This window comes from Indicator indicator, chromosome 4 (genome assembly GCF_027791375.1).
Source record: "Indicator indicator isolate 239-I01 chromosome 4, UM_Iind_1.1, whole genome shotgun sequence".
NCBI lineage: Eukaryota > Metazoa > Chordata > Aves > Piciformes > Indicatoridae > Indicator > Indicator indicator.
The window spans coordinates 24,975,636-25,089,019 of NC_072013.1; the positions used below are offsets into that span (position 1 = coordinate 24,975,636).

At 37.8% G+C, this 113,384-nt stretch overlaps 2 protein-coding genes across 2 annotated transcripts; one reads left to right on the forward strand and one right to left on the reverse strand.

The window, feature by feature from the left end:
• Positions 1-24,966: 24,966 nt before the first annotated feature.
• TDRD9 (tudor domain containing 9) lies at positions 24,967-99,304 on the forward strand. Its single transcript, XM_054400666.1, has 37 exons — positions 24,967-25,133; positions 46,889-46,998; positions 48,991-49,029; positions 53,908-54,005; positions 54,497-54,718; positions 54,996-55,118; positions 57,269-57,349; positions 60,511-60,675; positions 65,504-65,607; positions 67,026-67,084; positions 69,483-69,537; positions 69,689-69,773; positions 70,431-70,488; positions 71,090-71,194; positions 72,364-72,461; positions 72,580-72,711; positions 73,405-73,567; positions 73,653-73,716; positions 74,267-74,330; positions 76,370-76,414; positions 77,307-77,360; positions 79,830-79,946; positions 80,492-80,599; positions 81,952-82,052; positions 82,802-82,969; positions 84,159-84,270; positions 85,627-85,839; positions 87,549-87,638; positions 89,479-89,739; positions 90,203-90,352; positions 91,355-91,425; positions 91,724-91,833; positions 91,992-92,088; positions 92,709-92,847; positions 94,836-94,945; positions 97,860-97,932; positions 99,171-99,304. The coding sequence occupies exons 1-37, from the start codon at positions 24,967-24,969 to the stop codon at positions 99,264-99,266; spliced, it is 4,107 nt and encodes a 1,368-aa protein (XP_054256641.1). The 3' UTR covers positions 99,267-99,304.
• Positions 32,605-34,068, reverse strand: RD3L (RD3 like). Its single transcript, XM_054400270.1, has 2 exons — positions 33,773-34,068; positions 32,605-32,902 (listed from the first exon to the last, which is right to left on the reverse strand). Exons 1-2 carry the CDS (start codon positions 34,066-34,068, stop codon positions 32,605-32,607), a joined length of 594 nt encoding a protein of 197 aa, XP_054256245.1.
• Positions 99,305-113,384: the final 14,080 nt, after the last annotated feature.

Below are 113,384 nucleotides of genomic sequence, written 5' to 3' on the forward strand. Positions count from 1 at the left end.
CCCAACAACTTATAACTAAAAAGATCAGTGAGACATAGGATTCAAGACAGATGGAGAAGCTGTTCATAAGTGAAGAATGATTTTGAAGCTATCTGAGATCACCTAATAATATTATTTACCATTTTAGGGAAAAAAAAAAAAAAGTTAAAATCTCACTTTGCTGAGGTATGACACAAGCCCATGAATAAATTTCCTATATTCAGGCTAGCATATTCAATTAGAGTTGAAGTATTGTGTATCCTGTACTAGTAGTTAATGTGCAGTCGTACTAAGCTTTTAATTTAGGCAAACACATAAGACTTGTAAATTCCTACAGTGAGTCAGGATGGAAAGGGAGTAAGACACCTTTCCCCCACCCCTCAAATTAGGCAATAATTTGTTTGCTTCTTCAAACCTCAGCAATTATTTTTCAAGATGCTTCCATCTTATAAGGACAAAAACAAACAAAAAAAGACTAACCTACTCCTGAACGTTTAAAAAGATTAAATGTGAGCTTTACTACTAAGCATACTAAGCATAATTTAAGTATGGTTAACGTGTAATATTATGGAAGCTGTTCCACAGCTGTATGCAATCTTAGTATCAGAAAAAAAATAAGCTACATGAAGTTCTTATAATATCAAACTTGGATGCGTTATATTAACATAACCTAATCTGGGAAAATGGAATTTTTCTGTCAAATAAATACCTATTCTCTCTAAAGTCTGCAATAGGCAACAATCTCATCTATGTTAATATACAAAGAGAAAGTTGAGAGTATCCTCTACCTCGAAATTTTCTCATGTTTCATTAGAATCCACACATATCTATTAAATATTCTATTTCAGAAAGGCCCAAGAATAGTACTTTTTGTGGACATGAAGCTAAAGAACTAACTTTTATCACAGAATGCGCCTTATTCTGTCATCCTAAAAAACCAGCGCATGATCCAAAAATACAAGAAATGGCCTTTAAGCTTTGCCGCAATAAATAACTTCATTAATAATGGCTAATAAACTTGCAAATTATTGTCTACAGTCAGTTTAGATTTATTCAGCAAACAAGGAGGATAACAATATTTCTGTTAACTATACAGCTCTGAATTAATTGCAATATATTATATCTCAGCATCACTGAAAATTCCTAATATTAAGTGTATCAAAGTGACACATCTTCCCTTAGACTTTACAACACATAATTGTATTAGTAGTGGCCTTCCTAAGGCAAAAGAACAGTGTACACTGGCTTGAAAATATTTTCACTTTACATTAGGGATTAAGCAATGCCTACTTAGGACTTTTGGGGAAAGGTTTTAGCCTGAATACGTAACAAATGTGTACTCACTTGGAAAAAACAGACACCACCAAACAACAAAATCCCCCTTTTCTTAATTCACCTGGAAGATAGCTTCATTCAAGAATAACTACTGCAGCAGATGCACATCTTAAGTTTGTATTTTATCGGCCATATCATCTATCTTCATAGGTCAGGAATGCATGTAGCAATTAAGATATTAATGCACGCTGTAATAATTGAGATCCACTTGTGTATTGTCTGAAGATAAAATATGCATCAGTAACGGTCATCTTTGGGGAAGAGTTGCAGTGCCACACAAAATTAACTAGACAAAACATATCACTCTCCAAACTTCCACTCACACTTCTATTAAAGCACCAAACATAACCATCGAATCCTACACACAAACAGATGCACCCACCAAGTCTTTGACTCGAACCCTTGCACAAAGTCTCACAAGGTTCCTTCCAGATGTGTCCAAAAATGCGAATGCTGGCTGCAACCTCACTGATAATAATTTCTCCCAGTTAAGTTAAAGACAAACCCAGAAAACCTCTGAAGCAGGAAGTGCTAGGGAAATACGCAATACTAAGTATTCCTCCTAAAAGATTCAGTCCATCACAATTTCATACACAGCATCCACCATCACCTTCTGTTACCGCTTTATTGATGGTGTACAGACTCTCCATAGGCCTATGCCTCTACAGCTCAAACATGCTGTAAGAGAATAACACTCAAAATTCAGGTAAGAAGTAGGAAATGTTATATCCTTCTCAACTGTAGCAGTTCCTTCTTCCACCAAAAAAACCTGCTGGGGCAGAATAAAAAAAGAAAGAAAAAAGGTGTGTATGTCTGTGTAATATAATTAGGCTTCTCTAAACAGGTTATAGATTACACAGCTGAAAGAGGAGCTATATCCACAGTATTTATTTTTGCTAATAAAATACAGCTGTGGCTGTTTCAACCCAAAAGATTTCCTGTTTGAAAAGGATACCCCATAGTTCTGGGTTTGCACATTTTATTCTAAGAATGCAATAAATACTAACCTTTTTTTTTCATTTAAAAATATTCAAGGCATATTTAAAGCAACTCTTTTATTAAGTTCCTTAGTAGAGATGATATTCAGTGTAGCATCGTAAGCTCATCACACACAGTCCTTATATCCTGAAGGCAATGAAAGAATTTATGACCGATGTGCCTTGTCAGCAAAGAAAAAAACAATGGGTGAGGAAAGCGCAGTCTACCTCATTATTACTTCTTGAAGCCTATCTGTGTTGAGGATCAAGAATAATTTTTGTATTTTTTCAAAAGCCAAGTAGAGTAAGCAACAAGTAGAGTAAAAGTTGGAGCACCTCTCCTATGGAGACAGACTGAGACAGTTGGGGTTCAGTCTGGAGAGGAGAAGGCTCCAAGGAGACCTTACTGTGGCCTTCCAGTATCTTAAGGGGGCCCACAGGAAAGCTGGGGAGGGACTTTCTAGGATGTTGGGTAGTGATAAGACTACGGGGAATGGAGAAAAACTAGAAGTGGATAGATTCAGATTGGATGTTAGGAAAAAGTTCTTCACCATGAGGGTGCTGGGACACTGGAACAGGTTGCCCAGGGAAGTGGTGGAAGCCCCACCCCTGGAAGTTTTTAAGGCCAGGCTGGATGTGGCTCTGGGCAACCTGATCTAGTGTGAGGTGTCCCTGCCCATGGCAGCAGGGGTGGATGATTTTTGAGGTCCCTTCCAACCCTGACAATTATGTGATTCTGCAATTCTGTGAACTTATATGGAAAGGATGCTAAAGAAAAGAGAAAGAGGTATCCTGATCACAAAATAAACAGCACCTTTCAGAAGTAGCCCTGTTCCCCATGTTTTAAAACAAAAGGAAAAAAAACACCCACTACAACCAAAACACAGAAGAGGAAAACAGATACATCCATTTTCTATGCTTCAGATATGATTTCATACTTTTAAATGACTGTACAGAATATCTAAAAAAAAAAAAAATCTTGTCAATTACTTCAAATCTGAAAAATGAGGGTCAGAAGAAACTAGAAAAGTCTGATAACTTTTCATTTTAATTTGTTGACACAAAACTGTAGTGATGCCCATTTGTTACAACAGTTTGAGTCTAGTAGTATTAAAGCCTCTTCTCTTGCTATTATATACTTTTGTTAATTATGAAAACAAAACAACAACCAAAACCACCCAGGATCACGGAGGAAAAAAGCTTCCATGAATATGAGTTTAAGGAATTCCCTCACATAACAAGTTGGATCACCAGCTTTTCTCTTTTCAGAATACAAAATCTCAAGTCCAGTTCTAGAGCCGTATGTTCACACTATTTTGATATTTTACGTTGAATATTCCAGTAAATAAGGTTGGTTTTTTAATCCTTGCCATCAAAAAGGAAAAAAAAAGGCTGCAACGAGAAACTGGAAGACTAAAGCACCATTCACAGTGCCCATTTAAATATATATATATATTCCTGACTACCTAATACTCTGTCCAAAACAGCATCTAAAAGCTCTTCAGAAAAGTAAAATATTTATTATAGGATTCAGACTGAGTAAACTCTGCAACATTACTACCACTACAGCAAGGTAATTTGTTTTTATTAAAATTCAGCCATCAGTATCAAAAATGCCTTGAAGTGTGTTTCAAAAATATAATAAAAAGTTTGAGTCTCCTAATACAAAAACAACCATGAAGGTAACACAAGACACTGGCAAAAACACTCAAAGAGGTAAAAAAATACCATTTTTTAAAAAATAAGTCAATCACTGCACTACATAAGTTATTGCATTAGCTTGAAACCCCACTAATGGGAAGCAGATACATTTGTAATGACTTAGTCTCTCATTAGCATCCTAGGTTTTCCCTAAGAATTTAATGAATGTAAAGCACAACCCAAGTTGTAATGGAAGCTGAAAAAGTTGACAGTCACCTTGGGTTTGCTTTCACAATCTAGCATCCATATGTTTATGGCACAAGCCCCTAATTCAATGAACTTTGTTGCTTGTTTCTGGTACATCTAGTGCACTGAAATTCTCATACAGTATCAACAGAGTATTTTGGTAGCTAGCAGTGGAAGTTAAGAAGCATGTCATATTAGTCTATTACAATATCTTTTTTTAAGCACTATCTGTACTCTTCAATCTGAAATTTTACATCTAATTTGAGGTATTTATTTCCTCTGAAATTTTGTAAAAGACATCTTTAATATTCCCACTGAGAAGCATTCTGCTGCAGTGCTTCACATGCAAACACTGCAGAGGAATTGTAAATAAAAAGCTCATTGCTACTGGAATTAGAGAAAACACAGGATATACTCCCTTATATGGAGTAGCTCATAACGCAACATTTGAGATCAAAAAGAGTTTGAAAGAAATCAACAAAAAGAATGTAATTGTTTATTACTCAGTCTCAGAGGATCCTGTCATAAAGCAGTCATCAAGAACAACTCTCCTCTGACCACTGCATCAGCCCACAGCCAAAAGGGGGAGGGAAAGAGAAGGGAAGGAAACGGAGAGAGATTCTGACACATAAAGGTTGTTTGCACGAAAATTAAAGGTTTTATCCTCGATAAAGCGATGGTTTCACAAAAGAGGCGGCTGAAACCGAGGAGGGAGATCTCTTTGCCCGCAGAGGTGGCGAGGCTGAAACGAAGCTGCTGTCTGCACTCGCTTGACAACCGGCGGAAAGGCCGGAGCCGCCTGCCCCGGGACTGCTTTAACCCTTCCTCGCACCCGAGCAGCGATGAATCGGTGTTTGGAAGGAAAAAAACAAACAAACAAACAAAAAACCAACAAAATAAACAAACATACTCACACGCCCACTCATACAAACACAGAAAACGCATCGACGGCTCACATCGGGCCTCGGCGGCGAGCAGCCGGGGTCTTCCCGCCGGCCCCACGGCGAAACCTGCACTCTCCTCTGCCCCTAACCGAAAGTGCCGCGGGCACAAGAGGGCGCCAGGGGGTGGGGAAGGAGTCCTGACAGGCAGACGCGAGGGGTACGCCGAGGGGACACGGCCCTCGACCTGTCACGGCCGGTGCAATGCTGAGAGAGGCTCAGCCGACGAAGAGGGGCTGCTGCCCCTCGCTGAGGAGAGAAGCGGGAGTAAGTCCTGTCCCTCCCCAAGCGACAGTGACAGCGGCAGACGGAGGCCCTAGCCCCGTTAGGGAGACCGGCGGTTACCTCCGCAGCACCGCCGCCTTCCGCCCCGGCTGGCCGGGACACGGGCTAGGATGACGGCGACGCCGCGCACTCCATCCGCCGCCAGCGGCCCCGCAGGAAAAGGCAAGGCGTCCCATTGCCCGGCAGAGCGGCGCCAGGCTACGAAGGTGACGACGCGAACTCAACCCTTTCCTACTCACCGGCATCATCTCCACTGCTGTTCCTCAGCCAGCCCCACCGAGGCTGTCGCCGTGCCGGGCCTCCGACGCCGCCGTTCCCTCTCACCGTAGCGGATGCCGCGCTCGCTCTGGCGGCTGTGACAGGTGCCTCCCGCGCGCCTCACTCCCCACAGCGGGCGGGCGGAAGGAAGAGGCGAAGGCGGCGGCCGGGCTCCCACCCCCACTCTCCTCTCCGCCTCTGCGCGGCGGCGGCCTCCCTGCCTTCCTTCCCTGCCTGCTTCCCTCGGCGCTTCCTGCTCGGCTCGGCTCCGCTCCGCCCGCGCCGCCCAGCCAGGGGTTAACCTCCGCTACGGCCCCATTGGCCGAGGCGGGAAGAGCAGGGGGCGTGGCGGCGGGCGCACGGTCAGCGTGAGGGGTGGGGAATGGGGAACGCGGGGTGCACGTCTGGCTGCTGCACGTGATCTCAGGCACAGTGCAGGCCCTGGGCTTGTGTCCGTCTCTGGTTCCCGTGGCGGGTGTGGGTTCTCCCACGGACCTGCTCTGGTACTCCTTGGTCCCACCCAGCGCCGTGTTTCGCGTAGGCCCCGTCTCGCCAGTTCTTCCCGCGGCTCCGCTCCAGGGGCGGTTTCTCCTGCCCCCGGTGTTGCGCTGCCCTGTCCCCGGGCTGGGCCCCTGGCGGGTGTTGCCTCTTCTGGGCGGGCTGCCCGAAACACGTTGCTCGCGGGCCCCAGAGGTGGAAGAAGGGGTAGCGGCTTTGGGCGTTTTCTGTTCCCGGAATGCGGGGAACGCAGCGCGGCTCGGCCCTTCCCGACTCACTGCTGCGCGGGTGACGGGCCCTTGTAGCTGAGCGCTGGGACACGGATGAATGGGCCGCGACACGCTTGAGTGCGCGGGACCTTGCGGGGGAACCTGGGCGGGAACCCGGGGGTGGCTGTGCTCCCGCGGGGTCAGCCTGGGAACTGGGGCGGGCGGGCTTTCCAAGAGCTTGTTTCGGTCTACGGAAGCCCCTCTCTGTGCCTAGTTCTTCTTTGTGGCTAGAGTAACGTCACGTTTAGCGTCATCCTCATTTTACCGGCCTTTCACCCGTGAGTTATTTGTGAAGTGTGTTTGATGTACGAAGCTCCCCTTAACAGCAGGAGTAAAGGTGCTTTTGCCCAGGACCCTGATGTCAAACTGCTTCAGGAATTAGTGTTTGAAAGTAAGGTTTAGTTTTTTCGTGTGCTGATCTCATTCTGTAGAGCGACAACAGCAAAATGAAGGTCATCTTGGAAGAAATCAAGCTCAACTCTCAAGGTAGAACTGATCACCATATGTTAGTGCTCTAGACAGATTTCATATTGTCGAGTCTTAAATCCTAATCTACAAACTGCGTGGATTTACCCAGTGCTTCAACTGTTTCTGTAAATCGCAGTTTTCCAGTCTTTGTTATTTTATTTGTAGCACACCGTGACAGCAAGGAGTGAAAAAACCCCACAATTTCTCAAGTTTTTGAGAGGAATTTAGGGGTTGGGGTTTTTTTGGTGTAAGTCTTACAGAATTTTGTAGGTTAAGTGTAAACTTTTAATATAAGAGTCTATGACATGACTGTGTAGGTTATCTTAAAATAACATGCATGCCTAAGATTTCACTGTGTATCCTTGTCAGTGTATCTGTAGGCTCTGGTATGAGCTTTGCAATGGGTCAAAGCTGCTGTTGTTCTTAATAAATTGGTCTCATGGAAATAATCTCTTAGCATCACAAGATAGTGCTTTTTTGTTCAAAATTACTTTGCAAGTACTATTCAGAGTGCTACTGAGCGACATTACTATTACCACCCTCAGTGTCTTGTAAATCCTAATTTTACCTTGGAAACAAGTTAAGGCTATGATACTTCATAGCCAGTAGTTATGTATGTTAAAAAAACCCAACAAATCCAAAACCAAACAAATTCATACTCAGCTTTACTGAACAAAAGAATGGCAGTGAATTGAAATTTCCTTGTCCTCATAGTATTTGCGGTGAAATTCTGATTTTTTTAACAAAGGAATTGTGCATCTTTTGTCACACACGTATTTTAAAAATTAGTCTTATTAACCAGGTAATTTTTTTGCCAGCAATTCTTAAGTGGTGGTCTAGGATTTTTTTTTGCAGGTATACTTTATATAGCTGACTTCTCCCTGTTTTCAGTGATTGGTAATAAAACCTAAATTACTGTAAATATTACCCCACTGTTACTTTTCTATTGCCACAGCAGGAATGCTGACAAGGAAAAGTGGGAGAATATGGTGTAGATAATTGCTGCTGGGAAGGAAGGCACTCCTCCATTCAATTCCTCTGTTGGAATGATGGCCTCTAGTATAACAGTGTGTCAGCTTTGCCTTGATTTTGGCAGATGGTTCAGTCAAGGCAGCAACCAGACAGACTGGATACTGTGGACTGAGAGGAAATGTCTTCGAAAGGTAAAATATGTACTTTATATGCAACTCTGTTCTTACTCCTATTGCTGCTTCCCTTCAAACAAAAACAAAACCCAGACCAAACAAAAAACACACCAAAAAACCCAACCACAAAGCCTTTCCTGTCACCAATTTCCCACAGAAATTAGGGAACAAAAAAACCCCAACTAGTATTTACAAATGTGATAACATCTCCGCTCCTATAGAAGAATATTTTCGGGAACCATTCTTTTAGCAGTCAAGGGACAGCAGTTGTTACAAAATCTTCTGATTTCAAATTGAACTACAAATGTTTTTGTGAGCAGGGAAACATTCACTTGGAATAATCTAGATCTTTTTTCTGTATTGCCCATGCACTGCCATACCAACTGATTAGTCCAACTTTGTAGAAATTTGGTTGTTTGGCCAAAGGGGTCATCAATAACTAAGCGTTGCCTGTTAAATAAGTGAGGTTGTGTGAAAGCAGTCATGATTTGGGGAATGTCTGAGAATATGAGAGCTTGGTTATGGAAGCAGATACAGCCAAATTACTTGCTTCCAAATATGTTACCTTCCTGAGAGCACTCTGATTTTGCTGGCCTTTTTCTTTAGGAAAGGGTTTGTGCTTAATTGCTGGTGTAAGTATTAAACATGTCAGGTAAAGTCTTTTTACCCTTCTTGCAGTTCTTAAAAAAAACCCAGCGATACTTCTCAACTTTACAAACTGAAAGCACTATAGCTTAATAGACATTTACTCAACACATCTGTGCTGAGCTCCTGTTTAGCTAGAAACTGAAATTTGCTTAGTAAAACACTAAAATGATATACATTTAAAAACACTTGCATGGGTAAATAGAGAAAAATTATCAAAATAAGCCTGTATTTAACAAATTTACTTTAAAAAGGGATATGAACTGCAGTTAATATCACCAGGCCTCTTATTTATCATGGACAATGTTATTTTAACAAATTTACTTTAAAAAGGGATATGAACTGCAGTTAATATCACCAGGCCTCTTATTTATCATGGACAATGTTATTCTTAGGGAAAGCAGAGAGTCCCAAAGATACAGGTGAGAGACTAATGAGATTTTCAGGAGCACTTCTGATGAAATTCCAGTTCTTACTTGAGTTCAAATTTTAAGTATCTTCTAGGAAAAATGTAAAATGTATTTAAAAGTTTCTTAAACTACTAGGTCTGAATCTTTCCTCCTTCTTTTTCGTGCATAGACAAAAGGAGGAAAATAATCTTTCCTATGCTCTGAGATTGAAATTTTCTTCAGTTTTGCAGTAACTTATGAAGATGCTTTCCTGAACATAGGAATATGTTTACAGGCTTTGGAGGTGTCACAGGAAAGTGTTGAATTAATTTAACACTCTTTCTTTTCATGTGGTATTATTTTAAATAACCGGTATTCCTATTTATAGCCAGAACCAGTCCAGAGGTCAAACATTTAGGCTGAGATCCATCTTACCCACTTTAGTAATCTAGAAATTACACACATGTTCTCTACTGGTCTTGTAGGCTCCTTCTGTAGATAAACGGATGGGGAGGGAAAGGAGAGAGGCAGTTCTACAGGCAATTCATTCCATGCTGAGATACTCATCCCACTATCTAAATCTCTTTTAAGTCTTTGAAGGTGCCTATCTCTCTATTGATTTAAGATGGAGCCTGGATGACTAGCTTAGATTAGAGATCAGACTTTGGGGTGGCTGCAGTTAGGATGGGTTTCCTCACAAATGGCAGAATAAAATCTCTACAAAGTGGTGTGTGTGTATGTGTATTACAAAAAAAAAAGTATCCTTTCTAAATGGATGAGTGGATTACTTTATTAAAAGATAAAACTTTCCTTCCAAAAATTACATTTTGCATTTACTGTAAAGCAGGAGGAACTGGCCTTGAGTAGGTAAGTGATTTTAGGTCAGTCATGGAGTACTTCTAGTTTGCCAGGCAATAAACATGGAGATGCAGATGCAGTGCTAGGTAACAGATGATAGAGACATAGGATGATAAAAACAGTTAAGTATTTCAAGGAGAGTTTCACAGTAGGTAGTCTACAATCTTTAGTGAAATATTTCGTGAAGGATCTGTGTATATTTAAAGGAAAGGTATTTTAATTAGTTACTGTGGCCTTATGTGACCTCTCATTCCAAAATCAAGATGACTTCCTAAGGCTGCAACAATGAGGAATTAATACTGAACAATAGTCATGTACTGCTATGTTTCAATTCCTATATAGCCAGTGTATTTTAAACCCCGTCAGACCTGTTCAGAGATAAACCAGAAATATTAATCTAAAGGAAACACTTTGATGTCTGTTTTGTATACAGTATTTGAGACACGTGAAGAGAAGAAAGATACTTTTTCATCACTACCTTGTAATATTCTAAAGTAATGTATGCTGGACTAGATGACTAATGTTCTAAAGTTTCCATAACACAATCCACTCAGTGCATCATTCTGAAAAGGAGTATAATAATTAAAGCAGGAGTGAAGCCATCTGAGTTGTATATAACAGAGCTGTGTACATTGCTGGGGATTTGACTGTCTGATACATCGTGTGTTTCAGCTCTGCACTTGGTGGACTAGAGATGTCATTTCTGAAAACAACAAGAAATACATGCTGTGGCCTCAACTGAAATGTGTTGCTATACACTCACAATAGGTATTTTTAATATTGTATTTTCTACCTACAGAAGATACAGCTCTGTAAGACAGATTACGTGGTATAATTTTTAGGGATGGAAAATCTTGTTCTGCTGCTGTGTCATTTATAGTGATGAAATTATTAAGTCTATTCAAAGAGATGGAGAACCCAAAAGCTTAGATGTCCTGGGAGAGCTTCTCTGTGCTTGTACCTTTAGGGTTAAAACCATTTGGGCTTTCAAGATGCTTCTTTGCAAAAATATTTTTTTCTTAAATTTTCAATATGCCCATGATGAGTGGAAGTGTCTGTGACTAGCTGGATGATGGGTTGTTAGTTGAAACATTAGTGAGGGATAGGTTGGCAAGGCAGTTCCTCACACTTTTTTTCATTTGCCACTTTGCTTTGGGTGTACCGCTTGGCTAAGGTTTGAGGGGAAGAGGGATGAGTCATCTTCTAAGATAAGTCCAGTCGTCTTAAAACATCACTCTTCTTGAGTATTTCACCCACGTTTAAGCAAGTCAAGTATGCAAACGTTTTAAACAATTTTTATATGAAGCGATTTAAAATATTTCAGCTAAAGGCCTAATGCAGAATTCTGTAACAGATGCTTGGGTTTTAGCCCATGCTACAAGAATTGTGTGTGGCTAATCTTCAATTTTTTTCTTAACCATCACTTCTATGTTTAGGATGGGCAATGATTTTATTTACTATAATTGAAAACACTCTCTTATGTTTAGTGTTGGATCAGATGCAGGTTTGTTTTCATGTTAAATTTGTGTTATTCCCATACTCACACCCAGTAATTCCTAATTTGAAATGTGTGTCTTCCTCTAGAATGTCTTTTTCTTGGTTGGCTTACTTGAGGTAAGTAGATCTAACAAGAAAAAACATGCAGAGGGTAAAACGTAATGGGGCTCCTGCTTCCCGCTGTTCTACCTGGTAATGAGGTGAACTTGAAGAATTACAGCTTGGAAGGGAGATTACAAAATTATTCTGCTTGATTCTGAAGTCTGAGATATACTAAAAGGTGGGTTTCAGCAATTACTGAGAGAAGGTGATGTGCAGAAGAGAGGCTAGGAGAGAAAAAAAATCTCTGGGACAAAGAATGCTTAACCTGTAGTCCAAATTAAGTGTGTATTAAAAAAAAAAAGTAATTGTGTATATTTAGTATTGAAACACCTACATTAAGATTACAGTACTGGAAATAACATTCTTTACCTTTTTTTGTGTGTGTGTACTTACCACATATTTTACAGAAGGTAAATTTCCTCCAAAAATACAGTAAGAGTATTGAATCTCTTTAAATAAAAGTTACACCCATGAAACAGGACATGGTTATGATTTGAGATACACCTCTATGGGAAACATTTCTGCACAAAAGATAGATATATATAAAAACCTAATGCCTTAAGTGATTTTGGGGGCTTTTTGATTAACAAAAATTGTCAAAGCATGGCTGTCTTCTATACAGGTGTATACAGTTTATTGTGAATCTGAGGTTTTTATCTCACTTTTTTTAATAGTACATTTTTAAAGAAGAGCAGCTGCTCAGGTAATCTGACCAGCAGATGTAATCCAAGACATCTGCAATGAAGTTTTTTTCCATGTTACAAACAAAAATACTGGGTTTGTGCCTCACTAATACTTAAGGTCCATTCCTTCTAGCTGTTTGTATAAATATTGCTTTTCCAGGTAAAGTAATGATGTTCTAGTCCTGGAAACATTAATGAGACCAGTTGATTTTTGCCTCAAATGCCTTATCTCAAAGTTTATCTTCCAGAAACATATTTCTGAATAACTTGATTTTTACTCTTAATGGTCCTACAACAAAGTTTACTGCAAATCTTAGCTGCATAAACACAAGAATGTAAACCACAAGAGGGGAATTGAATACAGCATTGATGGAACCCTATTGAAAATTACTCTGTGAAAAGCCCTAGAAATAGTGACAGTAGAAAATGTATCACCAGAATGTGTTTAGAATCTTATAGGTTGATCTATTCAAAGGTATCATAATATGCAGCTGAACGTAAGATTTGAAAGACTGGAAAGGAGTGTGTTCATCTTGGAGGAGTACATGCAGTAATAACCTACTTGGCACAGGGATGATTAGATGCTGCTTTAAAGATTTGTCGCTTATGTCTCACACTCATACCCAGTATCTCTATTTTATAAATGGACAAACTACAGCACAGGGTAAAATAACTTCCACTTTCTATGTGGAAGTTCTACACATAATTTTTTTTTCATGCCTTCTGTTTGTGTCCTACACAGGCCTGAATACATGTTTAAATTATTAGCCTTGATTAAAAAAGGTGTGATAGTTAGCCCTAATAAGAATACATAATTTGAAAGCAAAGTAAAAATATTTTTGGCAAAATTGCTTTTCTGGTTGCATTAGTCCAAAAGAATTAACTAAATCAAAGTGTGCTGAAAAGTATTTATGTCTTGGTATTTACTGAAACAAGAGTCAGACCCTTTGTTAGAATTGGCTTGACTCCAATTCTTAGCTTGCTGAAAGAAACGCATCATTTAAATTTTTGCAGATTATTTTAAAGAAGCATCTTGAAGTCGTAGCTTGGGCCAAAGGAATTTTCAAACTGTATGTGATAGAGTATGTGGAATACAAAATAAATAGTATTTAAAGAGAGAACTGTAAGGTCAGGTATAAGACACTGTTCAAGTACACTAAATTAAAAGGTACCTGAAAGGAGTGTGGTAGTTTTAAGGCTGTGCCTTTAATTTTTTTCTCACAGAGTTGGAGCAGAAAGGTAAAAGAATGTAAATAAATCACTATTGGGTGTAAGAAAGCAAAATAATGATTATTCTAAACACTTCCATTGGAGAGAGAGAAATATTTAAGAGTCAATACTCAAAAGTATGGGCAGTCTCTCAGTCCCTGTCTGGTGTTTCTCTGCTGGGCAGTTCTGCGTTTCTCTTCTGCAGATAACATACTGGCATACTGACCTTGAAAAGCTAAGTTTCTAACATTCTCTCTGCTTCTTGTCTGTCTGCCTTCTGCCAGGGGGTTCTGAGGAAGGTAGGGGGAAAAGCAAAGAAGGGCCCCTCTGGGGCCAGGGGGCTTTGTTGTGTTTTTCTGTTAATTGTACATATTTGTAAATAGTGTATATTTGTACATATTCATTGCATTTCATTATAGATTGTAGTTTTGCCTGTAATACAGTTTCATTTGATTCTGAACTGAGTTAGCCTGGTTATTGTCAGTGTGGGAGAGGAATTTCAGCCCACCACACCACAATAAAGGATTAAGAGTCCATATTGCTGTAAAAAAATACTGCTCTATATATGCTCAAGATAATGGAGTTGATTATAAAGGTGGAAATCCTTTTGGTTAGACCTTTCCAAAAAAGGGGACCCTTGTCTCTTTGAATCCTGTATCAAATGCTTGTTCACATTCTAATTCCCTTCATTAATCCCTCCTTTTCCCTCTCATCATATTCTGGTTATATTCAGTTTAGTTGTTGCCATTTTGCTTGTTTATATAGCATTCCATATGAAATACCTCACAACAACAGTTTCTACTTCATACCTAAAAAATTCCCCCTTAATTGCAACAATTCTTAGCATTATCAAAAGTATGCTAAACACAACAGGTTAAAACAAGAGATGAAGACTACAAGTGATACTGCAGGAAAAATCTGTGTAGGCAGAAGTAGTCATCACAGATGGGATTCATTCAGTATACTGCTGTTGGTTCTACCACCCACATAAACCCCATTATCATTTCCTAGCAAACACACTTTGCTAGCTCTGAAGAAATCTCTATTGTCTGCTCCAGCAGATAGCTGAAGTTACTATGATGATACAAATACAAAATATCTAAAGGTCATGTGAATTTTGAAAAGTTACTTTAGGTTTTTGAAGGGCATAAGAATTAATAGTGTATTTTCATTTGATAATAACCAATAATGTAATTTAATTTGAAGAACCACTCAAATTTGTCCTTTATTACTAAAAGTATTCTTCCTGCAAGTATTGAGCATTAGGATATTGTGATATAACTGTTCTCCCTATTCCCTATTCGTTTGTTCATTTGTTTCAATTAACTGATACTATAAACTTGAGAAAGTGATGTGCTGTCACAGAGGAAGGAAGCAAGACTCTGCCTTTTTGCTGCAGCACGAGCTGACATTCCTGATTTGTATACAGGGTGGAGTCCTGCATATGATTCTATGAGTCTTTTTATTCCTGTGAGTGTTGACAGTGATGACAGTTCTTATGGGAGAGACAATACTTTGATCATGTGTATACCTGAGTATGAGGAGGAAACTTGCATGAAATTAAGGACAGGATGACTTAGAAAAGTTGAGTGATGAAATGGGAAGCTAGAAATTCTGATTTTTTTTTCTGTCCCCACTCATCAAAAAAAAAAAAAGCTCTTATGCTGTAATGCAAGTTAGAAAGTAGCTTTGCTGGACACAGCATCAGATGAATCCAAATTAGAACAGAAAAAAACCAAAGCAAACAAACACCAACAAAAAACCTGAGTGCTTGTTTTGCCCTTTTAGGGGGAAAAGCCCCTAGAATGATGAAAAATTGTCCTACTGGATTCACAAATAGTTGTATTGGCAGAGCTGTAAGGTGCAAGCACTGGTATAGTGTAGAAATTCCACAAGTTGGTGCAGCTGCCAGAGTACTTACACTGTTAAACCACAACCAGACCATTAGCAGAACTGAATTAAAACTTTCAAATAGCCAATTCTTGTGGTGGTCGGTTCATTTGAGTTAGGGGAGAGTAACTGTTTCCAAGCAGTTTGCCTGCAGCAATGGAGCAGACTACAGGAATGTCTTGTTTACAAGTTCTTCATAAATTACCAAATCAGTCACATAGCTTTACAAAGAGAGTATTAGCTGCTAAATTTAGTTGCTAAAGGTCATGGAATTATAGTATGAAGTGTTTGCTGTTCAATCACTATCTTGTCACCTCTTGTTTCTCTGTTTACCAAATTGTTAACATACTTAATGCCTAAGGGAATCTCCCTTTACTATTCTTTCCTTCCAAGTAGCTTTACAGATTTCCGTGAATGAAACAATAGTGATTTCATGTGTTGACTTCCTCAGTTAGTTTCATTTCAGCCATCTGGTGGTGATGTCACACATAATCACCTCTGTCTAACAAGCACCTGATAGTTTTCCTTCCTGGGGACTGAAAGTACAATACATAGATACTAGCTCTGTAGGCTGCATTTGTACTACAAACAGTGGTTTGCTGTCATGATTCAGATACATAGGAAACTAGTTCAACTCTTACACTTGTTACTTTAGATCACTTCCTGCAACTTTACTCATCCTCCCAATTATCATGAATACACATTTGGGTTTTTTTTATCCATGTTAGCCATTAAATAGGATAAGTAGGTTGGGCCCTGTGACTAATGTTTCCTTGGCTCTGACTGTATTTTGCTGCTCCCCTACAGCAATCTAATACTTTATTAGCATGCAGGGGATACTTGGGTTTCTAATTGTAGGACATCTGACAATGATCAATGAGAAATGCTGGCCATAAGTAAGTCCCAGCATAGAGGCAAATACAGAAGTACTTGTGCTGTAAAGAGACCACATCTTTATTATTCATTAGCACTGTCATTATTAATACACCTTTCTACTGCTGAGCTTTCATATTCTGCATTAAAAAAAAAAAAAACTTCAACAAAAAAACAACAAAAAACCCAACCAACCAACCAAAAAAACCACCCACCAAACCAAATAAAAAGACAAACAAAAAAAAACCACAAAAAAACCCAAAAATGGATAGTAATTGGATGTGCTGCAGTAATTGGATGAGGCTCTTCAAGCCCTTTAGGAGCTTCTTGTTCCATTAACACTACCAAGATAGTAAACACAGTTTTTATCATTGCTGATGCCTGATCACAGGCAACTAATGAACTATGCTGAACTATTTTATTATACAAAGTTTAAATGTAATCCTTTTGTTTTAGAAGCATTGACAATATAGAGGCAGCAGCTAAATGAAAACAGCATGATCTGTCAATGAGTAGTAAGCATTTCCCCCACTAGTGTTTGTGAATCATGGTGAGTATTACCTCCTAGGATTAAAGTCTGGGTCTTAAATAGTAATTTGCATAGAAAACGGGTTTGTTCAGGACCTGAGGCTTGTCTATATAGACACTTACCTGGAACAGGAAAAACTTTTTAAACTTAGCTTTAGAAATCACCTTAGCTAAAATTTTAAAAAAGGCACATTGAAAATAGAGTATTCATTTCAAGGGTACTCCTTTTCAATGCCTCTCTACCTACGGCTGCACTCCAGATGTTAGTGCTGCACAAAACCCCAAAAACCTGATTAGTCTTCCCACATTTCACTGTAAGAAATGGGACTTTTCTGCAACCTTCATAGAAATTTCTGACAGAGATGCACTAATGGAATAACCAGTTGCAGATATTATTTCAGTAGCTTTCATAGCTCAAGACATTACTGCCCAGGTGTACTTGAAGTCCCTACTAGAAACTCAAGTATGTCAGATGTAAAGCAGTAAGAGTTGAAGTAGGTAAAATTTACCTAGAAGTGCAGTTAACTGTGCTCCATGATCAGGTTAGCAGAAGCTCCCCCTACTTTTCAGTTAACATGCAGGATATCAGACAGCATGTGGGTATAGCTCAGCCCCAGTGTGCTAGGTTCTAGATAAAGTGCATCAATTCCTGCAGTGATTAATGTTTTTTTTTTCTAGCTTGTTTTCCTTAGCTCTGTAATCAGAAAAATCCTAAAGCAGGTCATTTAAAGTGTGTGTAGTATCTTAGGAACTGTAATTTAGTGATCATAAATTTGCATTAAAAATGTGTATAGCTCATCACCTGGCATAAAGTTTCAATCTGAACCACTTATTACCTATACCACAACTGGAACCCACCCTGTAATCACCACTGCTTTAATATCTGTTCATTTGAAGCTCCACTTTCTTCTGGTTTTTATTTTCTTTTTCCCTTCTGGATGCTTTTGTTTTATGTGAAGGAACAAATACTGAGTTCTTTCTGCAGTGAGGAAACACTGATAATCCCATATAGAAGTTCCTAAACTGATGAAATAATCATCCCAAATGTATCAAAGGTAGATGCAACAAGGAACTGCAAGGTGGAAATGTCAAGAAGGCATGAAAGACAGATCATAGAATCAACCAGGTTGGAAGAGACCTCCAAGATCATCCAGTCCAACCGATCACCCAGCCCTATCCAATCAACTAGACCATGGCACTAAGTGCCTCATCCAGTCTTGAACATCTCCAGGGACAGCGACTCTACCACCTCCCTGGGCAGCCCATTCCAATGGGCAATCAGTCTCTCTGTGAAGAACATCATCCTAATATCCAGCCTATACCCCTCCCCTGGCACAACTTGAGACTGTGTCCCCTCGTTCTGCTGCTAGTTGCCTGGGAGAAGAGATCAACCCCCACCTGGCTACAACTTCCCTTCAGGTAGTTACAGACAGCAATGAGGTCACCCCTGAGCCTCCTCTTCTCCAGGCTAAACAACCCCAGCTCCCTTTCTGAACTGAATAATGCTATACCTGTTTTTTAAAAAAAGCTCTCAGAGAAATCTGACTGGTAATGTTACTCTACTCATAGTGGCTATAGCTATGAAAAGCCTAAGCAGAAGTCTAAATTTTGAAGAAGTTATAGGCAACACAACATTTAGAATGGTTACTATCAGCAGGTAAGGTTATCAAACCTCTGACTATTCAAATACAAAATATTTAACTTATGGCCAAATACTGCAGTCTAAGAGATTAGAAAGCACATTCTGAAGTAGTTAAAAAGATGTACGTAAGCATTAAGTCATTAAAATTACTTAAGCTGCTTAATCTTCTCAAAAGCAGATTAGGCTAAATTTAAAACAAACATGACACAAAGCAAAATTTTGGTTTAATACACTATGCATCCTTGGTGCAGAACTTGGTATGTACAGTTCTGAAAACTGACTTGTGTAAGATAATAGAGGTTTCTAGAGTCACTGAAATAGAATACCAGCTACAGAGTTACTTTAACAGCAGCTATCTACAAGAAACACTAATGATCCATCCTAGTAATACATACATCTACATTTTCAGGAAGCTGACTTCTTTGAAAATTAAATGCCCATATTGACTGCTGCCACAATGCACAATTTCATTATTCCCTTTGGGTTCTGAGACTTTCATAAGCTCAAATGGCAGGTGAGGGCCCACGTAACATCAATTTTCTCACATCATATGGGCATGTTATTACTTAGTAAAATTTGTGACCAAAAATAGAACCTTTCAGAGTAATTCCTTAGCTCCACTGAATATGAGGGACGCAAAAAAAGAGAATTAAGTCCTCACACTTTGCACACTATTAAACGACATTTTGAAAGTAAATGAAGTATTTCAAAAGTTTTAGCCAAAAAAGGTATCACTAGGAAAAAAATAGTAATAAAGAATCTTGACGCTATTTTAAGAAATGTTGGCTAATTCTATTAGGTAGAGAAATCTGAGCTTCTTCAAAGTACTGTTGAAACGGTTTAACGTGGAACTTAGAAGAATGATAGACACAAAAAATGCTTATTGTAAAAAATTATGTTGCAGTATACTCTGGCATGTTTGTCCAACATGTTTAATTCCTTGCTGCTCAATGGGTTTATTCTTTCTCTAATTACAGCAGATGGATCAGATACAGTTTTAGAATTATCTTCCCTATGGTTGTAACTTGCTTCATTTACAGTAAAGATGACAAATCACCGAATTCATACTCCGAGAAGAAGCCTTTAATGATGTCCAGCACCAGAGGACTCTGAAACAAAGACACGATTTAGACTGTTCAAAAGAGTAGAGCAAATCAATTCAGAAATGTAGTTTCAGAACCTACGACAACTGTACCTACATCTGAGCACAGTAACTGGCACATTCAGCTGCCCTGTCAAATTAAAACAAACCCCTCAAACTACATACGTACACTTGGCCAATACTAAAAATCCTCTTTCACAAGTTTTAAAGCACCATAGGCAAAACTCCATTCTTCTTATGTTATTATCCCTTAAGTCTACTGGGCAGTGTTTTTCACTGATGACACGTTTTAGAGCATCAGTAATATTTTCTGTACAAAAATTAAACTGCAGCAAATGGGCTATCTGTCATGGTGCAAAAAGTTAAACTGAGCTATAGCAACTTATGAAAAATTAAAATTCCAATATGATGTCAGAAAAAAAATACCTAAACATTAAAGAAGATCTAAAAGTAAAAATTCAAAATACAAGTTCAACCTTATTTGTCTCTTGACAGCTAAAATAGCAGCTAATCTTGAGATAGTGATGATTCATGCAATTACATTAAATGTTTGTTACTGTTACTTAAAAAAAATCCTCCCTCCAATCCAGGCATACAACTTCCATTCCACTGCTAAAACCTATGCAAAGGACAATTTAAGACAGAGATAGTATCTGTGCAGTTTCACAGATGTTACTACATTATAAAACCATTTATACAACCAAAACTACACATTTAGAAGTAGTCTTTAAACATGTCCCCCAAACTTACATAGAATGTGCTGAGCTAATTTTTATTGCACTTATTTGAAAAAAAGACAACAAGGTATTAGATATTTAGTACTTACTGTCTGCCACTGCTTTTTTGCCTGGAAAAAAGGGAAAAAAAAAAAGATTATACTTAGATTACTTAGATTATACTACTTGATTTGCTAATTTTGCTTGAATAAGATTTAACAACTATTCATCAACTTTCCATGTCATTAAACATTCTGATTTTTTTAAAAAAATGTTTTTATTTAACCAAGACTCCATGAATTGAAAAATTTTAGCTATCAAGAGTCCTACTGTAATTCAAAAGAAACATACATACAATGGTTCTATTTTACATAACATATGGATAAGAATATCATCTGCCTTTAGAAGTGTAAGTTATTTTATGTTGCCATTGTAATTGTTCTAAAATAATGATCCACAGTGATCAGACAAAAATAGATGGAGAAAATTATTCAGAAAGGAGATTGTCATAAGAGGTTGTACAATCTCCACCCTTGGAAACATTAATTTGAATTACAGATAAAGCCATAAGCAACCCGATCTAACTTTGATCTAATGGCTTTAAGCAGTGGTTTGGACCAAGTGAGTTCAAGAGGTCACTTCCAATCTAAGTTCTTCTACAACATCCTCTTCTATAGAGATGTGTATTATTTCCAAAACTGTTCCCCAAACTCTGGCAAGGGCTACAGCTATTAAAAGCTATTTGCACTTTAAAATAATGCTTAGCATACTCTTGCCCCATATCAAGGTTTTGGCCCTCAAAACCCTATACCACCACACCTATTATCTAAATCATAAACTAAAATAAAAGTAGCATGACATGAACACAAACTTGAAACAATCTTGAATTATTAATTGTGCTTGAAATTAAAGAAGCGAAAGGAAAAGTTAAACTCTTTTTTTCCTGTTCATCTATTTACATACAATTAAGCTTGTAACTGTAGTTTAACACTTGTGTAGTTTAAGTTTTGGACTTGCTACAAGTTATTTTGCCAAGGCCAGACAAATAATCATGTAACATTACTCAGCTGTTCCCACCGTGAGGAGTTCCTTTATCAAATTTTTCTAAAGTCTAACTTTCATTGTTCATGATAGCTAGTAAAGCCTTTTGACTTGGAATTTTTTTAGCGTAGCCTAAACTGAGGAACAGGCCTTTTAAGAAACCACAACCTGTTGTACCATTCTGCTTTGAGGGATCTGGCCCACCCAAATTTATATTTTTATGTTAGATGTTTTGTTTCTCTGAGAAAGCGATCTGGTATCACCAAAGAGCACACATTTTAATGTTCAGTGATATATCCCAAAATATGAGGTGCATCAACCCAAAATAAACTAAGTGCTTCAGCTTTCATGAGTTCACATGGGAAAACCTTTCAAAAACTGGGTTTTTTTGCAGATCTTGAGTGAAAAGTCAAAACCATAAGGATTCTTTAAAAATTTGTCATCCAAGTAAGTTTACAAACATGTGCCTCTGGCTACATTTTACAAGTTAGGTGGGTGTTTTAAAACAAATCCTATGTTACATAATTTTCAGTTACTTCTATAATTACATTGCTCTTTCAGTAGTTTGTTAGTGTAATCTTCTACACTAAACATGTTAGAACTTAGAAATTATGGCAAAACCCTGTCCTTACGTAAGAGTATTAATTTCTTATTTGCTGGCTATTTTCAATGACTGATTTCTGTTAAGGATATTCTCATCTATAAACCTTATCTATAAAGTAACAGCTAATGCAGACTATAATATGTAACTTACCGCCGTATGAAATTTTGTAATAGGCGTAAGCTGTTAATGCTATACCAACCCATATTTCTTGATACACGGTGGTGAAGTAGAATTTCATGGCCCTCAATGACTTGGGAAGCATTGTCTGCACCATCTGAAAATGGTAAGTTTTGCAATGATGAGTTTTACAACTGCATTCTTACCTGCTATATTTTTATATACACGTATTTCATAGAATGGTCTGGGATGGAAGGGATCTCTGAAGGTCATCTAGTCCAACACCCCCTGCAGTCAGCAGGGACATCCTCAACTAGACCAGGTTGCCCACAGCCCTGTTGGGCCTCACCTTAAATATGTCCAGGGATGGGGCACCAACCACCTCCCTGGGGCAAGTTGTTCCCATGTTCCACTACCCTCATAGTACAGAACTTGTTCCTAACATCCAATCTAAATATGCTCTTCTCTAGTTTAAAGGCATTGCCCCTCATCCTATCACCACAGGCCTTTGTAAATGGCCACTATTCAGACTCCCCAGAGCCTCCTCTTCTCCAGGCTGAACAACGCCAGCTCCCTCAGCCTATCATTGTAGCAGAGGTGCTCCAATCCCCTGATCATTTTTGTGGTATATAAACACTCCTAATAGCAGCAATATACAGGTTTTAAAAATAATCATCATCCCCAAATGCAAAGGTACTTATTCTACAGCAAAGCTACGAAAATTCAGAGTTAAGGTTAGAATTTATAGGCTGAGGCATTAAAAAAAAGGATACATTACAGTTAATGAAAGGGTTTGAAGATGATTCAATACAACATTTACGGAGTAGCAGTTGCTAGGTTCCTCTATCCCTATCAGTGACAGCTGGTTTTTTTAATATTCCAGATCCTCTCAGAAGGAAAGCCTTGTCCCAGACAAGGCAGAGAGACTCCTTCCCTGCACTACGAGGTTAACTTACCTTTCCCACTGCTAAGGTATCTCTCCCAATGTGGTAATTTCTACTCAAACCAGCAAAACAAATAATGTTAAGCTACTGAATCCATGAGTTATCGTGGACATTTTGCTTCAAAATATGCTCCAAGAGCAAGAAGAAACCTAGCTATGTTTTTCTTCCTTTCTATGCAGCTTTGTTCAGACAAAAAAACTGTCAGATGTTTTAAAATTAACCTTACCCTGCCTTCCATACATGCTATTACACATTTACACTACATATCACTAAAACACTACCTGTTCTACTGTCTTACATATAGCATTTCATGTCAATAAAGTCACTATTTGCAGCTACTATAACCCAATAAATTGGCTACATATAGATATAGATGGTATACGGTAAACCTGAGACCCCAGAAAGAAAAACAGATTTAAACCTCTACGAGGTAATGCTTATTATTTGCCATTACTAATGTAAAGAATCCTCTGGCATGCATCAAAGAGAAAAGGACACAAGGGTAGCCAGTGTCAAAACAACTGGAAAAACCTAGGTTCTTCTCAAATAATGAAAGCATCTTCATAGCTTTCAATTTTATTAATTTTACAATTAATATAGAATTGTAATCAAACCCACATTTATCTTTGTTTATGGCCAGACATTTCAATCAAGTTTATTTTTGTGGCCTGATTTCCTGACAGTGTTGTGCTATCACTGCACCTCCCCCATAGTTTCCCCCCATAATTGCTTCAGATGAAAAGTGTGATAACAGCAGTCATCCTAACAGAATATGAAGACAGTTAACAAGGAGACTGAATAGAAAGAACGTATTTGCCTGCCACTATAAAACACAGAATAAGCAATGCTATTTCCAATTAACATCCTGCTAAAATCCGACAGAGGCCTTTCCGTAAGGCCTCTCTGGACACGACACCGTTAATACGTTTTTTCTGAAATCTATTCGGAACAACGCTGAATTTGCGTTCTTTGACCTCCTGTCATGACCCCTCCGCAGCCCGAGGAACCTGCTGCCTGCCCAGGGCCTGACCCACACAGACCCATACGTACAGGGGGGTGGTGAGCGAACAAACGCAAAGCTCCAGCGCCGCTGGCTGCCCCTCCCGCCTTTCCCAGGCTAAACCACAACTGCCTCCCCGAGACACCCCTGCAGCAGGGCTCGCTTGGACCGAAACCCACCGTTACAGCCGGGAGTGCGCGAAGGTCACCCAGCAGGAACACGCGCCGCTACCGCCGCGAGGGATGCTGGGAAAGAACGCTCCAACAAGCAAAGACCAAGAGAGGTGCCGTCGCTGCGCAGCGCCCCCTACGGCGGCGGAGGACGAGAGGGCCTTCCGCAACGTGGCTGCGACCGGCCAGGCCTAGGTTCGCGCGGCTGTACCTTTCCCTGGCCCTGTTTCGTGCCCGGGAGTACGCGGGGAAGAAGCAGGCTCACTTAACGTACAGGTTCCATCACGTCCCTGTGCCCTGCAGCCCCACAAGGGCCTTTGCTCGGCCCTCACAGAGTTCATGTCGCTGCAGAAATCCACAGGCTGTCCCAGGGTCCCTCTCGCCGTGTTTTGCCCAGTTTTAACCTCACTCCTACTTCCCGAGAAAGGAGCATAGCAAGCGTCCAGCGCACAAACAATGCTGGGAAGGCCCTATCTCAAATCTTTATGTCGCTTAAAGACTAGCTTATCCTGGAGAACTGGAAGGCACCCTCTGGGTCAGAATCAGGAGGACTGAGACGTCTACGTGCATGTGAGACACATGCTCCAGCAGACGGGAAAGACAGCGTGTCTCGGCCATTGTTCTGTGGGTACAAGCGGGAAACTGCCCCGCGCCTTTCGTGTCTGAGAAGGGAGGAAACCTCATCCTGAGAAGAGCTCAGGAAGGAACCAGGGGGACGGGTGGGTCCACGCTGCCGAGCTTGCCGCTAAAGAACCTTGTCGGCCAGCCGAGCTGTCACCCCCTCCTGTGCCGCAGCACCGAGCGAGACACCTGGGCGCTGGGTTGCGTAGTAGGGGCGGGACTGCGCCGAGGCGGGAAAGTGGCAGCGCGGGGGCGTGTGGTTGTGGTGTGAAGAGCTGTTTGCTAGTGCCAGCATGCTGCGCGAGCTCACCGAGGAGCAGGTCAGCGACTGGTTCACTATTGGCAAAGCCGTGACTGCTGTCGAGTTCTTGGGAAAGGAGACGCAGACTGGTGCCCTGCTCAGCAATCCCCACCACCCCTCCGGCTCGCTTACTGCGCAGGAACCATTAGCGGCTGTGGGGTGAGTGCAGAGCGCTGGCCTTCAGGTCTTGGCTGCTGGGAGATGCACCTCACCCCGGGTAAATGGCCATCTGTGAGTGCACCTATGGCCTTGTCATCAAAATCTGGAATAAAACCCCTTAACACTGGGTTTAGCATTAACCAGCAGCCATTACTTTGTTATGTGGTTGCACAAGTTTGGGTTGCAGGAAGTATTCCTACAAATCTAGCACAGTAGCTGAAATTCAGAGAAAATATGTATACAGTAAATTGTATAGCTACGCTTCATGTCAATACCTAGTTGCCCATTGGTTGGTTTTCTGCTTGCTTTGTATTAAAGGTAAAGCTTGTCTTAAATTTACTGTGCATACTTGTGGGATGAGGGGTTTATTTTGAGCAGGGATCTTCTAGCTAAGAGGTGTATTTTTTAACATAATAATGCTAGTTTAGTTTCTGACATTAGTTTCTGAGCCAAAAAGCTGACTATGCTTATGTAGTAGCATTTTTTACGTACTTGTCTATCATGTTTCAACTATCAAGGACATCCCAATTAGAACTCTCTACCTTGCTGCATTATATCATCTAAAAGAGCAATTTAATTCTGACTGTGCACGCTGCTTTAGTAACAGCTGTTTTTCTCTCCCCTGTGTTCTCGTGGCCTCAGGTGTGAGGCATTTATTCAGGGTCTGAACTGCCCCTACTGGCGCTGTGTGGGCTGGAGTGGATTCTAGTCTTAACACCATGGGTAGTGTTTGTGGCTGTAGTCCAGGTGTGAATAGGTGTGGACTTGTGGGATTAATATTGCTAAAGTATTTTAAGATTTGCTGCTTGCCTGTATTGTCTTGATCATCACTAGACATGCTACATGCAGGATTTCTCTAGGTGTACTAAGGCTGATGTGCAATTGTAGCAAATGCTGTTGAAAAACAAGCAGTATTAGAAAACACTGGATTTATTCAGATTCAGATGTGCAGCTTGGGACTTTTTGGCAGTGGCAAGTGATAAATGAGATTTAGGAGTAAACTTATTGTTCATTAGGGAATAATATTTTCACAGAGTAGGGTTTTATGCATTTCACTGTTAAATCAATAACACTGATAATTTGGACTGATGTTTTTTCCCCTCACACTCTCTTAACAGTGTTACTGGCTTTTATTATGCTGTTTCCAAGTGACTGATCCTCAACTGATTATTTTACAGTACATAAATTATTTGACCAGTAGTTTCATATGTTATTTGTAACTGAAAGCATTTCTTTTATTCTAGGGTTCATAAGCAAACAATATTGAGTGGGTGCAAACTACAGGATACTTCTATTCATAAGTTTAATTTAATTGTGGTGCAAATTTGTGGAAGACTCTCTTATTTATATGTGCTTTTCTTTCTTCTTCTAATATTCCCTTCTAGCCAGCAATTTTGCAGCAGTTGAGATACTGATATCCCTTACAGCAGATATTGTCAGTTATTTTCAAACTTAATCTCTTTGCTTCCCTACAGGAACTTCTGTTTTCTCTGAGCAGTAGTTAACAGTGTTCCTGAATGGTGTAGTCTAACTAAACTATGTTCATTATTCTGGTGACCTGGATAAAGACAGTTCAAGGTATATTTGCATGTCAGTCCTTTGATATGCTTTATTCGCAGATGGCAGAGCTTACAGACCAAGAGAAGAACTTACCAATATTTGCATAGTAACCTGGTACATTTGGTTTTCACTAGTGCCTGGTCATTGAAAACAAACGAACAAAAAAACCAAACCAAAACATCTTCCACTTGATGCTACCTGGAAGGTGTTGTGGCAATGGATAGTAATTGTAGTATTTAGATCAATTTTGGTTTGTGTACCTGTGGCACATCTAAATACTTATACACTCTCATCTGTTAGTGTAAATGTGCTACCACTACCAAGCTCCAGATCTCTGACTAAGAGCTGCTGAGCTGCTGGGTTTTATGCAAGTAGATAAAACTTCCCAGAAGTGACAGGACAGATTTTTCCAGGGATTTTTTTAAAGGTTATTTTTGATGCAAGTGTAATTCCTAAACCCAATATGTATGAGATACCTGGGACATTTTAGTCTTCATTTTGGTGCCAGTAAAATTTCAGTAGCACTTGGGAAAGGTTTGACAAAAGATTCTTGAATCCAACAGTGCGTTAAGCCACCCAAATATAAAGAATTAAATAAATTGTGAAGATTCATCAAGCCTTGTGTGCCTAGGCAGAGGAAAGTCTTTATCTTTGGTTAGAGATGCCTCTTTCCATTCAAAAGCTTTCACAGATAGGGGCTTTTTTTTTTCTTTTGTGTTCTTTGCTATCTGTGAGAGAAAGGATATGTGTCCTAAATAGCCACATATGTAAGTGTGGACAGAATTCTTCATCCTTAGACACATATAAAATATTTTCATCATCAATAATGGGTACAGTTTTGTGCCACTGCAAAATGAAAAGGACCTTTATAAGGAGAGGTGGGCCCAGGTGAACCTCATAAGATTCAACAAGAGCAAGTGCAGGGTTTTTGCACCTGAGTTGGAAGAATCCTCACTATCAATACAAACTAGAGGATAAGGTGAGAGAAAGCAGCCCTGTGGAAAAGGACTTTGGGGTGCTGATGGATGAGAAGGTGGATATGAGCAGATGGCATGCGCTTGCTGGCCAATCGCATCCTGGGCTGCATCGAAAGATGTGTGGCCAGCAGGTGATTCTGCCACTTTGCTCTGCCCTGGTGAGACCTCACCTGGAGTATTGCGTGCAGGTCTGGAGTCCTCAATACAGGAAGAACATGGACCTGACTGAGCGTGTCCAGAGGAGGGCCAGGGTTTGGGCCCCATACATGGAGATACTTGAGGTGAGGCTCGACAAGGCCCTGGGTAGCTTGGTCTAGTTGAGGATGTCCTGCCTGACTGCAGGGGCTGTTGGACTAGATGATCTATGGAGGTCCCTTCCACCCCAGACCATTCTATGATTCTAAGGTATGTTTGCTTAGCTGTGTTTGGTTTCCCATATGCATTTCTGTTTCACAGTTCCAGGAATGTGCTTACATTTACAGCATTTTTGGAAAACTTTAAAAATCTTGAGGAGATTTAATTTTATTAAGACTAATTTTTTTAAATTTAGTAATATTATTATATTTTGTTTACTGTCTTCTTAAGAAAGTTTGAAGAGCTGAAACCAAAATAATTTCTCTGCTATTGTTGAGGCTGTTTTAACATAATAATCAATTTTAATATTCCCTACAAAACTTAGGGAATATAAAACCAAATGATTACCACTTTTTCAAATGTCTTTATATTTATTTCAAGCCACAGAAACAATTATTGATGGGTACTCTACTTTTTTTGTCTAAATTTATATGTACGAATGTGTATGAATTGCTAATGGTAATTACAACTGTGTTATTATGCACAAGTTTTGTGTAATAATTGATGTTTTAAAAAAATATTACTGGAACTGCCTGATGAGATCTAAAAGCTTCACATCTCCCTTAAAAAGACATACAGAACGTGTTCCCTTCAATTGCCAATGATACCTCATATTCCAAGGCTTTTAAGGTTATCCTCTTATCTGAACTGCTTCTAGAATAGCAGCTTTAGTGCAGCTTTAGTAATTTAACTTGTTAGGGGAATATAGTAGTTCTCAGAAGTTGTGGTTGAAAATTTCATCCTTAAATACCTTATTGATTAACCTTTTAATTCCTCTGATTATATTTAACTGAATGAAGAAAAACTTAGACCCTTAAATCTTTCCTTATTATCAAAGCAATTGTGGTTCCTATTAAAATATTTAAAGGCTGAAGTGTGGAAAAGCTTGTGGTTATTCTCTTGTATTTATTCCATTTCATAGGTTCACCAAGTTAGCCCTTCTAACTTTCACCAAGTTAGCCCTTTTTCTTTATAGTCAGATATTTGTCCAAAGATATTGTGAGCTATTTGTTCTGCCTGACAGCTGTGCTGGTGGGAGAAGTTGCCTTTCCAAATTATTACCACTTGTCTTTCTGTCACTGGAGTGGTTTCTGTTGGCTTCTTGCCTACATCAAGGAATATCAGCTGGGTTAGTGAAAGAACAATATAGTTTCAGATTACTGCATGCAAGTCCTGTAGGCCATAAATAAAAAGTGCTTGAAGAAACAGACAGTAATCTTCAGGAGGGACTGAATGGTGACTGGCCTATAGCCGTGTTGCTGCTATATGATACATTTGAAATCTACATGAAAGCTAAATTCCAGAAAATGGATCATCTTAGCTGACAAACTGGTACAGATTCTGTTGTAGAATGTTGTGGTAAACCTAGCAGACTTCTTTTGAAATACTTCAACTTTTTCAGTTTGTCTTGGTCTTACACTTTGCTTTTTCTATGCTTTTCTTTTCAAGTAGAGAGGGAGTACATGATGTTATCGTCAAATATAAGTGCTTGCATTCTATAAAATTACCTCTAATTTCTGTAATTTTAAAAATGGAACTCTGAGCATCTCGATCTAGTTGGGGATGTCCCTGCTTGCTGCAGGGGAGTTGGACAGGATGACCTCTTCCAACCCAGTGCATCCTATGATTCTATGAAAATGAAGTCTTAGTGGAGGACATCATTTTACCATTTGGATAATTTTTCTTTCCCCCCACTTAACCAAACTCTCCATTCCCCCAAATGTGAGCACTAGAACAAGGTACAGTAACCAGTTATCGGTTTCAGCAATAAACCATGCATATAACGGTAGCTCAGCCTTTCTGTGTGTTTCCTTAACATTGCATTGGATCTAACATAGAACTGGCTATGATGCCTAGATGCATTTTGTAACTGTTGTTCAGCCACTGCTTTTTTAGCATATATAGCAGTCGGTGGCCCATGTCTCTGGACTTGAAAGACTTCATTCACTTCTATTAAAGTGAAATTGAAGTGAGATTTATGAAGAGTGGGTAGGTTGTACCTGTGGTCATTTTGTGGGGTTGTTTGGGGTTTTTTCCTGCTTATTTTTGATGTTTGTAAAAGTAGGTGGGCCTTGTATGTATGGCCTGCCATTTTCTGTAAACTACAATTTGAAACCTAATTTTTCAATGCTTTTCTCACTTATTTTACAACAGAAAACTGTGAGGATAGTATTTTAAGAAGCTAATTTATGTGAATTGCCATTTAAGGAATCATGCACTTTTGGCTAAATAAAAATTGTTTTCTGAAACCAGCATTGTGGATGTTAATTTTCAATGTAATGCTAATTTTGCTAACATCTTTTAATGCATATGCTCAGTACTTGTCCCTTTCTTTCCTATGGAAAAGATACTTGAAATTTAACTCTTTGGGGGAACTTTAGCTATAGCTATATTTTGGTCTGGATGTTTTAAATTGTTTTAGAACTACATGAAAAGAATCTGATGCTCTTTGTTCTGCATCACTAGGGCAGAGTAAGTTGAGATCAGCACTTCTATTATTTATTCACAATGGCACAAAAGGAAGACAAAGTTTATACCAGCTCTGAGGGCAGATGTGAATTGCACAGAATCACAGAATTGTCATGATTGGAAGGGACCTTAAGGATTATCTAGTTCCACCCTCCCTGCCATGGGCAGGGACACTTTCCATTAGATCAGGTTGCCCAGAGCCACATTCAGCCTCTGGGCAACCTTCAGAGGTGGGGCCTCTACCACCTCCCTGGGCAGCCCTTTCCAGTATCTCACCACTCTTATGGTGAAGAAATTCTTTCTAATGTCTAATATAAATCGGTCTAATCATCTAATATAAACCCTCCACTAGCTTGGATCCATTCCCCCTAGTCCTATCATTACTCGACATCCTAAAAAATCCCTTGCAGCTTTCTTGTAGACCCCTTTTCAGATACTGGAAGGCCACAATAAGGTCTCCTCTGAGATGCCTTTTCTCTTCTCTGAGCAACCCCAGCTGTCTCAGCGTGTCCCTACAGGAGAGGTGCTCCAGCCCTCTGATCATCCTCAAGGCCCTTCTCTGAATTTGCATATAGTTGCAAAGGTTTGTATATTTTGTTTATGGAGAGTGGAGGGTGAACTGCCATTTTTTATTATTCTAAACCTGATTCACTCTAGTCCACTAGTGCTTTGTCAGTTAGGTGTATGCAACAGTGCTGATTGTTTCACCTTCTCTGTATATGATGTTTCACTCTTCTTCACGATGTTCTATGGATTATAAGTTTTCCAAAGGCTTCTTACAATAGTAGTGGTTTTTTCCTTTTTTGAAAAACTTGTGCCATTTGTTTCACCTAATTTGTGTTACGTCAGTAATACATTCTGTTGTGGGTGGCGTTTATAGCTGTGGAGCACAAGGAACTATCTTTCAGTTGTATGTTACCAAATTCAAGAAATGTGAATGTTTGGAGAAAATCAGAGGAAGCAGATTTCCTCTTTTTTTTTTATTTTTGCAAAATAGTGAATTTTGTGAATTGGGCTATGTGAATCTTGCCTGTTTTTTATGATGTAGCAGACAGGTTAAATGGAAATTAGGATATGGAAGATATTACATAAGACATACAAAAATTTGTGGCATAGTGATGGGAGTCCAATTGGAAGTGTAGCAAACTGAGTTCTGGCATATGTTTTCATTGATTTTCTGCTCTAATTGTCTTCTCTGTTTAATTGTCTGCTATGTATCCAATCAGTCATGTAACACTTATTATAAACTCACAGTGATAGATGATGACAACTGAAAAACATGGATTTTTGTTAAGGTTATCACCTCTTGCTTTGGAGCTGTTGACTCCTTTGCTTTTCTAGAAAAGTACAGTCTGATTTGAATAAAATATTTTAAGTTTAATGTAGAGTCTGGGTGTCAGGATAGTTTCCAATCAGTCAAATGGAGAAGTACAACTATTTGATATAAAATAATGCATTATTTTCTTGAAGAATAGAGAGCTATTTGTTAAATGCTATTACATATCTGAAGTTTTCATATTGTTCTTACCCTTCACAGGACTTCAGCATGTGCAGAGTGCAATTCAGAAAAAATATAGATCATGCATCATGTTATATCTTCTGACATTTCATTTTATAACTGACTTTTAAAGTTAATAAATAACTATTCAGCTCCAAAAAAAGTATTTAACAGTTTATTTGTTCTAATATTATATTAAACCATTTATCTTATACAGTATAAAGTTCTAGAGAGCTAAAAGCTATGTGACAAATACAGAAGTCCACTTTATGGATTAATGCTATTTCAAAATATGGAAAACTGTCTTTTCTTATTTAAATACATCGATATATACATGACTAAAAATAAAATGCTTTGGAGTTTTTTCAGAAACATCTACATTTTTGGGTAAAAGGAGCCTTCAAACACAACATCTTTAAGGAGCCAGAGAGGTAAAAGGAGAGTCCATATTTTAAGCTTGTTTACTGCATACTAGCTATAATCAAGGATTTTAATTTCTTTTCTTGGAAAAAAGGAAAGCATGTCACATGTTTTATTCCTGGTTTTGTGGATGGCAATCACAAGAAAGGAATGCAAGCAGCTACATAGCTTTTAGAAAGAAAGACAAGCCAACTTAACTTGAAGGGTAGTAATAGGGTAGGTTCCAGATTCTATGAGAGAAGGTGGGAAACATGCTTTGTGTGGATTTATCGACATAGCTTGAAACTGTGGGGATTTCATCTTTGTCCGATTTCTTAGAACTGTCTCCGTGCAGGCTGCAATGTTCAGAGCAATTTGTATTCCATGCATCTACCAGCTGGTCTTGTTGGTTTCGTCTGTCAATGGTAGTGAGAAAATCTTGTAAAACTTGCTTGAATATGTAGACTATTTCCCAAGGTAAAACATCATTTTCTGCCAAAACTTCACGAAATCTAGAAACAGAAATGAAAATATAATAATCAGTGTTGAAAATTCTTCTGTTTCCTCTCTGGTCTTTTGAGAGGCGGGGAAGAAGGAGGAAATTACTATGTTCTGGTGTCTTTTATTCCTTGTTGCCACATTTCCCTAAAAGACTGAGAGGAAAAGAGATCCAACAATGCACTGGATGTGGTCCAGCTATTACAAGGATTGAAAGCTACTGTTACTGGGCATGCTTGTGCCTTTTGTTTTTGTTTTTGGTGGTTTGTTTTTTTTTTTTTTTTTTTCCTGGCCCATCTGGGTTACGTGATTTAAACTGACTTTGCCCTTAGGTATATTCTGGGCTTTAAAAGGCATGTAGGCATATTCTGTCATTGTTATGTGTCCCTAGAAAATGTATTTAATATACAGTTGGACACATGAGAATTTTTCTTCATAAAATGTGGGTATGGTTGGTTGTTTTTAAAAAACAGGATTTTGTTGGCTTTTTTTGGTGTGGGTTTATTTTTTTTTTTTTCACTGATATTTCGGACATGAAGCAGGGTTTCTGCATAACAGTGTATTGTATTAGTGTTTTAATTTGCTTTTTGTTATTAGGTTACTATTTAATGAATATTTGGGATAAATAACAGGAAAAAAAATCAAATTATTGATAGGTCACATGTTTAAGCATATGAGACTTCCCTTGTTTAGGATTAGACCAGGAAAACTCTGATTAAAATTTCTTCAATAAAGATGTAATTTCTAAAAGACCTATTAAAATGTGTTCCAGTTGCTGATCCTTGTTTCTTTAGAAGAAAGACCAGAGCCAAATACAAACTTGGATTAGGTAAAAGAAACATCCTACTTATGATAGAATACTCAAAGAAAAATATGAAAGTTACCTGCTGAGAACAGTTCCTGTTTGGCAAGGCTGGATTTGTGAACACAGAACTTCCAGCTGCCGTTGCTCTGTTGCTGGAATGGTTGCTTGAGGGTTTTGGTTCTTCAGCCAGTTATAATCCGTGCCAGTCTTCTGGACTTTTTGTTCATTTTCAATCTCTTGTATTAACCTTTCACGTTCTTTCAGGTGCCATTTCAATTCCCTCAGTAGGGTTTTTGTAACTACATCTGATTCAGGATATCTTGTGGATTTGTAGGAATCATTTTTTGACCATTTCATCCAGCCGAAAAGCGGCATTTTAACTGTGAGAGATAACACAAACAACAAACCTTATTTCTGTAATTTCTGTCTGTACACTTACACTTCCTTTATAGCAACTGAATATTAATGAACCTAAACTGTTTTGCAGTATAAGTAGTCATAAGTGCCAAACTATAATGAAATCTGACAATATTTTCCATCTGTTTCCTGAGTTAACATAACTGAGTAAAGTTTATAACAATTCAAATTGCATATCTGTCATCTTGTAAACATCTGTATTTTTATCATACTAGTATGTATGGTTCTAAAAAAGCCCCCAAGTAAAAACCAAAAGAACTACAACATCTGCACCTCTCCCCAGAGAAAAAACAAGCCTACAAAAAAAGCCCCTTACACCTCCGCAACAAGACTAAGCAAACAAAAAAAAAAAGGCAAAAAAATCCCCAACAAAACGTTTATACTTCCAAAATTTTAAGTTACCTGTACATCTAAAAAGTAAGTAAATAAAGTTAAGTGCTGGAACTTTGTGTGATCTATTTTTTTTTTTTCAACTTCTGTATCAGTTTTTATTTTAAATAAATTGGTTTTTTGCATAACCTGAAAACAGAAATCTCATGGAATAGGTTTTAAAAGGTTACAGATCGTGCAGACACAAGCAGACTAATTGGAATAAAATAACATAAATTACCTTTGCAGTTGTTTGTGAACAGTATTGTTTCAGGTGACTTTGCTTGAAGGTCTCTTATTGTAGCATATCCTGTTCCCAGGCTGTTACTACTGCTGGAAAAAAAACAAGGATTTTTTCTGTTTTTCTTTCTTGTATTTTTTTTTTAATTTACTCAAACTGTGCTTAGAAAAATGACTTTCTATACTGAATATGACAGTTTAAGCTTTTCTGCTTTTAAAGTTCTTTTTCATCCTCTGTACCAGAGAGAAGTAGTAATGCATTTAACCTAAGATGGTCTCTCAGATACTTTCTACAAAGTCCATTAAGACCTCCTACCTTTGAACTGGGTTCTGCCGCTGGCAGCAATTTAAAAAAAGATGGCAACAATTTCAAATGCTTGTTGCTAAATCCATCCAAAGGTATTGGTAATAGTGAGATGAATAATGATAGTCTGAAGCAACTACAGACGTGCTTCTAGCTAAAGTTAAGGCTATCGTATGATGTGATGCTTGGCTGTGTATAGCTGTAGGTCACAGTTTAGAGCTGTGTTTTTTATGACTGTAGAGTGCTAAAAATAACTATGTTGCTTTTATCAAACTTCGAGGCCATTGAGATGCTGGAAGACTTTTTTCCCATTAGAGGGGGATCAGGCTGTTCTATTGTCATTTTTAAACAGTTAAAAATAGTCTTTCTCTAGTAAAGATCATCTAAAACGTTTTTTAAGTGAGCCTTGACAGAAGAGAGCTATTTGACAGTTGCTTAGGGTTCTGTTGCTATATTAAATACCTTTTATAGATTAATTCCATCAGTCTCATGGTACTATACTTTTTCATTACTGTGCATAGCTGTTAGCATTTTTAATTAACATTTTAAATAAGTTTGAAGAAGCCAGTCTGTAACACTTACCATGTACCATGTAAGACACTTTAATCTAATTAAAGGAGTAGAATGAAAAGGATATGTAAATTGAGGTCAAATGGATCCAAATAGCCTCGAATTGTAAGTCTTACCATAGACTTTGCTTCTCTCTCAACTGGCTGTCAGTTGCCTGCTCCGTCTTTCCTTGATGAGTATTTTGAGCATATCCATTTTTAAGATTCATTTACAGAGACGGCACCATGCGCACTAAAGGTCGCTGAAGCAGCCATTTTCCGTTCCAGTTATCTGGTCTCTTCCTATTAAACAGTAGGCATGGTATGTGAAATGCTCTCTCTTCTGCTTGCTCTTGTTCTAATGACTGTCTTTGTTCCTGTTAGTATTTTTCATTCCTACTTTTTTGCCTCCACTGGTGTGTTGAACTGTTGGGAGAACAAAGGTTCTGCAAATTTCTTCTAGATGTCCTACAACATAAAGATGACGTGTATGGCTGTTACTAAAGCTGATATTACTTATACATTGTAAAAATTCAAATGTCAGCATTAATCCTCTTCAAGTGGAAGGTTTTCACATTGCATTGTATGTGGTACTATGAAAAAGGAAGGGAGCTAGGTTTATGGTGACAGAACTGTCCTGACAGATTTTCAGATGAAATTAAAATGCTCCTTGCTACCTTCTTTGCAGCACAGTTAACATGTCAACACTTTTTTCCCCACTGTATCAAATCTGAAAGTAAACTGCTGTACTGCATAACCCCATTGTAGTGTCTTTGCAAATTAGTGATGCTTACTGGACGGTCTGCAGATTAATTAAATCTATAATAGTTTGGTTTTGTTGCATCTGTCTTTGTGTCATCAAATTTTGTCAGGTAGGTTACTGAGAATGGTGTTTCCATTGATGGGAGAACGCTAAAATTGAAAATCTGTATTGCTACTACTTTTTAATGTGTTTCAGAACCCTGTGTTCAAGAAGAGATGGCTGTTCATGTGAGAGTGGCATCAGGAATTGGAACTTAAATACAGAGCAGTATGTTATGCAGTTGCTAGCAGGTGGTTAATCTTAGAAGCTTTGTGGAGACTTACAGTTCATGCAGCTATTCCTGAAGAGGCTCATGGTTCTGCAGTTCTGTGTCAGGATGGAAGTTTTGACTTTTCTGGTAGTGGGTCTGTTCGCTGAAGGCATTGGTGAATGTGTCTTTCTTAGTAAATCGAACTATTGTTACAGTGTAACCTGGGGAAGGGCTGTATTTTGATTCCTCTCATTAAGTTTTAGACACTTTCTAAAACTACAGGGATAAAATTACAAATGGTTTGAAGTCTTTACTACTTACCTTTAGATTTCTTGCTCCTTCATTTTTTCTTTCCTCCCCCTCTCTCTTTTGTGTTTGACTCATTTTGGGGGAAAACTGTTTTATCTTCTTACCATTGATCTAGCAATTTTGTGTTTTCATTCAGTCTGTAAATTTAGATAACTTGGAGATACTGTGGCTTTAAACATTATTTGTGGTCTTAAGTTTCTGAACCTCTTTGACATTTTATCTCTTGACTCGTGGAAATTGTAGAAAATTTACAGTCCTAGCACTGTTACTTTCTTACTGTAACATATCAAACCCATATATTTATAGTCTCCATTTCTCTTTTTTGCATTTTTCTTTGTTGGTATCGGTGACTAAACCATGTTATAATACTTGAGCGAGACCATAACATTAGTTATGTAATGAGTAACTTCTTTCTTTTTTTTTTCTTATTTACTCTGCCACTATAGGATGGCGGTTTTTAGCTAATTGATCATCTTTTTTCTCTGTAGATTAACCGTAGTTGTCTGTGTGTAATATAGAATGCAGAGTGAAGATTCTTTGAACTTTTTTTTTTAAGCTTTCTTTTAACCTCCATTTTCTTCGTTTTCCTGATTTCTGAGACAAGAAATGTAATCAATTTGTAACGCGTCTCACATTTCTATAACTTAATTTTCTTTGAACTGCAGTGAGTATCTCCTTTTACGTAGCTAAATCAGGAGTGTGCTTTTCTGTAGCGTATTTTGGAATTATTTTTCTGATGCTGTTCTGAAATTGAACTTGGAGCATCAAGAGCTGCTGAAGTCAAAGTGCAGATTTCCTTTCATAAATCAATTCAGACAGTTTTTAGTGGTCTTTCTTTTCTTGCTATGACAGATCCAGGTTCATCAGCAAAGAACCTTATTCCAAAACAATAGTTGTACAAGAGCACATGATAATTGAGTATTAATAGGGTAAACAAGGAAATAAGAGTGACAGCTAGTGGATAAAATGAGATCTCTATTCTTGTGTCCTTGTGTAAGGCACAAGGTTGTTTCTTTCTATTTTAAAATTACTATGTGCTTTTTAAAAATCTCAGTGGTAGTGTATTTTTTTTTCCTGTGGACTTCTTGGTACAAAAAAACCCCAAACCTAGTCTGATGTATATGTGTGTTCCTCTTTCTCCTGTATTTATTATTCTCTATTCAACCCCAAGTAAATGGGAGGTTCACATCAAACAGGTCTTATTTTTGAATTAATTGTCAGTTCTGCCAGTTTTTCTTTAGGAGACTGCATAACCTGGTGCGTGGATAGGTTAGATGATGGGAGGAGAAAAGAGAAATACCTCATTTTTCCTCTTTCTTAAGATGGTTTCTAGATGGTACCTTTTCTAGAAACTCCATTAGCAATAACCAAATGGTTGTATTGCACTGTGTGCATGATTTCCACAGTGAATTACTCTAGTTGTGCAAGTGAAACACTCATGAGCCACAAAAGTTATTAAGGGAGTGGAACGTCTCCTTCATGTGGAAAGGCTGAGGGAGCTGGGTCTCTTCAGACTGGACAAGCAGAGACTGAGAGGTGACCTCATTAATGTTTATACATACATGCAGGCCAAGTGCCTGGAAAGTGGAGCCAGGCTCTTCTCTGTGATGCCCAGTCAATAGGACAAGGAGCAACATGTGCAAGCTGGAGCATAGGAGGTTCCACATCAACAGAAGGAAAAGCTTTTTTTTGTAAAGGTGACAGAACAGTGGAACAGGCTGCTCAGAGAGGTTGTGGAATCTTGTGCTTTGGAGACATTCAAAACCCACATGGATGCATTCCTGTGTGACTTACTCTAAGTAATCCTGCTCTGTGAAGATTTGGGGGGTTGGGCTAGATGATCTTTCAAGGTCCCAGCAGCCCCTAATTCAGTGGTTCCGTGATTCTCAGAAGCCTTTTTCTGAAATAACAGTAGAAATGGAGACCCATGGAGAATCTCTAATTGCATGGCCATGCAGCTAGATGTATTGACTTGCGTCTCTTGTGCCTTCAGACCAGATGAAAAATAAATGCTTCACTTTGAGTGGCTGAATTTAGCCAGCATTCTAAAAGAGAGGTTTGTATGGCACAGCTTATATATAAGGTTGTTAAATGTTTGCATCAATATGGATGAGCAATGACAACTACACATGAAACGATGAAGCAATCTAAATGCATCTCCAACAGTGACTCTGGTTTGTGGTGAGGATTTCCTATGGTTTGTGGTGGATGTATATGGTTTCCCTGTGGCTTGTAGCTGTGCTGTTTACATGACATTTGGCTTAGAAATACAGAAGTGAGGAATGGTTGAAGTAACTTAACTTCCCATAGTTAGAGTGCACAAAGTAAGCATAATTTACATGAAATTACTCTAGAATAGATTAATATGGAAAAGTGTGGGGGTTTTCCCTACTGGCTTCAGTAAACAGCCATAGTCTGTAATTTAGCAGGTGATTCTTATAATGACTGACTCCATGGAGAGTAATGAGCATGTCTGTCTGCATGTTGTAGAACAGTTCTTACTGGGGCCTTATGCTCTGTTTATTATTTTCTTTCAACTTTAAAATAAAATATGAGACACTATTCAATTTACTGCTTGATTCATTTTTACTATTAGGAGGCATTCTGTTACTAGCTCTTCGAGGAGAAAAGAGAGTCTGTTGTGATACTAGTACATGTCATTTTTAAATAATTCTTCTTAAGATGATACTGCATCCATGGTGGCAGTTACTTTCTGGGTGTGTATTGTAGTGAGCTGCATCTGAACTCAGCATTTGCTGTGACACCCCTCATCTTCAGAGTTGTTTTATTTAGCCACTTGCAGCTTGGGGTGAAGGTATGAAAGTGCAGTTCATGGCACTGGTCTTTAAGCTGAAAACAACTGGTACTCAAAATGTCTCATCTATTCTAAGGAATTCCTCTTCTACCTCTTCCTCTTTGACATCACAGTTGTGAGGGGGAACTTGGTGATTAAGGTAATCTAAAAGTAAATAACTGAAGTGAGGCTGCAAAGATGAAGGATTTATTTCAAAAGCAAGTAATACTTCAGGGTGAAAACTTCGACTCTCTGCTTGTGAATACTCTTATAGCTTTGTATATTACCAGTTGCTAGGAGTCCTCAGCTCTGTTGAATGCACAGCCCAACTAGGGAGTAAGAATATTTGTGTATACCTGTGATGTAAGTATAAGCACAGCATGGGTAGATAGCTGAAACTTACCACAGGAAATAGAATGAGTCAGTGTGAGATGTAAGTTGTGCTGAATGTATCTGGAATTTATCTTTCTTCAAAAAATAGCAAAGCATAACAGTTAGGTGACTTTGTGAATGTTTACAGGATGGCAGAAAAGGACTGGAAGAGTAAAGGCAAGAAAAGTTGGAGTTGAGAGAAAAACTGTTGAAAGAGTGGAAGGAGAGAGAGAAAACAAAGCAAGTGATGCAAAAACTGTTTCACACCACTTCCCATGGGCAGACCAAGGCCTAACCAAACAGGGGATGGCAAGCCTAACTGAGCACCCTTCTTCCCCTTTTCTCATTTTATTACTGAACCTGACAGTATGTGGCATGGAATATCTCTTTGGTTAGTTGGGGTTATCTGCCTGGTTGTGCCTCCTCCTGTCGTCTTATGCACTGTCAGCACTGTTCACTTGGGGGTGTACAGTGTGAGAAATGAAGAAGGCCTCGATGCTGTGCAAATGCTGCTCACAGCAGTAACTAAGAGATTGTAGGTTTGATACACTGCTTTGGTCACAAAACTAAAGCCAACATCATAGAGCTGCCATGAAGAAAATTAACTCTCTCCCAGGTAGACCTAGAGCAGTTACATAGAAAGGTTACCAATGCAGCTAGTCAGCTGAGAAAAGCAGTATTTCATTTTTGTAGTTATTCATAGGTAGCATGTTGGATGATTTGGTTCCATTCATAAATGCAGCCCCACTTTGGATTTAATGATCAACTTTGCAGAGCATTTTTCTTGATTTGATAGAACAATTTGCTGTAGCTGTTTTAAGCTGCAGACAGATGGTGAGTCTGTGTGCTCTGATTGCTTCAGACAGCATTTGACTACTGCTTTTGCTTTTTAACAACTATGAACAAAACTTGCTATGATCCTACAGGAGAAGCCTCTCGGTAAGATTCTGTTTAGTCCTTTGTTGTGACAGCTAACAGCAGTAATAATTCTCTTTCAAGTGCTGACAGAAAGTTTTTTTTAAGTTATCATTGTATTACTGTTGCTCTCTGATGGATAAAATCAGGACAATGTGACTGTAGCATTGATGTTTCTGGTGCTTGGGACACTTCATTAATAGACAGGGGAGTTACAGGTGTCAGTTTGAAATTGAGGAGATCTTGCATTTGAAAGGACGTTGTGGAGAGGTTGTTGCTGGTCTCTTCTCATGGGTAATTAGTGATAGAACAAGAGGGGGAACAGCCTTAAGCTGCAACAGGTTACCTTTAGACTGGACAATAGGAAAAAATTTTTCACAGAAAAGAGTGGTCAGACGTTGGAGTGGGCTGCCCAGGCAGGTGACTGAGTCACTGACTCTGGATATGCTTAAAGATTGTTTAGATGTGGTGCTTCGGGATATGGCTTAGGCATGAACTTCGTAGAATAGGGTTCTTGGTTGGATTTGATGATCATGACAGTCTTTTTCAACCTTGAATGTTTCTGTGATTCTGTGAATATTAGTCTTCATGGGCATTTTTTTAATTCAGTGGAGTCTCCTACTTGCATTGCATTTTATTTAGAGATTTATTTAAACTGAATTTTACCAAGCTGATAACCAAATGCATTTATTTGGGTGATGGTTTTTTTTTTCTTGTTGTTTGTGGGGTTTTTTGGGTTTTCGTTACAGGGGAATATTTGACTTTTTTTAATTCAGCCAAGTTCATTGCCTTCCTGATTAGAGGGAAGGGATGAATTTTAAAGTTTGATTTTTGAAGTTTTAAAGAGCGTAGATGCTTCATGATGCTGCTAAAGGATCAGAAGCAGTGCTTGATAGAGCAACTGTGCTTTTGGTTCACGTTAATGAACATCCATACTAATTTACAAAGTTAACTGTTTCATGTGTGGTAGAGAGGTAGTTGCTTTGTGGCTTGTCACCATCTGCTGCAGGTTAATAGCTGCCCTCTTCCAAACCATCCCTATTTGAGCTGTGGCTGCAGAAAGAGGAGCTCATGAACAACTCATTTCCAAAAGGAGCCCAATTCCTTAAAGCTCAGTAGTTCAGTCTGGTTTCCCCCATGGGCTGTTTCATCCTGGCATTTGTGGTTGTTATTTTTCTTGAGTTTTACCTTTGGGTAATGTGAAAAATGGAAGGTTGTACAGAGCTGTTGGTTTGTTAATTAATACATATTTATGAGATGTTCGGTTTACATAGCATATCCAAATCCAAATATTTGCATTTGAGATTTTCAGGGTTTTGTGAAGCAGTTTTAGTGTGCTCTCTCTCTCCTCCCTATACCCAGCTAGCTTCCTACTGTGGGGAAGAGCTGTGCAAGCCTTTAAGATGCCTATATATGAAAACTGTAGCACTAAATTTAGCTAATTACATTTTAGAACAGTTCTCTTGAGTGGAAAAAAACAAGCACCTCATGAGTTCTTAGAGTTGTATAATAATCTGTAAATCACTTAAAAATCTGTATTTATTTAAAGGATTTCACTTACTCTGAATTTAATCATTAATCTTATACATTCATGACTGAAACTTTTCTTTAACAGCAGTACATTATTTCTTTAAAGTTAGTATATTTCTGCAGGTAAGACCAGTCTTCTAAATGTATGGAATGCCAACTGTCAGTTAAAAGAAATTTTTAGTATGCCTAACCAGTGGAAGGTTACGTACTGTCATGGCAAATGTTCAGTTATGTAAAGCGTCACATTATTTTAATTTCAGAAAAGAGGCTTTGAAACAGTCTACTGTATATATCATACTAAAATTGTACAGCAAAACATGGCTGTGTATGCCATAAAGCTAAATACTTTTCCAAGTGATTCTCCACCCCGGATCTTTTAAGTAGGTGAAGAGCTTGCGTATGTGATAGAAGCCATAACTTAGGGCATTCTTTCTCTTGTGAACTGTGAAATGAGTGTCCCTAGTTTTATGTTCAACTCCCAGTCCCAAGTAAACAGGGATTTTTGTCAGATGCGGCAGAACATAAATAAGCAAAAAGTACATCTATAACAGCTTTCAAAAAACACAGCTGTGGAACACTTTGATGTTTCATTTGCTTATCTCTAAGATGGAAGCATTCTTATATTTATATGGCCTTGAATAGAAGCTTCTACCCTGGAATTAAATAATGAATAGAAATGTATCTGAAAATGGATAAGAATGCATCTTAATCCTTGGAATTTTGTTACATATTGGAATGTTTTCTTCATACATTCAGATTTGCTGCTCTTATTTATTTCCAGGGAATAAGATTGTGTGAATCTGTTCCATTAATAATTTTTTTTTGTAAACAGACATTGACATATGTTCAATGTATGCATTGGCATGGTAGTATATGATACTGAGAAGAGACAAACAAATTACGTCTCACCATTATGGTTAAGATGGGCAATTGATTATATTTTTTATGACTTAAGTGTGTGCAAAGATGCTTTGGTATTTCAAATGCAAACACTTTCTGAGTGTACTCTATTATGATGGCCTTGTTGGCTTACTAGAGGTCATTCTATAGCTTGAAGAAAAGGAAGACCTTTCTGTAGCTGAATTTATTTAAAGAAAGGTGTGCTCATTGCATTTGAAAGCATTTACAACTGGATGTGTCAAAAATTTCCCTGTTAGTAATTTCTGTGAAGTGGCAGCTGCATTGTATTTCGTTTGACACGGAATTTTCCTTTAAACGTAGATAAGAAATGCTTAAAAAGATTTTGTCCCAAATGCTCAAAATAATTTAAAGTAATACCATGTATCTAGATCAGTCACACTTCAGAAAAATGTTACAGCAGATAAAATACATGATAAAGTATAATGAAAGTGTCCCATAAGATAGTGTTAATTCTCCTCTGAACAGAAGCATGCTGTCCTTTACATTTTGTTTATAAGAAAAGCCTCTTACTGGCCACTTGTCAGGCTCAAAGTTCCCATGTCTGCAACTACCGAGACTATTTTCCAAAATCAATAGATCTTGAGAAGTGTATGCCTTCAGAAGTAGCTGACAAATTAGGTTTTACAGATGTTAGGATGTAACTTTGTATGGCTGTGTCCATTTAGAGTGAACATAGTAGTATGTGTTTGCAGGTTCAACCGCAGAAATCTGGTTGCTTTTGAGAATAAAACATGTTCTCAGTCTTTCTGAAATGAGATGGAGAGCATTAAACCCAGAACATCTGAAGTTTCCTGTATTTCCTTAAGCCAATAACTTTAACTTTTCAGTAACCTTTAGCCAAAAAAATGCATTCTGCTGCCTCATAAATTGATGGAATTATGAATGTTTCATATACGCAGTTGAAAATCTATTTGCCAAAGTTGTACAATATTTGGAGATTCAAAAGACCCAGGACAGCCTAAAAGTAGGTGATCACCAAGGCTGGAATCTGGAATGCCTAATAATGTGCTATAGCAGGGCAGGTGTCCTGAAATGTGAATTTTAATTCTGTCAGAAAGAATAGAAATGGGGGAGAGATAACTGGTGTATTAGACGGACACATACTTCATTAACAGTCTAGAAGAGTCCCTTTATTACTGTTGTCCTTTTCTAGACTGCAGTGGATTTGAGTTTTCTGAATCTTCTCATTCCTCTGCTATCAGTAAATCAGAAAAATGTTCCAGCCCTTTCTGTTTGTCCAGGTATATTTGGGATAACACTTCTTCCTGATGGCTTATTAAAGATTACTTGTTTATATTGTTCTGGTGACTTGGGAGAGTGCCAAAGGGCTTTGTAAGGATTTTTTTTCCCCCGTTTGACTTTAAAAAATAACATTCTGTAAGCTTTTGATTTTTATTAAAGCAGCAAAGCTCAGCATTTAAAAAACTGCGAAATTATGTAATGAAAGTTGTTTGATCATTTCGTATGACCGTATGCAATTTTCCAGTTGCATATGATTTTCCCCAAGACCAAAGCCTGATTTGGTGCATCGAGTGAGCAATGTTCATTCTTAATGACTGGCTATTAAATATTTTCTTCATTCATTGTGTAGCCTGAGGTTTATTTACTGAATACTGTCTGAAGAAAGAAAACCTATGTTCTGAAAGAAAATGTCCAGATATCCAACCAAAAAGTACTGTATTCTCACAAGTCATTGAGATCATACTGTCCTTGTTTACCTGCAGCTGTGCAGGCACATGTTGAAAGCATGTACATACTTCTGTGAACCTGTTTTGAAATGCTTAATGCTCCATCTCCCAGGAGTATTTAGTTGAATGTATCTTGTGTTACATAAAACTGTTTCTTGGTGACTTCAGCTGCAACTTTAATTCTGATGCTTCTGCAAGGTCTTTGCAGCAAAGGAGGAACGTAGTTCTACGTTATTGAAGTGGTTGGTTTGTTAATGCTTAAGGTTCTGATACTTGATTAATACCTGCTCCTGCATGAAAGCATTTGCTGTCATAATCAGGTGGCTTTTTTTTCCTGGGAGATGGAGCAATTGCACTTACTGCACAACTAAGTTTAGTTGTGAGGATGTGTGTCCAGTGCACTCGATAAGACTGGCCATATGGAAATGGAGAATACCTGGTTATACCACTAAAATCTGTTGCATACAATGTTGCCAAATGGCAATTGTATGGCCAAGCTTCATTATGTTATTTTCAACTACTGAATGCTTGGCTTTGGTACCCTCATTGTATTTTTGGCTTTTACTCGTGTTTAATGTACTTTTGGTGGAATAATCTTTTCCACAGTCTGACATGATGTGTGTGAACTTTTCTGATTTGTACCTTGGGTTCAGGCCTATCATGGAGTGCTCCCTCTCCCACCTGTTTCAGAAGTTAATTGCTGAAGTGTTGTAGTCTGCTTCCTGGAAGTTGCTCACATAGAGATTGTGCAGAGATGGGTGCATCCTGTTGAACTCTGCATTGAGAGAAAAATTGCCTTAGCTTTGTAACTGAAATATTGTTACAGTCGGATAAGAAGCCACATCTTGGTGAGAAATAACTGGTGTTTCCTGTAGGAGGAAATAATGACTGGATGAGTAGTCTCTAGCAGAGCCAAACTGGCACAGAGATAGTCTTGTCATAGAAGGTGGGTGCTCTGGGGCATCAGGATACTTCAATTATTCTATGATGAGAGCTGTGTGAGAGTGCCATGTTAGAAATCTCTCGTTTTCAGATTGTTTTTTGAGCTACTTTGCTTATCATTTGGGTCAAGAAATAAACACAGTTGCATGTGTACAAAACTCTTCTATGTGTGAGTTCATTTATGGTTTAATCATCGTGCAATTATTACATATATGCTACTTTTTTTCTCTACTGAAATCTGGTTTTCTTGGCACCATTTATGCAGAAGATAGTTTTTCTTAATCCCATTTAATTCTGTTTATGTCATGGATAGATTTTTACATCTGGTGTGTAATAAATGTCTATAAAATTCACTGATCAGATGATTGTGTTGGGGTTTTGTTTGTTTGGGTTTTTTTCCTGACCACCACTCTTGGCTCAAAGACAAAAATTCTTTCTGTAAAGCAGTGGGATGATTGTGTTTTCTCTTGTCTACTTGCCCTGTCTCCATGGAATGATGCAAGAATTACATGTATTTTCATAGTTAAACTGAATCAAGAATTTGTCAAAAAAAATTATCTTTGTTTGGAAGAAATTGTAGACTTTCATAAGGAGATAAATTCCTAAGAATTACAAACTTAAAGGATTATATTTTTCAATAAGACTTAATGTGGCACTTTGCTCAGGCTAGTATCTAACTGCAGAGACAAAATTTATTTCCAAAGTTAGTTCATTGAAGTAGTTCCTGCTCAACATGGAGACTGTGAACTTACTGTATAATGCTCTTATTCCCAGAAATAACCATAACTTAGATTAAGAAGTATATATGGATTTGTCATTTCTTTCCTCTTCAGGCTACCTATCACAGAGAGTGTTGGAACTGAATATGCTGAAGAGTGCAGGCAAACTGCAGAGACACAAGAGCTTACTGCTGTTGGACATGATTGGCACGTCGATAAACCAGGTTAATGAAAATAAACGTGTGTATATATGTATGCACACTTTTTTGTTCCTGTTATAAACTCGGATAAACCTGTCTTTTTTCCTACCTGTGGTCTTTCCTCCCATCTTCTTCCCTAAACAAACCATGCACCCCTCCCATGTGTTTCTTGTTTGTTTAGTGCTGTACATGCATTTGTTTGCTTTGTATAAGGCAAAAGTAAATGCCTTATTTTCTGGAAATCACAACATGTAATGCTGTTGTATACATCCGTGTACATACATCTTGTTTATTGTATTGATAAAAGTAGGTACGTGATTGAAATGTATCTGCAAGTAAACAACACCACTCATTGTGTTCATGCCTTTCTCTATTCTGTTTTCCTATTTTCTATCCATGTTATTTCTGTGTATACTTCACCGTTGTTTTGAAATGCCTTTAGAGATAAATTTGATTGCACTTCTTTCCTAGGAGCTCTGGTAAAAGCAGTATAAGGCTGATGCACTTGTCAGGACAGCTCAGCTTCAAACTCTTGCTGTGCCTCTTAATTTCCAAATCTATTATTGTAGCTCATCTACCAAGAAAGGGACATTTTGATGTTTTGTCTGTTCTGTCGTTCTCTGTAATACCTTCTGTATACCTTTGTTTATATACCAAAATTTGTCAAATTGAGAGATTTTTCTAGAAATTACTTCAGTGTTTCTGCAAATTATGTGATCTCTGGAACTTGGGTAAGTTGTGAAGCCATTTGTTTGGCCTGTCATCAGCTGTCAGAGACAGTAGGTGCAGTTGACCTGTCCAGCATGTGCAGCACATCTGACTATCTGTCCCAACGATAAAATACTGTCTCTTGTTCACTTGACATTATGTAAAATCTGTAAGAGAGGAAGAGGTATTGAATGGTGAAAATGGGACAGTAAAGGGATTAGAAGCAGCTTTGAATGTTGTAGTGCAGGAGTGTGGAGTTTCATAGCTTTTAATGTGCTTTACTAATGAATGAAGGACAAATGCAAGTTGACTAAGCGTAAGTTCCTTGGATATTTCTTTAGTGGTACTGATTAATTCAAGGAGTTATTGTAGATCATTTAATGTTCCTCAGCAATCGAATGAGAGTTCTACCTGAGGTAGGCCAGCAACTTAGTTTAGCAGCACTGGTGATCTGTTAATTTTGAATGGAACTGATACTAGCAATGTTCCTCTTGTAAAGAAACAGGGTTATAACGCAGGCTTCTTAGGTAATATTTTTACATAGTCATCCCAGTTCTTTTACTTTGTAAATAACTAATGCTTGTCTATGAAATTTATACCTTCTAATATTTATTCTTTCGTTTCAGTTGTATCTCAATAACAACATCTTAAATACTTAAATATTACCATGTACATACTCTCTTACTAATCTATAAGATGTGTTTTTCTGTCCTTCCCCCTGCTCCCCCTACCTTCCTCCTTGCCCTAGCCCCTCCTACTCTGTGTCATGGTCTGTAGTCTCAGTTGCTTCAGGAGCTGTTCATGCAGTGTTTGTGCCTGCATTCTCTGGCTATTACACTACTCCCAGCTGTCTGTGATCCAGTGAGGATCTCTGATCAGACTGGATAGTGACAGGACCGCATGATTCCTATGGCATTCTTGAGACCAAGCTGCTAAATCTAGATGTAGAATAACACAAAAACTTCAGAAAATCCGGATTCTTACTGGTATTAACTTTGACTTACAGATGCAGGAATATTATGTTAGGACAATACAATAAAGGTCAGTGAGTGAACTTGAGATTTGTAATGTTTACTTTATAGATTATAAATATATGTGTTGTTAATGAGACTGCTATTCTCAAATGGTATTATGTTCATCATGCAGATTTCATGAGCTCTAAGACCCATTTCTGACTGTCAGCTATATCAATCTGGAAAGGCATGTTCTATTTAAGAATATGCACATTGGTGTAAGTGATCAAGGATTTATCTAGACTGAGCCCTACCACTCTAGCTGTTTTGAGTACAAATGTAGTCAAGCGATAAGCTGCACAACATGGAAATGAGAAGGTGATTTGCCCTGAAGGTTTCAGAATTGAAACCACTTCTGTTGCTTCTTTCATTCTTTCTGAATTGCTCTTGTAACTGTATATGGTATCTTCTATATGAATTTTCAGCCTGTTTTAAATATTGCAGAGTTGGTGAAACTCTTGTGGTGTTTGCTTGTACCTTGGTGTTTTAGGAAGTTCTGTTGAGTTTTTGTGCTTTCCAATTTTTTTGAATCAGTATAAACTTTCATACTGACAGGATACACAGAACTGCCAAATCTGCTTCTCTGCTGAGAAAAGAAACCATCGGGGAACTGCATTCAGAATTCTGACTTCTTCATAACATGCTAGAAAGGATACTGCTATGAATAGAAAGTCAAAGTGATTAAATAAAAGCAGGAGAAATTCACAGCTGTTAGTAGTGCATTATCATTTCTTCCCTGGCCCATCAGGCTAGTTTCACAATTGGTACTGGCTGTTTCAGACTCAAAATTACACCTTTGATTCAGTGAGGTCACAGCATGTTGTGCAGCGGGAAACCTTCCAGAGCTGTGTCTATGGGTCACTTGCCTACTTCAAGCATTCTATGGAGAAGAGATAACTTCACTCCCCACAAATTTGGCTATTCTAAACTGCTTGCACTAAGAGTTCTAAGAAAACTTCTGAAGTCCTTAATAAATGGTGGTCTTAGTTTGTTTTTTTTCTTCTTAAGGATGCTTGTATAATTATTTTTATGAAACTTCTATCTTCATTATATTCACACGATTAAAAGGATCTCTTCTGGGTATCTTCTGAATCTTAGGTGAAGTAATTGCTTACAGAGAGGAAGAAATTTAAACGTTGCTTCTGGTTAGGTTTCTGACATAAAAACTTCAAGTTATAGTTAAATGTTTTGGATTCAAAACATGCATGCAAGGAAAATTAATCATAGCACAGATCTTCATCTCAAACATTTTGTATTCAACATATTTCCAAGCTGAGGATTGCAATGGAGAACAGAAGCCTCATGAGCAAAGACTAATTATTTGTGGCATTTTCCTAGGAATTTTCATGTCACCTGCAGGCATGCTTCAGCAGTCAACACAGGACACAGAAAACTGTTAATGTTTTCTCCAGTCTCGAAGGATAGTAACATTTTCCAGGGTTTGGATTAAGCTCTTCAGGGCACAATCAGGAGCACCTCTGTGTACTTTGCATTATGATTGAAGTAGCATGACTTACTCTGAAGTCCTTGTGCTTTGTGAGTCAGTGTAGGAACCTGTTTCCAGTGGCTTTCCTTTCCCATGAACTTGCTAGCTAATGTAATCACTCTGTGTGTTTGTAGCTCAGCAGAATTATCAGTGGCATAGTAAACATCTTGTCTGACTCACCTAACAAGTACTTTCAAGTCCCATTTTAATTTGTTTAGTGGTATATTTAAGGAAGTTATGGATGCTCCCTTCTGGGAAGTGTTCAAGGCCAGGCTGGACAGGGCTTTGTGCAACCTGGGCTAGCAGAAGCTGTCCCTGCCCATGGCAGGGGGTTTGGAATTAGATGATCTTTAAGGTCTCTTCCAACCCAAACGGTTCTATGAATTTATGTTTCTATATACCAATATCCAACTGTACAGTCTTTCCTCACAGAACTGGTGAATACAAAAATCTGTTCTTTTGTTAAAGAATCTTTTCAGATTCAATTCAGGAAACAGGTACCATAAGGAATACATCTGCTCTGTGGGCTACAATAACTGGGAGATTGGAAAATTGCTCCTTCCTTGGGCAGTGACTGTTACAGTCATGGCAGTCAACGTATCTCCACAGAACTTCAGTAATAGAAAAGGAAGTGAGCAGGCAAATTCATCATTCCCATAGCTCAGTTTTCACTTTCTTTTTGCACTGACTGAATAGAGACGTTAATATCATTTTATTCTGGATTGACATTAATGCTATATATATATATATATATATACAAATATAGAAATATTTTGCTTGTCATAAAACAGCGTTGGTGGGCAGTTGCATGCTTCTTCAGTTCACTATTTTCAGGTTGGACATTTCAGGTCTTGCATTCTCTATATCGTAGAATCATGGAATGGCTTAGGTTGGAAGGTACCTTTGAGATCATCTACTCCAACCTCCCTGCCATGGGCAGAGTTGCCTTTCAACTAGACTCAGCTGCTCAGGGCCTCATCCAGCCTGGCTTTGTATGTCAGAATCCAAGACAAGATTGGTACTTACAGAGGTGCACATCTGTTGGATTTGCTGTCCCAGTCTGAATGATGTTTTCCTGAAAGTATAAGCTATTGAAAATTGTGCCTTTCTTGCTGATAACTCTGTAGTCCTGTAGTTCCTTGAATCTGCAGATGCCTCTGTATTTGAAGAAGTGATCTCTTTTTCTAGAGACCAATTCTCATTTTAGGATTTATTATGTAAATAGGTGTTAAACAAAAAAAAAATTAAAACCCAACACCAAAACTAAAACCAAACAAGAGTTGAAGGTAATTGTGTGGTATAGAGTCCATAGTTGAATGTTTATTTAAATTAGTTAAATAACCTTGGAACTTTCATGGGGGTGTATATTTAAGTATTCTGTGGCAAGTCTTCACTGTTCAGTACATCTTTCATTAAAAAAAAAAGGCAGCTAAGTTTAAGGTCTTCTGTCCAAATTCCTTGTCCCAGTTTTGTTTTCAGTAATGATCATACCAGATTCCAGAAAAAGTTTGTATCATCTTCTTATATCTTGTTATAGTGGCCCTTACCATGGTTATTTGGGTTGTGTCAATGTTCATTTGAAGATGCCAGGTTACTCTGAGGGCCAAAACTAGACTGTTTGCTCTGGATTGATGTCTCATAGTTATTGTGGTGCTAGCTCTCCGGGCAAACTCATTAAGAGAAAAAAACCCTAAGTTGTACAGTTCTTAGTACTTGCAGCATCTACTAAATAGTTAGTGACCGCCAGTTCTCAAACTCTTCATATTGATGGTGGCTACATATCGAATGATCATTTACTTTTTTTATTTTTTTTTTTTTCCAAATTTGTGTGCTTAGGAGACAGTAAGATATTGCTCTTACAGAAATGTCATATAAAAAGCAACATTAAAGAAAAGGTTACGTTTCATCAATGAAAAAATGAGATGTACAAAACTGATTAAATTGTTGTGATTATTTAGCAAATACATGAATACTGATTGTTGTTTCTAATGCGTTCCTTTGAGTTTTTACAGTGAAATTCTTGACTTTCAATCAGTGGTTTCTTACTAATACACTTGGCTTCTACTGAGTTAGAGAAGGTGAATGCAAATCCTACTGTTTAAACTGCTTCTTTTTATAAGCACTGTTATAGAATTGCTGCTGTCTTCTGTTGATTCCTTGTAACATATTTTTCAAAATTGTGGTTGTTACGTGGAAAACCTGGTAGGAGTGGAAGGCTACATTGCTTTAGCAGGAATATGCTGGCACCGATGTCTTCTCTTCCAGCACTGGTCAAATCGTGCAGACCTACTGATGTCTCAGTAGTGACATGTTTGTGCCAGAGGGAAGCCAGTCAGCCGTTGCACAGTGTTGCTGTGACAGAATGCTACATGTGATTATTCCTGTGGAATATATTTAGAAACTTGCGCAAAAGTATTTTAAAGAACACAGTAAATATTTTCAAAGAATGCTGTTACTAATTTTTGGGTTGTATGTGTTTAGTAGCACTAAATAAACCACTGTATCACCTATAACTTTTGCATTGCACAGAATTGAGATAAAAGAACCTTTATCGTTGAAGACTGGGTTTAGAGCTTTATGAAACTGTCTTAATGAATTGTTTATCTCTTGGAGGTTTCCTTAATGTGGAAATACGTCTTTTTGATTTCCTTGACACTTGAAAGCAGTTTGAGGGGTTGGAGTACATTCAGATACAGTACAGAGACAAAAGAAGCTGTTCTGCTTGCTTCTGCTTCACTGCTGTTTGAGATTGTTAGTAACCTTTCCAAACAAAGGAATCTGTAACTGTGTAGTCATGTATCTAGACGATAGTCTTTATTTTGCAGTAAATATTGCCTTTGCAAACAAAATACCAGATTTCTTTCCCACTGCTGTGTGTATTTCTTAGGGAAATAATATGACATAAAAGCGAAGTCTTAAGTTTTTATTATCTGTATGCAAATAAGTAAATTTTACCATAGTACCTGATAAAACCCATTTGAAATAGCATTTCCACTTTTGATTTTAGTATAGTTGGTTTTTTCAGCCAAATTGGTAAGCAATTTTGCAATGTACAATTAAAGTCTTGTCCTGGTTTCCTGTTATACACCTGCCTCTACAGTTGTTCAGTCTTTCTTGCTTTGCATAGTCAAACTGGCAGCAGGCTGCTGAGCAGAAATTCCTGCTATCACTGTAAGATGTTGTCCTGTGTTACCCAGTCATAATCGTGACTGATTCCTTCCATGACACTGCAGAGTCTAGTATCACATTGGAAGGTTCTCATGATACTTGCCAGACTTGTAATTGCCAAGTGGTAGAAAACTGGTCTTCCATCAGATTACAGGTTACTTTGTACAATAGGCTTTTGAAAGAAACAACCCATGGATGCATGAATACAGCATATTTTTTCAGTATTTTCAAAGAACTTCTAGGGAACGAGTGGATTTGGCAGTTGTAATGCAAACAGCGCAAAAATACTGTTACTTAACCAAGAGAATTTGAATCCAGAATTGTGTATGTCCTTGACACTGACAGTAGCTTATATGCAGAAGCAATGTTTTTCAAAGCTGCTGTCAGTAGAACAAACAGAAAATTTCTTCAATCTACTAGTATTAAAAGGCATTAATTCTATTAATACTCATGTGATTCAAATTAGAGAAAAGTTAGATTTCAAATACTGTGATCATATTCTTCTGCTGGTCTTTCCCTTTCTCTGTTGAAATAACTTGTTTTTATTTTTATGCGTAGATACTTCATTGTCTCAGTGTGAATCGAGTGATTATACTTCTATACCAATAACTGACCATAAATGTGTGGATATGCCTATAGCCAAACACAGGGAAGAGGTAATTCTGTTGTACTTTTATCTCATTAGGGAACAAAGCAGAAAATGTTTTTGGGGAGGTTTTGTTTGTGGGGTGTTTTTCTTTTGTTGTTATTTTTGTTGTTTGGTTTGGGTTGGGGTTTTTTATTGGTTAGTTTGTTGGGGTTTTTTCCAGAAGGAAACTTCTGTTCCTGTTTTAACCATGGTCCAAAACCTGTGTTCATTATGCAAAACCATTGTATAAAAATTCCTAGAGGAAGAAACAATACTGTTATACTTTCTCTTTAAAGGCATTTATGTAGAATACATGACCAAGTGCATGCCTGTGTTCTTTCGTGTGGTGTTGTAATGTGTTTTAGGAGTCCAGTTATCTACAGACGCTTAGGAGATGATACAGTAGTGTTTTGCAGAGGTTCGATTATGTGGCCTATACGCTATTGTTATTTCAAATCCATTTGAAATCTGTTTGAGTTGTTCTGCAGGCTTATGAGTTTTCTTAAAAAATTGTTTCAGATAGTGTCTCTGATAGAAAGTAATTCAGTTGTGATTGTACAAGGAGCAACTGGCAGTGGTAAGAGCACACAGATTCCACAGTATGTTTTGGATGACTGCATTCAGCGTTCTATCTACTGCAACATCGCTGTTGCCCAGCCTCGGAAAATTGGTGCCAGCAGCATTGCCAGGTGGATTAGCAAGGAACGATCATGGATGCTGGGTGGATTTGTAGGATACCAGGTATAAGAAAATTTTAAATGGTATTAAAAAATATAGGAAGATATATAAAAGATATTATATGTATCTTCTTACTTGATAACTTTTGACCATATATAGCGTACCAAAGAAATGGTATCTCTGGGCTTTAGGAACATGTTTGTACAGAAGCTTCTACAGGTCTGAGTGAATAATTTTGATGGGTTTACACTGTATTTTATTTTGGAGTTTTCAGAGGCATCTCCCTGTATTTATATTTAATATGTGTTCCCATCTATAATATTTTTTCGTAATATATTAGGTAGGTTTGGAGAATGTTTCCACAAAGGACACAAGGTTGCTGTACATGACAACTGGAGTTCTTCTTCAGAAAGTAGTTTTTGCCAGAAGCCTAGCTGAATTCACGCACATTTTCATTGATGAAGTAAGTTGGTGGAAATAAGTTTCAATTTCATATTCAGAAAACTTTCTTCTCTTTGTCTCTCTTACCATGCTAGAGAAAGACAAATGCACAGGTTTTACTTGTAAAAATGCTATGTGTAAGTCATCTAAGGTAATATTTCTTGAAATAAGCTTGTTTCAGTGATCCTTTAAGCAGCAAAACTTAGAACTGAGGTTTTGGGGAGGATTTTTGGGACTGCTTAGTTTTTTGTGTGTGTCTCAACAAGTTTTCTGAAGTCCACCATGTGGATTTCAAAAACATGTCTGGCTAGGCCTTAATAGGAGGAAGGTCTTAGAAAAGACTTAATTCTTCAGGGATGTCCTGAAAAATAAAATACTCTTTAAAAATTACCTGTCTTCTGTCTAGATTTACAGTCTCCTTATGTGGGCTCATTACTGCTGCTACTTCACTAAAAAGCTGAAGAAAATAGACTTGTAGGGGTTTTTTGTAATTCGTATACTTTTACATGCTTCTATGCTTATTTTTGTGGTAAGCAGTATTTCAGTGCTGAGCAGATATGAAATTGTGCTTTAGCAAACCATGAATGTAGATTACATTGAGGACTTAAATCTTGGGATGTAGTAACATAGAAGAGGACTTACAGTTGTTGTTGGTTGATTGGTTGGGGGGTTTTGTTTGGTTTGGGTTTTTTTATTGCTGTTGCCTTTTTTTGTTGTAAATGTCCACACTGGCACATTGGAAATCTGGAACATTGAGCAAATAGTGACATTTCTGTACAAAGCAGCTTTAGGACATCATTCAAGCAGATATAAGAACTGAAAGAAAACCTGAATTGTTTGTCTTGATGGGAATGATCTGAGAGCACTGAATATATTAGCAGAATCTTGCAAACTTTATTTTTAAACCAAAGATTAGGAAGTGCAAATTAGAGATAAAATGAAAATGTCTATCAACAGAAGATGCATACATAGAGAAGTATTAATTTCCTTTAGATTTAAAAGTTATTAATTAAATGAAGAAATTAATTAATGAAGTTTCCTGGCCCCTTACACAGGAGAACAGATTTATCCAGAGATGATTTTTTTTTTTTAACCTTGTTTGTTTGGGTGCTCTAAAATTTGAACTGGTGGCATCAGGTTGTACAATATTTCAGGAGCTCCAACCTTTCAAGGCTCTGTTTTGCTTCCCCAACCAAAATTCTAATCCCCCCTGTTCCCCATATGCCACTTTGCCCCTCCTTCCCCCCATCTACCTCACAAAATGTGAGCTTGACTCAGTAGCAACCATTTTAACTGTATCTCTGCCACTGTATTCCTAATTACAGGTCCCAGCCCTCTTAAGCTACTGCAGACATTTAAGAACATACCTAAACGAATTTAAGTCTGAAGATCGTAACTTCTTATGACAAGACCTTAGTGTCAGCCTGAAAACTGCCTTAGCTAAATTGTTTTCATAATGGGGTACCACTGAATGTATCTTTTATGTTATGTTAGAAGATGCTATTACCTTGCAGGTAATGAATGTTGACCTTTGAAGATTAAGCTCCAGAAAAAGCTGCTGCACATGATATATTTAAACTCCAGTTCAAGAAAGGAATATGATCATCATTGATAATGTTTAAAAGAAGTGTTAATTAAAGTGCAAGGAGCAGTCAGAAAAGTCAGATGCTGGCATATATAAATTCTTGGGTGGAGAATAGTACTTAGGAAAGCAGTTATGTATTTTGATCATAGCTAGAAGCTATGAATAGGAGACATCTTCGGTTTACTTAGTTTTTAGGCACCAGCTTAGTCCCTGCCTGGGCCACTTGTGATTTTACCAGTACAACTGACGTACTGGACTTCAATATCACTTCAGTTGTTTTCATTAACTCTAGTAGAGCTAGTGGTTAGAGCTCATGATCAGTTATCTAGTCGTTCCACAATTTGCATGACTTAGAATGATGGATAATTTCCACAAAGGATGCCGTAGTCATCTGAACAGCTGGGTTAGGATTTTAAAATATTTAACATGCATGGTCTTAAAAGCTGTGTTTTCTTCTGTGAAAATGTATTCTTGTTCCGAGTTTAAAAAAAAAAAAAAAAAGAACATTAAACTGAATAGCAAAGGAAAAGATTGTGAAAAAGGAGAGCATGAAGTAATGAAAATGGAATTGTGGATAATGTCTTCAGGTGCATGAGCGTACTGAAGAAATGGATTTCTTGCTCTTGGTGATTCGTAAACTGTTGCATACAGATCCACATTCTGTAAAGGTAAGTTCAAAGTATGTTCTTGTATTTTTTTTTTTAATGCAAGAATATTTTTTAATGAGTTTTTGATCTGCAAAGGGTGTGTTTTAAAGATCTTACTGTAAATGTGGCATTATTTTTACTAAAATATTTAGTTTGTCACTCCTCATAAGCAAGCAAGCTACAGGGCATTCTTTTCCTGGCTGCTATAATGTGTTCTGAGAGACCTTTTTTCCCTCATGTTAAAGTGCATTAGTTTCTAAAGTCTGCTTAGGGCTAAAAAATGCGAGATGGATATTTGACTAGAATTACATAGCATGTATTGAGGGCAGTGCTTATCCTTGGTTAAGTATGACATATTTAGTCTTTGTGGTCTCAAAGTAATGAACTCTTGAGTAGTACAAAATTAAATGCAAGTGATAGAGTTAGGCTGACAGTATATTTTTGTGCAGCTGTTTGGGACTGCTGAAACTGAGACTATATATCATTTAAGTGCTTCAGTTAATTGGTTCGTGTGAACTGTTTCTATTCAAAGCAGACATAATTTGAGTCTATAATGACTGGTTTTGTTGCTATTAGAAAGTAATGTGTTCTTCCCTACAGTCAACCACATTGATTTAAATTCAGATAACTTGGTCTTTACATCTTCCTGGCATGTTCTCACTGAAAGTGTCCTTCCAGCTGGCATAGGCCATGTCTGTCTGTCCACTTCACATCTTTTTATGCCTTTTCTTGCTTATAAGAAGGCCACCTGAATTTAAATTCAGAGACAATAGTGTGAAACTATTCGGCCTTTCTTGGCTTTGCCAACTGAACATACTGAATCATTTAATCATAATCAGCTTGCTAAGATTTTATCCATGATGCTGATGATCTGGTTGGCGTCAGTTTCAAGAATCCTTACGGGTCCTGTCATTTCTGTTTAATAAAAAAAAAAAAGAAAATTCTTTTATAGGTTCCTGAAAGATATTTTTTTTCCTATTATTCTGATTAAATCTCTCAAAATTGCCACCATAAGACTTTGTCTACTTTATATCCTTCTCTGCAGTTTTTTCTTCATATAATCATGGTTTCCTATAATAATGGTTCCATATAGTATAAATCTGAGACAGTGTTGTATCTTAGGAGCAAGTGTCTCTTTGAATATTTTTTATGGCTGGGTTTTATCAGCATAACAGATAATTCTGTTTGAATCTGTACGCTAAGCCCAGTGTCTACGCCTTCATCCATTTTCATCCCCTTCTGAAAAACTGTAAGGGAAGGGAGCTTTGATCATGTGGTAAATTTAGAAATTGCAGTTTTCCACCCAGCTCCTCTAGACTGATGAAACAGATTCCAGAGCAGACATGACTGACTGTTCTACAGTTGACCTTGGTGATACAGACTTGTTGCCAAAAAATCTGTGATTGTAAGAATGGCTTTATTTGGTTGGACCAAACAGTTCAATTAGAAGCTTAGGTGGGAAGGTAAGAACAGGATAAAAATAGCCACGTTTCTAAGTTCTAGCAAATTGCTATTCAAGGACATCTAAGGTGAGAAGTTGTTACTGTGCATATTTTTGGTATCTGGTGGGGCTTTAGGCATATCCACACTGCACGAGTGGTTTTCAACTGCTTAATCTTGAAGAGCTGTCTACTTTGATTACCCTCTACTCTACTATGTTCCTCTGCTGTATTGGTCATACATGCTTGCTGAATTTTTACTTCAGGAGTAGAGCAAATGTTTTTATATAATGTGACCATTCAGACACACTATGAGGAACCTATTGTTTTCCTTCTAGTTTGGAAGGACTCTAGGTAGATTACAGGCTGCAAATTATGAAGATTGTCTAGAAGAAGAGGTAATTTAATATTCCTTGCCTCTAACTGCAATTATGGTAATTTAGATGGGACTTTGTTTCGGTAGCATATAAGCAGGGTTACATTTCATTTAGCCTGATTTCCTAGCATAGGTGAGCCACAAGGCAGTTCATGCTGCAGTGGAATAGGTTTTCTATAATATCTGGAGAATTACGTCCCTTTAGATTTTTTTTTTTCTCCTCTTTTCAGCATCAGGTTAAATGACTTCATGACTTAGTCTGCCTTCTTCATGTATTCTTTGTACCTTCAGATGGGCTTTGGAGCTGAGCACAGCAGCGCAATGCTCACGTCATTAGCTTGCCCATCTGTCACTTCATAAAGAGGATGCTCTTCTATTTCACTGCATTTTTGTCTTGGGTGTTGATGTCTTTATTTTATTCTACTTTTGAATTTATGCAGAGTGTTAGGAAAGCAACAGTAGACAGACCATATCCTGGTTTATTGTTTAGAGTGGTTGAGGAACCTGATGGTACATTACACAGTTTGTTACAACTCCTTGGCTCTTAATACTTTGTAAAGCTGGAGCTGTTTTTCCAGCTGGCTGTGCTGAGCAGTGGGAATAAACTCCAAATAGAGGTGTTACAGGGTAAATAGTCATAGCCACTAAGTTACATCATTCCTCTTTGCCTTATTCTGCATGTATCATGTTGTATAACCAGGGAGAAAACAGCAAAGCTGTAAGTTCTGAAATTTCCTAGTGAATGAAAGAAAAGGTGTCACCCTGTAGCAAATGTGATTTCTATTCTTCTGTTTAGATGAATACAGGTCACAAGTATTAGCAGAATCAGCAGAGTGAGAAGCTTAGTGTGATCCTTGAGAGTTTTACTTTGCATAGATTAATTGAAACTGAGAGAAAAATTTACCGACATATTTCAAAATCATTATAGTAATGTTTTTAAGGCTTTTTATCAATATCGTTACTGCTTGAGTAGGAGTAAGCTCATCTTGATAGACATAAAGGCACTGTCTAATCTAACTCTTTAGTAAAACAGTTGAAAATACTTAGTGTACTTCTTTTGAGTACCATGTAGAGATCATGAGTTTAAGGAAGAGTACAATATGTTTGCAGCTTGAGCTTTTACCACAGGAAAGTTTTTCATATTGTCTGCCTTAGACATCTAGCCTGAACTGTGCTCTGACAAGTGTTTACTTTTGCCACTTGCTACATAGGGAATCTTAAGCTTTGTCTTAAATGTGCGTAGGATACATACCTATAGTAATCAAAGTTAGACCACTTTAGCATAAAGAGAAAGTGGAAATTTCAGCATAGCGTGGCATTTTCTGTTAAAAATAATGTTTTACATTTGTTTTGCAATTTTTTAACAGGTGATATTGATGTCAGCTTCCATCAACTGTAAAGAATTTGCTGATTACTTTGCACTTCCCATTTATAATGGTCTGAATCCAGCCTGTGTGTTTAAGGTGGAAGGCAAACCTTACACAATTGAAGAATATTATCTTGATGATTTGAAACACATTGTTCATTTCAAGGTATTGAAATTATAGCAATAGAAATACAGTTATAGTAAGAAAGAAATAGACAATTGAAAGCTGAGTAATAAAGTTACAAATAACTGTTCTAGAAAAAAATTAATACATAATGATAAAACAGTCTCCTTAACAGCAGCCTTGATTTTCTTTTATGTAACAGAAATAGAATGTGAAGGGCTGGGAATCTTAAGCAGTATGTGACATTTTCTATGGTATTTTGCATCTAAGATGAACAACGTAAAATTTTGTGCAGAAAGTAACGTGAGGATTTATACATCTCTTTGAATACCAATTCAGGGAATATCTCCTGAGTTTGTGTTGCTGTTATACATGAGAGGCTGAAAGAGCCTCTGTAGTAGCCACATAGGCCACTGTGGCAATTATTTAATTTTGAGTTACTAAAATATGTTAGAATAATAGATAGTCAACTGTCAACTACTTAAGAGCCACTATGGCTGCACTGGAGAATTGCTGCTCTAATGCCTAAGGAGGGCAGTGATGTCTGAAGACTCACTTACTTTGTCAGTCCTTATCTTATAAACTGCGCAGTATGTTTGTTTGTAGAGCTCCTGACATGCTATTGTATATCTTGTATCTGCATAGTCAATGGATAAGGAATGGATAAGTAAGTTCAAGTTAATACGTGGATTTTTAAATACAAGTTGAAATTACAGTTGAAAAACAACTGTGTAAGAATTGACTTGAGTATCTGAATTCTTCCAGTATTACCGTCCAAGGCAATGTGAACTGGTTAAAGCAAAGTAGAACAAATACACTCAGGCCTTAATAGTGACCAAGCACTCTAAAAATAACTGAGGCATGGGACTAATTGTTGGTCAGTTTTTGATAATTCAGAACACTGTTGTAATGTTAATTCCATGAAGCAAGTCGGGAACATACTCTTACTATTTAGCTTTCACCTCTGAATTCTGCAAAAACTGAGAGGAAAAAAAGAAGCAGGTAGTTTGTGGGAAACTCTTAACAACTGCTAATGCTGTACACAGCACAGCATTGGTTAGGCCTCAACACAGGCAAGCTAAAATGAAAAGTTGTCAGCCATTGAGGTTCTTTTAAATGCATACAACAGTTGACCTGTCAGTTTTCATACATTGGTATGTCATCTCAGAAAGATAATAGAAGATTATGTAAGATGCGTTTTTTTTTTTTTAAAAGATTTTTGGTGATAGATGACAACAAAAAGGTTACTAAGAAATTCAGTGAGAAGTCTACTTCAGTCAAGCTGTACTTGTCATAGCTGTGCTTTGAGCTTAATGTCAGCTGCCACACTTTCATCTCAAAGAACAAAGGAAACTGCTTTCAGTGCTTATGCCTTTTTATATTTTCTTTTATTTTCTGTGTATATGAGCATTTAGCTTTGTTTTTATTTTGTTATTTTCATCTATTTCTTTATGTTGGGTTGTCCTAGCTATAGGCATTCTGTTATTCAGTAGGAGGAGAAGACTGTGATTATCCAAGCAGTTACTTTTACCTTGGGACAACAATAGAAGCACATAAGTGCTCTTTATGGTTCTTTTTTGTTTGTTTTGGTTTTGTTTGTTTTGGGTTTTTTTAATATATGGGAAAAAGAGAAGACATTGAATTAGAAAGCAGTGATGTTCAGTCTTGCCTCTTGTTTGTTACAGTCCTATGTGTTGAGATGTTCTCTGAATAGTATCTTTATTTTTTAAATACTTAAAAACATGTAAGGTCGAAGATTATGTAACATACAAACAAAAATGAAAGGAGAGCCTGAGTGTTAAGGCAGCTAATGAGTTAACACTGCCATATGGAAGCAGAGGCACATCTTTCATCATGCTAAAATCAAAATCAGTTAGATAAGTGCCCGAGATACAGGCTTCAGGCTTTAGTCTCTAGCATTTTATTTTTGCCAATAAAAGCCTGTAAAATTCACATAAAAAACCCAGAAGTTAAAAAAAAAAAAACCAAACAAAAACAGTCTGTGCTTTTTATACCCTCTAAACCCCAAGGAATCAGTGAAACACAGGTGTTGATTAAAAATGCAAGAAAGCTGTATCTATAGGCAAATGTAAAACTCTTTGTGTCAATGCTTACCTATTACTGTAAAGTAGTATTGGAGATATTAATTGAAAATTAACTGTATAGTTAATTCCGTGAGCAGATTTAAAACATAAGTAGTTAGAGGGTGTAGATGTCAGTCTTTGGCACTAAATCTGTGAAATCACATGTTTCTACTTCATACCTAAGGCAAAAAGGAGTCCCATTTTTGGCTTGCAAATATAAAAGCTCCTTCACATCCCTGAAACTGAAGTCAGAATCCATATGAAAGGTAGTGAACTCCTGTCAAAAGCTGTTTCGATTATGTTGTGTTATTTCAATTAGCTCTGATGGGGCTTTTGGATTTGCTGCTTATCACAGGGTTACTTTTTACTAGGAGTGATGTGGCATCCTGGTATTAAAGAATACTAAAGGTACAATTGATAACAAAATTGAAAAGACAGATTTAAGAGTTAAGCAGAGATAACAAAACCACAAAAAAATTCTGTTTGAGCAGCACAGAAAAGATAAATTCCTTACATTAGGACATGTATGGGGGGAGAAAGGTACTGCTTCTTCTTGTCTGTACTTTCTCGTGGACTAGTCAGGCTTCATTGGAAAAGCATTATTGTAGTGGGTGTAAAATGCAATTAAAAAGGTCTGGGGTTGACAGAGTTGTACACTTGAATGGTCTGCCTGGCTATTTGATTCAAGGGGGTCATAAAAGTGAAAAGAATATTGTCAAGATTTTACATATCATTTGATCATCCAATCCATCATGTCCCCAGAAGAAAGTAGGAAAATTTTCTCAATATTTTCAGAATCCAAATCTGCAGATACCAAGCCATCCTAGGGTTGACATGATGTAAAGTCACACATTGGTTGTTAAGAATTGAAAAGACAAGGACTGAGATTGTGGTAGCAAAAACTGATCTAAATCAGTGTTTCCAAATGGATGCTAGTAGTAGTGCTTTTGTGATTCCGTCATGTGTTCCTTCAGAAAGGAAAATGAGTATAAAAAAACTAACTGCATTTTAATACCTAATTTAGATACATCTATATTAGTCAAATCTATACATTTGCAGGCAAGATTTTGGGTGAGATGAAAATTACTTTGGCACTAAATCTTGAATTTGAATGTGCTGTCCAGTGCTGGAGGTGGGAAAAAAGCAAATGAAAGGACATTCCTACTGTGTCTCTCTTTTCTCCCAAGAACACCTTGGGACACTGACAGATTAGAGCCAAACCTGTTGGGATTTATTTAGTTTGGTTGGTTTAGTAGTTGGAATTTTTTTAGATTATAATAGCTCACTCCATCTCACATTCTTGAATAGGTTTGTAGGTAACAGTAATACTTTGTTCTGGCTTTCGTTTTGTTAGATAGGTAAGTCTTTTTACAACAAAGTATCTTCATTCTTCTGGTCACTGAAGTAGTCAAAATACCTGTTTCAACTGATCCCCTTAAAACCAGATAGAAACTGCAGATGCATTGTCAGTCCCCATCAGTTTCCCCAGCATCACAAACCAAGTATCCCTTGGCTTCAAGAGTTCTTCTACACCAAAAGCTGGCATGTATGATGGCTGAAAATTTAGGCAGGACCTGAGTTACTTCAGAGTGAGGGACAGCTCTTTACAGTGTCGCTTTAACACTTTGCAGTCTTAGAATGACCTTTCTTGTATCATAGAATTGTTAGGATTGGAAGGGACCTCAAGCATCATCTGGTTCCACCCCTCCTGCCATGGGCCGGGGCACCTCCCACTAGATCAGGTTGCCCAGAGCCGCATCCAGCCTGGGGTCATGTCCTGAGGTCATGTTTGCCTTTTGGCAATATTATATTGGAAGGTAACTATTTTCCTGCGATCTAAGTGGCTGGTGCAGGTGATTCTTTACTTTTAACCAATACACTGTCTGCTTGTATCCAGAATTTGTAATCCTCAGATGAATAGGTTTGCATGTTGTCATACTGGATTTTCTCTCAATTCAGACAGTCGAAGGATACATGGCATGAATGATACTCTTATCAGTACACATATGATGCATTCCAACTTTATCAGTATATCTTTTTTACTTGCTTTATTACTTACAGAAAACTTGTGCAGAATCCTCTTTTATGATAATTGAATTTGATTACATATGTAATCCTAATTTTATGCTTGATTAAAATAAGAACAAATCTCTATAAAATGCAGACAGCTGGTAAGTAACTTCCTACGTGATTAAGTTCCTGTCTTTACTCTGAAGACTTGATGGCTTGTGTTATTTAAATATGAAAACCCTGGGTTTGTGACAGAATGCTAGGAAAAAAGTGTTATGGTTATATTATGTCCAATAGAACCATAATTGCTTGACAGAATATGACCTAAACCGCAAGATCTGTAAAATGCAAAAGCAATCTAAATGAGAGGTACATGATTTCTTTGTCAATCAGGTAGAGACCGGAATTACAGCACCTGTGCAAAGTAATGTGTCTGCTTCTATAAATTCTCCTTCTTGTCATCCTGTTCTCATGGGTCATGATTAATCTCTGGATAAGGTGCATGTCCTGCAAATGTTAGGGAATGGAATAAGTGCTAGTGTTTATCTTAAGTAATTAAAGATCAGAAGTATTTCTTTAACATTAGAATGGTAGGATGCTTGAAGGAAAATGTTTATTTAGAAGGTAATGAGTGCTGCAGATAATTACTACTTTGAACAGCTGCTGTGCTGGATCAGTTTTAATCAAAAAGCAATCAACAAATTGACACACATAGATGATCTATGGTCTTTTGCCAGTTACACTGTGTTAACCTTAATACTTTCTTCTGCCCACAGCTTCCTTCTCAAAAAGTTGAGGAACCAGTGATAGCAATGGCAATGTATGAAGTAGCAGTGTCTTTGATTGAGTCATTTGATGAGTTAGAGATGAAGAGCAATAAGTAAGATATAGTTCAATATTTGCAAAGTTGTTCTTCGGGGAAATAACACTAATGAAGGAACAGCAGCAGACCGTGATTATAGTTTAGTGGTAACTTAATTTTATATGCATCATTCAAGCCAGCCATGTCATATGGAAACTAGATACTTTGGTGCAGACCAGAGCTGAATATTATTTATATGAAGAATAAAACTAGAGCTACTATTTTGTTTTGTAGTAGAAAACATACATTAAGCCATGAAAAAAAAAGAATACTAGCAAGGCATTAATTTTCACTGGCTAATGCTTTGCTGTCTTTTGAGATAAGTAAATATTACTTTGTGGTATTTTCTGTGTTTTTTAAATGTAAGTTAGTATCTGAAAACAAAGTTGCTTCTACAACTTTGGTCTGACACTGAGTGCATGTTTAGTGTAGGGATGTCTTATTTTTCTCCCATATAATTTAATAATTTCTAAATGCATGATGAAAAAAAAACAGTTTTGTATTATTGTAGTATTACATAAACTTCGAAATTTCAAGTAAGCCTTACTTAAGTGCACCTGAGCAGTTACCAAGTGAACCACAGAAGTACAAGTTTTCATGGAGGTACATAAATACAAAAACTTTGGCACTAACTTTTTTACAATATATAACAACTTCTGAGTTGTTTTTTCTTTCGATTATTTCAAATAGGCAATTTTGGTGTAGTTTAGAATGGCCAATCTATCTTTTACTAGTAAGCCACGTTTTGTAAAACAAGACATTAGCATTTAAGCTTTCAAATACTAAAATGGCTATTATTACCATCCACTGTTATGTACCTTTCGTTAAAAACTATTCTTTCTATTTGTATAGTTTGAGAGTAGTTTTCAAACACCTGAAAAAAGTTTACATCACAAATGATTACAACAACAAAAATCTATATTATATTCTTTGTTATGCTAAGGTGATTTTAGCTTCTTGACTCATACCATTAATTGAAGTTGTCTCCCATTAAGTTTGTAATGCCCTGTAGTTTTTGATCATGGATAGCTTTTTTACATACAGGAGTTTTGGTTTTTTAAAGGTATCTAGTGATATTTTTAGAATGTAAGAATATTACATACATTTGAAAAATTTCTGAATAGGTTTGCATAGAATTCTACAATAGAATACTGTATTGTAATTTTAAGAACTTTGGTAACCTAGTTTTGATTTATTTCATTGCTAAATAAGAATGTTTCTGTTTTGATGTAATTTTGAAGACAAAACTAAAGCAATGTGTATGTACCCTGTTTTTCTGAATGCATAATTGCAAATAATATTTTTAATTTCTTCAGGAATTCTTAATAATACAAGTTATAAAAATTGTGCAGTTTTGTTTGTCCTTTCAGAATAAAATACCTGGTGGTAATAAAGTAGGCTGAGGTTAAACTAACGAAACTGCTTGTTCATATTAGGGAGAAAAAAAACTTGAGTGTTAAATCAGAACGTGGAAGTGTACTAGTATTTTTACCAGGTGAGTATACATCTTAACTTTCTTTTTCCTTGATCGTTGTCTAATGAACTTTGAGGGTTGATTGGTCTGTTTGGGCTCAAAAATATACTTCACTTTCAGGGCAGCTTTCAGTGTGGGATGGTCTCTGCCAGCTAACATGCATTTCGAGCTGCCTTTCTTGGAGCTACCCTCTTTATAAAATCAATGGGTAGAATTTCTTCATCCTTGTCACTGTAAAACCTGTTCCAGTTTGCCGTTATTGAAGTAGGGAGATCGTCTCTGTTGCCTTTAGCCTCTCATATTGGTGTTTGGTGTGCTTTCAGACTTCCTCAAGCCCTCCAAGTCTTCATTTCAGGCCACAATTACTCTTTTGTGCTTTTGTTTCCCAAATCTTTTTTTATCTTTAAATTTGAAGAGGTAGCGTTTTTTGTTGTTTGTTTGTGGCATTTTATTGGTGGTGGTTTTGTTTGGTTTTGGTGTTTTGTTGTTTGGTTTGGTTTGTTGGGGTTTGGTTGGTTTGTGTTGGTTGGTTGTTTTTTGGGTTTTGTTTGTTTTGTTTTTTAAACTGTGCTGCTATCCCCTACAGTTTATAACTACAACTGATAAATTTGAACTTATTTTTATTTAAGTGCATTTAGTAAATTCATAAAAACCTGTCTTTTTGAATGAGCTGATACTCAGTTTTGGAGGAGTTTTTTGTTTGTTCGTATTTTGGCATTGGTCTGGTTTACAACTGGATGTTCAAGACTGATCTTGCACATAGTATTAGCTAATGCCTCTTGAAGTTTTATTCACAAACAGTCTTCAGACAGAAATGGAGAAAAGGGGAAGAGAGAGCCCTTAGCAAGAAAGCAGATGAAACAGATTTGGGTAAAAATAAATTCCATGTTTAGGATGCTGATTTTGAGATGCTCAGGTTTTTTGAGTGCTTACGATTACGTAATGTTTTATATACTACAAATAACATTGCTATTGACATTTCAAGCTGAGTAGGCATCAGCAACCAGAAAGAATAGTGATGTGCTGAGGAGTACTGTTAAGTGGATTTTGCCAGCTGTTTCAGTCAGTAATCACTAGACTGATTAGTAATTGCTATTAATATTGGTTTTGCAGAGTCTGCTTCTACCAATCATGGATCAAGCTTCTTTTAAAACACGAATTGGGTTTAAGCATAAACATATGTATGGCAAGGAGTTAGCATTGCACAGAGATAGTTGAGCAGTACCTAGTGGGGATCAAGTAGTTCTGGCAGACTGCATCCAAACAGACGATATGATGGTGTTCTTATTTCCTCTGTATCTTTAATTACATACTCTAGTTCATGAACAGGCAAATTTTTTATATATTAATTTTAAAAGCAGTACTGTTTTTCTGTTTTCCAGTCTGCATGGTTTTGTCTGTAGTGCTGAAAATATTTTTCTTAGGGCTTTGATAATTGCTTCATTATTCTAATAGTCATTAGGTTTTTATTCAGCCAGTTATTTGCAATCTCAAGTACTCTTACTTCACCTGAGCTGTGTAAAGTAGGCTTCCTGGCTGTGGCCTTCAGGTATTAATGGCGTTGCTTTCTCCTTTAGTAGCCTCACATGAAGGACATCTCAAACTTTCATTTTTTCTACTGATTACACCCACTTCCCATTTCCCCCCTCCTCCAACTCACCTGTTCTCCTCCCAACTCTGGCTTTTATCTCCCTTACCTGTAGTCACTTCCCTTCATTTTCCAGTTTCAGTCTTTCTGAGTCAATGTTCTCCTGCAGTTGCTTTTTCAAGTCATTCTTGTTACACATAAACATAAGGAAAAACATTTTCACTAAGTGTGGCAGAGCACTAGAACAGGCTGCCCAGAGAGGCTGTGAAGTCTCTGTGAAGGAGACATTCAAAGCCTCTCAATAAGAAGTAAATGAGGCTTCTCTGAAAGGAGGTGATATTCAGGAAGACACAAAAAATTGCTTAGTCGTGAGATTCCCCATGGAAGACATGGCTGAGGCAGAAATAGCTGATTTTTTTAAATGTCTAATTTTTTATTTTTTTTTTTAATCTTGGTCTTGGTTTTGGAAACAGCTTGTTTTGGCTGAAATACCCAAATTTATCTTAAACCAGATATTGAGCATCTGGCCAGTATTGTCAGTCATATGAAACTGAAGCAAGGGCTAGTAGTGCCACACAGGCAGGGCCTTTATGTTTAATCTTGCTACTTTAATAAGTGTAAAATTACGCGAAATTACTCTTGGAAAAATTTACTCATAGTATTTCAGTGACTCGTTATTACCTTTATTATTTAACTCTTCCGCTGGTTTATTGTGTACGTTGAAAAGGAGGTAATAATGAAAGTTAATTAAGAACTTATGTAGATGTGAGAATTGGTTTTAGGATTGTTAGTGATCACTAAAAAGAGAACTCTTGATATCTTCTTACCTAGGTTTGAATGAAATAAGCTGCATGCACTCTCATCTCTCAAATATGTTTAACAAGAGGTAAGTTAAACCTCATCTGTTTCTGTTCAATTAAACTTGAAGGTGAATCCTTCAGCTTTGAGTTCTAAGTATATAATATGATTAAGTACAAAGATGTAATTAATTTTTATGTTCTTGCATCAGTAAATACTTAATACATTTTTTTTTTTAGGTGGCAAGTATACCCGCTTCACTCGTGTGTGACATTAGAGGAACAAAATAATGTATTTTTGACTACAGTGCCTGGCTACAGAAAAGTAAGTGTTGTTGAATCATTATTTTTAAGCTTGTGAAATCTTTTGCTAGAGTAATAATAGCAAACAGTAATGTATATAAATTAATATTACCTATGCCAACTCAAACCGTTGTGTGAGGGCAAAGCAGGATTGGTGTTTTTCAGGATGTGGACTGATTGCCATTGTTACCAGGCTGTTGCTTTGATTGCGGTTCAGACCTCAAAAGAATCGTCACAACAGGAACTTATCTGTAAATTACTGCATTACACTGTTTTTGTCTTTCAGAATGATGTGTCTATTCTTGACACTGCATGACAGTGCTGGTGGCACTGTGTATCAAAGTCCCCCCTAGTTTGGGGGTGTCTCACCTGCTTTGTACTCCACATTTTGGCTAGTGTCTTGTTTTTCTTTATCACTGCTAACAGGGTGATGTTTTCTTGTGACAAAGGCATAAGAAGATACTTCCATTCTTCCTCTATGTTGTCATATACTATTATGCTTTTTGGACCTTAGGAGAACAAATACAATTTTTCTGCTGTATTGCTCTTTTTTTTTTTAGTATTTAGAGCAGAAATAGTATGCTGCCAATATGTTTGTATTTCTTCATAGCAAGTTGGGTTTTTCATGTAGAAATATTTTTTCAATATTTTTTTCTATTTTATTTGCTTCAAAATTCAGGTTATTCTATCTACAAACATAGCTGAGAGCTCTGTAACAGTTCCTGATGTTAAATATGGTAAGTCTTCTAAATCTTATAATTTTCTATACGCTGTATATGTAATGTTTTCCTTACTTGTGCTGGCCTAAATCTTTGTATTTCACCATTTCAAAAAGCATTGCTATTGGAGTTTAATTCTGACAGTTGCCAAGTTCATTCTTTCACAACAGAGAATTAAATCTGAATATACGAATAAATAGTGGAGATTGGTTTTAATCTTTTGGGGTGGGGGATAATTTTAAATGCCATAACAAGCAGAATCAGACCTCATATAACAAGTACCTTAAGCTTTTTATTCACATTCTGACTGTATTTTGAAATAATTGCATTAGATTAAACAAACTCTGATACAGAACATCTAAATTTGAAGTAATTGCCTTCTAATACTTGTCATTTGCTCTGTTTATAGTGTTTATGCTAAAATCTATTTGCAGTTCGTTTAGTATTCGTAATATTCTAAGTCTAATTGTTTAGAAATCTAACATTCTCTTGGTTTTCAAATAATTGAAACTTTCTTTTTCTGATAGCACAAAATCAACCAGTATTTTTTCCATTACCATGAGGATAAACTGTTTTGCTGCAGTTTTGTGTTTTTTTTTGTTTTTTTTTTTTATCTTAGTGATAGATTTCTGCTTAGCTAGAACTTTGGTTTGTGATGAGGAAACTAATTATCAAAGCTTGAGACTTTGCTGGGCATCCAAAACAAACTGTAATCAAAGAAAAGGTAAGATGATAAGTTGGTTATGGAAAGGAATTTTAGAAGCTAACCTTCATGGAAAATTCCGCATTGCTTTTAATTTTATTAACAGTGAAAAGCACAGATTATTTTTGTCATGATTAGTTTATACAAAAATATAATTCTTTACCATGTCAGGATATTAAAATGCAATTAAATTATTATGCCTTAATGTTTTCTTTTGCTCGAATATTTTTACAGAGGAATATTTTGTATTTTATTGAAAAACACTAAAGTGCATAAACTGTAAAACCTACAGGGATTCTTTGTTATTGAATAGTCTTTTCTTGGATCATTGCCATTTTTAAAAAAAGGGGTGGGTATTGCTAGTTATTTATTAAGTACTTGACAGTTTCAACAGCAAAAGAAGCTTCCATGTGTATTTGTCACTCTTGTATCATTTGAAATATCAACAGCCTGCTGCAGACTAGTATTTGCAGCACACAGTTAAGTAAAATTTCATACTGGTTCTTCTAGTAAGACAGTAGTTTTAAATATCAACATTTTTTAGTTTCCATTGAAAAGAATAAATTAGGATGATATCTTTGGATTAAAAAAAACTTTCATTTTTAAATATTACCAAGACTTCACAATTACAACTAGCAGTGGGTTGACCTTGGCTGGATGCCAGGTGCCCAACAAGCAGCTCTAAAACTCCCCTCCTCAACTGGGACAGAAGGGGAAAACTTACAAGGAAAGGCTCATAAATAAAGATAAGGACAGGGAGTTCATTCAGCAATTACCATCACAGGAAAAACAGACTGTTTGGGGGAAATTAATTGAACTTACTAGCAGTCACACCAGAGTAGGATAATGAGAAATGAAACTGAATCTTAAAATACTTTCCCTCCACATTTATTTCCCTTCTTCTTTGGTTCCACTTGACTCCCAATTTCTCTGTTTCCTCTCTCTGAGCAATACAAGGGGATGGGAAATGAGGGCTGTGGTCAATCCATCACATATTGTTTCTGCTACTCCTTCTCCCTCAGGGGAACGCCTCATGTTCTTCCCCTGCTCCAAGAGCGAAATAGTGGTCAGCCTGCAGCATCAGCTGTCATGTGCTGCTTAGCTGCCCAGAAGGCTTGTAGATGGATGGGTTTTGAACAGCCTGAAACTTGTTTGGTTTATAAATTGGTGATTTGTTATTTTACGTGAAGGTCGTGCTGGACGTGTTTCCCAAGGGTATTGTTACAGGCTTGTATACAAGGACTTCTGGACAAACTTTATTCCAGAGAAGTCAGTACCTGAGATGCTGGTAAGACTTTTAGGGAACAAAATTTATTCTAGGCTTTACAGAGTTACAGACTTAAACATTTTTTCATATTAAGCATGCTTCCTGTTTGGGGAAAATAACAACACTGTCTTTACTTCAGCGTTGCCCATTGGGAGCTACAGTCTTAAAAATAAAAATGCTTGATATGGGGGGACCAAAAGACTTGCTGTTGACAGCTCTTTCTCCACCGAGTGTAGATGACATTGAACGTACCATACTTCAGCTGAAAGAGGTAGGCACTATTTTCACATTGTTGAAATTGAGGTAATAAAAATGTACAGTAGAAGAGATTATCTTTGTATTTAGGGTAGTAGTATCCTTAACTGGAACACCAAACAGGAGCTGTCTAGAGAATCTTTTTTCACATTGGAATGTTGTTTGGATACTGTCCTCTTCATCATAATTTGTTCAGTTATTTCATTAAAACAGGACTACAATTTCAGCAGGGAATAATGATACTGTTTGTGAACTAACGTCTGTGATGAGACAGAATTGGAAAAAATATGAGAATTTGAATGCTGTAGGTGAATTGTTTATAAATAAAAAGTACCAAAATCATACTTTTCACTTAATAATGTCTAGGGAGCATCCTGATGATCCCTTTGTGATCCTTGTGAGAAAGTTGGTGATTTTGCTTTTCAGTTAGAAAGCTGGTATGAGGGAGAACATTCACTGTGTTAAACTTTTCCAAAGTGTGTAAGAAATGGTAATTTTATAATTTGTAGCTTGCTTTTTACATTAACTGTATGCACTAGGAGCTTGGGTTTCAAAACACTAGGCTTTTTAAATTGATTCAGGAACTTAATTACAGGTTTGATACTAATTGATGTTGCCTTGAGATAATTGCTTGCTTCTTGTCTGTTTTGTCACAAACTGGTATTATCTTTGTCAGCTTTCACAAGTGAATCCATTTCAATTTTTCTAGCTGGGAGCGTTAACCACCTGTGTGCAAACTGAAGAAAATCCATATGATGGTGAGCTGACTTTCTTAGGAAGGGTATTGGCACACTTGCCAGTGGACCTGCATCTTGGAAAACTGATAGTCCTTGGGCATGTGTTCGGGTGCTTAGAAGAATGCCTTATTATAGGTAACTGAAAGAAGAATAATACTTGCAGAGAAAAATTCTGGCAAGTGATTTGCAAGTTTTCATTTTGATTTTTTTCTTGTTGTAGCTGCAGCCCTCTCTTTGCGGAGGTTTTTTTCTGTGCCTTTCAAACAGCACATCGATGGATACAGGTATTATGCTAGATGTTTTACAACTTCCTGACTAAATATGGAGACCAAGGGCTGATCTGACCACTAAATATAGTTTTCCATATCACAAGTATTAATTTTTGGTTGAAATGCCAAGCAGTGCAAAAGGAGGCATTTCCAGGGCACCTGATGTACTGAAATCTATTTTTGTGTCAACCAACTAGTATCACTGAGCAAACTCATCCTTTTTTTGGATGACAAAATCTGATTCTTCAATTTTGTCCTTCTGATGTGAATATGTCTATTAAAGTGTTGTGGTTATTTTTTTAATGGCAAGATGGTTTTGGTGGGGGTTTTGTTTCTTTTTTTGTGCTGTTTTTTGTTTGTTTTGTGTTTGTTTTTCAGTCCTACTAACCTTCCCTTCAGCAAGGAGATGTGAATAAGAACAAATAATTTTAGTAAATATATTAACCCTGTTTAGTGAAGTCCTGGAAGGTGTTAAAAGTGTAGCATCCTGAGCTGTATAACATATTCAGAATTTGGAAAAAACAGTTTACTGTTTCTTGATAGTTCTTTTCATTTGTATTCCCAGGAACAAACTGTTTTTTGCTGGGAATTGTAAGAGTGACTGTGTTGCAATTGTGAATGCATTTAAGGTAAGTCTTTTTTCTAGCGTTTTCCAGTGAAATCTGATAGACCGAGGCAGAGCATCTCACCTCTGTGGGATCAGTGCAGTGTTTGTGCTTTAAAATTGTTAAAAACTTCACATCACTGCTATTGTAGTGATAGTTTTTGAAGGCTGTGTCCTATTCTGTAATACTGCTAGTTCTCATTGTCTCTATGTAGTAACCAAAAATAAAATTCCAGAGACTCAGTGGTATTTTTAGCTCCCTTTTAACCAAGGGCAGTTTGAACTGGTAAATTCTAGTAGAAAATGAGTTTGGTATCCTTTCTCCAGACTTCATAGCTTTGACTTTGTAATACTTTATTTTGTCCGAATGTAATTTTTATATATACATGGCTGTCAGTAATCCAGAACTGTGGACAGAAGCCAGGCTCTGTTGTTCCAGGTGGAGCTGGTACAGCACACTAACATTTCTGCTGGAGGAACTTGCTATTCAGAATCCATGTTCTATGATATTCTGGAGACTAAAATCTTCAGATGCAGGTTTAATTTACTCCATTTTGTGTGTGTTGGTCTTTTTCACTTTGGTGAAAGCAGGCTCCTCTTTTCTGTACTCATGTCAAATAAGTTTAGTTTATTTTTATGGCATATTATAAGGCTTGGGTATGGAAGTGGTGGATGTCAAAAGCATTATTTAAAATCAGTACATCAGAGAGCCTCAATCAAGGTAAGGAGCTGCAGTCTGGCTATTCAACTATACCAATACTGTCCTAAGTAAGCTAGAAAATTGTATTATGAGGTGGCTTGCTGTCAAACTAGAAGTGGATTTTGCAGGCAGCTGTCACAGATTTGCTGCCTAATAGTGAGATTATCTTCATTAACATTCTGGAGATGTTAATTTCTCTGCCAGCCAAATTTTCTGGGAGACGTCCATGTCAGAAACGTATCTGAATCATTCAGTTCACTGTTGTCCCAAAGCAAGGAGAAAAGAGAGGTTCTGAAGGTAGCCTGCTTTATTACAGCATCAAATTGTCTAAGTTGTTATTTTTATTTATGAATGTTTGCACGTGCTTTAATAATCAGGCTGTCTCCTCTCAGAAACCTAGGTGGATAGCATGTTGTATGTTGCTGTGTTATCAGGTAGTTATTGTACCTCTTTCAGCACAAATTAGGACTTAGTCTTTTAAAGTCTTGAAACATAAAATCATCAGTTGGCTTTTGGAATGCACCAAGATCCAAAATCTTTAAGCTATATCCAGAAATTCAGTGACCTAAATGCTATTTTTCCAATTTAGTTGCAGGAGCTGATGGCATGTTTGAGACTGTATATGCAATTACAATTCATCCAATAGTGCTTAAACTGCTTTCCAGTCTGTAGATACATGTCATAACCTCTAAGCTGACTTGAAAGCAGAACAGTTATCTTCCTATGGCAATTCTTGTTCTTCAGCATGTTGTGGTACAACACTTATAACCCTGCCACACATTCAGGTCTCAAGTAACACCTTCTTAGAATCAGATTTTGCAGCCATGCCACTTTGTGTGCTCACATAGTAGCAACGGAAAACCTGGAGTTCTTTCCTATTCTCAACAAAATTCAGTAAGGCTACTTGTAAGAGTGAGAAGTACTAATCTGCATGGGAACCAACCAGGCAAGCCTTATGTTAGACTATAATCACTAACTAATAAAGGATGGAAAGGAGCACAGGAAGTCTGTAATCCAGTCTCCATCAGAGAGCAGGTATAGCCATGAAAGTCCGTCAAGATTACTAGGTTTTATAGTAACCCCTCAGAAACCTGATCTAAATTGGCCCTGCTGTGCAGGACATTGGTACAGTTGAAGAAGTCTCCTCCAACCTAAATTACTGTGATTGAGATTTCCTTATACTCTTTTATGCCTAAATGTTTATAGGCTGGGCTAGTCCTAGGTTTTTAAATGGGTGTTACAAAATTATCTTCAATGTAGATATGGACAAAACTTTGTAGTGTTAAATGCAACATTAATATTTGTAGTAAGTATTACTAAAGCACTACAGTTTGTGCCTGAATACCACACCACTTCTTTTTTAGGCATGGCAGGCCTGCAAACAAAAAGGAGAGCTGAAAAATCCCAAGGTTAGTTAAACTTTTTCTCTGTTAAAGGCTTTCCATGAAATGTTGGACTCCAATGCTAAAGTATGCTTAATAAGAATTTTTTGCTAGCAATCTTTCTCTATAATAGTTAAGATTTAAGATTTTTCATAAGTAAATGGGCTTTGAGAGAACGTAGGTCTTTGAATCCTAGAGTGCTGAGAATCTGAAGGCAATCCTATGTAGTCCCTTTCACATAGGACTCAACAGTGGCCAGAGAGTTTGAAACCCAAGCTGGAAGGGGAAACTGAGCTATAGTTGAAAGAAACAGTTTTAATTTGCGTGTCCTTTTACCCCCCAAAGAAACACACAAATCTTCCTGTTCCCCCAAAAATCCCCAAAACCCTGAAACATGGAAGATCTTGTGTGCATCAGTCACAAAACCCCCCAGTAGTATGTAAACAACAATTGCCTGTGGTCTTCCATTTGATAAATGAAAAGATAAATGCTTTTTTATTTCTCTGTTTTTTTTAAGAGATTAATATGCCTTATGAACACCAGTGCATAATATGCACTGAGTTATAATGAGTAGGTCAGAATCTTTCTGATGAGGTTATGCATCCAGATAAAGAAGTCTGATCTTTTTGGAAGAAATGTCCATCTTAAAGCAGATTCTGTAGTAGCACCACATGGGATGTGGTCTTGTGGGTTTATATGAAAAATTTAGATGACTCACAGCTGCACTATGAGATTAGATTGATAGGAGTGCATTAGATTGATAGGAATGCAAAGGAAGATGTGAAATGAGATCAAAATCTTCAATTGCTGTATGTAATTATTATTTGTGTGCAGACAGAACAATGAGAGAAAGCTTGCTAGCACTTGAAGAAACAAGTTTCTGACAATTTTTCATTTGCATTTTTCCTTTCTTTTTCAGAAAGAGCTTGAGTGGGGTCGATCAAATTATATTCATATCAAGAGGATCAGAGAGGTAGGATGCAATAGAAAATAAATTTTTATGAGCAGAAAGATTTAACTTCCCTTATCTTCTACGTGTTTTTTTTTTTTTTAAGATCTTGGGTTAACCTCCTATATTATTACATATTATTATATAGATATATATTTTCTTTAAAACATGCATTTTTATATTATGTTGGTTTGGAGCAGGAGAGGTAGTACTGCTTAATATTTGTCAGAGAATGTTGAGGCTTCCCAGTACAATTTTAGACAGATTAGGCAGAAGCTGTATTACCTGTGGCCATAGTGAACATTTGGGGTAGTGTTTCCTCCTCTCTTTTCTCTGAAGTAGTTGCAGAGACCCCATTTATATATGGCTTCAAAAAAAAAAAAGAAAGAAATTAGGAAGATAACTGCAATATTAACCAAGCCAGGTGTCCATTCTTCTGAAGAATGGATGTTAGATAACCATTTATGCATTAATAAGGTCAAATACTCAGGTCTGAGAGGCATGGACTCTAAGTAGCTAATGGCTCTTGGTAAAGCCTGTAGATGTGCCACGAGGAACATTATTTTAGCTCAGAAGCAGAGGTTGAAAACAGACTGCTGACTTTTAGATAAACAGTTTTATTTGGGTTTGTTGGTTTGTTTGTTTTTTTTTTAAGATAAAGTGGTATTAAATTCTTGATTGTTTAACAAACTTTTAACACTTTTTGGAAGACACCTCTGGTATTTACTAGTTCTGTAGGTCCTTTAAATACACTGGCTCTAATGTGACTGCTGTCTTGTTATATAACTTTTGTTCTATAATTAGGATTAATGTAAGCAAATACAGTTATATAAGGGGGACTGGACTTGAAAATTACTAAGGCTTTGTTGCTAACATTAGTGCAGCAGTTAATGAAAGCTCTGCAACACACAGTTTCAAGCTTAATGTGATATTATGAGGGGGGAAAGTAAGTAAAACTCCTGAAGAACTGTGATTGGCAGAGCATGGTCTTGCCCATTATTCCCCTGGGTCATACCTATGGTGTAAGTAAAGTAGGGCCTGTGTTCAAAAACACAAGAAAACAAAAAGCTTTTCATAACAGGCTGTCAAGGATTGAGTTTAGCCTGCTGCTGTTATTCGTACCACGCTGCAGTCATGCCAGCTTCAAAAAATGGAAGTGCTAACTGGAACAAATTATTATGGGCCTTGAAGTTCCAGTTGCAACATGGAAGGCTTCCTGTTCTGGTTGCTGCTTCTGGGTTCTTGGGTGTTGGGTCTTCTTCTGCAGGCATGGTGGCAGAAAAGTGAAAGTTGGGTAGCTGCTGGTTTTGCTTTTCTGTTTTATGCTGTGTATTTCACTGCACTTTTTCTGCAAATAGACTAAGCTAAGGTAATCATGTATCATATTATTAATTAGTTTATTAGCTAAGGTAATTATGTGTTGTGCTTATGATATCTTATGGTACTTTCAACTCTTATCTCTTTATTTCAGCCCTGAGTTGTGTGTATTACTCTTTCCCTCACTTTTGTGTTGTGGGAGCAGGTGGTTTAGCCCTTGCTCTAAACACAAGCCATTATCTCAGTAAGAAATGCCAATAGTCTTTTTTTAGCTTGTGTATCTGTTATCAAGGGGAAAAAAAGATGAGAGAGGGGCAAATTTCAGTAAAACTGTGGAGCTGAAGGATGGCCCAGTTTGAGATAACACAAGAAGAGGCAGTGCGTGACATAATAGCTACAGAGTCTAGAATGGACACCTACACTTACACTGAGAAGATTAGAAATTTTTGTTTGCCACACTTTCAGGTATAAATTTTCTAATTCATTATGTGGAAGTAGATTTGCAGAACTGAGGCAGCCATGGACTTTGTTTCTGTTATGGTAGTTGTCCTGTGAAGAAAATAACAGAAGTTTACTATGCTGAATCTGCCAGCCGCAGACAGGAAAATGTGGACAGTTGAGTGAACTGAACTTTTCTACATTTGCTCCAAAATCAGTTGGGACAATGAAGAGATAGTCTGTGTGTTTGGAGAACCAGTGTCTGCTTATGGGAGCTTCTCAAAAGTTTAGTATTGAAAGCTTAATGGAGCGTTCTGCTGTAGGGCCCAAGTTTGATCAGGGATGTCTGCTGAACTGGGTCACTGCTGTGGTTAGGTGCTGAAGTCCAAGTTGTTGTTTGCCATGTTTTTTACTTTTTGAGATACGACCCCACTATTATTTAAATGGTGTCCTCATGTGAAAGGTTATTTCAGTTGTTTTTCTGATATTTGTTCTGTATCATGTATGTGTAATATGCTTTGAAACTACAAATTATAAAGAAATGTTAAGAAAACTGCATGATTCAAAGTACTGAAATTTTCTGAGGTAAAGATTGCTAAGCAGTATTTTGGGTGAAATGCATACTAGTTACCTAAAAAAGAAGGGGAGTTTGCATTCTTTAGACTTCTACTAAGATTTTGTTTTGATTTATGGACAGTTTGGATATGTTTAATGTGTAACTTAGAGTTCAAATTTCAGGTGTCAGAGTTATTTCACAATTTGAAAATGCGAGTCAGAGCATTTAACATGTATGTTAATACTCAACCATCTTCTATGGATCAGGAATTAGTATACAAACAGCGCTTCATTTTGCAGGTAATGCTTTATTGACTCTTTAGAGGAGACCATTATTTACAATAATTATAACTAAATTTTTGTACACTAGCACTGATGAACTAGTACACTCGTGTTTCAAAATTCTCAGTAGATTTTGAGATTGCCAGTGAAAAAAAATTATTTTTGGACAATCAATGATACCTTTAATGGTTCAGAATTTACACTAAGCTGGTCCCCTGTCTGTCCTTCTGACAGTTCATCAAAACAACCTCAGGTTATCCTGAGCTTAATTAAACTGTGTATCTAGACTAATCTTTGTCAGAGACTAAAAATTAAAGTTTTCATAGAGCAAGTCTACATAGAAGAATGTTGAAATTGTTGTAAAATTGTTCCAGAAATTAAATTCTTTTCATGAAAGGATATTTTTAAGGATACCCATGATTTAACATTCAGCTTGCAATTACAGTAATTCCTGGAAAGAGACAGGAAAACAAGTCTTCATATAAAAATCTGTTGGCATCTCTTCATGTTACTAGTGTATCCTTTTACAAGAAACCAGCTAAAAAATATTTTGTCAATTTCAGGTTGTAATAGCTGGTGCTTTCTATCCAAACTACTTTACTTTTGGAAGATGTGACAAAGAAATTGCTATGAAGAACCTTGCTGGCAAAGATCCAAAAAGCACTGTCATGGTATGTTAAGGTGAATGACTAACAAAGAATCAAGTGATAAAGATCTGTAGTGTTTGGGTGGTATATTTAAGTTTTGTTCTGTCTTGGACAAGAACAGAAATACTTACCTCCTCTGATGCTCACTTGGTAAGTTGTCTTCTCTCCCATTTCCCTTTCTTTAATATAACAAGCATTGTGTGGGTGGGCAATTTTAGAAGAATTGCTACAGAGATCTGCCCCATGCCATTTTTGGCTAGTCTTGCATGGGCCAGCAACTTTTCATAGAACTAATAAAAGATTTTAAAAATAGTACAGGACTATCAAGGATACTTTTTAAAGAATGTTTGTGAAATGCATTGTTGCAACATTGTTACTTCTTTGCCATCTACTTGATAGTGCATTGCACATATGCTTGTTCTTTTCAGTTGCTCCAGTGTTGTGGTCTTCCTTCATAGTTGGAATTTTTTTTTTTTTTTTTAGTCAGGGTAAGTGTCAGTTCAGAATGGCTGTGCTGATTTTGCAAAATGGGAAATGTTTGGTATATCTGAGTTAGGTATAACACTGTAAAATAGCCATGACCTACTCTTAAAAAAAAAAAAAAACAGACCTACAAACCAGTGGGCCTCAAAGAATAGGCTTTTATTGGCACAAGAAAATAATTAAATGAGAAGGTAGGAGAGGAGCTCATAAAAGCTTACAGAAAACGACAGGGATTTTTTTGCGTGCCTTCCCGAGTGCCCAAGACAGAGTCTAGCTCTGTACTGAAGGAGACACTGGCATGGCAATATATGCACACAACACATCTATGTATGTTTTTTACGTTTTTAACATACTATTTAAGGATATTGAAGCAAAATTTCAGGCTAGATGCAATCTTGTGGAATAAAGACAAGATTAAACTGCTAACTATAAGGACCTATTTACTTTCAATATATGTAACTTGATCTTTTCATGTGTCAACTGCTTGTTATCTGGAAGGAAAAAGTAACTGCAATGTTTTCATCAGTGTCAGTGTTCTTCTTGGGCACAAGTGTTGCAAGTTCCTCAAGCTCTCAGTATGAGAGACTGTTCTTACAGCTGCATGGTGTGTATAGCTCCTAATGGTGTGTGCCAAGAATATAAAAAGTCCTCTGACTTCTCTTATCCTGACCTGGGTTGTCCCTTTGTCTACTCCATGTAAGAGCACCTTGTAGGAAGACCAGGAGGTTGCTCTGTCATCCTTAAGAAGCATGTACACCATGCAGGTGTGCAATCTGTTGTGCCATACTTCAGTAATTCACTCTTGCAGCCTAGGTGAAGGAGGGAAGAAGCTATTTGGTGAACTGAATATGTATAATTGAATGTATCTAAATTTAACTGATTTTTCTTAACAGCTGAGGAATATTCCTCCTTATGGATATCTATACCATAAACAGTTGCAATCACTGTTTAGACAATGTGGGCAGGTAAAATGTATTACCTATGATGGATCAAAGTAAGTATAAAATACTTTAAGTATCCAGCCTTTCTCATGTTCTCAGTTACGAATGTGGTAATCAGTTTCTTTCTTTGTCAGTGATGCACTGACAAAATTATTTATTTATTCTCGACTCTTTGGAATCAATAATTTCCTTCTAATGTGTTGTCTAGAGTAAGAAAGGTGATTTTGAAGTTTGATGTGCATCGGTTAAATAACATTAGATAAACTAGCTGAGTTAGAACCTGCCTTCTGTTTTGTCTCTTCTGTTGTCTAACAGTGGACCTTATCTATAGCTGATTTGTCTGTGTTTCTGACTTGTAAAAATGAGCTAAATTCAGTATATAGTCAGATGGTTTGGTTATGCACAACATGCACGTAACTGGCTATTTCAGCAAACTGTCTGGCCAGCTTGGGGCTACAACTGTCCAAAGTTAATTCATGTAGCCCTTCTTATGCCTTTTCCAATCTTTAATTCTTTTCTCATGTATATTTTTGCAGCCCTCCTATTTGACTAAATATGCTTAGTGAATCTGGTATGTGCTGGTGAGAATACTAGAAAGTTGTCTTACAGCTATCATGACAAAGTTTTAAGGTGCATAAGAGCAGTAGACAAAGCCTGTAAGGAACCTGAGTTTTGCCATTTGCTGGACTGACAAGATGAAGACAGAGAGAAGAAATGATGGGCTTTGTAGGGATTTTTGTTAGGTTTTGATTCCTTGTCAAGTATTTGTTGCAATTTTATTTGGTGGGGTTTTTTGGAACAGGGCTTTTGTGGAGTTTTCTCGTGACCCAATGGAGGGCTTTAAGATTCTTCCTGCAGTGTACCTGTCAGTCAAGATGTCACAACTGAAAATTCCTCTGGAGCTGGACGTTCATTTTCCAGAGGATATTAGAAGGCAAATGCAAGATGTGACAGGTGTGAAATATCAAAGGTAATTGTATGGCATGTGGAAAATGGGGGTTTTTTGCAGTGAAATGATGTTTGCTGGATTTAGTGGGAATTTCCTTGAAAGTGTCACCAAGGAAGACATGTTAAGTTCAAAGAACAGGTGTGTAAACTTCATATAAGCAGAATGTTTTTGCAGGGCTTGAAATAATGTGATTGTGCTAAGTGTTTCTTTCTAGTTAATGATGGTTTAAGAGAACTCTGTGTATGCACTGGGGGTTTTTAAGGTTCTAGTCCATTTGCTTTTGGTATATCGAATATGGCTGCTCAAATGAATTTCCGTTTGTGCTAGAGACAATGTGGGAATTGCTAGTTACAAAATAAATAAGGAATGGTATTTGGGCATATAAAAGAAAGGGACAAAGGGGGAGTATAACAACAGAAACTGGGGAGACATAACAAAATGGGGTGGAGCGTGTGTAGTGCATTTCTCTTGTCTGCCCCTGCTCTTGTTAGAAAAATCTGACTTGTGAGTTTCTTAGTTATTACATGCTATCTGTGATTCCCTGCTTCAGGTCATACAAGCAACTTGCTAAGATGATAATTTGCCTAACTTCTGATTGGTCTGCAGTCACTTTAATATTTTAAAATAAGAAATATAAAATAGGAAGGCAGGAGTAGAAAGGTTAAAATGCACGTGAATATGTCAATTTCAGTTGGTGGTACTTAATTTATAATAAAACATGTTAGCAGTTTCACTGTGCTCAGAACAACACAAAGTCTTTGTGAAAATTAATTCTTGAGATTAATTCTTCTAGGCTGAAAGACTAATTTGAGTTCTCAGCTTTTGTCAAGTAAAGGGAATTTTATATCTAAAAAGATAAATTTTGTGCTGTAGCATACTCAATTTATCTCAGAAAAAAAAGTTTAGAAATCATACGTTCGCAAAACCCTCACTATCAGTTCTCTGGATATCTAATAAAGTCAATGTCACAGTTGCATCTTGGTGTTTTATCTTCCTGTATTTGGTCATACTGGGATTCAAATGGTATGCCTGTAGTATTTTTGTTCTGCATGGTCATTTTACATTCGAATTGATTTCATCTGTTTGTAAACAGAGTCAGTAAGTGTGCAAATGTGCCCTAGGGACACCTTGAGAAGCAAATGAAAATAAACTTTGAGGTTTTACTTGTAAATGAAGCATTTAGCATATTTATTCTGCAAACTTTATTTAGAGTAAATGTGGACTATCAGAAGAAGACGGTGGAGCCTGTGGAAATTTCATTTGGTACTTTACAGCAATCAACGATGATCCCAGATTGCTTTCTGTCCATCAAGATAACAGAGGTAAGAATGTCCTACATCTAAAGCAGGTCATATCTAATAATTGGTACTTAGATAACTTTGTAGTTAGCTGACAAGTTTAAATGTAAAGAATGAGGACTAATAATGTTTTTAGCACAGAGGGATCTTTAAAAGGTATGGAGAATATTCTTGGTATAATTTTTAGTAGTTTTGTTAAGCAGCATGTGTCAAATTTTAGATGTTTAAATTTATCTGCACTTGGCAGAATTTGTGGGATTTCTAGCAATGAATGTTAGCTGGAAGTAGACAAAGAGGATTAATGGGAAAGGTAAAATATTTGTGGACACTGTAGAAAAGGAGAGTTAGTAGGTGTTTAAGCCATTTGCCTAGTTATTATTGAATGGCAGTTTTCTTCAGAAACTACAGGCATGAGAGATTAGATGAAGTTACGGTACTGCATGCTCACTGGGAAAACACTGCTTGTACAAATGATACTGTGTTGGGGGGAATTCTATGTATATATAAATATTTCTGAATTCTCAAGCTGCAAATTTGTATGTCATCTGAACAAATTAAGTAATAGCAAGCGATGTATATGCTGCTGAAATAACACTAATGAAAAAATACAAACTACTGAGCTAGTGGAAAGTGTAGGCTGAAGTGTTAAAACAGATCTTGATAGTGATGCATTTAGCAAGTGCAGAAAATAGCTTCTTTTTATTCAGCAAGTCTCTCGGACCAAAATTATTCATGGAATTGATTAGACACGTTCCAATCATGTAACTCTCTATGCTACTTCTGTTTTTAATACATCAGCTTTAATGATTATATATATTGTCAATAAAGATTCTTTTTTTTTAATGAACATTCGTTACAGCATCAGAAATATATGAGATCAGTAAGCCATTTGAAAAGACTACTTATTTTATTGAATTTTATTTAAATAGTAGTGTGTTCTTGTCAGTTTCTTAAAGGATGGCTAATCTAAATGGTATCTGTGCTGATTTGTTGATATATGTAGCTAACTGCTACTCTTGCATTACTAAGAAAAGTGCTCTGAATCTGTATGCATCTGTCTAATCAACTATATTTTCTGAATGTTAATTTGTTTTAGAAAGATAGGCAGTCTTTCCTTAATTTTCTATGGTTTAGTAATGCTTATATTAGGATCTGTTTAGATTGAAAGTGCATCGCAGTTGCACAGCAAGTAAACATTTTAAAATCACATCTAATTATGAGGGAGGAATGCTTCACTGCATTATTGCAGTATGAGAACATTCCTATGTCTGTGTCAGGAGTAGGAGTGCTTTGATTTATTTTGTTTAGATATGTTTTATATGTGATGCAGAAGAATAAAATATGAAATCTGATTTTTGTCTATTTTTTTTATACTTTAAGATAGTGGAAGTTGGACACTTCTGGGGTTACAGGATCAATGAAAAAAATAGGAAAGTACTCCAGGCTCTAACTGCTGAAATTAACTACCAGAACCTGATGGATTTACCAGTGTCGCCATATCCAGAGTTGGTTTGTCTGGCTCCATTCACTGATGCAGAAAACAGAGGATACTATAGAGCTCGTATTTTGTGTGTTTGTGGTGATTTTGCTGAGGTACAGTAATGTGTTATGTCATATTGAATTGGTAGAATGTGATTGAGTTAACAATCTTGAAGCTGTACTTTTTGGTATTTTTACTTTACAAAGCACTATGTTCATAATTCTAAATATTCCATCAAGGAAATACATAGAATTAGAACTGAAATTAAACATCAGTAGAATGTTGTCAGAAATGATGTGTGAGTTTTTTTTTTTTTTACCTCAGAGCATAGGAATATTTTAGTGCTAAACCGAGAAACTATTGTTCATATATTAAAAACCTGTGTGCTGAAGCAGATTTAAGCAAAATAAAGACTAAAACCCCCAGTAACATTGAAAACATGGTAAGGAATGCTGAGATCAGAGTCCAGTGTTGCATTGCTGCCACCAGCCCCAACACTTTATCTTCATAAATATATTAAGATCTATTGAGTGGTGAGTTTCTTGCCCTCACTGTATTGGCAGTTTTTAGTCATTCATGACCAATTTTCTAGGCTTGTTCTGCCAGTGGTTCTTCACCTTTATTTTATTTTCTTCCCCTTCATTTTTTCTGTCTTTTTCTTCCTGCATATTGCTCTCTGTCATCTCATGTACTACGCTGACTTTCTGTTCACCTGGTCTTCATCTATTTTGTTTTGACCTCAGTTTTGAGAAGCAGAATTATGCATGCTTCCATACTTAGTGTTGTGCCTTTGCTTATGCAGTGATGCTAGTATTGCCCTTCCAGCAATGTTTCTCCTCTGTGTTCAAAAATATTTCATATGGTACATGCTACATTTGCCTTTTCACAGCTTTTTTGCATGGATGAGCTCCTGTCATCTTATACTCAGTTCTTTCGCCTTGATAAATTTAATCTAATTAGAATTGATAAAATAATAATGGAATATTTTTAGAAGAAATGGCTAAAAATTCCAAAGGATATGATTTTTTTTTTTCACTTCATACTATTTTGTTTTCTCTGTTCATGTTGAGTTCTTATGTCCATTCAATGTGATCTTTTTATACCAGTGTTTATGTTGCTGAGTTCCTACATAATCAGCAAATTTGTGGGCATGTTTTGACTTTATGTGCTGGGATCAGTAATGGAAATTAATGCCACTGTTCAAAATTCATACTAATTTCTCAGTCTGACACTGTTCTTTACAGCAGTTACCCACAGATTTTGTTGTTGTTGTTGTGAGATTTGCCTTTGCACAGCACATTCCCCACCTTGAATATCTTGTTTTCTGAACATAGCTGGTGTCACTACTATAGAGAAAACAGTGAACACTGTCATCTGTTTAAAAATCATGGAAAAATTAATAATAGGGCTAATCTCATCACTTTGTCTTTGATCCATGCTAATATGTGCTTATCTTAGCAATTATTAGGTAGTATCACATAAGAAATAAGGTTGTGTAGATTTAATTGCAGGGAAAGAATTAGAGCTTTTCAGGGAAATTTGGTTTTTCTAGATTTAGCAGATTATTTGTGTTATCAATGGATGTTTAAGACAAGGCATCAAATAATAGACATGATAAATTTTGACCTATTCTTTTCCTTTTATTTTTGAGATGATTTCATTTGCATGTTTTGCAGACTGAATTTGCTGCCGTTTCACTTAAGATTGTGTTGTACTATAATTGTTAAATTGTTGCTTTGCTTGCCACTAAAAGTAATGCTTCTAATGTTGCAGAATCTCTGTGGATGCTCTTGCTTGGCTTTTTTTTTTTTTCTTTCCCCAGGTTTTTTATGTGGATTATGGCAATAGATCAAAAGTGCCCTTAAAGGATTTAAAAGAGATTCCGAGCCATCTTCGAGAGCTTCCCTTCCAGGTAGGAGGTGATGCTATTTACTTCTGTTTAATAGGTATTTTCATGTCTTGTGGGGAAAAGCGTGATGCTTTTCAGAATGATAATGAAGTGACATCTATTTTGCTAATGGGAATACCTACTAATCACCTTCACTAATAGGTGGATATATGTTTTGTACAGATGTGTACACAGAGCAGTAATTCTCAGTGCAACTGAATTGCATTGTATTAATTGAAGGAAAAGTTATTTGCCTTGTGTTTTCAGGCACACTTGCTAGAGAGAGGAAAAAAAGAAACAAAAAAAGAAAAAGCCTGAATTTGCTACCTGACCAGCTATGAAAACCGTCATCTGTATTCTTTTTAGTTGTTTTTTAGCTGAATATTTGAGCTAGTCCTGTTTCTGTGGGGTCAGCGTGGTGGGAGCTTTCTCCCACCTGTAATCACAATAATAGCAGAAGTAGAGAGGAAGTTGCTCTAACGGCTGCCTTTCGATGCTTATTGCTTTTGGTTATCAGTTTCTTTGTGATCTATCAGTTTTATGCAAAGTAGAACTCATCAGAAGAAGAATGTTGTTCTGGTTCTGTTATTGCCTGCTTATATGGAAAGCTCAGGAGTAACAGAGCAATAGGTCAGCTTTGCTTCAGTTTAACAAACTTCTGAGCAAATGATGAAGGTTTATAGAACCTAGAAAACAGCTCAGAGAGGAAAAACTATCAGTGAATAGTTTAATTTAGTGTTGAGCATAGTATCTCTCCTTGCCTTCAAGGCACGAGTCTGCAGGGGCAAATATCTTGCATAGAGCTACTGTGCAGAGTGATTGCTCCATCAAAGCTCCTGTTCTCCTACACTGTAGTTACAGGACAGGTATGTAAGAGATGCTGGATGTAAATTTCACAAAGCTAGAAGTCTCTGGTTTTGCTTTGCACTGCTTTGCTGTTCTTTGAACTACTTACTGGCTTTACATGCATCTTTTCAGACAGAACTCTCTTGATAATTAAATAGTCATCTGTAACACAAATCTGAGGGTCTTTTTAACTAGTTTTTAAGAAAAAATACTCTTGAGACGTATTTACAAATAAAATAACTAGACTTAAAGTGAAATTCTGCTTTTCAGGCCTCATTCAGATTTTTTTAAAGCTAGTTGGAACAGATGTATCATACTAACTTTATTCTAAGGCTTTTAATGATGAAAATGAGAAGTAAACAAGCAGAAATATGGTTTTATCTATGTTTTCTTACTATCATGTCTTGACAGGGTTAATTTTCTTTGGTTTTCTTTTATAATTGATTTTTTAAAAATAAAATTAGTTTTGGCAAGAGGCATCCTTTTTTTGTGTGCATGCGTGGGGGGGTTGGTTGGTTTGTTGCAGGGATTTTTTGTTTGTTTGTTTCGGATTTACTAAAGGGAAGTGTATTTTCACGCCAGGCCTAATCTTTTAATGACCAGCAAAAAAAAAGTTTCTCTTGTAAATTTATCCAAAAAACATAATTGCATATAGTGATTGTGGAAAAGGGGTTAAATGAGAACTTAATTACTCTTGCCTGCCACAGACAGGATAGCTGCAGTGGTCTGGCCGTTACCTTAGTTGAACAGAACTGTGGAAACTTCTATCTATGCTGTTTCCCTTGATTGATCAGCAACCATCTACAACTTTGAAGTTATACAAGCTGTAATGTGTAGCTAAGTTAGCAGTAACTGAATTGGAATTAGACCAGTAGCTTTACAGCAGTCCTAGGAATTAACAGAAGCCACTGCAATAATTAAGTCGTTTAAGTTATTAATTCTAACAGCTTGTTGAGAAAAACATTTTCATTCTGATTCTCTGCTCAGGCAAGCATTGTTTTCAATGTTTTTGCTCTAGGCTTTAGAATTCAAGATGTGCAAGATGCGTCCATCTGCAAAATCTCTTGTGTTTGGGGAATGGTGGAGTTACAGTGCTAGCCAAAGATTTGCCTCACTAGTAAATGGCTATACTCTTCTGGCCAAGGTGCATTCATTTATGCATGGTGTCCTGCATGTGGATGTTTTCCATCACTCAGAGCACAAAGAGCTTGTGAATATTCGAGATGTGCTTATTGAAGAATGTTATGCTGAACTAGCAGTAGAATCATGTGAATCACAAGTACGTATTGAGTAAGCAGCTTCTACTTTTCTTCTACTAAGGTATTTCAGCTCAGACTGTCCTGAGAAGTTGAGCTCTAGTCTTCACTGATGGCATGGGATTAGGCAAGATTAATACTTGAATAGGGCAGTATATTTCAATGTTGTGTTATAATTCATATTGAGATGTTGGACAAAAGCATTGCTGCTTTGAGACACCTTTTGAAAGAGTTGTTTTCCAGGAGATGATTCTATCAATTGGACTGTTCTGCTGTTCTTTGAAATGTTGAAAAAAATGTAACTGTTTCATAGTTTTAACTATCTTTCATTTTTATGTTCTATATAATCTGAAAGGTGATAAGAACATTGGGTTTTGTAGTCATATGCAAGCACGTGCGTTCTTTGAGCAGGACCTCAAATCTGTAAAATTTTTGACAAACATATCAGCTGTGCCATGGCTTTAATGCTCTTCCATCACTATATAGCAAAGCCGTGATTTGCTTGAGAGTTTTCCTTTGGACCAAGTAACAAAAGAAGAGAAAGTGTCTGTACCTACAAGAGAGAACAAAAAGATTCTCACTGAAAGATTGTTCAACTGGTTTTCTGACAATCAGTGCAAAGTGCCAACCCATAAGGTAACTGTGATCATTGTGGCATGTTACTGCATAACTCCGCTTCTCGCGTTGTTAGAAAGGAGATAATACCTTTCATAGTGCATTCTACTTTCTACCGGTAGAAAGCCATGTGACCATCATTTCAGACATCTGTTGCACCTTTTAAGAAGTTTTGAATTATGGCATAAAAGCTAATTGAACCAACTTGTCTAACACATTCAAAGAAGCACTTTGAACCAGTGCAGAACGAAGATGAAGCTAAGATGAATGGTAGTCTTCATTATATGAGCAAAAATCAGGATTTATAATCCTATCAATTTTTCGTAAAACGTGAACATTTTTTTTACTACACATGGTGGTTTGTTCTTCCTCACCCAATGATAGGTAAGCAGCTAGGATAGGTGGTGCAGTGGGCTCTCCAGTAACTGGTAATAATGTAAGAGTGAGTATTTCTTCTATTGCCAATTCCAAACTCAAAATTTATTCATACTTAGACATTTTGAGGTACCTAGTCACAATTAAACTGGAACTTAAAACATAAAAATGTGTATCCTGTTCTGCATTCCAATTACAAGTTTAGCCTCATCTACATTATAATTTTTCTCATTTCAGATTTGACAAATTTCCAGACTTTGAAGCACTAATCATGCTCAGTTTACCCACAGGAGTTGTCCTGTTTGCGCTTTATGGAACTGAGTAGTTAATGTTTTCAAGGTTAAACGCCCTCCTCATGTGAACAAAAATAATCTGAATTTGTTAGGTGCTCTATGAAGTCTGAACTTGCGGTTGTTTTTAAGCCAAATGAAGTTAGAAAACCCCAGCACCTGTGAAAATACAGTATCTTTGTGTAGGTGTTTCAACAAGCAAAGATAGCTTCAGATGCAAAATGAAAATGCTGTTTATCAATTCATTGTTACTCAACACATGCTAAAATGTTTCTGTTTTCATTTATAGAGGGTTTTGATTTGGAGGTCTTTGGGTGCTGGCTCCTTAGAATATCATTTGTTCTTTCTCATTTTGAAGGTGACAGTCCTTGGCCCCTTCACTCCTTATGAGGTGAAATGCTATACTATGACAAGAGTGTCCCAGTTCAGGTAGGAGAAGACTTTTACTGTGAAGTATAGGCATGTTCTCAAGTGTTATTTTAGATAAATAGGCAAAACTCATCCTTGTTCTCTTACAGATTTTTACATTTTTTTTTGATTGAAAAAACTAAATTGCATTAATCTGCATGCTACTGCTATGTAAAATGTCAGGAATAATTTTATTAAAGTTACTTACAGACATTATTGAACTACCATAGGCATATGTTAAGTGGTATTCAGGTAATGTTCAGCTAGTAACAACTATTTATTAAGGTTTCATTGTTGAAAATATTTACTTCTTCCTCAGAATGGTTTTGATACAAAAGGAAAGCATAAACTCTGTTGTTGTTTGTGATGCTCCAGAAGATCCCTTTCAGCAGTTGTTGGTCGCCTCTTCTGTATCAGCAAATAAAACTGGTAATGCTTAATAAAAATATTTGGTCAGTTTCTCTAGCCTTTTGTTTTTATATGAATAACTTTACAAGCTAAATATGTCATTGTAGTTCTGTGATACATCTTGTTTGGGTTTCATTTCCATTAGACACTCCTTAGATTTTTTTTTTTTTTTGTGACAGGATCTACTGTGATTTTAGAGGAAACATCTTTAATGCCTCCTATTCCTGGCTTGCTTGCACTCCTCAGTATGCTGTTTGCTCCTGCTATAGAACTCAGGTATCATCCATTTTAAAAAGTGGTGGTTCTTCTCTTTTATTTGGGACTCTCAAAAATTGATGACAGAATTTTATTTTTATTTTCCTTATTTAGTGTATTCTTTTTCTGTTCCTGTAATTCTAGTATAGTAGTAGCTAAGGTAATTTGTTTCCTGTATTTCTGAATTGATGCTGCAGAGTATATGCTCATGATAAGGCAATATAGTTCCTGAAAATCATGCTGAAAGCCCAGAAAGATAAATTGTAGAGCCTGGCATGTTTGAAATCTACATGAGGAGAGAAACCTAAATGAGTTTTGTACATACTGAATTGTGAATTGCTTTAAATTATTCTGTCTGTAGACTGTCACTTAAACATAGTGAAGCTAGCTTTTACTTTTGCATGTGTATGGTTTTCTTTTTAAGTTTTGTGATTGTATGTATTCATAACAAGAACTTTAGTTTTGCTTTGTCAATGTATTTTAAAAAGTTCAATTAGGTGTAAATGCCTCTGAATTTTTTTTTAGTTTCTTTAAAATACCTATATCTTGCTTGGCATGGCTTAGACAAATTCCTTTAAGTCTGTCTTTATATGAGTTTAATTTCTGCATTTCTAGGCAAGACTCTTTTTTTCTTCATATAGGGTTGATAGAAGTGGAAAGCATTTTACTGGTGTTCTGTGTGGCTTGGGTTGGAGTCAAACTTGTGGGGCTCCACTGTTTCCAGAAAATGACATGGAGCTGACATTTGATGTGCATTTTGGAATGGAAGACATATCAGAGGTAAAACGTGCACAAGAATTGTCACTGTGGTAGGAATTAAGTAGAATCCAATGTGTCAGAGCTTGTTATTTTTAAGAGTTAAAAAGGTAACTTGTTTTAAGCTGTGGTTTTGTTGATGTTTATTTTTTTGTTAGTTTTTTTAGTGTACTTCCTGCTTATAGCTTTGGATTCTTATCAGAGGAATAAAAGAATTACTCCTCCATACACTGAAAAAATAAAATACTGTAGAACAATAGTTTGTACACCTTCCAAAACAAAAGCATCCGATTTGCCCTAGTCAGTTTTTACTGGTCAGCCTAGCATTACTGCTTTGCAATCTTCAATTGGATTTTACATCTCTTAAGATGTCAGTATCAAGCTTCTTCTCTCAGCAAATCAACTAAACAAACAATGAACCTCCGTACATTCGTCACTTGCAGCCTTTCTGCAACTTGTAGACAAAGATCTGCCGGGGGAAATAAGTACATACACTCCGTTGCACGGAACAGTATTTGACCTGTGCTTCAGATTGGCATGTGTTTCAGACAGTGAAAGACCATACAGGCCCTCATTAGTTCTTTGTACAGAGCGGGTAGATTAGTTAATGACAGTGATTTCTAGAGGGTTTTGAAGGATGCAGTGGACATGCTGGTAAACTTGCCTCTGAGCTATTGTTTGCTGAAAGCACTGATTTGGTGTATGTGACGTCTGTGTCACGTGATGTGATACCATGACACTTTAGCCAGAATGGTAATACCAAGCTGTTGTGCATATGAAAATTATGGACAGATAGAAAAATTCCTCAAAGCTTTTACAGAAGGAATTGTCTTGGAAATAATCCAGGCAAGACCTGGATGAGGGGATTGAGAGTACCCTCAGTAAGTTCACTGACGATACAAAACTGGGGGCATGGCTGACACCCCATCAGGCTGTGCAGCCATCCAACGTGACCTGGACAGGCTGGAGAGCTGGGTGCTGGCAAACCTCATGAAGTTTATTAAAGACAAGTGCAAGGTCCTACATCTGGGAAGAAATAACAACAGGCACCAGTACAGGTTAGGGGCTGCCCTGCTGGAAAGCAGCTTCACAGAGAAAGACCTTGGAATGCTGGTGGACAGCAAGTTCTGCATGGAACAACAATGTGCTCTTGTGGCCAAGAGAGCCAATGGGATCCTGGGATGTATCAAGAAAGGTGTGTCCAGCAGGTCTAGGGAAGTTCTTCTACCTCTCTACTCTGCCCTGGTGAGACCACACCTGGAATACTGTGTCCAGTTTTGGGCTCCCCAGTTTGGGAGAGACAGAGACCTGCTGGAGAGGATCGAAGGGAGAGCCACGAAGATGATTAGGGGACTTGAGCATCTCCCCTATGACGAGAGACTGAGATGCCTGGGCCTGTTTAGTCTTGAGAAGACTGAGAGGGGATCTGGTCAATGTCTATAAATATCTGAGGGGTGGGTGTCAAGTGGCAGGGGCCAGGCTCTTTTCGGTGGTTCACAGTGATAAGACAAGGAACAATGGGTTCAAACTAGAACATGGAAGATTACACCTCAGCATGAGGAGAAATTTCTTTACAGTGAGGGTGACGGAGCACTGGAACAGGCTCCCCACGGGAGGTTGTGGAGTCTCCTTCTCTGGAGACTTTCCAAACCCACCTGGATGCATTTCTGTGCAGGCTACCCTAAGTGATCCTGCAGGGGGGTTGGACCCAATGATCTCTTGAGGTCCCTTCCAACCTCTGATACTGTGATACTGTCAAGTGGGAGCCTCTGTTTTATGGCATATCTGAGTAACCTTGAAGACTGGGATAACAAGTGGCTGAACATTAATATCTTTGACCATCTGGAGGAAGAAGCATTTCTAAAGCTTCAGATATTTTTTGCTTATGTTAACAATATTCCATTTGAAGTTTGGTGGCATGGGTGCTATAATGACCTTCATGCCAGTATAATATAATCTAAAACTAGTTCTGATTTAGAGTGCCTTATATTCTGTCACTGGTATTTTTACAGATAAACATCCTAAGGACAGCCATTAATAAGTTGCTCTGTGAATGTGCAGTGTGTTCTGGACAAGAGATAATGACACAGCTGCAGGAGAACGTTCGTCAGAAACTTCTGCGGTAATAATTTGGTAGAAATAAGATCTTCTGTTTCACAGTCTCAGCAAAAACAAAATAAATGATTGCTTGAAGCATAGCTCAGATTAGGCTTTGGGGAAAGAATATATGTTCTCATTTAATGATCTATTTAATTTACTTTGTTTATTTATAAAGCAGTACACTCAACAACTTTAGACTTCTTGTGGAAACACTGGTTCTTCAAGGAAGCCTGATTGCTTAGGAGTCATAAAACCTAGACTGTAAAACCCGTTCTACGGGATACCAGTTCTGATGTATCTTTGCTTTGTGCATCCAGGACAAACCTAATAATGTCCTATGGCATGGAAGTGCAGAAGGATTTATATTATTATTTCTCCCTGTGCATTAAACTTGAATTGTGTGTGCTGCCTTTCCTCCCTCAACAGGCTTGTGTAGTAGGATAGGTGTTGGCCAAGTTAATTGCTAGAAGTCACAGGTTAATTTATTAATTAAGGCCACCTGCTGTTTTTTTCAGCAGGGCCTCCCTGCTTCTTCTGTCTGAAGGAGTGCTTCCGAAAGAACTATTGTGGATCAGTGCAGCCAGTCTTGAGAATTTTTTCAGCTTGCAGTGTGTGGGAAGCGTTTAAGGGAGCTCATTTAGTGTAGTATTCCTGTACAGCTCCTTCTAATGTCTGCCACTTCTGAGTGTGCTGTAAAAGATCTTCTGCATGTAAATGTAGCATGTGCTTTAGAGCTGTCTGCATCAGCGGTAGACACTTCCCATCCCTACCTGGCTCTGTACTGAGCGGATTTAAGAAAGAGCTCTGTCTCTGCCATGAATTAAGAGTTACGTTATGCTCTCAAGTATTTGCCTTATCTGAGATGTGCCAATTTTTTTGCAAATAGAGCTTTTCTAAAGTAACTTTATCCCAAAGTAAGGCACTTCCTTGTGCTGATAAAGATCAGAAGCCTTTAAGTTCAGCTGCCCTTATCCTAGGTTATCAGATGGATTATCAGCGAGTGGCTGTGTTGATGCCTAGTTAACTGGTGGAGTTAAACCATGACACTTGTTTCTGAATGTTACATGTTCAGCTGAATTTTTTTTTTCTTATCTTTTTTTTCCCCTTCTACCATTCCCATCAGTGGGGGGGGCGGGGGGGAGCTATTACACTGCCTTTAGTTGAAGGCAAGTACCCATACTTCTAATTTCAAAAGCTCAAAAGAAAAGTCAATGTGGAGTATTTCATAATTTAACAAGCATTGGGGAAGTCAGCCGTAACCTTTTGAGGACACTGGAAATGAAACTAAAAGAGCATAAACAACTGCCAGATGTGGAGATACCTAGTATGTTATCTGACCAGCAGACATTTTGGATATGATGAGGGAGCAAGGTGATTACTTTTGGTTTGTGTGTTACACTGTGCATGCTGTCCGTGTGTCAGCAGCTCTTCTCTTCAAGGCAAGGCAGCTTCCAACTGTTGCTATTGCAGTGGGTTGTGTGTGCTTCCAAAAGTGGTAGTACAGCTTCACAAAGGCTGTACCTCAGAGATGTATGCTGCTTGTGATTTCAACTTAAGAAGCATGAGGGCAGACTGGCAGCAAGCTGTATAGATTTCCTGTCTAGAAGACTCTTGGTAAAATACCAGCTGTGGAGTATGCTGCTGATGCAGTATTTGATGTCCAAATACCTCAGGCCAGTTGGTGTCTGCATTGCCTTTGGACACTGCCATGTAGTACCATGCTTAGACTTCAAAAATGAACAGAATTTGCTTGTGATTAATACTGTAACAAGTGTAGAGAGAAGCCAAGGAAAGTAGATGGAAGCCAAACCACAAAACCTCTTTGATGGTGACTGTGACAATAACGGGAGCTCATGCTTGGACATCAGAACTTACATGCTATGTTCAAGGCACAAAAATGTCACTGCTGTTTATTTAGATATGTGAACAGTTGCTACTGTTCTAGCACCTTTTTGAAGTTGATGGTTCAGACATCTCCAGCCAGTTTTGAGGGGAAGGAGCAGCCTGCACAGGTCTTCAGTGTTGGTGCGTTCCCCAGTGCAGTCAGTGCCAACTGTCTGACTTGGTCATTCTCATCAGTCTTCTCTGCTGCTTTTTCTTTAGGATTTTATACCTTTCTGGGGTAGTGTGTTCTCATTTGGAATCTTTGTGCTTTTACTGATTCTGCTTCAATGATCCTACAGCTAGTTTTTCTAATTTTATTTTTCAACCTTTTTGAAGAAGGACAAGTCTGGTTATTGTCATGATGTCTTCTGTTCCTTTGTGTAAAATATTTTTTCATTTTGAATACTCTTTTTTTTCTTTTTCTGATTGTACTTTGGTTTGTGTCTTGGAAAAACACTGAGCTTTTATTAATAAGAGTAAATATGTAAAAAATTTATCCTGAACAGTCTTTCATAATTTTTTTTTCCGTTTTTCAAAAGCTAATTGTATTTACAACATGTCACCACTACTTAAGACTAAAATCAGTGTTTGAAAAACACATCTAGACAGAATTAATTAAAGTCTACTACTGTTGTACTTTGTACAGCTTGAGGAAATAACTGGAGCAGACAGACAATCTACAGTAATTGAGTTGTCATGCAAAACAAAATACTCTAAAAATAACTATATTATACATTCAAGTGAATAAACTGCATAAAACTTATGAAATAAAAGATAATTTACTTTGTAAATTAAAAATACCTCAAGCATTATTTTCTTTAAAAGAAAATACATTCTGATACACTTAATGTCTCTGAAAATTTGTGGTTTTGCTTCCTGCATTAAAGGGGCAAAGTACAGAGAAGTGAACAAATCTGATTAACAGGGGAATTCAAGATTCCCTTCAGTACAGACACCTTGTAAATGCAGAGTTGTATCTAATATAATAATTCTTTTGTCTTTATAATTAATCAAATACTGTGTTTCTGAAGACTATTTTGATGTAATTTCAGTTTAATCTGCAAACCAAAGCCTCGAGATAGACTTGCTCCTACATGGTATGAGAAGCCATATGCGTGGAATCAGGTAAGAATATAGAGAAAAAAAATATTTTTTTATTTTTCTTTAAGAAGCATAGTTCAAGATCTGCAGTACAGTTAGTTAAGTGCTCAAAGGGAAAGGTTTCTTTGGAGGGATATCTTTTTTGAGTATGAATTCTAAAATACAGCACTTTAGAGTCAGATTTAAGACATAAGAACTATTGTGTGTACATTAGTCTCTAATATCGTATTTTTGTAGTCAGTTTGGATGTTTTAATGTTGTGTGTATATGAATATTTAGCCTTTTCAATCAGAACACAATTTTTAAGGGTGAGAGAGACTGTAAAGGCCTAAAAGAAAACGACTGATACACTTGCCTTGTTTAGAATTTACCTGAATGCAGTGCATTGCATTGCATTTCAGTTTCATTTGGGTTGCTGTGCCTTCAGGTAGCTTTTCCCTTTTTAAAGAGGCAGAAAACACGGCTTGCTTTAGAATGAATGTGGTGGGATTGGATAGGAGGCAAATTTTCTTGAAACCCAGGAAGGGTTCACAAAGCTGAAAAGTTTAGCTTCCTACTCTGAAAATCTTGCCTTTCTGTAAGAAATTCTGCAGGCTACTCATTTCCTGATATAGATGTGCATTTTCTTAATTAACAGGGGGCAAGGAATTACTGGTTGCAGGAGTAACATTTCTACATCACCCCTCCTGTGCTTCTTCCCCTCCCACCCCAAGTCATACAAGTTGAAGGGTATAGGTCTCCTTGAAAAGATGGACAGCAGTGAATGAGCACCTGCACCAAGGGCACATATTTCTCATAGACATTCACAGAGGGGTTAGGGTGTGTTGTGATATGCTGCCTCAAGACAAAATGTTCCTATTTTCATGTTTCAAATTGAGTTATCCTTGGTATTATGAAGATAATCTCCCATTCAGTTATATTGGTGTTTAGTTTCTATAGCAAGTTAATGAATAGGCCTTGGATCATAATTTTCCCCACTGCATCTGAAGAATCCCAGGACATCTTTGTTACATAATCCCATAAAATACTACTTGTAGTGCTTTGGAATTGGTTGTGGAATAGTATTCTCACGTGAGCAAATCAAGAGGTACACCATTTCTGTACGGCATTTTTATAGTACTTGAAATGTGTGGCATAGAACTGAAAATTCCTGTATGATTTGAAACTCTCAAAACTCTTCAAGACTTTCTTCCTTAATTATGTTATATAGGAAAACATTATTACAACTGTGGTCTGAATTTCATCTTGCTTCTTTTGATTAGGTGGATTCTCAGCATCTTGTTGACCAGTCCAAAAAGCAGCATGAAAGAGGAAATGGTCTTTATCAGCTACATGAGCTTGTTGTGTTGAATGTTTAAATACTTCCAAATGTCTTTCACAGGACAAAGTATTGCAACTAGTCTAAATAGTTCTGTCTTCTATATAACTATTGGAGACTTGTTTTGCAGGACTGTTCCTTAAGGTTAGTGTGAGGATACTAAAATACAGGTTGGAAAATGTTAATCTTTTTTCAGAAAGTTATGGTTTGCTGACCTAGCACAGGAGAGCGAGTTTATAAAACAAACTAATGTAAAGCAGTTTTCATTTCAATAATACCTGTGAGCGGGATTATCACAAGGTATGTGAAAGACAAAGCAAATCTAAGGTTAGTTCATTGCATGCCTAAAAGCTCATAAGCCATGGAGTGTGGTTTGGTTTTGGTTTTGGGGGGGGTTTGTTGTTGTTGCTGTTTGGTTGGTTGGGGTTTTTTGTGGGTTTTTTTGTCTTTAACTATGAGTTGCATTTTCCTGCTTAATTTTGCCACTGGTTTTTGAAAAAGCCATACAACAAAGGTGTTTGGGGTTTTTATTAATCAATAGCTAGAAGTGAAAGGAAACCGATGATCTAGATTGTTCTGATCCAAACTATAACTTCATATACTGGATGCAATTTGTTAATTAAGTTTTCATACAGCAAAATGTAATAAATATGAGGTTTGTTTTCCTTTATGGCAGAAGAATATTTTTCAATTACTGATTCAAGGCAGCTTTGTTATCCCTTCCTCTTATATCTACCCATGAAATCTTTATTTCTAAAAATTAGGTCAGCAGTTTCAGAATAAAATGCAGAAGCTAAATAAAATGTGTTTGTCTCTTCTGTTGTGCAATCATGCATAGCAAAAGCTAAATTTAGTTATTAATGGTATGTGTTTGCATTCATGAAATACATGAATACAAACACAGTGTATGAAAACATATGAATCTTTTCCTGTTCACTCAGTGATTTGAAGATCATGTAATATGCAATGATCCTCTGAAGAACAGAGAGAGAATCACAAAAAAGTGGTAGATTTGGAGGAAAAAATGGAGATAATTAAAGTGAGATTTTTTTTTTAAGCCATAATAACCAGAGAGTCAACCATATAGTAGGCAATTTCTGTGGCTTACTCTAAGCATTTCTTCCTTAGATCCATTTTGAATTATAAAACATCATACTTTATATAGTGAGATGGGTTTAATAGAAGAATTGCATCTCAAATGGCTTAGCCAGCAGTACATCTCAGCTGAGTGTTGTATGCAAATAAGTGTTGCAGTGAAACAGGCAGAATGTCAAATCTTTGCTTTGTCTGCAAGACAAACTTGGCAGAATCAAAAAGCATGGTGTAATGTAACTGAAGGGATTCTCCTCGTCAGTAGGGAAGAATAGAACGGTCCTGTGCCCTGGTGCGTTCCTGGGCATGTGCTGCCATCTGCTGAGCAGTTACTGATGTGCTTCTTCCCCTTGGAAGGTCTCTGCTGCACGTTGAGACGTGCTCCAGTGGTGCATGTCATAATAAAACTAAATGATTCCTGCTAATGTCCTTAGGATGAGAGGAATAGATAATGCTAACTACCTCCCCACTCCCAGGCCAATAACCTATAACCTCCCATTGGTCAATTGAGAAATGAGAACTGTGTATTAGCTCTGAATAGTTCCCAGTTTTTTTCTGGGTACATAATACACTTGCAGACAAGATCCATGGTGGGTTATCCTTGAAGGAAACAGAGCATCTTACAAATTAGCCTTGCTGGGAAATATTATTTACTGTTAGATGAAAATGTAGAACTAAAATTTTAAACTGCAGCAGTTGTATTTTATGGTTTAATTTGAGTTTCAAAGAACATTGCAAAGTTGCTTAAACAAGTTTAAGGTAGACAGCTGCAGGATTTCTCCCTTCAAGGTTAATAGAGCTGTTCAGGATATGTATGTAGTCTGTGCTTCTTGCCTGTTTTCTGTTGTCTCATAATTCTTCTTCTGCAGGACTCCATTGATAGGAGGTGGAAGCACAGCTGATAATAGAACAGAATTGTTTAGGTTGGAAAATACCTTTTAAGACCATCCAGTTCAACTGTAAATCTAACACTACCCTGTCCATAAGCACCACATCTACACATCTTTTAACTGTCTCCATGGATGGTGACTCGGCCACTTTCCTGGGCAGCCTGTTCCAGTGCTTGACAACCCTTTGAAGAAGTTTTTCCTAATGTCCACTGTAAACCTCCCCTCCCTCAAGTCTTCTGTCGGAAGTGTAGGATGCAGGGTGTACCATACTGCTATAGATATGCCTGGCCAAAAGGATTCCAAAGGATTCCAGCTGTCCTGGTTTGAGGCCAGACAGATCGTCTCTTGCCCCGAAAGGGACAAAAGAATGACACTCACACAAACGGATTGGAGAGTGATGGAAAGTTTAAATGGAAAAGCAATTGGTGAAACTACAAAACACTACAAAGCATAGTGGCAAAGAACATCCCAAAGCGTACAGAGCCCCTTACATGATTCCCAAAGCTTCCCAATCTTACCCTTCTTCCCACCTGAGGGTCTACCCAAAACCCCCAGGGCTCTTTCTTCCCCCTCCCGCTGCTAGGCAAGTCTCAGGCTGGCCAGGTCTGAGACTGACCCCCCTCCGTTCTCCTCCTGGCATTAGGCCTAGACAGGCCTAAGAGGTCTTGAGGATACTCCCCCGGCATTACCCGATAAGAGAGGACATCTCCCAGGGGAGCAGAGAGGGAAGAAAGAGAAAGACAATGACTTTGCAGATGGATTTATAGGGTGCAGGATTTATGGGTAGAAATACGCTGTTTCTTGTGTCCACCCCTATTGGGTGGGCACCCAGGACACCAGAGGTGTAATTTATGTGGCAGTAGGAGGGGGCACCCAGCCTGAACTGCCACAAGAGCCTAAGGTGAATTCATCTGAGTAGCTGGATGTGATTATGGACAAGTAATAATTCCTAAAAAAAAAATCTACTTCATTTGTGATTAATGACTTCTTGATTCTTCTGTAAATTAGTATCTGAAAAGAACTTCAATGAATTAATTTGAGCTGATAATAGATTTGCGGAAGAGCCCAGAGTCTCCAGTTTACACTGAAATCTTGTAGCTTGCCTAGAGTACTATTTATTATGGTTACATGGGGATTAGATTAATTAAATGAGATTTACAGAAGACTTGCCTGCCGAATGATTCTTGAGATTATTAAATCATAAAAAGGATAGTGTGAAAAAACAATAGAACATGTGAAATGCAACACCTTTTGCAGCTGCAGTTCAAAAAATGCACTTTCTGAAATCTGTGACTCTGGAGGAAGTTTGAGAATACTAAAGTGGAGTGACAAATATTGTGTATCTGAGAAAATTTATCACCTATGGTGATAATAGTGAGGGTGTCACCCAGTGATCTGGAATTTGTTTGGTTGAACCAACTTTAGTCTTAGTTTGAGGTGTGTCATTCTTGCCCCAAGAGAAAATGATGATACTACTATCCTTCAGTGACAAGAAAATGTTTATAATCTCTTGAGTTCTTTTAAGCTATTCTGAACAGTAACAGCTTAATGAACAGTGTTGAGTCAGCCCAAGTCATCTGATGATGGAGCCAGGCCCAGTAGAAGTGCAAGAGGCAGTGGGCACAAACTGAAACACAGGAGGTCCCACTTGAACACCAGGAAACATTTATTGCTGTGATGGTGATTGAGCACTGGCACCTGTTGCTCACAGAGGCTATGGGGGTGCCATCCCTGGAGGTAGTCAAAAGCCATCGGGATGTAGTCTTAGTTACACAGGAGATCTGAAAAGATCATCTCCAGAGGTCCTTCCAAACTCTACTTTTCTATAGAGGCTTTTCTAAAAGCTTATGTAGAAAAGGATGAAGCCACTTGTAACCCATTCTCTGAGAAATGAGTGCCTGTAAGGAGAGAAACTGGATTTTAAAAAATAATATCTTCAGTGATTGTTCTAATTTTAGGAGTTGCTATCAGCCACAATCACTTTGGGTATTTCCCCAGTGTATTTTCTACTTGCTTATTTTCTGCTTCATAAATAAAATCTGAGAACTACCTATTCCTTGGAGAACATGTAAAATAGTCTCCCAACTTAACTGGTGATTAGGCAGGAGGAGTCTGTTTGCACATGTTTGCTATCCAAATCACGTAAAAGTAGTCCAAGAAAGAACTAACATTTTAAGTTAGAGAAAGAAGAGGAACTCCCTGCAGATATTTTCTATAACTTCTTGCAACGTGCAGTATGGAAGATGCTCTCCATATCAAGAATTCTAATCAAATCTTACCTACTTCCCTGTCTTTTCAATGTGGGTTTTCTGTCCTTGTTAAAAAGATAGACCCCAAAAGCCCCAGAGATGTGTATGCATCCTCTGTGCCATTCATTTACTAATTATGCAGTCTAGATTTTCACTACTAACAGACCAAAAAAAGCTTTATAAATGTTGAATTATTGCTGATGGCTGTACTCATTCTTTTTTAAAACGCAACTATCCAGGGAGCAAGTTACTCCTGGGTCTTTTATTCTCTGTTGAGGAAGAAAATGAGAAAAGTGAAAGATTTAAAACCCTTTGTGGAGTGCATGAAGATCAAATACAGGAGGGCAAAAGAAAATCATCACAGTGGTGTGTGTGTGGAACACCTGGGGCTCATCACTCTGACTGGCAGGAGAGCATTGCATGAAAAGAATGTGAACTAACCCAGCTGTGAAAGAAGAAATTTTGACTGTAGTGTTTTTGAGAAGAAAGCATTCTCTGCAATTTTTGGAGAGTAAGAGGAGACAGGTACCTGCATCTGGATCATACTGTTTACCTTCCACCTTCCCCTGAACCAAGTGGCAACTCCACTTCCCTCTGTCCCCAGGTGACCCACTGGGAGGGAGGGACTTGCTTGGGAGAAGTGAAAGCTACAACCCTTGAGGAAGGCACTTGGTGTCTGCAGCTCACTTCTGCCCTGCTTACCTCAACTTGCTCTGCTCTCTGCCCCTTTGGAAAAAGCTCCAGGGTGCCCCATTTGCATAAGAGAGAGCCAAGAGCTCATGCCAAGACAGAGCTGCCAGGACCTCCTCATCATGAGGATGTGAAATTACCAAATGATTGAGTACCCTCCCTTGATGGGCATGCTTCTGAGAGGGTCCTGTTATACAGGATAGAAGAGCTTCAGCAGAGGGAGTGACCACTGTACCTTCTGCTTCCCCAAAGGATTTGTCACAGCTTCTACCAGACTAGACATTTCTGGAGTTTGAATGAAAGATAAGTATAGGAGCATCAGAGATGAGATGAACACCTACCCATGGGGCTGTGGTCAGTGCCTAAGGAAAGAGCAATCTATCTTTCTACAGATTGACAAGATAATCTTAGAGATTCCCTCAACACCTCTTTGGAGGTATTTCTCCTTCAGGTATGTCCTCTTTGCCTCAGGTTTCTCTCCTTTATTAACCTCTTTACAGTTTCATGTGTTTTTCTGCAGGTTTTTTTACAGAAAGGATACTCAAACCATACATACCCAGGGAGGGTGTCAGGGGGGAAGAGTTATATGTGTTTTTCTGTTCTATCCCTTTTTACAAACTAAGGCAGACCCATGTTACTATGCTCACTGAAAATGTGCTAATTATTTTCCTAAATCAGTGTAACTCCTGTCACACACTATGACAACAGAATCACATAGAATCACAGAATGGTAGGGGTTGGAAGGGAACTCTGGGGATCATCTAGTCTACTCCCACCTGCTAACACAGGTTCACCTAGATCAGGTTGCACAGGTACATGTCCAGACGGGTTCTGAAAGTTTCCAGACAATAGACTCCACAACCTCTCTGGCAGCCTGTTTCAGTGTTCTATCACCCTCACAGTAAAGTTTTTCCTTATACTTAGATGGAACTTCCTGTATTCTAGTTTGTACCTGTTGCCCCTTCTCCTATCACTGGGCACCTATGAAAAGAGACTGGGCCCATCATCTTAACACCCACCTTTTAGATAGGTATAAGCATTGATAAATCCCCTCTCAGCCTTCTCTCCAGGCTAAATAGCCCCAGGTCTCTCAGCCTCTCCTCACAAGGCAGATATTCCAGTACCGTAATCATCCTTGTAGCTCCCTGTTGGACTCTCTCCAGTAGTTCCCTGTCTCTCTTGATCTCAGGAGCCTAGAACTGGACACAGTACTCCAGTGTGCCCTGACTAGCACAGAGCAAAGTAGGAAGAGAACCTTCCTCTACCTACTAGTCACACTCTTTTTAATACACCATGGTTTAAACTGATTATCCTAATCCACATGGCTTTTTCTGACATTGGTATGTAGACTGACATCTCCATCTAATCAACTGAAAGATGGGTGGCAGATGTGCACCATCCTGAGTGTTTCTCTTTGAAAAATAGACAAGGAAATGGAGCCTCTAAGACCAGGCTACTTCCTTTAAAACTTAAGTAGTTCAGGAGTTTCAAGGACCAACCCAGCTGTCTTTGGAGCTACAGTTCAAAATTTATCCAGACAGGTTCCTCATTCCCTATCTGTGCTGATGTGAAGGCTAACTTCTTACTCAATCAAATAAACTAAAATTTGGGCCATGGAGAAAGCCCTGAAAATCTCACTACTGGTGATTTTCTTCCCAGGTTTATACAAAGTCTGCACAAATCTCAGATTTAGAGAAACATTTTGCCTTTGGTTAGCAAGCTGCAGAATTTCTGTAGTTTCTCCAGAGCATTTTTTTTCACTTGGATCATCATCTGCCTCTGTAGCTGTTTCAACAGCCCTTTGTCTCACAAAGTTCTCATTCTGGGCACGTCAGAATTACACGGAAGTGAGATTGTTACTGTAAATAAACCTGAGACATCTGACTACAGGTTAAGCAAGGCAGAGCCTGTTCTGACTACTCTCATTGTGCTCAATAAAGTCACCTTAGGATAAAGTTTCCATCCCTTCATTATTCAAATTCCATCCTCTGCCATCCTTTTCCTCTGAACTGTCAACTCTCTCTATGTCTGCATGGTAAACAAAAGCTCTTACAAAACCCATGACCAAGCTTTAGAAATAGGTAGCTCAGATGCCTGCAGCCACACAACTGCACAAGGAAGACCAGAGGTTCTAAAGTGAACACGGGCACTCACCTGTACCTCCCCAAATCACATACAGCTAGAAAAGGACAACCCTGTTTTCCATGAAAATAAATCACTTTAAATTGTCATCCGTAATCATCTTAATTTCTCCACTCCCACTCAGTGCAGAGTGCACAGATTGCCATTTTGCAAGCATTCCATAGCTTCAGCAGGAGATCTGTAGGGCTCATTCAAACCACCCAGGGCCCTGCTGACATACTTTGAGGGAAAGGAAGTGTGAAACCCCTCCCCTTGCTTTGTGATCAGTGCTTGATTTCTACAAGGAAGGCCAAACTCGCTTGAAATCGCTCAGTTTTGCAACTACAGGTGTACTGGAAGCTAGAACAACAACTGTCTCTGATTCACCATGGCAAATGCAGAGTGGTAAAACGTCCAGGTGTATTACTTCTGATAGTTCTATCCATTTCTCTTTCGCTGTGTGAAGCTGTGCATCATAACAGTGTGTTTCTACTGACATAGCCATAGAGCAAGTGCTCTCTAGCACTGCAAAGAATCCATTCAGGAAGCAGAGAGAATGTCTCCCTAACCATCTCTATACTCAGGGTAACAGCTGCTGTGGCAAATAGCCATATGATTTTAGGTCAACTGCACTTTGAAAAGAAGTAAAAATAGAAGCTGGAGCCAGGCAGAAGTCTGAGTACCCCCAGCACCATCAGACACAGCAGATTGATTCCTCTTCCCCAGCTCCTTTACCAACCTCCACTGCTTTACAGGTGGCCCTTAAAGATACAGAACCCCCCCTAAGCAAAACCATGAGCTTAGCTATGTGGTCAGCCTCTGGCCACTCCTTTTGCCTTCAACCATCAGATCAGGAGGAAAGCTGCCCGTTCTTGTTGCTTTCATCTTTTTTTGCCTGTCTTCAACATGCTTCTGTGTTCAAAAATGATCTTATGCCTTTATCTACCTACTGCACAATCAAAACCATTCCATTTCCCCAAATCCCCTCCCAGGGCTATGAGATTCCCTCCCATCTTGATATGCAGACAGGAATTTCTTGCTTAAATTGGAGGTAATCTACCAGCAGCATGCAGAGGAAAGGAGAAAATACAGTATTCCTCCAGCTTGCTGATGTGTCTGCTTGCCCTCTTCAACAGTACAGACAACTACATTGTGAATTATTTCTGGCAGGCCCAAGGTTATTCAGCAGGGATGAAGAGTCCATCACCTTCATCAATACTAGTTAAATAAATCAGAATTGTAAGACCACAAAAAGTCATTATGATACTGTAGGGTGACCTGCATACCCCAAGTTGCAGAGTGTACCAACAGTCTGTGTTAAACACACATAACAGACATGGTTATCAGAGTTCCCTTCTTCATTGTGGGCAGGGCCACAGAAATTTACTCCAAATAAATTCAGAAGCACATCTTAAGATCTTTTAGTCCTCTTGGCTCTCCCAATCCTCAACTGGCATTTAACTGCTGGAGACTTTGGTCCTCATTTTCAAAATCCAGTTTTCCTCCTTACAGGCACTCATTTCTCAGTGAATGGGTTACAGATGGCTTCATCTTTATCTACATAACCTTTATAAGCTTCTTTATATATGTAACCCTCTTTAGTGGAATGTCACAGAACAGTTGAGTTTATAAGGACCTCTAGAGATGATTTTATCAAATATCCTGTGTACCTAGGATCATGTCCAGATCACTTTTGAGTACTTCCAGACACATGTCCTTCACAGTCTCTGTGGGCACTATGTGCCCATGTGTGGTCACCATTACAGTGAAAAATGTTTCCCGATGTTCAGATGGGATCTCCTGTGTTTCAGTTTGTGCCCACTGCCTCTTGCACTTGCACCACAAAACCATTTTTAGAAAAGAATGAAACTGTAGGGTTGTTTGTTTATTTAACTCATTTCCCAGTTCCACTCACTTCACAACCTTTCTAATCCTTTTTGATCCACAGTGGTTAACAACAGTAACTGGCAGAAAGTTCAGTCATTAAACTTTTTTTTCTTCTGGATAAAAAGAGGGAGAACCAGCTGTGACTAAGATTACCGGGTACTTGTTTCATGTAAACTTTTTTCCTCGTGAAATAGATGCTGTTGATCTCTTTCATAAGACCCATTTTCTGAATCATTAGGAATTCTATGGACTCCCGTCCTGTGAAAAAGGCACTACTCTTGCTTTCTGTCACTTCAGCACAAGCTAAATTTCAGATATCCTGATAATACTCTCAATTATGGTGTTGTAAATTGTTATCTAAAGCCCAGTGAGAGTTCTGTCTGACAGAGAAGCAGCAACATATTTGTCAATGGGCTTACAAAATTATTGATGGAGAATAAGTTAGGTCCATCACTGGGCAGAAGCACACAATGAGCTGGCCGACAGGGAAGGTTCTCTCCCATCCAAGGAAGCTGGACAACCAAGGGCCTGCCTCAAGTGCTGATATACTAATGAATGCAGCTTGGAAAACCAGTAGGAGAAACTAGATGTCTGCATGCAGCCGAGGAGTTGTGTTGGTACAAGAATTAGAGATCTGATGGAAGAGCTCATGTGAAGCAATGCATAGATACAAGTGCTCTTTCACAAAGACAAGGTGAGGGCTGTGGATGGTTTTGCTCTTTGTGTAATGGGATGCACACAGAGTTCTTATAGACTAAGGTTTAGAGACTTCCTGAGTGCTTTTCTAGTCAGTGAGACTGCAATGGCAACATCATGATCAGCGCCACCTCATCAGAGAGAAAGGACATGGGAGAAGCTCCCTTTAACTAGGGACAAGTAATTTCCTGACTGCAGGTCCTGATTTTCATGGAGGAATCTACAATCCCAGTGTGTGTGTGGCAGTGTGGAGAAGGGACAAGAAATCTAAGAGATTTTATGGACAAGAAGAATCCTATTAACCAAGGTGCTGGACAAGCTAAAGATGCAAGATACTCTCCCTGATCTGCTACTCATAACTAAGAAGGAGCTGGTCAGGGAATGACCATCTGGCCCTGACTGTGGTGGCTGAAATAGCAGCACTTAGGACCCTCAGGAAAAAGTGCAGCTGTTACTACTGGGGAGACAGGAACTGCCATGATGAGGCTTTTTCTTAGCAGGTGAGTCTCAGACAAACAAGCACTGATTTATACTGCAGATACAAAGTAATCTATCTGTTACTAACTAAAAATTAATCATTAATCAAGCATTAGTCAAGCCCTATTATGTATATGATACCAGGAGTCTGATGCTGAGCTGTTGGCTGCAATTGCTGCTGTCTTTAGTTCTTCGTCAGGTGTATTGGTCAGCACGCAGGTATTACAACTATTTCCTACTTTCAGTCAAGCATTTTTGTAGGGTATCTGGGTGCAAGGCTATGGTGGTACACACACCACCCACCACCCCCCTTCCCTAGCTATTGTGTTCTTGTTTCATTACAAAATACAGTGGGCTGGGACATCTTGGTACTTTCTGATCTAGCCTAATGAGGCCATGAGTTGAAGCAATCCAGTATCTTCCCATCCTGGGTAAAAGTCCAGTGTGCTGTAACGACTAGGCACTTCCTAACTGTACATTAAGATCCTGTTGCCTGGGAAACGTACGCCTGACTCTTCCTGCCTGGATCATAGCACGCTTTGAAGAGTGCCAAGATTGCCTGACAAGAAAAAATTGCCACAATGAAAAAGTACCGACCAAAGTCAATCATGCTGTGACCCTGTAATTACTGATCCTAAGTGAGGCCCCTTACAGTTCCCTGGCATTGCATCAGGCTGTGTCTTCCCATGTGCTGAGATGATTCTCAGGCCAGACTCAGGCTGTCCACTGATAAAACCAATAAAGGGAACAACAGGCCACTTGTAGAAACTGATGAAGGGAGACAGAAGTAATCACTTCAATTGGATTTTGTAAAACTCTACAGATCACTAGGTACCAAAGTGTACTATCATCTGCAGGAAATAATCATAAATTAAGTCTATTGGCATGTATCTGTATGTGTGATCTGCTCAGAGAACTTTGTTAAATCCTTGTCTAAATCACTGTATTGATCATAACCATTTATTGATTATTGCCTAATTAAGCATTGCTATGTAAACTTATGATTCACCATAACAGTGTTAATGAATTCTAAACTGCTTCTACCTTGAAGTTATACAGGACCCACATGTTAAATCACTATCACCAGAATCCCTGCCTCTGTACCCGTATTTTCTTACTCATCAACCATTAGTCAAGTCTGGAACTAAGATTTGATGTAGCTACACCTAGACTCCTCTCTGAGAAAGAGTTTAGAGAGCAAGGGGGATCCATTCTGAACCTTATGACTCAAGAGAGCCTCCCTTACCCCTTTCATTCCCAGTGTCTGTGTAAATCATTCTAGCCCAACTCCAAGCTGATTTTCCTTTCTATATTATTCCCACTTAGTGAGTGAACTTTGCCAGTGAACTTTGTTTAATCGCATTTTTACAAATTTGTATTAAATATTTTTGTAGTATCTTTGACTAGGATTCTTTAAGTGATTTAAAACACTTAACTCCATGATAAAGGCAAACAGCACGTTTCGTGAGTAGGCCTTCAGCTTACATAAGTGAGGAAGAGATGTAGTAGACTAAAGGCTCTGACTTTAGTGGAGCAGACTTAGGCATTTCCAGCAATCTAGTAGGCAAGGTATCTTGGGAAGCCATCCTGAAGTGCAAAGGAGCCCAGGAGAGCTGGCTGATCTGGCTGATCTTTAGTGAAAAAATAAAATCAGAATAATGGTCCAACCTGAAAGGCAGGACAGGACCTCATCAGGCTGGAGGAATGGGCAGATGTGAACCTCGTAAAGTTCAGCAAAGCCAAATGCAGCAAATCCTGCACCTGAGACAGAATAACTGCATAGATCAGTACGGGCGGAAGACTGAGAAATTAAATAGCAGCTGTGCAAAAAGGGCTTGGGGTTCCTATGGACAAATCAAGTATCAGTCAGCAAAGAGCTCTTGCAGTGATGAAAGCTAAGAGAAATCTAACAGGCTGGACTGCATTAGTAAGACAAATTCAGCCATCAGATCAAGAGGAATTATTACTCTTCCTCTATTTGGCATTCGTAAGGCTGTATCTGGAGTTCTGTGCCATGTTTTAGGCCACCCAGTATAGTAGAGTGACAACTTGGAGGGAGTGCACAAAATGTATTACTGTTAGAATAGTAAGTCATAGAAATTGGAAGCAAAAGAAATAGCTTGGACTGTATCATAATATTTATTTTTTTACCTTGAAATTGAGTCAAATTTTATCTAAAAGTTGCAAAAGAGGGTACAAATTAGGTTCATATGACCTGGAACCAAAAATCCTTGCCACTTTCATACAGAAAGCGTGCTTTTCTTTTGGCTTACTGAGTAACTCAGGGATTTAGGCTACATGTTTCGCCTCAATGTACTTTGTGGCAGCTTGTTCTCAGCTCATGCAGACTGTGCTCCTCAGCAGTTACAGTTCTCAGTAACTCGTTCATAGGTTTTAGGCAGTTATTTTGCTTTAGAATTGGCTAGTAACAAATCTCATGACAACAGACCTCAAGACTTACCAGATTTCCTTGAAACCATCTTCAGGCTCCTTATACTTGATTTCACACCTGATCTTCAAAAGAAACTACCATATATTTTCCCAACATGACTCTTAGAAGTCAAACCAGTATCGGAGCCAGGCCTTAATGTGGATAATTTTGCTTTATTGCAGAGTTTAATTAGCCTCCCTTCCCACGATTAATCTCTTTGAGTCCAGGGTCTGTAAGGTCTTCAGGTTTTTTTGTAAAATATCTATAATATTACACTTTTCATTATACCTCCCCACTTTCTTTACCTGTAAAATTGCCCTCTAACCTAGATGTATCAACTATTTTTACCTAGATGTTACAGCCTGAATTTGTATTAAGTTTTGAAGCTTAATGCTTCTGTTTTGAAGCATTTGAGTTGAAAAGGGTTTATATCCCTGAATGCTTAAGACGACTGTTGCAGGAAGAAGAAAGAAAAAAAATAATTGAGGGATACCTAGCATGTTGTTGATAACAGGTGAAACATAAACTGGACCTAAGTGAAGCCTACAATCTGGAACAGGTTGGGGGTGAGTCTTCTGTGCCCTAAAATGGTAACTCACCACTTTTTCTGTTATGATATTTATTACAAGTAACATGTCTGTTTTCACAAGTTCAACATTGTAAGTGCTAAGGACTGGAAGTGGTGGTATTGTAAGATCAGAAGACATCCCTGTTTTCTGTGGCCTTACAAATTTCAGCATTACTCCACCTATTTTGATGATATTAGCAATTCTACTACAGCATTACCATCAGTGGGGCTATGGGCAATAGTACTGTGCCATTTTTCATAGAGCACTGAAATAAGGTAGATGTCTATGCATTGCCACTGTTTCTTAACCTGTTTCTTCTGTCTTCTCTGCATCAGCAAAGAGGCTTACATATTCCTACTGCATGGAAAAAGTCCATTTCAGGATCATGGTATTCAGTTCCTGGTGATACCCAGCTTTTTGCAGATACAGCCAACAAAGAGTTTGTGGCTTAATACTACTATACAGTTTGCAAGAGAGGGCTATATATAGATGCTTCATTAAATGTAAGAGATCAATGTGGATAGGACGTGTGTTTGCAGACTTCTGTTGCTCATTCCACAGCCTTCATCTTTGCCCAAGAATACCTTTCCAGCACAACCCTTATTTTCTGTATTACAGTAATTAGCAGGCAGTATTGTACCAGACTCCACATTTGGCTCAGGCCTCGATGTGCAGCCTGACGGCAGAAGTTCTTTCCTTTCTACCAAGGAAACCTGGATGAAAACCGAGGGTCCAGATTAGGAAGCTTAAATTGTAGGAACGAGTCACCTCAGAGGTCAGGTAAGAGAAGTTCCTACCTTCTTCCTCATGAGCTTTCTGAAAACAAGAGGGCATAAGAGGTCTTCTCGCCGGGGCTGCCGTTTTTACGCACTTTCTCCCCTCTAGCCTAAACTGTGCTGCTGCTCTTTGATTCTCCTTCAAGCACGAAGGACTTTGATTTTTCCACGGGGGTCGACGCTGCCCCGCGGCCGCAGCGGCGCAAAGTACAAGGGGTGGTACCGCAGCCCGGAGGCGGTGCCGGGGCTCGGCCCAGCCAAGCCCGGCCCAACTCCCTCA

Bases quoted from the DNA above. Each gene is read 5' to 3' on its own strand.
- TDRD9 (XM_054400666.1), top strand. From the start codon at position 24,967: ATGCTGCGCGAGCTCACCGAGGAGCAGGTCAGCGACTGGTTCACTATT. The intron at 69,538-69,688 runs GTAAGTTAAACC...TTTTTTTTTTAG, and splicing joins TCAAATATGTTTAACAAGAG to GTGGCAAGTATACCCGCTTC. The intron at 84,271-85,626 runs GTAAGAATGTCC...TTATACTTTAAG, and splicing joins TGTCCATCAAGATAACAGAG to ATAGTGGAAGTTGGACACTT.
- RD3L (XM_054400270.1), bottom strand. From the start codon at position 34,068: ATGCCGCTTTTCGGCTGGATGAAATGGTCAAAAAATGATTCCTACAAA. The intron at 32,903-33,772 runs GTAACTTTCATA...TTCTGTTTCTAG, and splicing joins ACAGGAACTGTTCTCAGCAG to ATTTCGTGAAGTTTTGGCAG.